Source organism: Canis lupus, chromosome 17, assembly GCF_048164855.1.
Source record: "Canis lupus baileyi chromosome 17, mCanLup2.hap1, whole genome shotgun sequence".
Lineage (NCBI taxonomy): Eukaryota > Metazoa > Chordata > Mammalia > Carnivora > Canidae > Canis > Canis lupus.
Window position 1 is genome coordinate 60,657,286 of NC_132854.1, and position 142,716 is coordinate 60,800,001.

General features: G+C 50.1%; 1 protein-coding gene and 3 long non-coding RNA genes across 6 annotated transcripts; 1 reads left to right on the forward strand and 3 right to left on the reverse strand.

Moving 5' to 3' along the window:
• Window positions 1–7,853: 7,853 nt before the first annotated feature.
• FAM124A (family with sequence similarity 124 member A) lies at window positions 7,854–92,657 on the forward strand. 2 transcript variants are annotated; one of them, XM_072783227.1, is made up of 4 exons: window positions 7,854–7,999; window positions 16,457–16,488; window positions 29,045–29,778; window positions 89,758–92,657. In XM_072783227.1, the coding sequence occupies exons 1-4, from the start codon at window positions 7,935–7,937 to the stop codon at window positions 90,424–90,426; spliced, it is 1,500 nt and encodes a 499-aa protein (XP_072639328.1). In that variant the 5' UTR covers window positions 7,854–7,934; the 3' UTR covers window positions 90,427–92,657. The 2 variants fall into 2 exon arrangements, with proteins under 2 accessions (XP_072639328.1, XP_072639329.1); XM_072783228.1 differs by lacking the exon at window positions 89,758–92,657 and adding an exon at window positions 30,241–31,512.
• On the reverse strand, window positions 73,040–85,197 carry LOC140608225 (uncharacterized). Of its 2 annotated transcripts, XR_012010253.1 has the most exons (5): window positions 84,900–85,197; window positions 81,357–81,725; window positions 75,313–75,448; window positions 74,981–75,197; window positions 73,040–73,597 (listed from the first exon to the last, which is right to left on the reverse strand). It is a non-coding gene; the product is annotated as an uncharacterized lncRNA (long non-coding RNA). The 2 variants fall into 2 exon arrangements; XR_012010252.1 differs by lacking the exon at window positions 84,900–85,197 and having other exon boundaries at window positions 81,357–82,268.
• A 1,855-nt stretch (window positions 92,658–94,512) lies between the features above and the next one.
• Window positions 94,513–96,543, reverse strand: LOC140608444 (uncharacterized). The gene is made up of 3 exons (XR_012010481.1): window positions 96,409–96,543; window positions 96,000–96,105; window positions 94,513–95,490 (listed from the first exon to the last, which is right to left on the reverse strand). It is a non-coding gene; the product is annotated as an uncharacterized lncRNA (long non-coding RNA).
• A 28,568-nt stretch (window positions 96,544–125,111) lies between these two features.
• On the reverse strand, window positions 125,112–132,172 carry LOC140608226 (uncharacterized). Its single transcript, XR_012010254.1, has 3 exons — window positions 131,584–132,172; window positions 129,786–129,876; window positions 125,112–128,947 (listed from the first exon to the last, which is right to left on the reverse strand). It is a non-coding gene; the product is annotated as an uncharacterized lncRNA (long non-coding RNA).
• Window positions 132,173–142,716: the final 10,544 nt, after the last annotated feature.

Genomic DNA, 142,716 nt, shown 5'->3' on the forward strand with positions numbered 1-142,716 from the left:
TCTCTCATGAATAAATAAGTAAAATAGTTTTTAAAATTAATTAATTAAAAAAATAAAATTAATTAATTAATTGACACGTTGGTTGTACATCAATCCCTCGTGAGCTAGATGTACGCAGACACCCCCTAAACCACTGCTTTGCTCTGGAGCACTCCAACGAAGTAGAGTTCCTCACCGTCTACAGCGTCTAACATGCTGCGGCCACCCTCCCGCTGGAGTGCCACTCCGTGGGCCCTAACGGGGGTGCTCCTAGCTTATGGTGATAACCTCCCTGTTTGGCTCTTAGTTCCCGCAGCATCTACCAGAGCTACATCGCCCGCTCTGACCTCTGTGTCTGCCCAGCAGACCCTAACTGAGTCCTACAGGCATGTCAAGCTCAACATTTCTTTTTTTTTTTTTTTTTTTTTTTAAGCTCAACATTTCTAAGACACAATGTAGAGTCTTGCTCTGCAAGGCCTTCCTTCCTGTTGCCCCTGAGGGTGTTGGGAGATCATAGAAGGGCTTCAATCAGAGAAGTAACATGATTCGGTTTGCACTTCTATAAAATTTCTCTACCTGGTATGAATAATATATTGTGAGAGGGCCGGAGTGGGTGCAGGAGTGCCAGTTAGGGGGCAGCTGTCGTCATCTACGTCAGCGACCATGCGGGTCGGGACTGAGATCTTCCCACTGAAGATGGAGAGAAGGGGACAATTCAAGGGACACTTATAGGGTGTGCTCATGATGATCAGATGTGAAAGGTGGGCCGGGTGGAGGTACCAAAGGTGACTCTGGTGGACGGAGAGCTCCACCGGGTTCTGGTGGACGGAAGGATCATATATTAAGAAACGCGGAGGTGACACAGCAGGTTTGGGGAGGAATATCGGAGTTTCTGCTTTGGGCATTTTGCATTCGACACACCTCTGAGATGTCCGAGAGAGAACATCATGGAGAGAATTGAACTTAAGGTTGGAGCTCGGCTGGGAGAAGTGGAGCAAAGATGCAAACTTAGAAGCCATCATCGTGGTGATCGTGCTCGTACTGCTGAGCATGCATAGAGTCACGGAGGAAGTGAGTGGAGAAGGAGAAGAGAGACAGACAGAGAGCAGAGGAGAATTACGCTCCTCCGATTGTGTTCTTCCAATACGAGAAGTTGGGCTGGTCTGTATCGGGTCAGGATCTGGCAAAGGAATCTGAGAAGCAATGTCCAGGGACGTGGGAAGAGAACCGGCAGGGGTGGTATCCAGTGAAGGGAGCGCTCCAGGGAGGAGGGTGTGGCTGCCTGTGTGGGATGCTGCTGACAGGCCAAAGGGAGCTTTCTGCAATCTTTCTGTTGGGAAAAATCGTATCACAGAATTATAAAACACTAAAAAAAAAATTAAAAAATTAAAAAAAATTATAAAACACTTATTTTAAAGGAAAAAACCCACACAAGACCTTTCTGGGTACCCATAGCTCTTTGAAACTCAATGTAAATCCTAGTTACATATAACAGAGCCACTTTTCAAAAAGGATGTATGCAGCCCCAAAATAAGGAATTAAAAAGGAAACCCACATAATTTTTCATCCAGAAAGTGTATCCTTGCAATGTCAGACATTTCAGTGTTTCCAAATATCTCAGGGTTTGGCATCGTATAAACCAAATGGGCAGATGCTTGACCGTCTTTTTTTTTTTTTTCTTTTTCCCTCAAGAATCATCTTGATACTCAGCATCATGTGCAAAAGAGACCAAAACTTTCAACAGCACACTGACCCGTATTCCCTCCTTTTTAGCATAAAACCAGGGGTTGCCCTTGACCCTTGTGGTCCATGCGCTATTGGCGTCATAAATCACGTGGAACCCCACTTGTCAGTGTTCCCGGATTCATGGAGAAGACGTCCCATGTGTTTCCTCCCACCATGAAGCCAAGTCCAGATAACTCTGAGCCCCTAAGATCGCCGTCTGGGGCCTTGCGCGTTTCCACGGTGACGGGGCCGTGCAGCTGGCTGCTATTCCAAAGCACACGGCCAGACCCCCAGTGCAAGGATGTATTCCATTTTCTATTCAGTTTTGTCCCCCGGAGAAAACCCGAGGGTTGTATGGAATTGCACATTCAGACGTGCCCTCCTGTCAAACATTAATAGGATCATGGAATCATAATGCAGAGGGAGGCCCGGGAACACGAGGGATCAGCCCCCGCCCTGTCAGCAGGAGAGCATTTACCCTCACCCCAAGGAACGGAGGCATCCTCGCATTTGAAGACGCTCCTTTACCTTCCCGATGGGAAGACTGTACAACCCCCAGCAAACGGTTCTCAGGGCCCAGCAACCTGTCCCCTGTGGGAACCGCAGGTGACGTGTCCGCAGGGCCACCGCGGTGGACGCTTGTTACCCAAAGGCAGAAAGAGGAGAGAATGGCCTAAGTCTCCTTGTGATGACTGGACGCACTGCTTTGAATTCTGGAAAATATAATGGAAAAATGAAAGCATCCACGCACAGCCGGGTCATCACATAATGTTTTCCACATTGTCTTACTCACGCCTGGAGGAGTCCAGAGGTCGCTTGGGTCAGCTCTTGAGCGGCTGTGGGAATTAACCACTGTCACTCGCTGTACCCTTTCCCCCTGCTGCTTCCAGGAAGCACGTCTCCCAGTGGCAAGAGGCTTAATTATTTGGGCCACGTCTGCTCTGCTACGTGTTGTCCCTGGCCTTAAAAAAAAAAAAAAAAAGATGAACATCTTTGAGAATCTTCTGGTTTTCCAAGAGCCAGGTTCAGTCACCCCGTCAGCCGTGTGCCAGGCGAGGAGGCACCTGCTGCAATGAGACACCACGGGCACACCCTGTGGGGGACAGGGCAGGAGCAGGCTGAGCGAGACGCCCCGGCTTTCCCAGAGCTTGCAACTCACAGGTCGCAAAAGGGCAGGGTCAAGGGCCGGGCGGGTAAGTCACGACCTCTTGGTTAGGGTCCTCTGGGGAGTAAGTCGGGGAGGAAAGCATTACTGAGAGGTGGTCGGTGATCAAGTAGGTGGACGGGGGCCGGGAAGGGCACTCCAGGTAGAGGCCGCAGCGTGAGCGGTGCTCCCTGCGTGGGGACAGATCACCGCTGGCCGCTCGAGGACATACAGGCTGTCGGTGCAGGTGGAGAGGAGAGAGAGCCGGGGGGGGGGGAAGGGGGTGGCGCTGCGGTCCCCGTCCTAAGAGCAACAGGAAGCGGCCGCCTGCTCTTTCAGGGACCTTAGGGTGCGGGCGTGAGAGAGGCAGCGGGGGGAGCGCGGGGCCGCCTGAAGACCAGAAGAGCAGGCCAGCCTCGAGCAGGAGGAGGTACGGGCCCACGGGACGGCCGGGGAGTCGGAGACAGGCCAAGACAGCAGGACACGCCGGCACACAGAGACAACAGGGCTTGGTGATGCTCCGGGAGGTGGCCAAGGTGGGGAGTTTCCAAGGATGACACCTCGGTGTCTGGCTGACGACGACGACAACAAAGACGACGACGACAACGACAACGACGGGGACGCGTGAGGGCAGCATTGGGCCGGATGAGGGCGGAGAGGAGGGCGGGCGGGCCCGTCCTCAGTTGGGTTTTCTAGGACTGTGGCTGGAAGTGCCTTGCACAGCTAGCGGGGTGGTCGGAGGCCACTCGAGGCGCAGAGAAGGCTTCGGAGCCCGGGGCTCACATCGGGAGTCCCACATGCTGCGGCTGGACCCGCAAGCCCAGGGAGAGGAGGCACAGGAAGGGGGGCAGGGACCCCGGAGGCGCCCGCCTGCGAAGGCCTGGGGCAGCTGCAGGAGGGCCAGGGCCGATGTGCCCCGATGGGCAGGGAGACGACGGGGCTGTGATACCACTGGGGCCCAGGAGACGGCCTGTCCCGGGGAAGACGGGGACGTTCACGGTGGTGAAGGGAGAAGAAATCTCCTCGGGACGGAAGGGACACAGGACTGTGCTGCGTGACGGGTGCCTGGACCCGGACAAACCAGCAGCCGCGTGACCAGGGCGCGGGGCAACACGGCGGCCACCAGGGAGCACGGGGGTGCCCAGGGCACTGCGGGCTGCTGCTCGCCACCCGAGGACGGCCGCTCGGCTCTCGGCCACCCGCCGCCCAGCAGGACACCCGGGAAGCTGCCTCACAGGAGGCGTCCCCAGGGGCCCAGCTTACCCTGCTGGCACAAAATAAAATGAAAAAACAAGGAACAAAGCGAGGAAAGCGAGAGGCATGGCCCGGGAGTTCACCTGCACGACAAGCCCTCAGCCCCACGTCGGGTGGCTCCTTCCGACCCTGGGTCTCCGCGGCGGCTCCTCATCGCAGGCCGGGCCAGCCCCGGGGGCCTCGGTGCTCACCCCGACCCTGATCCGGAGCAGCGGGGGGCCAGTCGGTTGTCAGCATGGCCTGGAGACAGTCAGATGGAGAACCCCGGCGGCCCAGGTGAGCCCGTGGGGTGGCCCAGGTGAGGCTCCGGCTCCGTGCGCCCGCCGGGACCCCGCTTCCCCTCGCGGGCCCGCTAGGGCCTGTGGGGCTGCCACCACAGGGACAGCGGCACGGAGCCTGGATGGGTGAAGGGGACCGGGGGGGGGGCGCTGGAACAGGCTGCAGGGGGTCTGGAGGGGGGCCGGAGGGGGGCTGGAGTGGGGATGGAGGGGCCAGGGGGGCCCGAGGGGGGCTGGAGCAGAGCTGTGCCGCTGCGTGCCAACAAACACAGTCTCTTTTCTTTTTTTTACAGAACAAAGTAGGCCAATTTTATTTTCAAGTGTTTATTTTTCAGCATCACCTTAGTGTCAGGTGTCCAGTACGTGACTCCCACTCGCAGCCACCACCCTGTGCTCTGCCCGAGGGCCCCCCCCCCCCACCTGTGTGAGCATGGTGTCTCCTCCGGGAAGCCTTTCCTTCCCCGGCCCCGTGGCTCCCGTGTCCCCGTGTCCCCCCCATGTCACCCAGGGAGATGATTTCCTCACGGCAGCGGCTCTAATGGCACTTTGTACACGTCTCTAAACTGACCCCGCACAACCTCTGTCTGGCCACCCATCAGGCCATGCTGAGGTGTAGGGGTCCCCCCTGGACTCCCACGTTCAGGGCTCGGGGCCCAGTTGCTCTCCTATGGGGCCACAGCCGCCGGGTCCCCGCGTCAGTCACCTTGAAGAGCGAGCGCGGCCTGCAGGTGCAGATGGTCGGGGACACTGGGGCCATTGGGGGGTCTCAGAGACCTCCCAGGGGAGACGTGGAGGCCGCCTGCGGGGACCCAGAGACCTCCCAGGGGAGACATGGAGGCTGCCTGCGGGGACCCAGGGACCTCCTGGGGGAGACTGGAGGCCGCCTGCAGAGTGGAACACTAAGGCCTTGCTGCCCACCTGCCGGGCACCGAGTCAGCCCTGGGCCTCCCAGTGGTGACCCCTCAAAGCCCCCCCGAGCCCCGGGTGCTCCCCACGTACATACAAGGCATCCGCCCATCAGGTCACCCACTTACAGGTGCGAGAAGACGGTGTACACGTGGGCAGGTGGCTGCCACCAAAGCTCTTGTCGCCCACATGCACGTGGTCCTGCCTCCTAGTGAGGTGCTGCATCGGGCCCCCAAATCCACAGGCCGAAGCCCAACCCCAGATCTCCTCCCAGATGGACTGTGTTTGGAGGAAGATCTTCAGAGAAATATTTAAGTAAACGGAGCCTTTCAGGTGGGTCCCAGTCTGGCAGGTGTCCTCATACAGAGAGGACGTTTGGACACACACAGAGACGGATGCGGAGAAGGCAGTGACAGGGCCGCCATCGGCCACCCTCCGTGGGCCGTCCCCCTCCAGGGACCTGACAAAACCAATCCCTGCGCCTCAGGCCGCTCAGCCTGTGGCTCTCCGTGGTGAGAACGTGCAGACGAACGCCGGCGGTCAGAGGTGTGAAGACTGGACCCACGAGGGAAGCGTGAGGGTGTGGAGGGCCCGCAGGCAGCCTTCCCCAGACCAGGCCGCCGGTCCCACGCCCAGCGGGCCACCCGGCCGCGGTTCCCGGAAGGCCCAGCGCTCCTGGGCACTTCTCCCCAGGGCTCCCCGGTGCCCTGTCCCGGGTCACCCAGCCCTGGCGGTGGGAGGGCGGTGGCGGGCCCTCCATGGGGTGTCCGGGCTCGGGCTGCAGCTGTCACGCCGGGAACCGTGGGCTCGAGCGGGGGGCGGCCTCCTGGGCGGGACCCCCTCTAGGCTCCCTCATCCCTGCCGAGCCCTTCATACTTTAATGAGATTAATTTCCAACTCAACCGTTTGTCCTCCGATTCGTTTATCCCTTTGCCATCTGGTCTCCTTATGCTCCCACGTAAGCTAGTGGCTCTCTTTGTCTCAGTAGGTTTGTCAATAGTTTATGATTTTTGTCGTCACAATCATAATATTTATTTTTCACAGCAAACTCTTCTGGAGACTTGGAAAAAGGAGATTCCCGCCCCCAACCCCCACCCCCGCGGGGGGCCCCAACCCTACCATCTCTCTTTACCCTGAAATGTTTGTTTCTGGGACAAGTGGTTTTTAAAATAAAGTGTTAAATAAAAGCCAATGAGCAAGACCTCCCGAAGCAGCCTAGGTCCCCCTTCTCCTTGCTTCTCGCCCGGACCCAGTAGGTACTTAAGGAGCCACCGGGGGCGGCCGGCCTGGCAGTGGCGGTGCCCAGGGCTGCACCCGGCTCCACGCTCAGCCCGGGTCACCCCCGAGCTTCCGACTTTTGGTTTATAGCAACAGAAGGCAGGGCGCTGAGTGTCCTGCGGCCTGGAGGGCGGGGCCCCGGGGGTGACCCGGGCGGGGTTGGCAGGTGATGGGCCAGGCGTGGCGGGCGCCCCGGGCTGCGGGGACACAGCTGCCCCCGGGACTCGCGGAGACCCGGGCCCGCCCCGCCTGTGGGTGCGGCTCCCAGCTCCCGGGAGAGCGGCGGCTCCTGGGCGCACACGCACGCTCGCCCACACGCCACTCGCGGCCTCGGAGCGCGGACGGGCGCCGGCTCAGGGCCCACCCGGGAGCGCGCCCGCGAGCATCACCTGACGCCGCCACATCACCGCCCAGCGCAGGTGCGCACCTCCCCCGCCCCCGCCCCCCGCGCACACGCCCCTCTCCGCTCCCAGGCGCGCACGCGCACCCGCACCCGCTCCCAGGCGCGCACCTACATCTGCACCCGCTCCTAGGCGCGCATCTGCACCCGCACCCGCTCCCAGGCGCGCACCTGCACCCGCACCCGCTCCCAGGCGCGCACCTGCACGCACACCCGCTCCCAGGCGCGCACCTGCACCCGCACCCGCTCCCAGGCGCGCACCTGCACCCACACCCGCTCCCAGGCGCGCACCTGCACCCGCACCCGCTCCCAGGCGCGCACCTACATCTGCACCCGCTCCTAGGCGCGCATCTGCACCCGCACCCGCTCCCAGGCGCGCACCTGCACGCACACCCGCTCCCAGGCGCGCACCTGCACCCGCACCCGCTCCCAGGCGCGCAGCTGCACCTGCACCCGCACCCGCTCCCAGGCGCGCACCTGCACCCGCACCCGCTCCCAGGCGCGCACCTGCACCCGCACCCGCTCCTAGGCGCGCACCTGCACCCACACTCATTCCCAGGCGCGCACCTGCACCCTCGCACACGCCCCGCTCCCCGCGCCCACGGCCCCGCCCACACGGCCCGCTCCGCGCTCCCAGGCGCGCACACGGCCCCGTGCACACGCATCTGCTCCCCGTGCCCACGCACGCGCACCCGCTCCCCTTGCACACACGCGCACCCGCGCCCACGGAGCCGCACCCAGGCGGCCCCCGCCCCCCGCGCCCCCGCACGCGCACGCGCACAGCCCGAGCGGGAGGGCGCGGCCAGGAGAGGGCGCGGCGCCGGCGGGGCGGAGGCGGCGGGGGCGGAGGCGGAGGCGGCGGAGGCGGAGGCGGCGGCGGCGGCCCGAGCCCGAGCGCGAGCTGCTCGGAGGGAGCCGAGGAGCCGGGGGAGCCGGAGCGGGAGCCGGCCGGGCGGCGCGGGGGCGCGCCATGGAGCCGCAGACGGGCGGCGGCGAGGAGGACGACTGCGTGGACTCGGGCGCCGAGACCGGAGGGTGAGCCGGGCGGGGGGCGCCCCCGAGTCCCCGAGTCCCCGCGGCGCCCCGGCCGTGCCTCCCCGGACCCCGCGGCCGAGCGGAGCGGGGAGGGGCCCCGGGGGTCCCCGCGGAGGGCAGGGCGGCGTGGTCGGGGCCGGGCCCGGGGGGGCACCCCGCACCCCCGGACGGTGCGCTTGCCCCCCAGGACCTCACTCGGGGGGGCACCTGGCGCCCACAGCTCTGTGAGCTCATCCAAGGCGATGACCTTTTTCATTTGGAGCCTTTCTTGCGCTCGCTGCTCAGCTCCTACCTCCCCGCCAAACTCGTGTGCGCACCTGTCCCGGCCTGGGGCCAGGTGGGACGACGCTGTGAGGTAGCCCGGCTTGCAGAGATGGCCTCGAGGCCCCGGCGGACACAGCCGGCCCAAACTTTTACCCTGGAGCCAAACCAGCCTCCTCCCAACGACACCATTTTCCTCAAGTGGGACAAAAGACCCGGTAGCATTTAGGAGATGACTGTCCTTGCAAAAGCTTGCACCCGGCCCCTATCTCTAGAGGATTTCCCTGTGCAGCGTCAGCAAACGTCCAGGATGCGGGTACTGATCCAGGAGGAAAGGGTGTCCTTTCCCATCTGGTGAACCCCCGGGGGTGGACCGGAGCTGCGCACATCAGGGAAAGCCTCCTCCCTGGAAAGTTAGGGAGATTTAGACTAATCTCAGGGCTTGGCAGTCCTGGGACAGGTTGGGTGTCAAAGGCCAGAATGGGCACAAGGGGCTGCCCCTGAGAAAGGCTCCCAGGGGGTCCTTGCAGCCCGCACCCACTCCTCGCCTGGATCTGGGATGTTACACCCCGCAGCAGGTACTTCCCAGCGGGCTCTCGCTGCTGTTCGAACTTGTGCTTGTTTAAGGTTCGCCGTAGAACCCCGTTACATCCTGGTGGGGTGACCTGATTCCAGATAGAACTCCCTTTTTCCTTCCCCACACTGGGTGCATGCGGCATCTATCAACTGTAACTGAAGATCCCTGATTTTTATCCCCCCCACCCCTCCACCCGCCTTCCCGGTTAGCTAAGCCATGAGTAGAAAAAACCAAGCAAAACTCGCCAGCTCACTTGTAGCTGGGTTCATCAAGGCACCAACGGGTCCGTTTGTTTTCAGTTTGTGGAGCTCACCTAAAACAGGTGTTTTTTTCCCCAAGGATTCTCTCCTGGAAAAGCGGAGGGGAAGCCCTGACCCAGGGCAGTACCCTGGGCTCCCAGGGAAAAGCATGATAGCAGCCAGGGCTGCCGGGAAGGGCTTGCTGACCATACGGACACCAGGCTGCTCTTCACTGCCTCTGTCACCAGAACGTATAGTCGTGATGGGATGGAAGTGGTTAAAGAGTTCTTTTTGCCTCGGTAGCCTCCTTAAGCTAAAGATGAAGGCCGAAGAGCGTGCACTTGAACATGAGCCTCAGCGTGGGGTTACTGATCCTGCGTTTGCCGCATACTCACATACCTCCTGAAGTTTGGTTATCAAAAAGCCATTCATAGTTTCCTTGCTTTTCCAGAACTCACCCCCAGGTTTTGTAGAGCTGTCTGTCCAGACTTAATACTTGTTTGCTATCGCTATTTTTATTTTCTTAAGATTTTTAAATTTTTATTTACTAATGAGAGACACACAGAGAGAGAGGCAGAGACACAGGCAGAGGGAGAAGCAGGCTCCCTGCGGGGACCCCGATGCGAGACTCGATCTCGGGACCCCTGAGTCGAAGGCAGATGCTTAACCACTGGGCCACCCAGGCGTCCCTCATTATTATTTTTAAAATACAAATCTGATCATGTCTCTCCGCCTTCCAGACTTTTTGTGTCTGTGTCCGCTCTAACATACAAAGAGCTTAGAGTAGCTCTACAGGCCCCAATGTTATAGGGTCCCCCTGTGCGTCTGTGGCTTTGTTTCTCAGCAGGTGCATCCTTGGACCCTTGGACATCAAGCCACATCAGCAAGGTGTTTCCGATCCTTTGCCTTTGTTGTGCTGCCCCTTTTGCCAGCTGTGCCCTTCTCCACCTGGCATGCCTGTCCACCGGGTGACACTCTATCTTCTTTCAGAACTCGGCTCAAGTGACACATCTGCTGAGGCAGGGACCCTAAGTTTGAGGTCCACGAAGGGCTTGAAGTCGTAGGCAAAATGATGTTTTTTGTGAACTTTTGTGAGAAAAGACTGATTTTTCATCCGCATTCTCCAAGTAGCCTGTGGTCCCCCCCAAACCAAGTTTGGGCAGGGCAGGAGAAGCTCCATTTTCAACACGTTGTGTCTGAGGTATTGGGAGACAGCCAAGGAAGGATGTGCTGAGCCAGCGGTTGAGTAGATCTATCTGGAGAGGAGGTCGGCGTGATGACATCACATTTGGGAACCATCAGCCTAAAAATGGCAGTTGCCGCCCTAGGAGTGGGTTAAATTGACTAAAGGTAATAAATAGCAAACACCTAGCATTTTCTCTGGGCCGCGGACCGTCCTGAGCCTTTGCGTAGTCCATTAAGTCATTTAACCCTTCAACACCTGACGAGTAGGTGTGGCTTAAGACCAGCCTTGCGACAGGACAACACTTAAGTGCCAGGCGAAGGCGGAAGAGTTGATAAAGGGGCCTGAGAAAAAGTGGACATGGACACAGAAGGAAGAACGAGGTGGGGGGCACGGAAAGGCCTGGGCTATGAGAAACCCCGCTTGGATGAAGGGACGTAGACGGAGGTAGTGGAGGAGAGGTGCAGGCGGAAGGCAGATCCCCAGGCCTCCCCGAAGGCACGGAATTTGTGGTGGAGGAGGAAGCTAGAGCCCTTTGGGAAGGGACGGGTGAGGAGAGGCAGTAGCCGGAGTGGAGGGGAGGGTGGGCTGCAGGAAGGATTCCCAAGGCGAGCAAAGAGGTGCTCCTAGAAGAGACTCTATAAAAAGGGAAAGATGAAGATCTAGGAGAAGAACGTGGTTTGCAGAGTCCGCTTGCTGAAGAGGTGGGGAGGCAGATGGGCTCCAGGCCTCTCTGTCAGAGGGGCTTTGGGTGGAAAGAGGGACCTCCCCTTCCTGCAGTGTGGCGGGGCAGGTGGGGTTCCGTTCTGGACAAACAGCTGCCTCCCCCAGGAAAGTGGGGACTGGAAATCGTTGTTTGGGGCAACGTTGGCCGAGAACCCAGCTGGGATTAGTGACGGTGAACGTGCGAAGGGCCCCATCTCCGTGCTGTATGTCCTCCTGCCGCCGCGCTCAGCTCCTTCGGGGCGGGCACAGGGAGACGGTGAGTGGTTGAGAGCATCGAATCAAGGTTTGGGGGAGAGGGACTATTATTGCCAAGCAGGTGTGAACGAAACATAGGAGCGGGGGATGGGGTCGTGGTGGAGCTGACTGTGGATCCTTCCGGCAGCACGCTCAGAGAAGGTGCTAAAAACCTTTGTGGGTCCCGCCACCAGGGGCAGGGGGTGTTGACTGCTTCGAAAGGGACGATCAAGAGAGCCAGGCTGGGGATCCCTGGGTGGCGCAGCGGTTTAGCGCCTGCCTTTGGCCCAGGGTGCGATCCTGGAGACCCGGGATCGAATCCCACGTCGGGCTCCCGGTGCCTGGAGCCTGCTTCTCCCTCTGCCTGTGTCTCTGCCTCTCTCTCTCTCTCTCTGTGTGACTATCATACATTAAAAAAAAAAAAAAAAAAAGAGAGAGAGCCAGGCTGCTGGGGTTCCGCTCCGTGCTCTGAGTTTTCTATGGGATGACAGCAGTAGTACCTACCCCACAGTGTGGTTGTGAGAATTCAGTTAATCTATGCATTTAAAGCTCCTAGAACAGTGCCCGGCATACGTGAACCCTCTGTACATGATTCCTCATCATGCTATTAATATCAGTGTGAAGAACACGCCAGATGATAACCTGGAGTTTTCTAAAATAAAAATGTGTATTTCCAGGTACGCTCAGGATCCCATGTTCTTTTTTTTTTTTTTTTTTTGGATCCCATGTTCTTTATAGTCATTGCAGCAGATGCTCTGATGTTTTCAGTTTGATCAGCGTTCAGAGCATCTGCAGGATGATAGGACACGTCCCAATATTATTATTTTACAGATGAGGAGGTTCAGCGGGTCATGACGAGTTCGTGGCCTAAATTGAAGCCTAAGTCTCCGGCGTGCTTTCCACCTAGCGAAGTTGCCTCTCTGAGGGCTGTTGATTGGCAATTAATTCTTGTTTGCTACTCAGACGTTTTTCTTTTGCTTGAAATGCCATCTTTGCCGTCTGCCCCACCTAGTGCGGGCCAAGCTAAGAGCAAACTAGTATTCTTCTGGGGCAGTTGATGCTATTTTGAAGCTCCTCTTTTCCAAATGCACTGAAGGCAAGCTTTTTTCTTTTTTTTAAGATTTTATTTATTTATTTATGAGAGACACAGGCAGAGGGAGAAGCAGGCTCCGTGCAGGGAGTCCGATGCGGGACTCGAACCTGGGACCCCGGGGTCGCGGCCTGAGCCAAAGGCAGACGCTCAACCCTTGAGCCACCCACGGATCCCTGAAGGCAAGCTTTGTGCTTCTGTGTATTTTTTCATTAGGAAAAGCTGGCCAGCCAGCTACTGACCATGATAAACTATCTCAAGAAACAAAACCCCTTAACAGAGGGACAGGTGGTGGTGTTGCAGACCAAAATAAAAGACATCAAGTAAGATGAGTGCTTTTTAGCGGGTGTTTCATTAGTGAGGTCTCCCAGATACGGTGTCTGAGCCACTCTTTCTAATATGACCATATCTGATGGATGCATTAATTTAATTTAGAAGTTTGATCTGGCACTAATGAACCCCCACATCCATGTCACCCGTCACTGAGCTTCTGAAAACACAGCCACCCCGTACCCTTTGGGTGACCTCCCATTGATACTTCACTGTGATTTAGAGATGGCAAACAATTCACAGGTCTGGCGTTTATTAGCAGGAGAATGGAAAAGAATGGGGGGGGGATAAATCTGAAGATGGGACAGGTTTAGAGAACAGTAAAAGGGGAAATCTGGCAGAGGAGACAGGATGATCGATTAGGTACTGTATTATCTCTGTGTTCGAGGTGGAGCTAGTTAGCTCTCGATTACCATGGACTGAGAGTTAACAGATGAGGTCCATGATGCATCGAGCTGAAGTTTTACAGAAATGTCAAGATCAATTCTTATGCCAAGATTTTCCTGGAAAAGAGAATTTAAGAAGGTATCCCATATATGTGTTCATATATACATATGGGCAAGTAGGTGCTACAGTGACGGACTGTTTAAGTGCAGACCCCTTTATACTTAACCCTTACGTGTATAATTGTAGTTAAAATACCGCCAGGGGCCTGTGTCTAACTCTTTGGTCATGGTTGGCACAGATACCAAATAAATGTAATATTTGTAGATATGTCTATGTGTCAGGTGTGTGAATATATATAATCCTTACATTATTCTGCTTATCTGTATCATGTGCCCATACATCTTTTCTTCCTAAAATTCATGGATTCACCTCTCGTGCTTCATTCTCGCAGAGCTAAATGTCCTGTTTAGAGCTAAGTGGTAAACTCTTAGGATGTAAGACCAATAAATAGGATTCACACGGCAGTATCCTATTGCTGTTCCCTCCTGTCCTAAAAAAAAAAAAAAAAAAAAAAAAAGCTGGAGATCATGCACCCCTCCAGAGACCTGTAGTCAATATCTGAAATTATTTGAACCTGTTGAAGCACAAAATTATTTTAAGCTTTATAGCTTGTCTTTCACCAGCAATATTTCCAGCAAATAATCTCTCGGAGCCCTTTGTAATGTATTTTATGAGCTATACAAGTGTTTGTACCTTAACTCAGCTCCTATCTCCCCTCGTGATAATTTTCCTAAGGAACAGGAGCTGAAATATCCAGCTGTATGTATAAGTATCTCGTCGTCATGTGGTTTGCGGAGGTGAACAATCAGAAACGATCATATAGCAGACAAAAGGCAAATGGTGCACATGGTAACGCGATGCACTACAGTCCATCACTTTGTCTAAAATTATAATTACATAAAAAAATAAAATAAAATTATAATTACATAGTAGCACGTGGTATCTCCATCATGATGGCAACTGTGGACAAGTCGCATAAGCAGGATCAGAGGCTGGAAAGCAGAGTAAGGTTTTAGGGGACTTTTCCGTTTGATTTCCGTTTTGATGGTGGACGGGGATGGCAGGTGGGGTGATGGATGAGACTGCGGAGCTGGGCAGAGGCCATCATTCACGGAAAGAGGGGTTTATGTTGTGCACTGCCGAGCTTGAACTTCATCCAGAGAGTGACACGATCAGGTTTGCACTTTGCAAAGATTGGCTGCTGTTTGGAGAAGGAACTGGAGCAGGGCAAGAGTGACAGTCGGGAGCGCGGGCCGCTGGCAGGCCTCACCCCGGCAGCGCCTTTCGTCCCAGGAAACACATACGGAGAGAGGCGCGGCAGGGACGTGCGTTTTGCTCGCACCTGTCCCAAAATACGATGGTTACACCTTAGGATTCTCAGATTAGGTCTCACACATAAATTTCCTTCTGCATTCGTATCCATCTGCGTGCGGATCCGTGCAGCGTCTGCATTTGCAAAACCCGTCTGCCTCGGGGATGTCTGGAAAATCCTAGCTGAAAAGACAGATTTCTAATAATAAAATGAATAGTCCCATCACACGTTCCCGTTGAACATTTTCTTTGATTTGTCGCGGAATGTCCTTAAAGCCTGGCCACCTTATTAAGATGCTCCTGCAGGATTTTTGTGTTGTTGTATCTGCCACAGTGGCTGCTCCTGGAGCATCTGTTACATTCGTTCACAGCCACATTTCTAAGTTTTGTCCTAAAGTCAATTTATGTCCTGCCTGGTCTCAGGCAGAATTGAATGCACCAGCGCCAGGGGCTCCTGACTGCCCCCTCTTGCATCCAGCTCCCCGAGCCAGCACGTCACCGCGTTCCAGCCAATGCTTGTCCCTTCTGGCTCCGCCCTTGCCGGGGGGGGGGGGGGGGGCGGGGTGCTGCGCTCCTACTGCAGGTCCTTGTTGCCTTTTGCCTCCCGGTCTCCTCGCCGATAGCATCGCTTTCGTTTCCTAACCAATAGCGTGGGAAGGTGGACGGGCTGAGCGCTGGGTGTCATGCTACATGTTGACAAACCTAACTCCGATGAAAAAACATACAAAAAATTAATTAATTAATTTTCAAAATTAAAAAAAAAAAGAAGGTGGATTCGGTGTAGGTGGATGCAGTCCGTGACGCATAGGGGGTGTGCAAATGTTAATAGTTGCTCCTCTCTCCAGCCCGAGGCGTCAGTGACTCTGCAGCTACCAAAGCATTTCGTTTGAAAGAGAGAACTTCCTGCCGTTTTCCTTCCATTTTGTTCCTCTACCGATCCATGCATCACTTTGTGTGAGTGGTGTAGGCTATTTCAACCAGTAAGAGGTGTGCTTTTGATGATTTTTTTTTTTTGAAGTTTCGTATATACTTCTGTGGTAACAGTCCGCAGAGTGAAAATGGGATGATTTAAGGAAGGGCGCCATGAGGCTGAGTAACTAAAAGGAGCATATACGGGGAGAATTAACCAGAATCAAGGGCTTTATTTGCATGAGCATATCCCCTGACTACCACCTTGCGGAATGCATCCCTACGTGCCTGAGAGATTAATTCCCTTCTGAGAATGACTCCGGCCGCTGGAGGGAGGGAGCGAGAGCCTCTGCACTGAATGTGCTGCCGGGAGGGAGGGCTTCCCAGCCGCACAAGGAGAGCACAGACCCGCGGAGATGAAGCAGGCAGCTCCCTGGCCAGATGCCCGTTCTCACAGAGGCGGGGGCCCGCGGCTGGCTGCTCAGCCTGGAAACCGATGGGTGGTTTCACCCCTTGTCCTAACCCTGCCTTTTTCCCCTTCCCTGTCACAGCCCACATCCTGTCACTGTAAATATGCAGCAGGATGTCTTCTCAGCTGGATCTGAGACCCGTCAAACCTCACGGTGCCCCAGTGCTTCCCGGTGGCTGGGGGGGGGGGGGGGGGGGGCGGGGGCCGAGCCAGGGGCCCTTCACCGCCCTGCCCCGGTTGGCAGAGAAACATTTCCCTGTGACACGGTGCCAACCTGAGGGGTGCCCTCGCTTGCAGCGGCTGCTTCACCTTCTTGGGGAGTTGTGATGGTGGCCTTCAAGAATCTGCTGAAAACTCTGTCTTCTCCCCAAAAGAATAAGCTTCCCTTAAAAAATTTGCCGGTGAATTTACATCGTTTGGGATCCAGCTGGCTTCCCATCTTGGAGACTCACAGAGCCCATAGGGGGGACCCCTGATTTCTTTTTTTCTTTAAAATTTGCCCTTCAAATTCAGACATGCCTTTGTGTTGCACGAGAGCCCTCGGTTCTTAATTTGGTAGGAGGTCCTTACCATGTAAATGTTGCTTACCACTGACTGTGTTTAAAATTCTAGCTTGAAGAAATCATGTGGATACAGAAAAATCGTGTGTAATGCGACTAATACGAAGGTTTTGTGTTTCAGGTCTGACTACAGCCACATGTCCTCCACCAGCAGTAAGTATGGCTTAAATGTCCTTCAGCGCTGGCTTCTCGGTCCCATTTCCCAGGAATTTTGGGCTTTTCCCGGAGAGTTTAACTGTCCCTTTCAGAATTCTGAATTCTGAATTTCAGAATTCGGTACGCCACTACTTTCCCCGTGGAAATCGAGCATAGGGGAACTAGCCCAGGCTTCGTTAGGATACATGCTCCTAAAACAGCTTCTCTGGATAATGGGAGGTTACTCATTCATTCAACAAACACGTATCAAATACCTGCTGCCGGTGGGCTCACAGCTCAGAGCACATCCATTAGACCCATGGGTGGCCCCAGTTCATCTTTAGGGCCTTGTATTTCTGCATCATAGGTGATTATCAGATACGGTAAAAAAAAAATTAAAAAATTAAAAAACTAAAAAAAAATAAAAAAGAGGTGATTGGGAATATGTTCATAAACATCCTGCAAGCCTAGAAAAAGATGCCTGTATTAAATACTAATTGACAAGTAAATCTGTTCATGGGCAATGAGGCCTTCTATCTAGGAACAGTTTGCAGTGATTAAGATCACTGTGTAAATGACCAAAGCCATTCAGATTAATTAAACACCTATTTTAAAATAACCACACACAAAAAAATTGTCTTACAATAAAAGACCTGGTTATGTGAATCAGTAAATACTGAATTGTTTTTTTTTTTTCCTATCTTCCTTGTGAAACTCCCCATTCTAAATAGTACCCAAATGGAAAGACACTTAATTGGATTATTCTGTGTATTGATGTTCTGGCTTAGTTTTCCTTTGCAATAAGAGACTGTGCAGAAAGCTGTATTTCTGGCATTGTAATTTAGTGTCAAATTATATTTAGTTATTAGTATAACTGCTGCGAGTAATCTCTGATCATTTCAGGCAACTAGAGACCCAGCATTGCCCCTTAGTTATTAAGAACCGTTAGTAATAATGAGAATAATGCTCTGGTGATTCGCGTTCCCTCCCTGAAGCTTCTGCGTTCCTAAAAAATCAGGGAAAGCTCCCTTGAACTCTCTCTCCCTGCTGCCATTTTCATTCCTCTCAGTTTTGCCCAGAAGCTACATTTCTTTAAGAACGATTCTTATGAAATACTTGCCCAGAGCCTTTGCTCAATTTGTAGCTCTCACATCAGTCCTCTGGGTCACAACAAAGCACCTCCCTTGTCAGCGAAACTGGTAATTCGGTTTGGGAGGCTTTCCTCTCCCTTATTTTAATTACGATCTTGGAGTTGGAATTCCTCTTAGGGATCAATAGCCTTTTATTGTTCTTCCTTTTCTCTTTAAATCTTTGGTGACTCCTGCATCAGCCGTAGGTGCTGGGACCTCTTGGTAAGCGGGGATGTCCGTGTTTCAAATGTTTCACATTTGAGTTAGGAAATGTGTTTGGCGATAAATAATAGAGGAAAAAATAATGACTTGAGTAGGCGTTTATTCTCCTTTAATGTTAAAAAAAAAGAAAAGAACCAGGTCTGGTCTGGAGGCTCCTTTCATTGTTCTGCTTGGCTTTGGCTTCTGCCTCAGGTCACAGAATGGCTGCCTGGCCGCAGGCGTCACAGCCTTGTGGGGCAGGACTCGGGGTGAGTGGGTTCCGCGGCCCCGTCGTTGCCTTGAGCTTGCCTGGCCTGCCTCTCCTCCGAGCCGGGAGGTGAAGCCCGACTGCACCCGGTGGGGGAGGCCCTGCCGCAGTCCGTGAACTGGCACGGCGGACCCTTTCCAGAAAAGGAAAAAGAAATTAAGCCTGAGGTCTTGAGCTTGTCCTGCACAATGCAGGCGCGGCGGGGCTGCAGTAGGGAGGGTGTTTGCCACCCGCTTTTAAAAGTAGCGTTTCGGGATCCCTGGGTGGCGCAGCGGTTTGGCGCCTGCCTTTGGCCCAGGGCGCGATCCTGGAGACCCGGGATCGAATCCCACGTCGGGCTCCCGGTGCATGGAGCCTGCTTCTCCCTCTGCCTCTCTCTCTCTCTCTCTGTGACTATCATAAATAAATAAATAAATAAATAAATAAATAAAAAATAAATAAATAAATAAATAAATAAATACCTTAAAAAAATGTTAAAAGTAGCGTTTCCCCGCAGACTGGCTGATGGCACAGAGAGGACCGTGGGGAGGCCGCTGGGCTTAGGGGCCCGGACGGGGCGGCTCCGGGCTCAGGGTCCTCGGCCAGGTCCTGGTCACCTCCTGGCCACAGTGACCCCGCTCCCAGTGCTGCCTGGGGAGCCCGGCCGTGGGTCTTGCCATCCGCCATCAGGTCGGGAGGTGGCTTTGCCCGGCCACTGCCCTTCCCGCGGGGCCCCACGGGGCGTCCCGAGGAGCACCCTTGGGTCGCTGTCCTTCCGTCCTGCCCGCCACAGTCCGCCGGCCGACCTGAGGCTGCCAGGGCTGACAGCGTCTCCCCGGGGTTGTCTGCGAAACTAAAGACGCCGCGACACCGTCTTGGTAAACCGCGCGACACGTCCCGAGATGAATTTAATGTCTACTCGCGGAATTTTTTAGGTGGTTTTCCCAGCAGCCTGGTTGGACGGTCATCAAGCCACTACGTACGATTTGCGTTCTTAAGTGACTTAAATAAAAAGGAGAAATTTCATAAACAGGATGGAAGAAAAACAGCTGTTATGCCAGGGGGAGGAAAACCAACTGTGCCACGTCATGATCATGAAATTCCCGTCGTGTGTGATTGAATATTTTCATTCGGATAAAGATTTATACCGGCACTTGGACAATCACCCTTAGAGGATGCTGGGGCTTATGAAGGCCGTTGTGGGGGCAGCGGCTCTGTGGTCCCCGGCCAGAGAGCCGACTAGTTCTCTCGGAGACTCTCCCCCAACAGCTCCTCTACTCGGCCTCCTCATTTCGGCCTTAAAACTGCGCCTCCTGGAAACTCGGGTGTAGCCGCTGACTCCTGACGTGGCCCGCGGCAGCACAAGGGCCCTCCGGCTTCCCGCCCCCCTCACTTCTCAGGACGCAGGCAGACGGCAGACGATGCGCGGAGGCGCTACGGAGGCGGTGCCCCGACGAGCTCCCAGTATCTGCGGCCGCAAGAAGTGCCCGTGAGCGGCGTGTTCTGCAGCTTCCAGCCTGGGGCCGCCAAGCCGTGCAAAGCGGGGACGCGGCCTGGGGTGGGGGGGTCACGGGACCTGGTCTTCCACCCGCCCGCCCTCCCGTTCCCATAGCCTCCCGGTCCTACGGCTTCCTGCTCTGTGCTTCCAGGGACTGGCTTCCCTGGGGCCGGCAGGACAGTGACCTGCCCTTGAGGGTCAGCCCCGAACAGGCCCCGCTGACGCTGTGGGCCCGCCGGATGCATTTTCCTCTTGAGGGCAAAGGGTCAAGTGCATCGCAGGTGTCGTTCCAACGGGAGCGTCAGGGGCCTCCGTCAATGGCAAGGCCTGGTGGTTGGTCTGGAGCCCCGTGGGGCTCGTGGGTCCTGCCCCACTGCTCCGTGGGAGGACGTCTCCCGGCTCCCCGAGCCTGCCTCGTCTCGTGGGTGCCTCTTTGCACATAAATCCCATCTCTCCACATCATTTCTCCGTAGTTTCATCATTTCCTTTAAGTTTTAGGATATCGAAGCATTGTTACATTTTTAATTTTGTCTTTGGCCGCATCTGTGCCTCCCCTCAGTGTGATTTAACCCAGAAGCAAAGGTAAGGAGCTTTGAAAGCAACACGTTGAAAAGACATGACCGCGTTCTGCAGAACATGTTGCTGATGGGGGGGCGTTTAAATAAAAATGATCCGTGTCTGCGTCTCCCAAGAGCTAAATTCAGACTCGGGATAATGAAACATTCCGTATTTTCCTTCTGTTTTTGTGAGGGGAGATCAACCTATTGACAGATTAAGGTTTCAAGGCCGCTTGTCCAAATAAGGAAGGTCAGGGTGTTGGAAGAGGCGGTGGTAGGCAGTTTCACTTCAATCCGTTGACACGTTCCGGAGTTTTCTTTCTTTTTCCCTCTGCGTGCAATGCTTACCCCATTGTGATTTTCAGAGTAAATGTTCTCTTAGGGTCTTATTTCATGAGATCGAGGCAACACCTGGATCTAGCCGTTAATCCTCGTGGAGAAGGGTGTCAGCCGTTGCCTGTGTGTGATTCCGTGACCCGGATGCAGTAGGCCGTGCACACGGCTCCGCCAGAAGACCGGATCACCCACCTGTGCATCTCCACCTTTACGCCCCTACTGCATGTGAAACATCCAAAGAAAGGCCACCAGAAAAAATAAATAAATAAATAAATAAATAAATAAATAATAAATAAATAAATAAATAAATAAAAATTAAAAAATTAAAAAAAAAAAAGAAAGAAAGAAAGGCCACCAGTGTTCTCTAAATGAGGACGACAAGCCCTACATGGCTCCAGTCGGGCCTGTGGCTCCTGTCACCCGTTCCCCGCTTGCTCGGCTTCCAAAGGGCTCGTTAGCGATGCCAGCGGTGTGTGATGTGCTTTCGTAGACCCAGCAGTCAACATAAAAGAAGGCGTAGGGGAAACCCTGCACTTACTTCCAAGTGGAGCGAGATCAAGGCCTTGAATTTCCACTGGGCCGCTCCACAGAGCCAGGGGCGCTTAACTTTGGAGCGTCCAGCAAATGGATCCCCCGACTGAGAACAATCCCCCCCCCCAGGACGGTTCAGGGCCTGACCCGGCATGGCAGCTGTGCTCTGAAGAGCTGCCCGCCAGTGGCCCTGCGTGGGTCCGTGTGTCCCCGGGGACACGGCTCCGAGCGTGGCCGCGGCTGCGCAGCCCGATCAGAAGTTACGGAGCTGTTTGCGGGTGGGAAGGTGGCGCCGAGGCTCCCTCTGGCCGGGATGGCTTCAGGCTCAACTGGACTTAGCTCTGGGGCTGCAGCCAGGGAGCCTGCCGCTTGTGGGGCCTCCCGCGGGAAGGCTGCAGGTGCAGGCGTGTCGGGTTGGGCAAGCCCGGGTCGCGAAGCCCTCAGGTGGAGGCCGAGCCACAGCAGGAGAGCCACGGGGTGCTGCGGGTGCTGCAGGTGCTGCTGGGCCCGGTGCGCTTCCTCTGCATCCCATCAGCTTCCGGATGACAGCACAGCAGTCGGCATCCCGCAAAGCTTGCTGCTCGGGGCTCGGCCCACGCGCCGTGTCAGCATCACCCCCAAGCCTGATAGAGATGCAGACCCAGACCTGCAACTCCAACTCCGAGGAGCTGGCTCATCTCCCCCATCGGCAAGATTGCTCTTAAACCCCCAATCGGCATAATCTATCCAAATTTCTTTTAGATTCTGATTTTTTTTTAAAGATTTTGTGTATTTATTCCTGAGAGACACACAGACAGAGAGAGGCACAGACACAGGCAGAGGGAGGAGCAGGCTCCCTGCAGGGAGCCCGACGTGGGACTCGATCCTGGGACCCTGGGGTCACACCCTGGGCCAAAGGCGGCGCTAAACCGCTGAGCCACCTGCGTGCCCTAGCTTCTGATTTTTAATGGCATAACCTGTAGGCTCTAGGATCTGCATTATGTTGATATGAGAAAAAAAAACTCACTTGGCCAAATATTTAAATTATGAATGATTGATAATCTAAAAGAAAATTGTGTTCCTTTCCCAAGTTTATTTTAAAACATAAAATTTGTCCTTTATCGGGCAAGCTAGAAGTGTGTGTTTGGGTTTTTGTTTTGTTTTGTTTTGTTTTTTTGATTTTTGGTTTTTGTTTTTGCGAAGCGGGCAGCAGCCTTATCTGTAAGATGCAGAGTCGCGACTGAAGCCCGGGATGAAGGAGCTGAACGCTAGTGTGCTTAAACAGTGGCTTGATGGCGTGGGCTGTGTGCGGCCCAGATCCCCTGCCCAGGAACCGAAAGGCTGAGTGATACTGGTGTTCGGCGGTTGATAAGGAAAAAAAGCAATAACCAAAGGTACACACCAGGAAATCAGAGGGCGAAGACCATCTACCGTACAGACAACTCTTTGGACGCTCCGTCGTGCTGGCCTCCATGCCCCCAAGAGTAGGGTGAACTTGGCTCCAAGACAGGTTTTAATTGTATGATTTATTTTTTTTAAAGATTTTATTTATTTATTCATGAGAGACGCAGAGAGAGAGGCAGAGACACAGGCAGAGGGAGAAGCAGGCTCCACGCAGGGAGCCCGACGCGGGACTCAATCCCACAACTCCAGGATCATGACCCGGACTGAAGGCAGGCGCTAAACCACTGAGCCGCCCAGGGATCCCCCTAATTGTGTGATTTCAACTACATAGATGATGTCAATTTCTGTCCAGGATATGAAAGAAAAACAGAGGCCAGTTTCTCAGCACCGCGTCTTACCTGGGAAGCCCAAGTGATGCTTCAGGGACAGCTGGTCTACCAGGGTCTCACGCCCCTCCCTGCCCCCACCAAGGGAGGGAGTACAAGGGAGCAGCTTCCATCCACACTCTGACACGCTTCGCTTAGTGCTTTCCTCAACTTTAAAATAATCGTGATTACTCAATAATACATCGTCGTTGTGGAAAAGCCAGAAAATACAGATTCCTGTCGTCTAGAAATGCCCAGTTTCTACACGGTGTCTGCCCTTAGAGGTTTTTTTTTTCTTTCCTGAGCATCTGTATCACTGTAGATACATATTATTCACAAAAGTAGAATCGGATAGTTTCACAGGCTGGTTTTCTAAGTAAACGTATGTGAGCTGCTTTGATACCAGTAGAGTCACTTCTGCAACAGCGCGAGCGTACGGGATCCCACTACGTTCCCGTACGTTCACTGGCGCCCTGTTGTGGGTACTGGAGGTTCCGTTTACTTCTTCACTGTTACAAACAGCACTGCCAGGAATATTTTCATACGAAGTCCCCAGGTGTATATCCTTCCTCACTCCTTTCGTACAAGCTCCTCTGAGCGGAATTGCTGAGGTACGTGTTGCTTGCCTTTGAAAGCCTCTGATGCCTACCTCCGGGTCATTCTCCGTACGTCCCGCTTCTCTCTCCCGTGGGCATGGATGGGAGCACCAAGGTCTCCTAAAAATAGTGATTTTTGCGAGCAAAAACCAACACGGATGGACGTGCACACACAATAACAATGGGCCAAAGGGCTTTGAAGAGTAGATGACAGACAAGGACAAGCAACTTGGAGCCTTGTGTGTGTGTCTCATGAAAAACGTGGTATCGATTCTACTCCGACGGGGACATTGGGCGGCAGCGCCAGCAGCAGAGGCCGTCAGCCTTTCCCGCTCCCGTGGACAGTCCCTGTGTTTGGCCGTGTCCGTGCTGTTGCCATCAAATCCTGCTGAGGTGACGAGACGGGCATATGTGGGGAGTACTGTGCAAAGAGCCAGGTTGCGGCACGAAAGGTTGCAATATTCAGAATCAATTAGGAGAACCGAGGATCCCACCCGCCTGCCTGTCCTCCCCCTCGTCCACCGGACTTCTCCTTCAGACAGCACGCTGGTCACGGAAGGGAAGGAAATTTCCATCTGCTGCCACCCCCTGTGTTTCTGTGTCACCCGGCGTCCTCTGGCTTCCCTGCCAGGGCAGAGCCGTGCAGGCCGCGCCAGGAAGGCCCCGCTGCCCTCTGATGGGAGTGGCTATGAGCCGCCGTCCCCTTATGCCCCACAGGGCCAGCTGGGTCCCTCCGTGACTCATTTGTACCGGTTCACGGCTCAGGCTGAGTCTGAGCGCCAGGTCACCTGGGCCCAGACCCTGGGCGTGCCTTCTTGTGCCCCGGCGTGCTCGTGGAGCCGTGTTCTCACACCGGCTGCGGCCCGCGGCGGACGCTGTGCCCACGTCCCACGACGGCGAGTAGGGCTCTCACATCTGCAGTCAAGCTGCCCGTGGCTCCGAGCGGCAGGTGAGGGCACGGCCGTGCTCTGGGACCGTCGTACCCGCAGCGCCCGGCCCGCGGGGGTTCACACGTGACCCTTTCCGGGAGACCTTGCAGCAGGCGTGCAGACTTCGCTGGGTGCCTTCCCGTCGCCTGCCTTCCGCCCAAAGCCCAAAGTTGGCGCCTCCTGAGCCGGAAAGGCCGCCCACAGCGTGATTCACGGGGCAAGGCCCCGCTTTAAGGCGTTAGCCTTTCTGAGCTCAGAGGCCTTTGCTGCCTCCAGAGCCTCAGCCCTTGCCCTGGAGAGCCTTGCCCTTCAAGACTCTTCCCTGCTGTGATGGGAAGACATACACGGATCCAGAAACCCGGATCTCTGCCCCCACGTCCCCTGCGGCCGTGAACGGCCCAGACCCTGCAGGTGGGGTGCCACAAGGCAGTGAGAACGTCATGAACGGCGGCCCTTGGTGGTCCCCTCGGACGTTCGTCGGCTAAGTTGCTTGGAGCATCCCTCCTACTGTAGGTGTGTCTCACGTGTGCACGGCTTGCTCCCCCGGGGCGTGGGCTCTGGAAGGGCCTCGGTCTCCTGCTTCACAGTCCCTGGGCCATTAGGAGGCCGCGCTGCACAGGGAAGGGAGGAGAGCCCGGAACTGGGAACTTGGAGATGTTTGCTCTCTTTCTAGACCTGCAGTGAGTAGCCAGGTGACTCAAGTAGTCGCCAGACCTCAGCCATGACATGGAGGCTGGACGAAGCATCTCCCCCACCTTTAATTTTCCAGTCATTTCCAGGACGCTTGCTCTCTAAAGGGCTAGAAGTTTCATAATTTCTAAGGGAGTGGAAACAAGGACCAGGAACATGTTGGTGTCTTATTCAGACCGGTCAAACATTTGAATATTTTATTGAATTTTAAGCAAAAAAAAAAAAAAAAAAAAAGGAGTCCAGAGGCTCCATTTCCTCCACCGCTAGTTTGATCACGAGCAAAGCCCATGCTGCGTCTCATCGCTGGCTTTCCTGCAGTGGTGCTCAAGAGATATTTTATCAGCAAACGGTGATAATGGCTCGTCGTCGTTTGATTTCTCAACATTCTGCCAGAAAAGTCCTTTTGTAAAATAAATCTTAATTACTACAATTGGGAGGATTCCTCCCAGCAGCTCTGGTCGATGGTAGAGGTCTTGGGCTCGTTGCTGGACAAATCCTCGGGGTGGATTTTAGTTACCATCCTCCTCTCTTGTCTGTCTTGGTAGATGCACGTTACGTCTCAAAAACAAAATGCATCTTCTCATCCTGTTGTTTGCAAGCCCTGCGGCCCCGTCCCCAAATCTGTAGAACTTTATGAAGCCCCGGCTTGACTTCGCTGCCCGTGGAAATGACGAGATCCAGATGACGCGGTTGAGGAAGCATGGAAATTCCCGAGTAAAGGAAGGGTTCTGTGTAAAAGGTGGCATCCTCTCTGTCCGTTTGAGCCCTTCGATTGACTTTATAAAAGCCGCTATCATATTACTACATGTTGGACTTTGGTGTTCACCGGACCTGTGCCACCGTCTCATAAAGCTTCAAGATCATTAGGGTCCCAAGGACTTCGATAGCTACGCTGCTCCGTTCCATGCTTCTGGCTGCTTTTGTACCTTCTCAGACTGATTACCTCTCCGCCTTCTGGTCCCCTTCCAGAAACTGTGCCACGCCGGGTCGGGACTCAACGCGTCTTGGTCCTGATGCTCCGGCGGCTGGCGGTTGGCCTTTGCTCCTCCTTCCTCACCGGCCGTACGTTCTCTGTTAATTTCTTCCCTAATGGTGTCCTGGTTTCAGACGAGCTCTCGAGCACGTGTCGCACATCCCGGTGCTGCCGTGGGCTCTGCGACAGATGGCAAGGATGGGAAGCAGTCAGGGAACTCGAGTTGGAGCTTTAAAAAGGCCTGAGGATCAGAAGGATGCCACGCTGGTTCCCTGTGCCAGGCGAAAATACAGGCTTTGGCTTTGGCCACCTCAGCCCGTTTTGCATTCTTCAATGACAAGAGCGCGCCACGGATTCGGGCCGAGGAGGGCATTTTTATCTCCACTGTGAGTGCAGCCTGAGTCCCTGGGCTCACAGCTCCGCACGCCAGCTTGTCACCAGCACGTTCTCTCCGCGCCCACCCTGCATGTGCTCCTGCCTCCAGCTGGGGCTGGGCGGGCAGCAGGCTTCCAGGCACGCCCCGACTTGCAGGTCCATCAGAATCACCCAGTTACTAAGAATTGAGAAACCTTGATATTTTATCTTAGGTGCTGGCAGGGGCAAAGGGAATTGCTTGCATTTTTTTCATTAATTCAAGGAAATAGCTTTAAGTATACATATATATAGAGAGAGTGGGGCTTTAGAAATGCAAATAGGGCGTTTATGGGGCCTCATGCCTGTGCAATTGGAGGATCTGAGACAAGCACCAGCCAGATTCCCTGAACACCTGCACCTACTGCAGCTGGAAGTGCCCTGGGTCTGATACTTTTAACCTCCTGGGGGCTTCGGGGCGCAGGTGCTGCAGAATATATATAAATATATATTTTTTTCTTTAAAAAGAAGGCAGGTCTGGAGAAGGAAGCCCCTCTCCGAGAGTATTTACTGCAGGCATCCCGGGAAGGCCCGCCTGCTTCCCGGGGGAGCGTGGCCCTTTTGCGGTGGCTCGCGGTACAGTGGGGTGTGTGTCGCTCACTGCAGAGCCTCTCTCCCTCATGCTTTCTGACCTAATCTTTCCACTCAGGGTCAGCCTGGGTCTGGCAGGTGCCTGTTGCGTGCCTGATGCACCCCGTCGTCACCTGGGTTTCCTTCCTGCCACTTGGTCGTGAGGCTCTGCTTGACCAGACCACAGGGCAGGGCTTTAGAAATGCAAATAGGGCGTTTATAGGGCCTCACGCCTGTGCACTTGGAGGATCTGAGCCAAGCCCAGCCAGATTCCCCGAACACCTGCACCTACGGCAGCTGGAAGTGCCCTGGGTCTGATACTTTTAACCTCCTGGGGGCTTCGGGGCGTGGGTGCTGCAGACACATGGCCCTGGGAGGCCGCACATCAGTCGGCTCAGTTGATGATGGATGGTTATGGCTGCTGCCTGGACGTCTCATGATGTGCCACGTTCAGTACAGGTCTGTCTTCACTTCGCTTATCCTCCGACTCCCCCACCGGATCCTAAGTTCTGGGAAGGCAGAGATTCTCCTGTCCCCCACTGGATCCTGCAGTGCCCTGCACGCAGTAGGTGCTCAATAAACAAAGAAATGACTGTAGCTGGATTGCAAATGGCCCATAAATTGTGGGTAAAGCAACAGAGGCAACGCCCACTGCCCGAAACCTCTAGAGAGAGGCATCTAACTTGTGGTATCCTAGGACATGGCTGGGCGTCATGTTCGGAATGAGAGATCTGGACTTCCGAGGAGACATACCTGCCACTGGGAAGCAAGTGCCTTGGGGACACGCAGCAGTTTGGCGGTTCTGGGAGGAGGGCCTGCGCGGTGGGCGCGGCAAGGCTGGCGTGAGGCTCAGAGCGCGGGCAGGGGCAGTGAGGGGTCCCGGCCAGGCGGCACTGGGCCCGCCAGGTGGGACGTGCGGCATCAGGACGTCTGGTCACAAGCAGCAGCACTTCCGTGTCCACCCACACCTCTGCCAGACTGACGCTTCGGCTGTCCATGCGGGTCGGGGGCCTCCAGGCCGTCCACGCGGGTCGGGGACCTTAGAATCTAGTCACTGCCTAAAATGCTACTCTCCTGTATTCCTTACAGCTCTTTTTTTAAAAAAGATTTTATGTACTTATTCATGAGAGACCCAGAGAGAGAGGCAGAGATCCAGGCAGAGAGAGAACCAGGCTCCCTGGGGGCAGCCCGGTGCAAGACTCGATCCCGGGACCCGGGGTCACGCCCTGGGCCGAGGGCAGCTGCTCCGCCCCTGCTGCCCCCAGACGCCCCCCTACTCTCTCTGTTGTACCGTGAGCAGCGTGAGTCCCTGGCCAGGGCTCGGTTGGGTCAGCTGGGGACACGGCTGGTGCAGCGCCGAGCTTGAGGCGTGGAGAAAGGATTCCATGAACGTTTGTTGAATGAATGAGCAAAATAAACCCATGACTTGGGCAAATCTGAGGAGTGCAGGAGGATCGGGAACATCTGTGGGGTAAGGGACTGCAAGTGGCTTCAGGGGACACGGAGTCTCTCTAACGGCTGTGTCATCCCTTCCAGGCCTGTGGAGATTTCACTTTCTGCTGTCCTAGAGCACACCCAGCCTGCCGAGCACAGGCCTCCCCTGCCCTGGGGTTGGGGGCTCCCCCTGGAGCACAGGCCTCCCCTGCCCTGGGGTTGGGGGCTCCCCCCTAGAGCACAGGCCTCCCCTGCCCTGGGGGTAGAAGGCTCCCCCCAGAGCACAGGCCTACCCTGCCCTGGGGTTGGGGGCTCCCCCCTAGAGCACAGGCCTCCCGTGCCCTGGGGGTTGGGGGCTCCCCCCGGAGCACAGGCCTCCCCTGCCCTGGGGGTTGGGGGCTACCCCCGGAGCACAGGCCTCCCCTGCCCTGGGGTTGGGGGCTCCCCCCTAGAGCACAGGCCTCCCCTGCCCTGGGGTTGGGGGCTCCCCCCGGAGCACAGGCCTCCCCTGCCCTGGGGGGCCCAGCCCTGCCCCCGCCCAGTTCCCTGGGTTTGGCTGACGGTAGTGCATGTGGGGTGGGTTTCGTGGGCGAGCTCAGGGTCAGGAGAACCCCGAGGATCCTGGTGGCGGTCCAGTGAGCGCTGAGCTTGCCTGTACCCCCCGGGACCCCCCGAAGGACATCGCGACCCTTTGCCTGTGTTGGGTTTCCTTGTCCCCCGCAGGTGAGCTGTCGCTGGAGGAGGCGCAGGACCCTTTCCTGGTGAGCATCCACATCATCGCGGACCCAGGGGAGTCGCAGGCGCTGCAGGAGGCCGTGGACAGGGTGCTGGCCTGGGTGCACCCCGACCTGCAGCTGTTCCGGGTGTCGGAGCGGAGGGCGTCCCGGCGGCGGCGCAGGGCCTGCAAGGGCGCGCGGCCGGCGCTGGCCGTGGTGCTCTTCCTGCAGGAGGAGTTCGGCGACGAGCAGATCCTGCACCTGCACCGCACGCTGCAGCGGCCGCCCTGGCGCCACCACCACACGGAGCGCGTGGCCGGCCGCCTGCAGCCCTACCTGCCCTGCAGCCAGGACTTCTTCTCGCTGGGCCCGGGGACGCCGCTGTGGGCCGTGCGGCCCGTGCACTACGGCCGGGAGATCGTGCGCTTCACCGTCTACTGCCGCCACCACAGCTACGCCGACAGCCTCCGGCTCTACGGGCTCATCCTGCGGCGCAGCCCCAGCCAGAGGAAGGCCGACTTCTGCGTCTTCCCCATCTTCTCCAACCTGGACGTGGACATCCAGTTCTCCCTGAAGAGGCTGCCCTGTGACCAGACGCCCGCGCCCGCCGACTCCGCCGTGCTGGAGTTCAGGGTCAGGGACATCGGGGAGCTCGTGCCCCTCTTGCCCAACCCCTGCAGCCCCATCAGCGAGGGGCGCTGGCAGACGGAGGACCTGGACGGGAACAAGATCCTCCTGCAGGTACACGGGCGGACAGGTGCTGGGGCGGGGACCCCGGGGTTGGGGGTCGGGCCCGGAACCCCAGCTACCCCAGGACCTGGTGCCGGGTGACCAGGGAGGCGAGAGGAGGGAAGCGTGGGGCCTGTCCGGCTCTGAGTCCCGGTGGCCGTCGGCCACCCCGGTCGTCCTCGCTTGGCCCCTGAGGCTGCGGGGCCTGGGGAGCACCTGCTGGCTCCTGTGCGGCCTCCATCTGCTGTGGGAGCCTCCACCACCACTGGTGGCTCCTGGGGATTCAGACCAGCTTCCATCCCCGGGGCCTTGTCACGTGGGATTCCTGGATCCCAGTCTCCCTGCCAACACTTGGGGAGTTGTCACTGGCGCGCCCTTCACTTCTCCGGGGACCTCAGGAAAGCCCAGCCATTGGGGAGCTGCAAAATACAGTGAGATTCCCGGGAGGAGACACCACGTCCCTCTTCCCTCTAGCGCTCCCCACCGTGCACCGCCCACCCTTCTACCCCGACGGCGTCAGCGGGGCGTTAAAAGCCAGTGATCGCTTAAAAAAGTACAGTCTGATAAGTGTTTTAAGAAGTAAGTGATGCCTTTTGGAATTCTTGGTTTCATGAAGCTTGGGAAGGGGTAAGCGAATACTTTTTAGGGGAATGGTTAACCCTTCACTCAGTTACGGGAGCTCTTTGCCCTCCCAGCCTCCCCCCGTTGCCGGACACTCTTCCAGGATCACTAATTGTACTTGAGAATTTAAAATTCAGCACAGGGGGGATTCCTGGGGGGCTCAGTGGTGGAGCATCTACCTTGGGCGCAGGGTGTGACCCCGGGGTCCCGGGTTTGAGTCCTGAGTCGGGCTCCCTGCAGGGAGCCTGCTTCTCCCTCTGCCTGTTCTCTGCCTCTCTCTCTCTATCATGAATAAATAAATAAAATCTTTAAAAAAATAAAAAATAGAAATAAAATTCAGCACGTAGACTTAAGCAAGTCCTACACCTGGCCCCACTGATAAACACTTTCTAAACTCAGGCTTTCTGGGATTAATGTGTAAATCCATTCCAGGCATATAGGACTTTGTTTTTTTCCTGGAAAATCTCTGGCTCAGGCATCTGAGTTTTCCCGTGTGGCTACCTGGAAGGAGAAAGTTGACAGTGAGTTAGGGGCCGTCACCTCGAAAGGTGCTGATTGCAGTTGCTTCAGAGCCTTTCTTGCTTTTGACACCAGGCGTCAGAACCGTAATCCTCAGGTCACAAAATGAAGCGAGCATTTGGCACGTGCCCGGAAAACTTTTGTTAAAACTGCAGCCAGGCCGCCTCGCTGTGGTCAGAAAGGTCACCCCTGAGACGGTCCCTGTTTCTAGGACACAGGTAACGCTGAGATCTTCCTTTGAACTACACAGATAAGAAAGTGAAGGAAATCGCCTTATTATTCAGTGAGCCGAAGGCGAGCTAGCACTTGCTCTATAGTCTCTTCCGAGTCGTGAGAACAAAATTCTTCCGTGGTCGCAGACTGCCAAAGCCCTATGCAAGATATAATGCAGTTGAATAGGTAAAAGTAAACGGAAGGACTTTTTTTTTTTTTTTTTCTCTATACTAAAAGATCTAAATGGATGCGATTGTTTTGAAGGGACCTCTTCCTTTTTTTTGGCTGTAATTAGAACACTTTTTCTCTCAAGGCCTGTAATAACCTAAGTGAAAGAACAGAGTATAAAAGACTCCTAACAAAACAAAACAAAACAAAAAAAAGACTCCTAACTCTGGGAAACGAACTCGGGGTGGTGGAAGGGGAGGTGGGCAGGGGGTGGGGGTGACTGGGTGACGGGCACTGAGGGGGCACTTGACGGGATGAGCACTGGGTGTTATGCTATATGTTGGCAAATTGAACACCAATAAAAAATAAATTGATAAAAATTTTTAAAAATTAAAAAAAAAAACAAAAAATAAAATTAAAAAATAAAAGCTTGGCCGGGACCGTGCTCAAAGGAACCGTTGAAAGAGTATTTCGAAGAAGATTCACACGTGTAAATGGTTATAAAACCTGTACAGGTGCAGGCTTTTGAAGTTAGAGCATCAAAGTGTGAAAACAGTAAGAAAAACAGATTTGGGGGATCCCTGGGTGGCTCAGCGGTTAAGCACCTGCCTTCGGCCCAGGGCATGATTCTGGAGTCCTGGGATGGAGTCCCGCGTCGGGCTCCCTGCATGGAGCCTGCTTCTCCCTCTGCCTGTGTCTCTTCCTCTCCCTCTCTGTGTCTCTCATGAATAAATAAATAAAATCTTTAAAAGAAAAACAGATTTGTATCTTGGTCCCAGGAACGCGGGGCTCCGTCCCACACAGTGATATGTCGCGGGGGTCAATCAATGTGAACGGAGACGGCCAGTAGCCCCGTCACGATGCTGGACCGTGGGCATCCGCACGGGTCACCAGGTCGGAGCCACTGCGGACGGCAGCCCCTCGCTCTCGCGGGAAATACGCTGGAAAAAAAAAGCCTGTTTGCTTAAAAGCAAAAGTGTATGTCTCTGTCTTCAGCAAAATGAAGACATCTGAGTCACGGAGAGGGATCCGGTTGAGAGAACGCCCTCTCTCCACATCACCCTTAGCATATATGTTTCCCAAACTGTATTTTCAATTATGATTTTTAACGTAAGTTGCTTTTGCTCGGCTGGGTGGTGTTATATGCTGGAGCAGATCTCGGTTGGGTAGTTCTTAGGGGCTTTCTTCAACTATAACTGCATTTTATTTCCTCATCCTGCCCCATTAACTATTCCAGACACCTCCCCACCCTGATTAAATTACTCTGGAGAACAAAAGATGAACGTTCCCCCCCGCCCCCCGCCCGACTAGGGGAGCTACCCAGCTTTTTATTTTTATTTATTTATTTATTTTTAAGATTTTATTTATTTATTCATGAGAGACACACAGAGACAGGCAGAGACCCAGGCAGAGGGAGAAGCAGGCTCCACACAGGGTGCCCGACGCGGGACTCGATCCCAGGACACGCCCTGGGCTGAAGGCGGCACCAAACCGCTGAGCCACCCGGGCTGCCCTACCCAGCTTTTTATAAGAATTTGGAATGTTTTTGACTAAGATCCGATAGGATGGAAAGAAAGACGTCCTCCTCCTGAAGCTCATCTCTCCCTCTTTCTTGGCACTTCCTGATCTGGGGGGAAAAAGGGAGGGAAGGGGAGGCAGGGGGGCTGCAAGTGTCGGAAGTTCCCCAAGATCCCTCTGAAAAACATGTTCCTGGAAAATGTCATCGATGCTCGATGAGGGGCAAGCGCAGCTTTCCGGAGTCATGGTCCATGTTCCCTGAATCCTTCCGTGTCCCCTAGAGCTGAACTAATCTTGTGCCTCAGCTACCACAGGTTTCCCTTTACTCTTCCCTGAAGGATAGTATCAATAATAGATGGAAAAGTGCGTACATCATAAATACACAGCTCAACGAATTCTTACACACTGAATGTGTGTGTAAGCAGCTCCCAGATGAAGAAACAGGGCAGAGAAACAGAAGACAGGGCCTCTCCCCAGCTCCCGTGGCGTCCTGCCCTTAAAGGAACATATTCGTTACTCGATTTTGCACAAAAGGGGGAAGACGTACCCCATCAAGGAAATTGGGAATGTGGGCATGTTATCTCTTCTTTTTTGTACTTATTAGATGTCACATTTTTAAAAGATTTCAGGGACGCCTGGGTGGCTCAGCGGTGGGGCATGTGCCTTTGGCTCATGGTGTGACCCCGGGATCCGGGATCGAATCCCACGTTGGGCTCCTTGCAGGGAGCCTGCTTCTCCCTCTGCCTGTGTCTCTGCCTCTCTCTCTCTCTGTGACTATCATAAATAAATAAAAATTAAAAAAATAATAAAAAAAGAAGACCAATAAAAATAATTAGACAGCAAAGGGATTTGAAGCAGATGGAATCTATTGATAGGAAAGTCGGATGAACCACAAAGACCACATCCAGAATGCAGGCATTTCCCTTGCAGCGCTTACAGCTAATTGGTAGCCAGGAGCCACGTGCGTCCATTTACATTTAAATCTTGAATTCATTAAAATGCAAAAAAATCCAGTTTCTCTGTCTCGCTAAACGCATTTCAAGGACTCAGGAGCCACACGTGCCCAGCGGCCACCATACCCGATAGCTCAGGTCCAGAAAATTCCCATCGTCGCAGAGAGTTCTGCTGGACACTATTCTTCCGCAAGAAGTCCCCCGGGGTTTGACCCGAAGTTCTCCAGCAGCAGAAACAAAGTGTGAGGTCATCAGTGATGGGATCCAGCGTCCGCGAGGTAGAAATAAGCCGTGTTTAGGATGCACAAGAGCTCCTAAGTGCAGCAGGGCCTCAGCAAGCGCCTGCCCACGTGGTGCTGCAGAGGGGCCCCGGGCGCCTCAAGCATAGTGCGGGAAAGAGCCACCGCATGGAGCAAGGGTGGGCAACAAAGTGGTCCCGCCTCCACCGGGGACGCGGGGACTCGGCTACTCCTGGGGGGAGTACATCGTCAGAGAGCCTCCCCCAATTTGTGTCTCTTAGGCCTTTGGGACATAGTAGCAGTGAGCTTGGCTCTGAATCCCCAGCCAACCGCCCGCCCCTGGCACACCTGTGCCGTGTAGCTGCTCAGGTGCCCAGTCCTAGGCCCCGGCGCCCCCACCCCCTGCGCAGCATGGAGGTCTCCTTGGGGAGCTCCCGGGAATGGCCAGAGCATGCGCCTCAGGGGAAGGCCACCCGCCTCCTTTGGGGGAGGCCTGGCATGGGAGCCGCGGGCGGGCCGGAGCTCTCCTGAGGGCACGACTCGGAGCCCCCCACCCCGACACGCACAGAGGCACAGCCGAAGGCTGTTGGGTTCCACAGAGGGAATGTGACGGCTGCATTAGGCCGCGGGATGTTTGCCAGCGGGTTGCCCTCCGCCGTCCCCCGCGGCGTCCCAGGGCTTGGAAGCCTCTGTCCGTGGAGGGTGCTCACCGGCGGTTCTCGGTCCGCATGGGGCCAACGAGGAGACGCGTCCAGAACAAGAGGATCTGCGTAAGGTTTAAAAGGCCAGACGTCTGGCACGGAATCGTGAAGCGTCGCCGGGCTCGAGCCGGGACGTCCTTCCCCGGAGAGCTCTTAGGTGTCACCCACACGTGGCACTGCCCAAGTGCGGCCCCGCGGTATTTGCGGCCCCGGCCTACTGCACTTGGCAGGACGCTGTCAAGGTCCTGCGTGCCGTGGGCCGCGCTGGGTCCCCACCTTGCCGAGCCTGACTGTCCACCGGGAACGGCCGCATCAGACCCCCATGGGTGCTCACGGGCTCTGGGCTTGCGGCCGTCCTGGGCTCCTGCGAGGAACGCTGCCGTGCACGGGAGGGGGGGGGGCACGGGGGGTGCACGATCTGTTCACCCTCCTCTTTTCTCTTCTTTCGGGCGTCTACACAGACGTGCAGCTAGCGACCCGGGTGCACTTGTGTTCGACTGCCCGAGGGGAGGGACCCTGACTTTCCGTAGGCGCCAGTCCACGCTCCCGCCGGCCGGGCTCGGGGTGAGACCTGTTTTCCACGGAAGCGGAGAGCGCGTGTTCTTCGTGAGGCCGCACCCCTCCATCTGCTCCCGGAGGCCGGAGCCTGGGGTAAGGCTGGCCTTCCTGAGGTTCGCCCTGCATCCTCGGGCTCATGTGGGTGCGTGTTTACGGGCATCACACCTGTGTCTCTCAAGATTAAGACTCTCCAGGGGCGGCTCGGGGCCCTTGCAGCCCCCTGGGGACCCTCACCCGGGCCTCAGGCTTCGACATCAGCTGCACTACGACCTGCCTCGCTGGCTTCGTCCCCCTCTTCCCCCCCCCCACCCCTGTCTTGCTCCCTGTGCCTCCCTCACAGGCCTGCTTTGGGTTCCTCAGATGTAGCAGGCTCGCTCCTCCCTCAGGACCTTTGCACCTACTGTTCTGTCCGTGTGGAATGACCTCCGCCAAGACCTTCCCACGTCAGGTTCCTTCTCGTCGTTCAGGCTCCCGAGACGCCTTCCCTGGCTGCCCTGGTTGAGGTGGCGCCCTTTCCTTGACCGCCGCACTCTATTACATCCTCTCCTTTTCTTCCCTTGCTCCTATCTAGTTATTTTGTTTCTTGTTATTTTGTTTCTCTGTTTTCTTGGTTGTTACGTGTCTCTACTACTAGATCGTCAAATGGATGAATTTCTGAATGAATTTGAGGTTGGGGAAGAGGGCCTAGAGCCCTGAACCTCAGATGGGTCCCTGGCCACCCTCTAGCCTGACATCTGGGTTGTGACCCCCATTGAAGGGACCCCCCTCTGTGCTCACACCGCCCTCCCCGCTCCTTCGGCATCTCACAGTCCAGTGGAGGCAGCATCACGCGAACCAAGAGGCCCAGGTGCGGGCCCAGGTGCAGGCCCAGGTGCAGGGATCTAACATGCACAGGCCAGGGCAGGCACAGGTTTTGCAGTCAAAGGTCCTGGGGTTGGCCCCTGACTCCTGCTTCCTAGCAGAGGGCTGCCGGGCGTGGGGCATTATGTTGCTGAAACTCGGTTTTCTAGTCGGAAACTCAGGGTAACGATCCTCCCCTCACAGAGTTCCTCGGACACATGGACGGATGCCTTGGAGGTGCCACTCGTCAGCATCCGCGGCCACTGGACGGAGCAGACGGGTGTGGGTGGGGGTCACGGTCGCCAGGGGCTGCCGGGAGGAGCCGATGCCTGAGCTGGGTGTGGGTGCCCGGGGGAGCCCCAGGGCTCCGAGTCGCCGTCCTGACGGCAGGGGCGCATCTGGGGACCAACCGCTTCAAGAAAAGGCCAGCACCCATCGTGAGCCAAGGGCAAGAGTGCCGCGGACAATGCAAGCCGTCTCTCCTGGGGCGCTGTGGCTCCACCCCGCGCGCCCCTGCCGCCCGCGCCGGCTCAGCCACCACCTTTCCGCGGGGCTCTCACCAGCCTCGCTGACACCTGCAGGGGCCCCAGTGCCTCTCCTCCCGTGCCCACCCTGACCTGCACCCCCTACCTCGCTGGCACCTGCGGGGGCCCCGGTGCCTCTCTCCTGTGCCCGCCCCGCCCTGTGCCCCCTCCACCGCCTCTGCGCCTGCTTCTAGCTGCAGGACCCCCGGCGGCTCGGGTGGGTGGGCTTTCTGCCTGGGGAGGAGCTTATGCAGCGGCGAGTTTAGCCAAGAAGGCATCGTGATGTGACAGGGATGCTAATGGTTTGCTGAGCAGGTGCCACTGTGTGCTCACGGCTCTCCAGCACCGTCCTCACCCTCTTGGCGTTGCCACCAGTGGGGGCCACTGGCGCCTGAGCTGGGGGACTGAGAAGTGCCACCGTCGGCTGTGACCCGTGGGTGGGCGGGCAGGCGGGGTGCTGGCCCCGGCCAGGGCGGCAGACTCGGAGCTGGTGGGTTGTGCTGCTCCCCGTCCTCCCCCCGCGGGTGCTTCTCAGACTTGGGCGGGCAGGGAGCTCGCAGGCTCCCTGGTCCAGGAGCTCCCGGGGGTGGTGCACGTCCCCCCTGCACCCTCACCGCGCGGCCTCCGTGAAGGCAGGATGACCCAGCTGCTCCATGTTGGCTCCGCGGCCTGGGCTGCATCCGCCTGGCACAGCGTCCGCATCGCACTTCCCGCAGGCCTGGGGGGGCGCATGGGGAGCTCAGGCTGCAAGCTGGTGGACTGTCTCCCGATGTTCCCGTGCGCCCCACCTCATCAGCCTGTACAACTGCACATGAGGGTACGTGTCAGTCCTGTATCCATTTTTTTTTTAAGGGGGAAACAAAGAGTCAAGTCACAAGAAGTGTCTGGAAGGCGAGCAGAGCTTCCTAAGACTCGTTTGGTTTTCATCAGAATGGAATCGCCATTGTACCTTTTTCCTCTTTAAAAAAAAAAAAGAGAATCTCTTACCCCCCACCCCCATCACAGTGACCCAAAACCCACTGGAGCCCGTCTGTTTATTATTGAAGATATTTCCTTTATGTTATTTTACTTTATTGAAGTGTGGCCGACGGAGGACGTTAGTTCCAGGTGTGCAGCGCAGTGACTCCACCTCTGCCCGCCCGGGACGTGACCCCACGATGAGCCCAGCTGCCGTCTCCCAGTGTCATTAGCTGCTTGCCCTGCGCATGGCCGCGGCTTTTGTATTTTATCATCAGAAGTTCCAGCCCTTCCCTCCTTCGTCTGGCGGCCGCCGGGTGCTTTTGCGCAGCGACGAGCCCATCTCTGTTTGGGTTGGTCGGTTGGTTTTTGTCCTTTAGATCCCACACCCATGTGAAATCGTCCGTCCCGTGTCTGTCTTTGACGTATTTGCTGTAACACCCTTGGGGCCCGGCCGTGCCGCTGCAGGTGGCAAGACCGCACTCTGCCTCCGTGGCCGAGCAGTCCCCCTGTGTGTGTGCGTGGGCGTGCGGGCGTGTGCACAGCGCCCGTGTCCCTTCGTCTGCCCGGGCACACTCGGGCCGCCGCCGTTTCTTAAGAACTGTCGCGACGACCACGGGGATGAGCGTATCCTTTGCAGTCAGGGAGCCCCCGGCAGTGGTGCCGCCAGGTATGTGGTGGCTCCACCTTTAGGTATTCGGGGAGCCCCCGGACTGTCTCCCGCGGCCAGCACCCCGGGGCCTCCTTTCCTTCCCGTCCTCCCTTCTTCTTTTTATTTTTTATTTTTTATTTTTTATTTCTTCCCTTCTTGAAGACGGCCACCGTGACAGGTGTGAGGCGGCACCTCGTGGTCGTTCGGATTCACATTTCCCTGACCGGGAGTCACGCTGAGCATCCTGCGTGTTGAGCATCCTTTCGTGGGCCCCTTGGCCGGCTGGATGCCTCCCCAGGAGAGATGTGTATTTGGGTCATTTGCCCGTTTTTGTTTTTTATTTTTTTTAATCGCATTGTTTGCTGTCTGGGTCATTGTCGTTGCCGAGCTGTCCAAGTTACTTGTATATTCTGAGCGTTAATCCCGTGTCAGACGTATGACTTGGAAGAGCATCTCCCACCTAGGAGGCTGCCTTTTTTGCTTTGTGCATGGTTTTCCTCCACTGTGCAAAACCTAAAGCTGTTTCTGTCCTGTTCCCAGCCCTAAGCCTGGTGTCCGCTGCACAGCGCTACTCCGTAGACGGAGCTTGTCCCCCCCCACCCACCCCGGCGTCTGGTGTTCTCATGGGAGGCGCACAGGGTGAGCCGAGGCATCCACCGTGGAAGCAGGAGGCCGCTGGGCCCGTTGGCCACCCCACGAGGCTCGTGGCTCCCGGTGCGGACTCCGAGGAGCCCAGCCATACTCTGGCGGCCGCAGCACCTGCCCAGACTACCCAGACCCGTTGAAAGTCCCCCAGAAAACCGTTCCCCCAAGCATCGTCTGGGTTTAGCATTCCTGCAGGATGTGTAAGTGACATCATAGCTCTTTCAGGCCTGGAAGGAAAAGTGAATTTTTTTTTTTAGGAAAAAAAAAAAGAAGTGAGCTGTGATTACGGGCCTTGGCAAGACTTGGAATCAGATCTCTGAGGCAGAGGAAGGAAAATGAGGAATTTTAAGCATTTTTTTTTTTTTTTGCTCTTAATCTTAGAGCTGCTTTCCCCTTGGCCTCCCTGTAGTCTGGTCCGTCCTGGGGTTGGTGGTGGGTCTGGGAGCAAGTGCTGCTGTTCCTGCGTGTGCCGGACGCCTCCCTGCAGGCAGCGCTGGTCCCCTACGGGTCAACCACATCGTGTCTGCGAGGCAGGGCAGGAAGTGGACGGCCCGGCCCTTCCCGGAGCCGCGAGCTTGAGCAAAAGCTCGGAAGGTGTCCTCCCGGCTCCGTGTGGTACTAGACAGGGACAGGGTGGCCAGGGGACCTGCTGGTCCAGGCTGCGCCCCGGGGTGCGACGTGCGCAAGCTCGAGGCAGCTCGAGGTGTGCTAGGCGGGCGTGCTGGGTGATTCCTTAATGTTTTCATAGTTTCTAATCTTTATTAGAAAGTAATAAAACTGGGCAGCCTGGTGGCTCAGTGGCTTCAGTCCCGGGCATGATCCTGGAGACCCGGGATCGAGTCCCATGTCGGGCTCCCTGCATGGAGCCTGCTTCTCCCTCTGCCTGTGTCTCTGCCTCTCTCTCTCTCTCTGTGGGTCTCTCGTGAATAAATAAACACAATTTAAAAAAAAGAGAAAGTAATAAAACCAAAGTACCCAGATTTTATTTTGGAAATAAGAATCTAAATAAAATCTAGATTTTAGTTAACATATGGTGCAATAATTGGTTCAGTGATGCATCCCCTACGTACAACAGCCGGGGCTCGGCACCGGTGCCCTCCTTCACCCTATCCCCCATCCCCTCCCTCCTTTACCCCATCCCCTCCCTCCTTCACCCCATCCCCCACCCCCTCCCTCCTTTACCCCATTCCCCCACCCCTCCCTCCTTCACCCCCATCCCCACCCCCTCCCTCCTTCACCCCATCCCCCACCCCTCCCCCTTCACACCCATCCCCATTCCCCCTCCCCCTTCACCCCTATCCCTCACCCCCTCCTTCCTTCACCCTTATCCCCCACCCCCCTCTGTCCGTCAACCCTCAGTTGGTTGTCTGTCATTAAGACTCTCTTATGGCCTGTTTCCCTCTCTTCTTCTCTTCTTCCCCTTCCCATATGTTCATCTGTTTTCTTTCTTAAATTCCACACATGAGTGAGATCATATGGTATTTGTCTCCGACTGGCTTATCTCACGTAGCATGATACACACACTTGGCTCGATCCACATCGTTGCACGTGGTGAGATTTCATTCTTTTTGATGGCTGGGTAATATTTTCTTATATGAAGACCACACCTTTATCCATCCCTCGCTGGATGGACGTGGGGCTCTCCCCATAGTTTGCCTGTTGTGGGTAATGCTGCTATAAACAGCAGGGTGCAGGTGCCCCTTCGAATCAGTATTTTTGTGTCTTTTGGGTAAATACCCAGAGGAGCAATTGCTGGGTCGTAGGGTAGCTCTAGTTTGAACTCTTTGAAGACCCTCCACACTGTTCTGCTCGCATTCCCGCCAGCAGTGCAGGAGGGCTCCCCTTTCTCTGCGTCCTCGCCAACACCTGTTGTTGCTCATGTCATTAATTTTAACCATTCTCACGGGCGTGAGGTGATATTTCACTGTGGCTTCTATTGGTATTTTCCCCATAATCAGCAATGTTGAGCATCTTTCATGTGTCTTTTAGCCATCTGGATGTCTTCTTTGGAAAAAATGCGTACTCATACCTTTTGTCCACTTCTTAACTGGATTATTTGGTTTTGGGGGGGGGCATTGAGTTCATAAAATCTTTAATAGATTTTGGATATGGGAATGACAGATTGTTCTTAATGACCCTATTACTACTACCACAACAGAGCATTTTAATACAGTTTCTTTTCAGTTTTTGGTTTTTGGTTTTTGGTTTGTTCTTTGGTCATGTAAGTGGTATATGTAAGTTTTCTTTAAAAACATGTTCTGAGGGTGCCTGGGTGGCTCAGTTGGCTGAGCGTCTGCCTTTGGCTCAGGTCAGGATCCCAGGGTCCTGGGAGTCTGTTTCTCCCTCTCCCTCTGCCCCTTACCCCACTTGGACACTTTCTCTCTCACTCTACTCTCTCTCAAATAAAATAAAATAAATAAATAAATAAATAAATAAATAAATAAATAAATAAATAAATAAAATATATATAAATATTTTAAATATACATACATATATATTCTGTTTACTTTTTTTTCTTACCTGTCCCAAAAGAGCTTTTGCTAAAAAGCTTTAGACCTTTTGATTAGTTCTCTCTTTCTCACCTCCAACCTTTTATCCTACGAAATGGAAATCCAAAACATTACTTGGAATTTCAGGACCTTTTTGCATGATTCTTGGGCCTCATGGCAAGAGCGTGGGTTCCCCGGACCCTCTGGAACTGTATGCTCAGGGAACTTCTGGCACCTTCTTTGTTCTCCCCTATAGCGTTGTCACCCAGAAAGTTTGAGTGTTACTTCCTTGCCAGGGTGGTCTAGGGGGGACACCTGTAAGGATCTGGTTAACAGGTACCAGAGTGGCCGTCATGGTGCCCACCCCAGCAGGCTCTCCGTACTTGACTTCTTTTAATTTTTTTTAAAGATTCTATTTATTTATTCATTCGAGACACACACAGAGAGAGGCAGAGACCCAGGCAGAGGGAGAAGTAAGCTCCATGGAGGGAGCCCGATGTGGGACTTGATCCTGGGACCCCGGGGTCACGCCCTGGGCCAGGGGCAGGTGCTCAACCACTGAGCCACCCAGACATCCCACTCGACTGCTCTTAAAACAGCACTGCATGGCCAGCAGCACCAAAGGTCAGGCTCACCCACCCAGCCACCCGCGGGAGGGCAGAGAGTGCCCCAGGCCCTGCAGCCCCTGCCTGTCCCATCGAGTGACCTCCCCCCCTGCTGTGTGGGCTGGGCTGTGCACCCGAAGGAGGCATGGAGGAGGAGAGGGTTCGGGCCCTGGGGGGGAGCAGAGCCTGGACCGCCTACTGCACTGGTCCTCGGGCTGTGTGCACACCTGCAAAGGGCTGTGGCCTGTGCGCCCCAGTGCCCCCCCCACCGGGCCTCCTGGGTGCTCTGGGTGGGTAGGCCGCTCCCTGGGTGCCCCAGAGTGGGGCGGGGGGCTGCGTGGGGCGCCGTGCACCCCGGCTGAGCAGTCGTGGTGACACATGCGTGATGCAGCCACAGCTCCACGAGGCCTCACAGTAAGGCTTCTGCTCGGCTGAGTGGCCTCGTCCAAGTGGGCAGCAGACCCAGGGACTCTTAGGAGAGGACCTGCGTGGGTCAGAGGCGCTCCGCTGGGCGCAGATCCCTCCGGGCCCTTTGGGAAGCAGGCGAGGCCGCACGGTCCCTCCTTTCATGTCTGCTTGTTCACAATGTCGTGTAACGCTGTTTGGTTTTATTCTATATTCTTCAATCCCGCTTGATGTCTGTATTTGGCATTTATAGATTACCTACCGCCTTACTTCTAGAAATAGTCTAAGTAAATATATAAATCACAGAATAGTTGTCCTAAGAGATGAGAAAGTGTATAGACGGGCAAGGACAGACCAAAGGGAGCTGAGGATTATATGTTGAGCTTCCTGGAAGCCAAAGCAAAAAGAGAAGCACAACGTTCATGATTAGATTAAAAAGACAATCCAGACCCCAAAACACAGATGTTTCCGGGCGCTGAATCTCAGTAGGTTCCTTTTATAAGACTCGCTCCAGGTGACAGTGGGCGGTCCTCAACTATAACTTTTGGAAGGTGCGGGAATGTTCTTTGTGTGGCCACAGATGAAGTCGAGGGAGACTGGTTACTCTAATAGCCAGAACCATTCACGTCCGCTCAGGAACCATACTCTGATGCCTGTGACTGTTCTCTGCCGAAGGCCTAGGAGGAGGAAATCAATTAGAAATGGCACAAACCAATCCTTAAAATGGCAGGATGGGAGCCACCGCTCGGGGGACCCACCGGGCACCTTCTGTCCCTGCCGGGTGTCCTCGCTCCTCGTCTCCTAGGGCTGCTCCAGAGCCAAGGCAACTCCTGCTGCTGATCCCTCCTTGGGACTCGGTCTTCACCCCTTCCCAGCACCCCAGCTCCCGATTATCAGTCCCCGGTGTGGCTGGGCTTGGTGGCTGTGCTCTGAGATGTCTTCCGCTGCAGCCGAATAGAGCTCCAGAATCACATATACCGTGGCGTCTTCCATAGCAACAGCTTCCACTTCTTAACATGTATCTGCATCTCTCTGAACATTTTTTTAAAATTTATTTAATTTAGGCTTTAGCCCCCCAATAGCTGAGAATCCTTTCTCTTACCATTTTGCATATTACAAAAATGACGATCCCAAGTTTGGCCTTTGAGCCAGGGTGTGCATTTATATCCCATGTCTTCCAAATGCTTAGCTCTGTGACCCTGGGCAAGTTAATGTTCCCTCTCTGTGCCTCAGTTTCCATATCTGTCAAAGGAGGGTAATAAAAATAAGCACCTGGTAGGACCGCTCTATCAGGCAGGGGTCCCTCGGGCTTATGAGTGGTCTGGCATAAGGTCTGTATATCGTCATGGGAGCTGGTGGAGAAGGCTATGTGGGGCCTGAGATCTCCCCAGATCTGATCGACGGGTAGGAGGGGAAACTGAAAAAAAAAAAAAAAAAAAAAAAGGAGGGGAAACTGGTTGGAAGTCGAGGAGATCAGGGCAATGTTGTGATGGACCTGCGAGGCACCTGACCAGGCCCAGCGAAGCTGACATGATGGAGGTCCAGAGGAGGCTGGAGGCTGCAGGCCCGGGAGCCACCCGTGCCCACCAGGTGAGCCCGTGGGTCAGCTCCGCGTGTGCAAGCGGCCCGAGCGCCCAGCACCCTGCTCCAACCCGTAGATTGTGAGAAGTGGCTGCCCCTACCTTTCCACTTCACATCCCAGGCACATTTCTCTTGTGACCAACAGAATCGCACAGAGAAGGGAATTCCAGGAGACGTAGTTCAGTAGCTGCTAGGTTGACACAATGCAAAGCCCTGGAGGTGGGTTATGGGGTGAAGTCCATAAAATAGAGGGAAAGGATTGATTTCTAAATTTTGTCTAGTTTTATTGAGGTGTAACTGACATAGAGCACCGTATAACTTTAAGACGTGCAGCACAATTGGTAGACCCACACGTATCGTGAAAAGTTTCGCGACCACCAGCCATTTCATATAGTTACCAAAAAAAAAAATAAAGTTTTTTCCTTGTGATGAGAATTCTTTGGATTTACACCTAACAACTTTGAAACATACCATGCAGCAATGTTAACTGTGGTCACCATGTACTTTACATCCCTGGTACTTATTTCTCTTAATAACTGCAACTCTGTACTTTTGGACCAGTTTCACCGAATTCCAACACCTCCCACCCAACCTCTGGTAACCACAAATCTGATCTTTTTTTTCCTATGAGCCGGCTTTTTCATAGATTCCACATATAGGTGGGATCATGTGGTATTTGCCTTCCTCTGTATGATACACTTCACATGACATGATGCCCTCAAGATGTATCAGCGTCGTCACAAATGGCAGGATTTCCTTCTTTTTAATGGCTCAGTAATATCCCATCATATAGACATACCACAGTAGTTTACTCAGACATTGGTGGACACTTAGGTTGTTTCCACGTAATTGTAAATAATACTACTATTATGTATAATAATACATAATAATACTAAGCTATGAACGTGCAGGTTCACATATTTCTCCGACATAGTGATTTTTTTTTTTTCCTTTGGACATAACACCCAGAAGTGGAATTGCTGGATCATATGGTAATTCTATTTTTAATTATTTGAGCAGCCACCATCCTGTTTTCCGCATAGGCTGCACCAATTCACACCCCCACCCACAGCGCATCAGGGTTTCCTTTTCTCTGCATCCTGGCCGGCGTTCGTTACCTCTTGCCTTTTTGACGATGGGCATTCTTACAGGTGTGAGGCCGTATCTTATTGTGGTTTTGATTTGCATTTCCCCATTGATTAGTGATGTTGAGCACCTGTTAGCTATTTGTGTACCTCCTTGGAAACATGACTATTCAGATCCTTTGCCCATTTTTAAAGAGATTTTACTTATTTATTTGTTAGAGAGAGCATGAGTAGAGGGAGGAAGGAGGAGCAGAGGGAGACGGAGAAGCAGGCCCCTTGCTGAGTGCAGAGCCCCACATGGGGCTTTTTCCACGACCCTGAGATCATGACCTGAACTGAAACCAAGAGTCAATGAATGCTTAACTGTCTGAGCCACCCAAGTGCCTCGTTTTTCCATTTTTAAATTGCATTATTTGATTTTTCTGCTATTGAATAATGGGTTCTTTTTACATCTATGTGATATTTCATATAATTATGTATTTTATATTTTATATTAAAACAGTATACATGATATATATAAGTAATCAGATATATGATTTTACTTTTTTTCCCCCATTCCATAGGGGTTCATTTCCTTTTGTTGATTTTTTTTTTTTCTGTAAAGAAGCTTTTTAGTTTGATATCATCCCCCTTGTTTGTTTTTTATTTTGTTGCTTGTTCTTTAGGGATCATATCCAAAAGCTCATTGCCAAAACCCATGTCAAGGAGTTTTTTTCCCCATGTTTTCATTTAGGAATTTCATGGTTTCTAATTTTACATTTAAGTCTTTGATTCATTTTGAGTTAGTTTTGTGAGTGGTAAGAGTCTCCTTTCTTTCTTTTACGTGTGAATATCCAATTTCTCAAGTAGCATTAATTAAAAAACTGCCTTTTCTCCATTCGGTATTCTTGGCCCCGTTGTCAAATATTAGTTGACCATATATGCGTTTATTTCTCATCTGTCAGGTGGGTTCTTTTGGTCTGTGCATTTGGTTTTATGCCAGTCCCACACTGTTTTGATTATTATAGCTTTATAAATTAGCTTCAGATCTAGAAGTGTGATGCCTGTAGCTTCGTTCCTCCTTTTCAAGATTGCTTTGAATATTTGGGGTCTTTTGGAGTTCCATGTAAACTTTAGGTTTTTCTACTTCTGTAATAAATGGCATCAAAACCTTGATTAGGATTACATTGACTCTACACAAGGCTTTGGGTGGTGTAGACATTTTAATATTAGTTCTTCTCATCCGTACACATTGAACCCCTATTTGTGTCTTCATCAGCTTATTTCATCATTATCTTGTAGTTTTCAGTGTAGAGAATGTTAATGTCTTTGGTTAAATCTATCCCTAATTTATTGGCTTTGATGCTGTCGTAAAATGGCATCATTTTCTTCATTTCTTTTTCAAATAATTTCCTGTTACAGAAATGCTACTGATTTTTGAATAGTTAATTTTGTATCCTGCAACTTCCTTGAATGCATTGATTAGATTGAACAGGTTTTTGGTGGTGTTTTCAGGATTCTCTACATATAAAACCATGTCATCTGAGGTAGAGACCATTTTACTTCTTCCTTTCCATTGTGATGCCTTTTATCTTTTTAAAAATTTTTTTAATTTTTAAATTTATTTAAAATTATTTTTTTGCCTCATTATTCTGGCTCAGACTTCCAGTGGATGTTGAATGGGAGTAATAAGAGTGGACACCATGGTCTTGTTCCTGATGTTAGAAAAATTTTTTTCATTTTCACCATTAAGTGTGATGTTCACTGTGTGCTTGTCAAATAAGGCCTTTATTACATTGACGTAGTTAGCTCTGTACCTAATTTGTTAGACTTTTTATCATGAAAGAATGATTCTTTTGTACCTATTGAGAGGATCATATGATTTTTCATTCATTCTATGATGTATCACATTTATTGATTCACATATGTTGAAATATCCTGCATCCCAAAGATAAATCTCACTTGATCACAGTGAATGTTCCTTTTAATATGGCACTAAATTTGATTTGCTATTTTATTGAGAATTTTTACATCTCTGTTCATCACGGGTAGGTCTGTAGTTTTCCTGTAGTGTGCTTTCCTGGCTTCGTATCACTGGCTTTGTAAAATGAGTTTGGGAGTGTTTCTTTCTCTTCGGTGTTTTGAAAGCATTAAGGATTGGCGTTAATTCTTCTGGAAATGTTTGGTAAAACTCACCTGTGAAGCCATATGGTCTTGGCGTTTTCTTTGTTGGGGGATTTTTGATTCCTGATTCAGTATCCGTACTAGGAATTGGTCTTTTTAGATTTTCTATTTCTTAATGATTCAATCTTAGTAGGTTGCATGTTTCTAAGGTTTTTTTAGTTTCTTCTAGATTGTCCAGTTTGTAGTGTTCACAGTAGCTTCTTATTATCTTTTGTATTTCTGTAATATCAGTTGTAATGTCTGCTCTTTAATTTATAATTTTGTTTATGTTTGTTTAAGTTTGCTAGTCTTGTCAATTTTATCTTTTTAAAGAACCAACACCAATTTTTAAAATCTTTCCTATTGCTTTCCTTCTATTTCATATACTTCTGTTCTAGTCTTTACTATTGCCTTCCTTCAGTTAAAGGGCTTAGTTTGCTCTTCTTTGAGGCATTCAGTTAAGTTTACTTGATATCTTTCTTGTTGCTTATGTAGGTAATTTATTGTTATGAACTTCCCTCTTACAATTGCTTTGGTTGCATCCCATAAGCTTTGGCATATCGTGTTTCCATTTTCATTTGTCTAAAGATACTTATAAATTTCTCCTTTATTCTTCAATCCCTTGGTCATTCAAGAGAGCACTGTTTGAATTCCATGTATTTGTGAATTTGGTACTCTTCTTATTATTGATATTTTAGTTTCGTGCCATTGTGTTCAGAGAAGATATTGATAAGATTTCAAATTTCTTGAATTTGCTAAGACTTATTCAGTGACCTAACATATGGTCTGTCCTAGAAATATTTCATGAATGCTTGAGAAGAATATATATTCTGAGAATATATATTCTGCTTTGTTGGATAGGTTGCTCTGTACACATGTGTTAGGTCCATTTAGTCCATAATGTTGCTCAAAACTGCTGTTTTCTTATGATTCTCTGTCTAGATGACCAATCCACTGTTGAGAGTGTTTTACAAAGATCTCAACTATTATTTTTTGGTGTTTATTTCTGTTAGGTTTTGCTTTATATATTTAGTTGGACCACTGTTGGGAGTATAAATATTCAAAATTATTATATTTTCTTGAAGGATTGACCCCTTTATCAATATACAGTGGCCTTTTGGTATCTTCTTTCCATTGTTTGTTTAAATTTAGTCTGTTTTGTCTGATAAAAATATAGGTATCCGTGGTTTTTTTTTAACATGTGCTTGAATAAATATCTTTTTCCATTCTTTTACTCTCAGTCTACATGTATCTTTTTTTTTTTACTTTCTTTCTTTATTTTTTTTAAATTTATTTTTTATTGGTGTTCAATTTGCCAACATCTAGAATAACACCCAGTGCGCATCCCATCAAATGCCCCCCTCAGTGACACATGCATCTTTAAGGCTAAAGTCAGTCTCTTGTAGGCAACATTTCATTAGATCTTGGTGGGGTTTTTAAAATACATTCAGCTGTTCTCTATTTTTGGATTAGAGAAATTAATCCATCTATATTTACAATAATTATTGATAGGTACTTAATATTGCCATTTTGTTCAGTGTTTTCTGGCTGTTTGTAGATACATTGTTCCTTGTTTCTTATGTTTTTATATATATTTTATGTATATATTTTTATATATTTATGTAGATATTTTATATATTTTACATATACACATACCTATTTAAATATATTGATGCCTTCCAGAATCAGCATACCTTGACTTCTGTATCCTGTTCTTTTGTGTAATTTCTCTAGGGTTTTCCCTTGTAGCTACCATGAGGTATACATAAAATACCTTAAAATTATAACACCCCATTTTATTTATTTTTTAAGGACTCTCTACCCCCAACGTGGAGCTCAAATCCCCAAGATCAGTAGTCACATACTCCACCAACTGAGCCAGGCAGGCACCCCTGTAACACCCTATTGTAAACTGATAACAACTTCCATAGCATTCCTAAACTTTTTACTTTTACTTCTCCTCCCACTCACATTTTAAATTTTTGATGTTAGACTTTACCTATTTTTATACTTTGTATCCCATAACAGATTATTGCAGTTGGGGTTATTTTTACTATGCTTGTTTTATTAACTTTTAAACTGTAGTTGTAAACGAATTACACACCACCATTACCATATTATAAAATCTAACCTTGACTATATGTTTACCATTACCAGTGAGCTTCACACTATCTTCTTATGTTTTTACAATGTTAAATAGGATCCTTTTACTTCCACTCAGATAACTCCCTTTAGCTTCTCTTAAAACAGGTCCAGTGATGATGAACTCCTTCAGCTTTTGTTTGGGAAATTATATCTCTCCATTTCTGGAGAGGGCAGCTTTGCTCGAAATAGAATTCTCGGTTTAGAGTTTTTCTTTTAATATTTTGTATATATCATCCTGTTCACTCCTGGCCTGAAAAGTTTTTGTTGAAAAACCTGCTGATCATGTGATAGGAGTGACCCTGCATGGAACTTTTCTCTCCTCTCTTGCTGCTTTCAGAGTTCTTTGTCTTCAACTTTTGAAATTTTAATTATAATGTGTGGTGGTATAGTCCTGTGTAGGTTGAACCTATCTAGGGTGCTTTGGGCTTCATGTTTCTGGATGTCGATTTCTCTCCACAGGTTTGGGAAGTTTTCGGTGATTATTGCTTTAAATCTACTTTCTGTCCTTTTCTCTTTCTCTTCTGGGATTCCCATAATGTGGATATTGTTTCTTTTGATTATGTCACATACATCCTGTAAGCTGTGTCTTCACTATTTTTCATTTCTTTTTGCTCCTCTGACTGGATAATTTCTAATGTCCTATCTGCTCAGTCAATGATTCTTTTTTCTGCATAGTCAAGTCTGTTTTCGAAGTTCTTTATTGAATTCTCCACTGAAGTTGTATATTTTTAGCTTTAGGATTTCTGTTCATTTTGTTGATTTTTTTTAATGTCTTCCATTCTTTATTCAACTCGTTTTGTTCATGAATTGTTTTCCTAATTACATTTAGTTGCATGTTGTAGTTTATTAAACATCTTTAAGAGGAATATTCTGAATTCTTTGACAGGCCTAGGAGTAAATCAGGAAACTGGCCTAAAACAGTGGTCCCTGTTACAGCTCCACAGTAAAATCACCTAAGATTTTTTCCATTCCCTTAATTCAGTTTTTGGAGCTTTATTAATTCCTTTAGTGGTGTCACATTTACCCAATTTTTCATGATCCTTGATTCCTTACATTAGTATCTATGCATTTGAATAGGCTATTTTTTTTTCTTCGAGACTTTGTAGGTTCACTTTGGCAGGCAGTCCTTCACCAGCCTGCTCAGCTTGGGGTTCGGGACATGTCAGCTGAGAGCATACTTGAGCAGGTGGAGCTTGCTATCAGGGTCTGTTTTTGGATGAGGCCACCGACCAGGCCCCGAGGTCACAGAAAGAGGGGTAGAGCGGAGCTGCTGGCTGATAACACTTGACAAGACTGTTCTTGATTTCCTGTTCAAGCAGGGCTGTATGATGGGCTCCATGCCTGCCTGAGTTCCTTGTCAGGCTTCCCAGATGGCTGGGCCTGGAAACTATACAGCAGGCAGGGCTATGAACTAGCTCCCCTGTCCTGATGCAGTAGCAGAATAGGCTTCAAGGCCTGCACAGCTCATTATTTGAGAACTGAATCAGGCTAGACTTTGCACTGAATATCCCACTGAGACCAGTTTTGCTCTGCAGATAGGGAAAGCCCTGTGCTGTGCTGTCCATTCATGTGCCACTGTAAGCAGGGCTGTAGGGTGGACTCTACAGCTTCTCATGTGCTCTATTTAGGCCCCCTAGTCAAGTGGGCTGAAAACTGTATTCAGCAGCAGATGGGGCTACAAGGTAGTTTCTCTGCCCGGGCAGGGCCCCAAACAGGCCCCAAGGCTGGCCAGGCTCTTGTTTGGAGATCAAATTAGAACAAACTCTGCACCAAGTTCCCTGGCCTGACAAGGCTCTATCCTAGCTCTTTAGATGGATGGGCCACTGGCTGGGTTCTCCACTCAGTGCTTCCATAATAGGAGTTGCAAAATGGGCTGTACAGATTCCTGGGAGCTCTGGTTAGGTTTTCAGGTCAGGTGGGGTTGGAGACTCTATTCTGCTTTGGATGTGGCAATAAATTACCTTCCCTGTCTGGTCAGGGCTGCAGAACACTCCCCAGATCTCACAAGGCTCTTTGGCAATCAAATCACACAGATCTACACAGTAAGCTCCCTGGACGGATGGGGTCACCATCTTGGCCCTGGGATGCAGAGCCACTAGTGGGGTTCTCTGCTCCAATGGCACAGGAATCAGGGCTGCATGGTGAGTTTCTGAGATTCCCAGGAGCTCTGGGTAGGTTTCCTGGTTAGCATGGTTAGAGGCTGTGTTCAGCACTGGGCAGGGCTGCAGATTGACTTCCGTGTCCCAGAGGGGCAAGGGGCTGGGATGCACACACGGTACACCCCAACGCTGATAGGACTCTTGTTTGGGGAGCTAACCAGGCAGACTGGGTCACCAGTGTGCCTCTGAAGACAGGCAGAGCTACTAGCTAGGGTTTCTGCTGTAGTGCTGCTGGGCCAAACCATTCCAGGGGCTCCGGCCAGGCTTCCCTGTCAAGCTGGGCCCAAGGCTACCCTCAGCAGTGACTGAAGCTACGAATTAGCTCCCCCCTCCAGATAGAGCAGAAGAGAGAACTTCGCATAACTTCTCAGGTGTTCTGGAAGGCCGTCTGGCTCGGTGGGGCCGGGAGCTATGCTCACCAGTGGATGGAGCTAGGAACTGACTCCCATGCCTGGGTGGAGCAGAGTACCAAGCCTGGCCAGGCTCTTTGTTTGCGGTCTTGGCTCAAGTCAGCCCACCCCTCAGGTACCTCGCTGCGTGGTGCCACTGGCTTGTTCTGCATTCGAACTGCACCCAGGTGTTGCTGGGCTGTGCAGCTTGCAGGTGTTCCAGCCGGGCTGCCCGGTTAGGCAGGGCCAGGAGCCACGCTGGGCAGTGGGCAGGACGGTGACTCAGCTCCCCTGCCTGGGTCAGAGGACAGACCAGGCCCCGGGCTGTGAAGGCTTTTCGTCTCAAGTCCTGAATCAGGCAGATGTGCCACCATCTGGGCTCTGCACAGGCTGGGGCAGCTGCTGGGCTGCCGCAGGTAGAACTCAGTGTGCCAACCGCCCCCCCCCCCACCCCGCATCACAGCCAGAGTTCCAGTCAAGCCTCACCGATCCCATCGGGAGCCTCATGAGGTGACACAGGAGTGGGGGCTCCCAAGAAGCAACCCTCGATGCTGGAGGAGCCGGATGCCCACCCGAGGCCCCTGTTCCCACTAGAGGCTCGGGGGAGGCCTCTCTGCCCGCTGCTGGGGGAGGGGCAGTGCCCTGAAGCAAGGCTGCTTCTCTTACCTGCTCCCGAGTCCGTCTGGGCTCCTGAGCTACGGGGGGGCCTCGGCCTCACCCCCAGCCGTAGGGTTTTCTCAGCGCGGCCTTGTTCATGAACACTTGTTAACCGTTCTTGTGAAGGGGGCAGAGGCAGGCGCAGCCTGGGTCAGCATCTATGTGACGTCACTCAGTGAGTACTGGTGAGTCTCTGCGGCCACTGCGTTGTCAGAGCGGGTCCCCCCCGCCCTGGCCCCGCTCACTCCCCGAGGGCCCCGTGCAGAGCAGGCTCGCCCGTAGCTGGGTGGTGGCTGCCCGGACCTCCCAGCATCAGGGCCTACTCGACACCCCCGGGCCCTGTCGGCCAACACCAGAGCTCAGGAGCTTGACTGGCGCGGGTGTGCGTGGGGGCGCCTTCGCCTCGGTTACTTGTGGGGGGTTCAGGCTAGCACCCGTGGGAGCAGGATGTTCGGAGCGCCGCAGCTGCTTGCAGGGAGCTCAGCCAAAGCTGGGTATGGCTCTACCCCCATCGGCGCATTCCCGTCATCGTGTGCGACCCTCGGGCAGGCGGGGGACAAGATGCCGACATCAGGCTCGGCCGGGCGCGTGCAGGTAAGGGAAGTCGCAAGATAACCATGTAGGCTGGGTGTTCCTTGTGTTCCTGTAATGTTTGTTTATTTGAAAAGAAGTCATAAACATTGGAGAAAGATGCACGTATTCTCAGCCATTTGGGGGGATGCTCTGGGGGCCTTCCATTGGGGCCCCCTGCACAGAATTGTAAAGTCCGTATTTAGAATATACGAAGGCTGTAAGGTAGTAGGTAAAACGTAACACAAATAGGGCGCCTCTTCAGCCTTGAAGTGGGGCTGGGGCATGGCGTTTGAGGATGCGGAGCCCCCGGGCCCAGGCTGGCACCCGCGCTCTCCCTCCGCACAGCCTGGCCACCCGACCAGGAGGGGGGCGAGGGGCCCCTTGCGGGCGACGGCACCAAGTGATGCACAAGCCTAGGCTCGTGGCCTCTGGGCGGAGGTGCAGGGCTGGGTGTAGCCAGGGCAGAGCTGGAGAAGCAGCTCGCGGCCCTGCCCACGCGTGGGCCTGCAGGCCATGGCCCGTCACAGCCCCACCTTCACCAGCGCCTCCCGTGGGGCGTTCGGGTTCCAGAGCAGGTACCCTGAGAGCTCAGGGGCTGCAGGAGGCCGCACCACAGGCCCGACCCTTGTGAAGTGTAGGGACAGGGGACAGAGGTCACAAAAACGGGTCCTGGGTCACGTCCTGCGTGGACTCCCCTGTCAGCAGGGAGTCTGCTTGTCCCTCCCTCCCCCCCCCACTTGTGCGCTCGTTCTCGTTTTCTCGCTCTCTCTCAAATAAGCAAATTCTTTTAAGAATAAATGTGACAAGAATGTATATATTAGGTTAGGAGGTACTTTGAGGGGAGAAATGGATTCTTGCTTTGTAGAACTCGGAACCCGGGCTGGTCCTGTTCACCAAAACACTGTTCATTAGACCTTCAGAGCCTAAGAGTTTTTAATACTTCGGCCAAGCGATACTTGTCCTCGTACATCCTACATTTCCCTGGAATACAGACCCAAAACTTCTAGAAGCAGACAGATGAACTTCCTTTGGAAGCAAGGAGCGCGTTAGCTTCAAATGCCCTTTTGTGCTTTGGCATAACACACATTGCACGGGCTCCAGAGAGGGGTTACCTTCCTCGGCCTCCTGTTCCAGAGTCATCTCGAGTGTGTGGTAAGGACGCATGCACCCCAGGCTACCGGCCCGGCTTCCCGTGGCTGCGGCTCGCGAGTCTGCACCCGCGTGTTTCCTCGTAGCCTCGCCTTCAGAAGCTCTGATGTGGATTTGTTTCCTTTTAATTGAGATACAACTAACAAAAACTGTGTTAGTCCCAGGTGCACAGCATAATGATCTGACACGTTGCAAAATGATCACAAGGCCTCCTGAACACCCATCACCAGAACTTTTAAGAAATGTCCAAAAATGCAATAAAGTCTTTTTTTTTTTAAGATTTTATTTATCTATTAGAGCGCACAAGCGGGAGGAGGGGCAGAGGGAGAGGGACAAGCAGACCCCACTGAGCGGGGAGCCCCACACAGGGCTCAGTCCCAGGACCCCCAAGATCATGACCCAAACTGAAGGCAGACGCTTACCCGACTGAGCCGTCAAGGCGCCCCCCAGACACGCAGTAGGTGTTTTGTAGCTGCAGCCACCAGGCTGTATGTTATGACCCCGTGACTTACCTTATTTTCTGACTGGAAGTTTATACCCCTTGACCAGTGTCACCCCTTACCCCCCCCCCTCGGTCCCCAGTACTGGCAGTGACAATAGGATCACTGTATATAGGATAGGTCAATAGGATCTCGGTATCTACTAGACTCCACACAGAAGAGACGTCCTACAGCCTTGTCTGTCCCTGTCCGACTTAACCTCGCTTAGCATAATGCCCTCGAGGTCCATCCATGGGGTTGTAAATTGTTTTCTTCCTTTTTATGGCTGAGCAATATCCCGGTGTGCGTCTCACTTTCCTTTACCATTTCATCCGTCAGCCGACCCTCAGGCTGTATGCATGCCTCGGCTGTTACAGATAATGCTGCAAAGAACGGGGGAATGCAAGTATTTTTTCGAGTTACTGTTTTTCTTTCCTTCCAACAGAGACCCAGAAGGAACCGCCAGATGGTTCTATATTTCACTTTCTGGGGAACCTTCATACTCTTTTCCGCAGTGGCTGCGCCAGTCTACGTTCCTACGAGCGGTGTGCAAGGGTTTCCTTTTCTCCACGTCCTCCCTCACCAACACTTGTTATTTCTTGTGTTTTTGAAAACAGCCATTCTGTCGGGTGTAAGGGGATATTTCACTGTGGTCTTGATGTGCATTTCCCTGACGATGAGGGATGTTGAGCATCTGTGTCTATCGGCGCACATCACTATGTCTTTGGGAAAAATATGCCTATTTAGATCTGTGCTCACTTTTAAATTAGATTGGGTGTTTTTTGCTCTTAAATGGTAGATTCCTTTATATACTTTGGATATTTTATCAAATAAATGATTTTACGAATTTTTCTCCCGTTCAGTAGGTTGTCTTTTTATTATGTTGATGGTTTCCTTTGCTGTGAAGCTTTTTAGTTCGATTTAGTCCTACTTGTTTATTTTTGCCTTGGTCCCCTTTGTATTTGGTATCAAATCCAAAAAGTCATCACTAAGACTAATGTCAAGAGCTTACCACCTGTGTTTTCTTCTAGGAGTTTTCGTTTTCAGGTCTTAAATTCAAGTCTTTAATCCATTTTTAGTTAATTTTTATGCATGCCCATTTGTTTGTTTTAGCTTTTCTTGCCTATACTTTTGGTGACTATCCAAGAAATTATCACTAAAACAATGTCAGAGATCTTTTTCCCTATGTTTTCTTCTAGGAGTTTTATGACTTCAGATCTTATATCTAAATCTTTGGTGTGCTTCAGGTTAATTTTTGTGAGTGGTATAAGATAGTGGTCCAGTTTCATTCTTTTGCATGTAGCATCCAATTCTCCTAATACCACTTATTAAAGAGACTGTCTTCCTATTGTTTTGTTTTGTTTTGTTTTTTTTCTCCTTTGTCGTAAATTAATAGACCATATGTGTTTATTTCTGGGCTCTCTATTCTGTTTCAGTTTATCCATGTGTCTGTTTTTATGCCAATACCACTATTTTTATTACTCTAGCTTTGTAATATAGTTTGAAATCAGGAACTACAGTGCCTCCAGCTTTATTTTTCTTTCTCAAGATTGCTTTAGATTTTTGGGGTCTTTTGTGACTCCTTACAAATTTTGGGACCATTTGTCCTATTTCTATGAAAAATACCTTTGGAACTTTGATAGAGATTGCATTGGATCTGTAGATTGCCTTGGATAGCATGGGCATTTTAACAATATTAATTCTTCCAATCCATTAGCATGGGATACTTTTTCCATTATTTATGTCATCTTCAATTCCTTTAATTAGTCTCATAATTTTCAGTGTACACGTTTGTCATCTCCTTGCTTAAATTTAATCCTAGCCATTTTGTTTTTTTGAGGTAAATGGGATTTTCTTAATCTCTCTCTCTGATAGTTATTTGTGTATATAAATGCAACAGATTTTTTTTTTTGCAACAGATTTTTATACATTGATTTTGTATCTTGCAGTTTTACTGAATTTGGTTATTAGCTCTGTTTTTTGGTGAGGTCTTCAGGGCTTTCTATATATAGTGTCATGTCATCTGCAAATAAGGAACAGTTCTACTTCTTCCTTTTTGTTTGGATGCTTTTCACATCTTCTTTTCTAATGACTGACTAGGACTTCCAGTACGATGTTGAATTAAAGTAGTAAGAGAGGCCATCCTTGTCTTGTTCCTGATCTTACAGGAAAAGCTTTGTTTTTCACCATTGGTAAGACATTAGCTGTTGGCTGGTCACATATGGCCTTTATTGAGGTATATTCCCTCAATATCTAGTATGGTAAGAGTTTTTTTCCTCATTTTGTTGATGTGGTGTATTGCATTGATTCCTGTTTAACCATTATAATCCTGGAATAAATCCCACTTTAACATGGTATATGGTCTTTTTAATATCTTGTGAATTCAGTTTGCTAGTATTTTGTTGAGCATTTTTGTATGTGTTCACCAGGGATATTAACCTGTAATTTCTTTTTCTTGTAACACGCTTGTCTGGTTCTAGTATCAGGGCAATGCTGAACTCATAAAATGTTTGGAAATGTTCCCTCCTCTTCTATTTTTGGAAGAGTTGAGAAGGATTTGGCAGAAATTCTTTAAATGTTTGGTAGATTTCACCAGTGAAGCCATCTGGCCCTGGACTTTATGTTGATTGGGAGGTTTTGAGTACTGATTCAGTCTCCTTACTAGGAATTGATCTGTTCATATTTTTCTGTTTCCTCGTGATTTAGTCTTGGTAGGTTGTATGTTTCTAGGAATTTATCCATTTCTTCTAGGCTGTTCAATTTGTTGCCATATAATTATTCATCCTAGTATCTTTGATCCTTTGTGTTTCTGTGATATCAGTTGTAACATTGCTTTCATTTCTGATTTTATTTGTGTCCTCTCTTTTTTATTGGTGGGTCTATCTAAGATTGTCAATTGTGTTTATCTCTCAAAAAACTATCTCTTAATTGTAAAGTTGCTATACTGTACACCTGAAATGAATATAACATTGTATGTTAACTACACTAGAATTAAAATTTTAAAAAGAAACAACTCTTTAAAAAAAAAAGAAAGAAAAGAAACAGCTCTTAGTTTCACAGATCTTCCTTATTGTCTCTTTAGTCTCTATTTCATGTATTTCTGCTCTTTGTTACTTCCTCTACTAACTTTGGGTTTTGTTTATTGTTTTCCTACTTTTTTGTGATGTAAAGTGAGGCTATGTGAAATCTTTCTTATTTCTTGATATAGCCATTTATCATTATGAAATTCTCTCTTAGAACTGCTTTTGCTACATCCCATAAGTTTGGTATGTTATATTTGCATTTTCATTTTTCTCACAGTAATTTTTCACTTTTCTTTTGATTTCTTATTTGACCCTTTGGTGGTTCAATACCGTGTTGTTTAATCTCTGCGTATGTGTAAATTTTCCAATTATCTTCTTGTAATTGATTTTTAGTTTCATATCACTGTGATCAGAAAGATGGTTGATGTGACTTCAGACCTCTTAGATTTATTAAGACTTGTGGCTTAACATATGATCTGTTCTGGAGAATTTTCCATGTGCACGTGACAATATATGTATATGACTTTGAAAATTCCAAAATGTATGTCATTTTAGTCTGATCCCAATGTATTCCTTATCTGTAATGTTTGTTGTCAGAAACTGCAAATAGATTTTTTTTCCCCTTGGACCTCAAAAGAGGATATCTTACTAAAAAAAAGAGAAGTAAAGGAAATACCTAATACTGCAAGGCTGAAATCACACCCAAATCATTAGGTTATTGACTACCTGTTCACTTTCTAGAGATTTCCAGGAAATTAGGTTTTGCAGTTTGTCACCTAACTTTTATACAAATAAGATTTTTTTTAATGTTCTCCTTTTCTAAAACAAAAGACATTCAAACCATGTAAATGAGGAATGTCATTTATTTAAGAGAAAGCCTAATGTTGAACCATCTAAGTAATGATATGAAGTCCAAGGGTTAAGATGTCCTTCTATTAATTTTTAACACTGGTCATCTCCATATCATGGCCAAGTAAGGTATTGTCTTCCTAGCAGTCCACTGCGGAGAGCCTCCTCCCCCATTCACGCAGGTATATTCAAAGCACCGTGTGAAGATAACCAAATCCTGCCTCCCAGCTGCAGTTGATGCATTTAGGCTACCTGTGTACTGATGTCATTTTGGCAATGGGGAACTGGTATTGGTTGGGAAAGAGAAGTTAGCCTCCCTCCGGGTAGCTGAAGCTGTAACATGTGAAGCTTGGGAGTAGTTAGCAGCTGTGTTTTCCACCGCAAAAGGAAAGCCACACTTCCGTAAGAGAAAAGAATGGTACTGACCTACAAGATGAAGGCCAGAGAAGAGAGGAGAATGGTCCTTACCGTGTGTGAATCCTAAGCTCACTTACTCCTGTAGCTCACTGCACCTCTGCAGCTGTGAGTGTCTCCAGTCTTCATGCACTAAATTTCTCTTTATTAAAGAATAGGAGTTTCTCTCCTTGACGGTTGAAAAAGTAACACATTCAGCCTTCTATAGGGGGCAAAATTCAGTTTGATCACCCTCTGTTGAAAGGGCCGTAGAAAGGATCAATGAAAACAGTTAAATAGTAAACAGGATCATGGAAGAAGCTTCCAGAGCTGGGGCCTTGTTAAATAAAGTAACAATTCTATAACCTTCTCCGGGGCTATGAAAAGAAGGTCTTTAATCTCCTTTTCACCAGAAAAATGGCGTGAGGTCAGAACAACTACTTTTTCTGTTAGATGTAACTTCAGACTTCTGCTGTGCCAGCCTAGGTGACCACCCTAGACTGTGTGTTTTTGTTCAGGAGCAAATCCAGTTGCCCAACCCAGCATTTTGCATCCTTTCCCTTAGGTTAGGTGTTCACCCTTGGCTCTGTCACCTAGGTAGATAGTGGGAGCAGGGCTATGTGGCATGAATATGCCCAAGTGGGACCTTAACCCACAAATGGCCATGAGAGGATGCCACGTTTGTGGGCCCTGGAAGCCAGTGCATCAAATTGCTTTCCCTGACCCCTTAAGTTTTAATGATGTTGATAGTTGAGTTAGGAGCAGCTTAGCACCTTTCTTTCCTGATCCCACCTCTCTTCAGTTCCCAGCTGCTTTGGGGTCATCCCTTTAACACCAGATTCACATGAGACATTTCAAATAGCTGGGCCTTCCGGGCTCATCTGCTTTTCTCCATGAACCCAAGAACATTTGGTTATCAGGACTGTAGAGGCAGCAAAGCCCTGAGAAATGTAGAATTCAACGGGGTAACATGTAAATATCTTCAGAGAAACAGAGACATTGCAGACCTGATGAGGCAGTGATGAAGTCAGCCACCATCTCAGAGGAGGTTGCAGAAGTCTGTTAGTGGCGAGGAATCACATAATGATTTGACTTAGCCACAGAGATGGGCCCTCTAAGTCCTGGAATCCCTGTTATAGCGACCATAAACGAGAATCCTATTTGCCCCTCCTTTGTTGGGACATCTCCTGGCCAAACAGCCATCCATGCAGTTAACTAGAAAAGCAACCCCAAATTATTTGCAATAACATAGTTATCCCTTTAGTGGATATTTATGTTTTAATCCCAGAAAAAAAAAACTAGAATTAAGTACAGAAATAATAAAGTAAACAAAACCTATAATATTAAAATTTCTGTTCTAGGTTCAGAAATACTGTGTTCATCTTTGACATTTTAAGAATTTGTTGTGTTTTAGAGAATTTGGTCTATTAGAACAAGAGATCAACTTTGTGATTCCAATTTAAAATAGGGTTTAGGGGGGCACCTGGGTGGCTCAGCGGTTGAGCGTCTGCCTTCAGCTCAGGGCATGACCCCGGGGTCCTGGGGTCAAGTTCTGAATGGGGCTCCCTGCAGGGAGCCTGCTTCTCCCTCTGTCTGTGTCTCTGCCTCTCTCTCTCTATGTCTCTCGTGAGTAAATAAATAGAATCTAAAAATAATAATAATAAAATAAAATATAGTTTAGAGAGGCACCTGAGTGGCTCAGTTGTTAAGTGTTTTGATGTTGACTCAGGTCATGATCTCAGGGTCTTGAGATCAATCCCTGAGTTGGGCTCCATGCTCAGCGGGCGTCTGCTTGGTATTCTCTTTCTCCTTCCCTCTGGTCCCTCCCCCCACTCACATGCACTCTTTCTCTAAAATAAATAAAATCTTCTAAAAAATAAAATGTAGTTTAGAACTGAATCATATTTTAGATTTTGAGGGGTATAGGGTGAAGTTTTAATAAATTTATAAAATTGAAACATTTAAGAGGATTTAAGATTCACCATTTTTATCTGTTTAATTGATCAGATTTACAAGAATTTTTAAAGTATTTTAAAGGTTTTGTTTATTAATCAGTTCAGCAGTCACTTAACTACTTAGAAAATCAATACAATAAATGTATAAATACAGTTTACGATGTGAAAGGAAATTACTTAATTAAGCTGCAAGAGCTCTTTTAAAAATGTGTTAATTGTTAACATTTGATAGATTAGAATAATAAGATCTGAGAGTTGAAGTCAAATCAGTAAGTTTAAGAATAAACTATGCTTGAGATTGGTAACTTATTAATTGGATATTAATTTTCCAAAAGTAGTTTTTAGATGGTTTCCTGCACACAAAAGCAGATAAGAAAACCTACACTGAAATTCCAGAAGTTTAAGTGAGTAATTAATGGAAAATTAGTTTAATCCCAGCCAAAACTAGTCTATGTACAGCTGCGGTGGGCCCCCAAGAGTGTAGAAAAATCCAAGGACCCTGCTACTGAACTGCGTGGGTTCAAGACCAAAGAGGCAGTTCTGGGGACCCACTCTCACTCATGGCATTCTGGGAGGGAGGCTGTTGTCTTAAGGCTCTCCAAGATCCCATGGAAATTGGGATCTGGTCCATCCCCTTGACGGTCCCCTTCAACTCACAGTGGGTCCAACCTGGAGCAGTGACCTCATTCCTAAATTTATCCTCCAGCCCAGGTATCTCCGCAGGTTAGAGTGGCCGGTACTTCTTCAGGCAAGTACCCAACTGAATACATGACAGCTTGTTGCCATATCTGAAAATACAAGCCTGAAATGACTCACTCTTTACAATATAGGAAGATACTTGTATCCCTTTATCTTCAGTAAAAAAAATGGTCATTTAATTGACATATGTGTTGCCTATCTATCAAGCTGTTCCCTCTTTAGGTCCTTCTGTTTCTGCATCTGTGTCTTGAATAGTAAGCTCTTTCAAAGATAGGATATATTTTTTTAATTTAATATTTTTACTTTTCATCACCCAGGAAAGCCCACACACAGTTCTAGCCGGGAGAGTACCCAAGGACATAATGAGTCCTGCTGCCTTTCAAATAATAGTGAGTTCTTGACATACTACTAACCCGTGAAACTTTGAGGTACCGCCCTAAATCCTGTTTGCTGAGTGGAGGCCTTGCTATTACAAGACTAATCTCAACAGTCAACATTTTTCCCCAGTGAGGCAGATTCGTGGAAAAGATTAGATCCTTCTTTGCTCTTTAGAACGTACAATGATGATGACGTCTGTGTGTTCTGGGGAAGGCTGGACGGAGGTTTTGTTCAGCCCGGGTCTTTGTTCTGTGGGGCAGTTAGATGAGCTCTTCTGATGCAGGCAGCCTTGTGTCTCTGGCGTAAGCATTACAAATGCATTCAATAGTTCTGTTTTCAGTGAGTTAACAGATAATACCGCAAGAAGAAACTTATGTAAGCCACAGCAGAAGTTGGAACCGAGGAGGATTCAACGCTAAAAAGCACATTTTGTTATTAAAGCAGATTTCCAGATAACAGAGCTTGAAAATAATTATTGAGAGGGGAACATGGCAGTGGAAACTTACTCTTCAGGGTTTCCATTATCCATTTTCCAAAGTTAATTGAGAGGACATGTTAAGTATACTTTAGCCAAAATAATTACACAAAATGGGGAAAAAGTGAATGCTGTTCTGATTAATATGAGAGGGGGATACAACAAAGAGAAAAGAATATTCCTTTGTCCTCACTCTTGCCTTTCTCGCTGGCGTTCTCAGTGCAAATTATACCAGGCCCAATATTCTGGGTCTTGGTTTTCATGGTTTTTTAGAGGCATAGGTTTGGGGGCCTGGAAGGTTGTAAGAGTTTATTTCACAGAAAGTAAGTAAGTTTTGGGTTTTGTTTTGTTTTGTTTTTACAATTTCCAGTATAGTTAACATACAGCATTATATTAGTTTCAGGTTTATAAGATAGTAAGCCGTGTTCCCTCTGAACCTACGTTGTTCTGGTTTTGGTGTCAGAGTAATACTGGCCTCATAGAATGAACATCGTAGTTTTCCTTCCTCTTCTATTTTTTGGAATAGTTTGAACTCTTCTTTAAATGTTTGGTAGAATTCACCTGTGAAGCCATCTGGTCCTGGACTTATGTTGGCTGGGAGTTTTTTGATTATGGATTCAATCTCCTTCCTGGTAATCAATCACTTCAAATTTTGTCTTTCTTCTTGATTCACTTTTAGGAGGTTATAGGTCTATAGGAATTTATCCACTTTTTTTCTAGGCTGTCCAATTGGTTGGCATATAGTTTTTACAATCCTTTGTATTTCTGCGATGTTAGTTGTTATTTCTCCTCTTTCATTTCTGATTTTGCTTGAGCATGCTCTTACTTGCATGTTTTCTTGCTCGCTCGCTCTCTCTGTCTCTCAGGAGTCTGGCTGAAGGCTTATCAATTTTGTTGATCTTTTCAAATAACCAGCTCCTGGTTTCATTTATCTGTTCTATTGTTTTTTAATTTCTATTTCATTTCTTTCTGCTCTAATTTTTTATTTCCTTCTTTCTACTGGTTTGGGGTTTTGTTTGTTCTTGTTCTAGCTCGTTTAGGTGTAATGTTAGGTTATTTATTTGAGATTTTCTTGCTTCTTGAGGTATTGTTATAAACTTCCCTCTTAGAACCACTTTTGCTGTAACCCAAAGATGTTGGACCATTGTTTTCATTTTTATTTGTTTCCGCGTATTTTTTATTTCTTCCTTGAGTACCTGGTTGACCAATTCATTGCATGCTATTTAAATTCCATGTATTTGTGCTCCTTCCAGATTTTTTTCTTGTGATTTCTAGTTTCATAGCATTGTGGTCAGAGAAGATACATGGTATGACTTTGATCTTTTTTTAATTTGTTGAGCCTTGTTTTGTGGCCTAATATGTAATCTGTTTTGGAGAATGTTCCATGTGCACTTGAAAAGAATATGTATTCTGCTGTTTTAGGATGGATCATTCTGAATATATCCCTTCGATCCATCTGGTCCTATGTGTCATTCAAAGCCACTATTTCCTTGTCGATTTTCTGTTTGGATAATCTATCCATGGATGTAAGGGGGGTGTTAAAGTGCACTATTATTATTGTATTACCATAGATTACTTCCTTTATGTTTGTTAATAACTGGTTCATGTATTTGGGTGCTCCCATGTTGGGTGCATAAATATTTATAATTGTTATATCTTCTTGTTGGATTGTTCCCTTTATGATAATATCCTTCATCTCTTGTTATAGTTTTGTTTTACAGTCTATTTTGTCTAGCGTAAGTATTGATACCCGGCTTTCTTTTCACATCCATTTGCCTGATAAATGCTTCTCCATCCCCTCACGTCCAATCTGCAGATATCTTTAGGTCTGAAATGAGTCTCTTGAAGGCAGCATAGAGATGAGTGGTGGTGGTGTTCATTGTTTTAATCCATTCCATCACCCTGTGCCTTTTGATTGGAGTGTTTAGTCCATTTACATTTAAAGTAATTATTGATAAGTATGTATTATTGCCATTTTGTTACTTGTTTTATGGTTGATTTTGCAGCTCTTTGTTCCTTCCTCCCCTTCCTCTCTTCTCTCATGATTAGTTGCCTTTTTTAGTGACATATTTGGATTCCTTTCTCTATTTTTGCACATCTATTACTGGTTTTTGATTTGTGATTACTATTAAGTTTGTATATAACATCCTAGGCCTATAGCAGTCTATCTTAAGTTGATGTTGCTTAAACTTATTCTTTACTTCTCTCCCCTAACCCCACATTTTAGGTATATAGTATCATACTTTACATCTTTTTATTTTGTGAGTCCCTTGGCTGATTTTTACAGGTATACTTATTTTTACTGCTTTTGTACTTCCTACTTTTCTTACTCTTATTTATGGTCTTTCTTTTCTACTCTAAACCCTAACCCCAACCCTTTAACATTTTTTGTTGGGCTGGTTGGGTGGTCATGAATTCCCTTAACTTTTGTTTGTCTGGAAACTCTATCTCTCCTTCTCTTCTGAATTATAGCCCTGCTAAATAGAGTATTCTTGGCTGCAGATTTTTTCCTTCTTGCACTTTTATTATATCATGCCAGTTTCTTCCGGCTTGCAAAGTTTCTGCTGAAAACTCTGATTATAGCCTTATAGGGTTTCCCTTGTGTGTAACTGTCTTCTTTTTTTCTTGCTGCTTTTAAAATTCTTTATCACAACCCTTTGCCATTTTAATTACTGTATGTCTTAGCGTGGACCTCCATGCATTGATTTTGTTGGAGGAGTTCTGTGCCTCCTGGAGCTAGATTTCTGTTCTCTTCCCCAGATTCAGGAGGTTTTCAGCTATGATTTCTTCAAGTAAATTTTCTGCCCCCTTTCTCTCTCTTCTTCTGAAATTCCTATAACGTGAATATTATTACACTTGATGGTGTGGCTGAGTTCCCAAAATCTATTCTCATTTTGAATAATTTTTTTTGCCAGGGCAGGACAGTGTTAGCAAGGTTTGCTCTGGTCTTCTGGTGAAGGGGGGGCCCGCAGCACCAGGAATAAAGTGGGTCTGGCTAGAAGAGGCAGGTCCACTGAGGTGTAGGGGGAGCAGAAAGCAGGACGTGTGATGGTAGCAAGTATCAGTGCCAGGCTGGTTCCTGCAGGTGGCCATGCGTTGATGCTGGGGGGCTGAGAAGGGAAATGGCACCTGCCAGCTCCTTTGTTCCTGGAAGATTCTCCCCGTGATCTCTGACCCTCCAGGACAGGATCTGAAATTAGTAAACAACTCTCCCTCTCGCATGCCCCAGGTGTTTTTCAAACTGCTGTTTCTATGCTGTTCCTCCACAGGCTGTTTTCTGTGCTAGGTTTTCTCTTGCCCTACCAATTTTCCCCGAGCCAAGCCTGTTGATTTTTAAAATTCCAGTTTTTAAGTCCTGTTAATTATAAGAACTCCTGAAATTCAGCCCTTCTGGTTTTCAAAGCCGAATGTTATGGGTATTTGTCTTCCTACCATAGGTTTGCTGGTGTGATAGTCTGTTTCTCTCCTCAATTTGAATCCATGGGTCCCTCTGTTCCAGATGATCGTACAGGTCATTTAGCTCCCCAGCATGTCTCCTCCCCTGCCTACCCTCTTCAGTGTGACTGCTTCTCTACATTTAGTTGTTAAGTTTGTTTGCCAGTCATTTTCTGGGTTGCTGACACTGATATAATACGTATAATGTGATGTGCTAACTGTATGTGGATAAGGTGAGCTAAGGTCATCCTACTCTGCCATCTGTCCAGCAATAGAAAAAGAGTTTTTAAAGTTTTGAAAAGTACAGAATCCTGAAAATATACACTTTCAGTAGCCATAAAAATGAGTATGGGTCCCAGGCACAAGAAACATAAAGCTAGGCCTAGGAGTAAATCAGGAAACTGGCCTAAAACAGTGGTTCCTGTTACAGCTCCACAGTAAAATCACCTAAGATTTTTTCCACTGATACCCACCCCAGAGATTGTTTCAGTTGCCCTGGAGTGCGATATTTTTAAAGGCTAATTTTTATATGCGTCCAGGATTATAAACTGGCCTATGTAATACAATAAATTCTGCTTTCATTTCTGCGCCTCTCAGCAGGATTTCAAGGCGGTCTGGGATTTTGAAGACTCTGTTCTGGCAAATACGTGTATCTTAAAAAAATCTCTTCTGGTAAACACGTGTATTCAGTGATCCTGATCATGGAGCGGGAGGCAAAGTTGAGGATGGCCAGGAGGGGACCATAATGACCAGCACTAGTCTGACAGTAATGTATAATGACCAAGTCCACTGGTAGGTTTTGAAAATGGTGTGTAGACATGAATCCATGTTGCCTTATTTTAGGTGTGGTTCCTTGTGACATATGGGCAGCTAACTCAGACTTGAAATACTGCCTTTGAGTTTTGATAATTCATTCTTATTGATTTATATTAGAAAATGGCAAGAGGCACACAGTTACCCATGAATTAGTGATTGGAGTCCAAGCCAAAAACAAAGGAGGTGATAGGTATCCCATACTTTAAGTTCAGAGAAAATCTACCTGTGAGCCCAGCCATTTCCCTCTTCGAGGCACGCTGGCTGGGCCAGTTCAGGAGAACTGGAACTCCTTTCACCCCACCCCCCCACCTCCATATAGGAGCACTGGAGGCATGGCAGGCCAATAGGTTATCTTTGGGAGAACACCTCCCCTCTGTTCCCCCACAAGATCGAGGGTCCCCAAACCATGTTCCCTACCTGCCCTCACAAACCAGTGGACTATTCATCGTCTCTTCTCTTTATCATTCTGAGCTACTGAATGGCCAGGACTCGATGTCTCAGGCCCAGTGTTACCAGGGCCCTGAGGAAGGAGGCAGGAGGAGGGTGACCAAGGGAGATGTGCCAGAGTGCATGCAGTGGTTCTGGCCTTGGTAAGGGAGCAGTAAAATTGGATAATTGGTGCAAAAGTTTGTTGACAGGATTCAACAAAGCAGAACCATGGGCCGAATCTGGCCTGCTGCTTATTTTTGTAAATAAATTTTTATTGCAATATACACAGCATGTGAACCTCAAATCAGCCACCTCTTCCTCATTCCATAGAATACTGAAGTTTATTCTCTGGAAAGTTGGGCCAGCAAACCTAGATGTGAAGATCCCAAACACAGTTGTGGGTAGGAGTGCTATACTGAACCCAGCAAATATAAGTGCAATTCCGTATCCTCAACAGCAACACCACCAGCCTGGCTTCAAGAATGTGGGCTCCCAGGTTTCTAACACCTGCCAAAGCCAGGGGAGAACAGTCCAGTGGCTACCGTACCTGACAGCACATAGCCACAACACTGCAGAAAGTGCTAGTGAACAGTGTTGCTCTAAGAAATGAGATGAGGTCAGAGCAGAGCCTTTTTTCCCCCACTATAAACTTTGTAGAACTACTTTCTTTTTAAACCTCTGCCCATATTTCAGCTTATAAAAATGAAATTTTAACTTTAAAAAATGATGGGGAGGCATTCCACTAGAATCTTGATCCCTGAGCTCATCTAAGGGCATTACGTTTCCATAATACAGAAGGTTAGCAGTGGTTTTCACCTGAGGGACTCTTTCCACCCCTGCTATGCCTGAGAACATTTGGCAAAGTCTAGAAACAGTTTTGGTTGTGACAGTGCAGGGGTGAGGAAGGGTGCGACTGGCATCCTACAATGCATAGAACAGCCCCCACCCACTCCCAGCAAAGAACTATCCAGCCCAAAGTGTTAGTTAGTTGTCTGAGGAAGAGAAACCTTGAATTAAACTAATCTCTAAGATCCAGTCAGGCTCTCAAATACATGTATTTTTTAATGAATAATTTTGAGGCCTATAATACAGTAATTGGCTAAAGCTGAGTCCCACAGTCTAATATTATACCGTTAGTGCACTAGAAAACTAAAAGGAAGAATTACAGCAATTATCTGGATAATTCAAACCAAAAATATCATTTCTCCTGATTATTGATCAAAAAATAACATAAAAGTGGTGTTCTTTCAATATTTTTTGAGATATAGTTGACATATTGTGTAAGTTTCAGGTGTATAGTATGTTGCTTTGGAAACATATATGGCAGTATGATTACTCCAGTAGCATTATCTAACATTTTTATCGTGTCCCATAACACTTATTTATTTATTTTTATTTTTATTTTTATTTTTATTTTTATTTTTATTTTTATTTTATTTTATTTTATTTTATGTACTTTATTTTATTTTATTTTATTTTTATTTTATTTATTTATTTGTTTGTTTATTTATTTATTTATTTATTTATTTATTTATTTATTTTTGCTGAGAATAGTTGAGACCTAGTCCCTAAGCAACTTGGAGGTTTATAACACAGTATTGTTGACTGTAATCACTTAGCTGTTCCTAAGACCTTCAGAACTTAGTAGATAAGTGAGTTTGTACCCCTAAGTAACATCTCCCCAGCTCCCCCAGTCCCTGGTAACCACCATTATATTCTCTGTTTTTGTCAAAATACAAGTTCAGTATTTTTAGATTCCACATGTAAAGGATATTTGTCTTTATCTGTCTGGCTTAACTCAGCATAATCCCCTCACAGTCCACACACGTTGTCACAAATGGCAGGATTTCCTTCTTTTTCATGGCTAAGGAACATCCCATTGTGTATATACCACATCTTGTTTATCTGTCCATCTGTCGATGGTCACTTAGCTAAGATGTGGAAACAACCTGTTGTGAACACGGCTACAGTGAACATGGGTGTGCAGGTATCTCTTCAAGATACTGGTGTCCGTTACTTTGGCTAGATGTTCCAGGCGTGAAATCGCTGGATCATATGGTAATTAAATTTTCAATTTTGGGGGAAACCACCATACTCTTCTCCTCAATGGATGTACCAATTTACATTCCCACCAGCAGTGTTTAAGGGTTTCCTTTCCTCCACATCCAACATTTGTTACCTGCCTTTTTTCTAAAAATCATTTAACAGGTGGGAGATGATATCTCATTGTGGTTTTGATTTGCATTCCCCTGATGACTACCAATGTTGAATATCTTATATATCTGTTGGCCATCTGTATATCTTCTTTAGAAAAATGTCTATTCAAATCCTCTGCCCATTGTTTACTCAGATTATTGTGTTTTGCTTTTTCTTAGTGAGTTGTAGAACTTCTATAGTCTGGATATTAGCCCTTTATCAGATATGATTTACAAATATTTACAAATATTTCCTGCCATTTCATAGGTCCCCTTTTATTTTGTTGATGGTTTCCCTGACTGTGTAGAAGCCAAAATGTTTGATGTGTTCTCATTTGTTTATTTTTGTCTTTGCTGTCTCTACTTTTGGTGTCAGATTCAAAAGATCAACACCAAGACCGATGTTAAGGAGCTTACATCCTGTGTTTTCTCTAGGAGTCTTTAACCCATTTTGAGCTTATTTTTGTTTATGGATGACATAAGGTAGCGGTCCAGTTTAATTCCTTCCAGTTTCCCGGCACTATTTATTGAAGAGACTGTCCTTTTCCTGTTGTACACTCTTGGCTGCCTTGTCATAAATTCACCTTATATGCATGGGTCTATTTCTGGACTGTTCCATTCCATTGATCTGCATGTCTTTATACCATACCATACTGCTTTGATTACTGTAGCTTTGTAATGTCGTTTGAAATCAGGAAGCATATCCCTCCAGCTTTGTTCTTCCTTAAGGATTCAGGGTCTTCTTGGATTCCATACTAATTTTAAAATTAGTCTATTTTGGTGAAAAATGCCATTGGAGGTTTGACGGGAATTGCATCAAAGCTGTAGACTGCTTTGCACAGTAGGCACATTTGAACAATATTCTTCCAATCTGTGAACACAGAATATCGTTCCATTATGTGTGTCTTTAACAGTCCCTTTCACCAAGGTCTTCTTACAGCTTTCACTGTACAGATCTTTCACCTCCTTGGTTAAATTCATTCCTGGGTATTTTATTCTTTTTGATGCACTTGCAAATGGGATTGTTTTCTTAATTTTCTAATAGATTGATATTCAAGTCTAGCAATGAAACAGTTTTTATTTTATATATTGCAACTTTACTGAATTTAATAGTTTTTTTGGTGGAGTCTGTAGGGTTTTCATTATACCTGCATATCATGAGTTTTACTTCTTTCTTTCTGATTTGGATCCTCTTTATGTCATTTTTCCCCTAACCACTCTGGCTAGGACTGCCAATAGTATGCTGAATAGAAGTGGGGAGAGTAGATATTTTTGTCTTGTCCCCGATCTTAGAGGAAATGTGTTCAGCTTTTAACCATGGAGTATGTGAGCTGTGGTTTTCTCATATGTGGCTTTTATTATATCAAGGTATATATTCCCTCTATAACCCCTCTTACTGAGAGTTTTTATCACAAATAGATGTGTTTTATTACATGTTTTTTGATCTATTGAGAGGATTATGTAATTCCATCTCATTTCGTTACTGTGGTGTGTCACATTGACTGCAAATGTTGAACCATCCTTACAATTCTGCATTCGATCATAGTGTATGAATCTTTTAATGTATTATTGAAATCAGTTTTGAGGAATATCCCCATCCATGTTCATTAGGGATGCTGGCCTGTAATTTTTTTTTCTTCTAGTGCCTTTATCTGGTTTTGGCATCAGGGTCATGCTGACCTCATAAAATGAGCTTAGCAGTATTCCCTCCTCTCCTGTTTTCTGAAAGAGTTTAAGCTAGCTTGGTATTAAATCTTCCTTAAATGTTCTATAGAATTTACTAGTGAAGCCTTCTGGTCCTGAGCTTCTTCATTCAGAGATTTTTGATTACTGATAAAATCTCCTTGACAACAGTCAGTCGTTTCAGATTTTTTTATTTCTTCATGATTCAGTCTTCATAGATTGGGTATTTCTAGGAATGTATCCATTTCTTCTAGATTGTCCAGTTTGTTGGCATATAATTGTTCATAGTAGTCTTTCATGTTACTCTGTATTCCTGTGGTATCCATTTTAACATCTCCTCTTCCACTTCGGATTTTGAGTCCTTTTTGTGGTGAGTCTAGCCAAGGGTTTGTCAATGTTGTTTATCTTACAAAAACTACTCTTGGTTTCATTGACTTTTCCTATTAAACTTTTCAGCCAGTGTTCCATTTTTTCTGCCCTGATCTTTATTTCCTTCCTTCTCCTAACGTTGGAGTTAGCTTATTGGTGTTTCAGTTCTCGAGGTCAAAGGGAGGTTGGTTAAAATCCTTGTTTCTTGATGTAGGCATTTATTGCTCTGAACTTTCAGTACTGCTTTTTTTTGATATTTTGTAGTTCCATTTTCAGTTGTCTTTGTATATTTTTTTTATTTCTCTTTTGATTTCTTCTTTGGCCCATTGGTTTTTCATGAGTAGGTTAATCTTCACAACTGTGAATTTTCCATCTTTCCTCCTATTACTGTTTTCTAGTTTTAGACCACTAGGTCAGAAAAGATACTTAGTACCATTCCCTCTTAAATTTGTTAAGACAGGGATCCCCGGGTGGCTCAGTGGTTTAGCACCTGCCTTCAGCCCAGGGTATGACCCTGGAGTCCCGGGATCGAGTCCCGCATCAGGCTCCCTGTGTGGAGCCTGCTTCTCCCTCTGCCTGTGTCTCTGTCTCTCTCTCTCTCTCTCTTTGTGTGTGTCTCTCATGAATAAATAAATAAAATCTTTGAAAAAAAATTTGCCAAGACATTTTTTGTGACCTATCATGTAATCTTTCCTTTTTTTTTTTTTCCATGTAATCTTTCCTAAAGAATGTTTTGTCTGCACTTGAGAAGAATGTGTATTCTGCTGCTATTGGATGGAATATTCTCTTTATGTCTGGTCTAAAGTGTAACAAATCCATTACCTTATTTTTATATCTGGATGGTCTGTCTGTTGTTGAAAGTGGCATTCTGACGTCCTCTCCTATTATGGCACTGCTGTCTATTTCTCCCTTCAGATCTGTTAACAAATCAGGTTTTTTTAGATGCTCCCATATTGGGTGCATATATATTTAGAATTGTTATTTCCTCCTGATGAATTGACCCCTTTTATCATTGCATAATAATACTCTTAATGTGTGTCTCAGATAACTACTTCTGTTCTCTTTTGGTTGCTCTTTGCTTGACATATCTTTTTTGATCCCTTGACATTTAGCCTGTGAATGTCCTTACTGCTTGAGTCCTATGTAGACGGCATACAAATGGGTTTTTATTTTTCCCCCATTCAGCCAGTCTGTGTCTGTTAGAGAATTTTGCCCATCTAAAGTAATTATTGATAAGTAAGGATGCACTGTATCCATTTTGTTAATTGATTTCTGATTGTTTTATATAGTTCCTTTCTTGTTGTCATTTTTTGTAGCAGTTTGCTTTAATTCTTTATCATTTGTGTATCCATTATAGGCTTTTGCTTTACTGCTTTCATGATAAATGGTGTAGTTATAACCATCTATTTTAAGTTGGTAACTTCAATTGCATGAGAAAGTTCTACCCATTTACTTGTCTCCGCCCCCCAACATTTTATGTTGATGTCCCAATTTACATCTTTTTATATTGCGGCCATTAACAAAATAACGTAGCTATGGTTATTTTCAACACTTTTGTTTCTTAACCTATATGCTAGGTTTCAAAGAGATTTACATACCACCATTGCATTATTATTTTGAATTTTAATATACCTTTACCAGTAAGCTTCTTACTTTAATATATTTTCATGTTACTAAGTAGCATCCTTTTGTTCTAGTTTGAAAACTCATTTACCATTACTTGTAGGTCGATTTGGTGGCTTTTGTTTATCTAGGAATATCTTTATCTCTCCTTCATGTCTGAATAACAGCTTTGCTGGGTAAAGTATTCTTAGATGAGTTTTTTTTCTTTGAGCACTTTGAATATATCACCCTACTCTCTCCTCCCCTGAAAGATTTCTGCTGAAAAATCTGCTGAAGACCTTTTTGGGATTTCTTTGTAGGTAATAGTTCTTTGTTTAGAGATTTTTGTCTTTGGTTCTTCAGAGGTTGATTATAATGTGTCTTGGTAAAGATTGCTCTTGGAGCTTCCTGTGCCTGGATGATCATATCCCTCCCCAGACTGGGGGAGTTTTCAATCATTATGTTTTCTGTTCCTTTCTCCCTCTTTTATCCTTACTTTGGAAGTCCCAGAAAGAGATTGTTTCTTTTGATGATGCTTCACAGTTCAAGTAGGATTTCTTCACTCTAATTTCAAAAAATAGGATTTTTGCTTAAGGTGTTGCTAATCATGTCAGCCAGCTACTTCTAAGATCTGTTCATTGAACTATGACAAGGAATATTTCTCTTTTGAAATTCCTTAAATCAGTTATACTTAATCAAATTGTAACAACCCTTTGTTAATACAAAGTCAGTTCAGTCTATCCTTTCATTTTACAGCCAGTAGTAGGGTAATACATAAGTCATACTGAAAAATAATCAGGGAGAAATACAGAACTTAGAGAAAAATTTACATATGGGCATGAATATGCTCCTTTCATGAATAGTTTTTTAGATTTACAGATTTTATCATTAAATTTATCAGCTTCAGCTCCCAATTCTCAGATCTATGACCTTAATTTTTTCTGTTGTTCCTCAAATGGATAGCTTTTTAATATATACCAGAGCAGTCAGAGCTAGCAGTTGTTCATAGTCCCATTCTATTTAGTATCTCCTGTGATACTTGTCACACTTTCCTAAGAGCTGCTACTCATACTAAACAAAGCTGATCCCTAAGGCATTTTTTTACTTCAAAATTTTCTATTTACTATAGATGTTTTTGCCACCTTCTTATAATACCAGAGTCCTTGTCATCTTTTCTTATAAAAACCATTTGTGGTTTATGGGGATTTGTACATACTTAAAATTCCCTTGATAATAAGCACTTTTAGATAATATGTATTTTTACCTCATATGTATTTTGTATTCCTTCATTCAATAGGAATCTATTGAGTGCCTATAGGCACCAATACCAACATTTGTGCAGGTATTAGAAGTCATTCGACTGAGCTGCTAAAAGCCTTACAGCAGCGATTGAAGATTTTATAGCTAACCCAATTCCTCTATGTAAATGTACATTTCTGCAAAAATATCTGTGTTTTGGTGATTTTTAAGGTCAGGTTCATGAAAAGACAAATAGTGTTTTTAGTAGATACATGCTTACTTCTTTCTCTTATAGACGGCAGCCCACAGTCCTCAGGGTTCCAAGCCTTTGTCTGTTTGATCCCCTACCCTGTGATTTAGAATAGCTGCTAGATGGGTAGCAACAATTTCTTAAAACACAGCAAAGTACCAGCCTTAAAAGATTAATGATGATATGTGCAGTGTATACATCTGGAAAGAAAATTCAGTATATATATAAAGAAGATATTGTATCATCAGTCATCTGGGAAATGGCCAATTCATATCAGGGTGAAATATCATTACCCACTAGAATGGCAAATATTTTAAAGAACAATAACACCAAATATTGGTGAGGATGTGAAGCAACTGAAACAAAATCGGTTTGGATGTGCCTTCTAAGCTAAAAACAAACAAACACACACACACACACACACACACAAAACAAGCAAACAAACAAAAACAACTCACCTTGTGCCCTAGCAATTCCACTCTTAGGAATATGCCCAACAGAAGTGAATGTGCACTGTTCACAAAAGAGGGGAGGTTGCCAGATAAGGCTTCACAGCATCACCTTGGGTTTGCTCTCTGAAGATGGGCAGGTGTTCTCTAAGGAGCCAAGCATCCAGAAGAGCATGAAGTCATGGCGATGTAAGCCAGCCTGATGTTTTGGGTAACAATGCCTGTTCTAAACAGTTTCAACACAGAGATTACAATTCCAGAAAGACCCAAGGCTGGAGGAGTGTTGTAGCGCTTACTACTAAGTCAGTTCTGCCCAGGGACATGGTCAGATTTGTACTTACCAAGATCACTCAGATTGGTGTGTTGGAGCGAAGTTAGCAGGAGGTCAGTCAGGATGGATGGTTATCACTTTGCTGCCATTTTGCCAATTCTGGAGAATAAGTACTTTCCTTATATTGTGTATTATCTTGTGTCATTCTATAAGGAATGAACAAAGGACCATCTAGTCTGAAACCATTCAGATGATTTTCAAATGTTCTATCTAGAAAAATCCATGATTTCACCAAATATACACAGGTTTTGTTTATCTTTACAATGAAACTTGCATTTTTCCTCTGAATTGTCCTCATTTCTTTCTAATGACCACCACCAACAACAACAGAAAGCCACAGGGTTTTAGTTTGGGAGGATGACATAGTTCACCTCCTTCCAGCTACATATAAAAACAATTTCTTCTGAAGGAAACCCAAAAGCTAGTTAAGCAAACCCCACAAATCAGGCAAATGAGAAAAACACCCACATCAAAGTGGGTGGGGGTGTGGGGTTCTGATCCAAGATGGCAATGTAGGAAGATCCCAAACTCACCGTCCTCCATGGGCACACCAAATCTGCACCTATTTATAGAGCAATTCCTCCTGAGAACTGAGGGCTAAATGAACAGCTTCTGCACAACAGAAGACAGAGAAGCTGCGTAGAGAACATCAAGAGAGATGGAGGCACGAAGGGAACCACCCACCCTTGACACTGTGAACTGAAGCGGGGAGAGGTAGTGTAAAGAGGCTGTGGGACGATTCCTCTGTCCTAGGGCACAGGGGGAAATAAGACTACAGTTTAACAGAGCACCTAGAATATAAAGGGCCTGACCCTAGAACCAGCCAAAAAGTGGGGGAGCTGCTGAAACTCTCCCTGAGCCCAAGGGGCAGGCAAGCACCAGGGTTTAAGTGCCCTATCCCCAAGTTTGACAGTGCAGATGGAAACAGGGTCCAGGTACCCTAGCCAGCTCACCTCCTCGGTCACCTCAGCACAGTGCTGCTCACATCAGGACTCTGCTCAGCACTCACTGTATCTCTAGTTATTGCACGAAGGTGACACAGGCCCAAGCAACCTGGAATACCCTGGTACCCTGGGCTCATTCCACTTCCGCCTCAGCAGGCTTGCTAGGGTACTCCCAGCACAGAGCGCACTGGGACATCTCATGCTTGCCTCAGTTCTAACCCCATGTGTGGAGCACCCCAGCATCACCTATCCTGTGCCATAGCTCAGCTCCAGAGCAGGTGCCCTGCAGTGTGCCCTCCATGTGGAAAGCCCCAGGACACCCTGGCTTGCATCTGCTTCACCTGCCACTATTCCACCAGGGCAGCCCATCACAGAGTACCCTAGGAGCCCAGCCCACACTACATCTAAAAACAGAAAAACATTCTTTTCAACTGCACATGGAACATTCTCCAGGAGAGATCACATTATAAGCCACAAAATAAGTTTCAATCAATCATAAAAAGATGCTGTCAAGTGTCTTTTTCAACCATAATAGTATGAAAGTAGAAATCAATCACAAGAAAAAAAAAAAAAAACCTGGAGAGGCACCTGAGTGGCTCAGTAGTTGAGCATCTGCCTTTAGCTCAGGCCATGATCTCGAGGTCCTGGGATTGAGTTCTGCTTCGGCCTCCCTGCTCAATGGGGAGCCTGCTTCTCCCTCTCCCTTTGGCCCTCCCGCTCACACACTGGTGATCTCTCACTCAAGTATATTAATAACATCTTTTAAAAATAAAACTAGAAAAAACACAAACATGTGGAAGCTAGACAACAACCAATGAATGGGTCAATAAAGAAATCAAAGAGGAAATTAAAAAATACATGAAAACACAATGGGCCAACATCTTTGGGATACAATGATGGCACTTCCAAGAGAAGAATTTACAGTGATACAGGCCTACCTCAAAAAATAAATATCACAAACTATCTAACCTTAGTACTAAGGGAACTAGAAAAAGAACAAAACCCAAGGGTAGTAGAAAGAAGGAAATAATAATTAAAAAAAAAAAAAAACCAGAGCAGAAATAAATGAAATAAGAACTGAAAAAAAAATTGAAAAGATCAATGAAACCAAGAGCTGGTTCCTTAAAATGTAAATAAAATTGATAAGCCTTTAGCCAGACTCAAAGAAAAAAAAATGAGAGGTCCCAAATAAAATCAGAAACAAAACAGAAGTAAAAAAGCAACATCATAGAAATACAAAAGGTTATAGGAGACTACCACAAAAAAAATTATATGCCAAAAACTTGTACAACCCAGGAGAAATGGATAAATTCCTGGAAACATACTATCTTCCAAAACTGAGTTAGGAAAAATAGAAAATCTGAATAGACCAATTAATAGTAACAAAAGTGAATTGGTAATGAAAAAACTCCCAACAAACAAAAGTCCAGTACCAGATGGATTCACAGGTGAATCTACCAAACACCAGTTTATACCTATTCTCAAGCTATTCTAAACAATAGAAGAGGAAGGAAAGCTTACAAATATGTTCTACAAGGTACCAAAACCAGACAAAGACCCTACAAAGAAGAAAACTATGGGCCAGTATCCCTGATAAGCACAGATGTAAAAATCCTCAATAAAAAACCAGCACGTTCCATTTAGTAATACATTAAAAGGATCATTCACCTCAGTCGAGTAGGATTCATTCCAGGATGTATGGGGAGTTTGATATTCACATATCAATCAATGTGATACACAATATTAACAAAACTAAGGATAAAAATCATATGATCATCTCAGTATATGCAAAAAAGGCATGTAACAAAAGTCAACATTTGTTGATGATAAAAACTCAACAAAGTGGGTTTAGAGGGAACATACCTCAGATAATACTGGCCATAGATGACAAACCTACAGCTGACATCATACGCAATGTGAAAACCTGAGATCAAGAAAAAGTCAAGGATGTCCACTCTTGCCACTTCTACTCATCATGTGACTAGAAGTCCTAGCCACAGCAAAAAGAAAAAAAAGAAAGAAAGAAGGGCACATTGATAAGGACAAAGTTAAACTTTCTCTATTGGCAGATGACATGATACTATACATAGAAAACCCTAAAGACTTCACCAAAAAAAAACTATTAGAATAAACGAATTCAGTGCAGTAGTAAAATATAAAATGAATACACAGAAACTGGTTTTGTTTCCTACAACAAAGTAGCATAAAGAGAAATCAAGAAAACAATTCTATAACTTTACACACCAAAAAAGAATAAATATCTAGAAATAAACTTATCCAAAGAGGTGAAAGGCCTACTCTGAAAACTATAAAACACTGATGAAAGAAGTTGAAGGTGACATGAACAAATGCACATTCCATGCTGATGGATTGGAAGAATTTGTTAAAACGGCTGTCCTACCCAAAGCAATCTACACATTCAGTACAATCACTATCAAAATACTAATAGCATTTTTCCTCGAACCAGAAGAAATTATCCTAAATTTGTGTGCAGTCACAAAAGACCCTGAGTAGCCAAATCAATCTTGAGAAAGAACAAACCTGGAGCTATCATAATCCTTGATTTCAAGATATAGTGATAGTGATCAAAACAGGATGGCACTGGCAAACAGAAATGGATGCAGAGATCAATGGAATGGAACAGAGAGCCAGAAGTGGGGCCCATGCTTAAATGATCAGTTAATCTCAACAAGACAGGCAAGAATATACAATAGGGGAAAGACAGTCTCTTTAACCAATGGTGCTGGGAAGACCAGACAGCTACATGCAAAAAAATGAAACTAGACCACTTTCTTACACCATATACAAAAATAAACTCAGAATGGATCAAGAGCCTAGCAGCTGGGTGGCTCAACTGAGCACCTGACTTTTGATTTCAGCTCAGGTCATGATCTCAGGGTAGTGGGATTGAGCCCCAGGACTGCACTCAACAGGGAACCTACTTGAGGTTCTGTCTCCCTCTGCCTCTGCCCCTCCCCCTGCTTGTGCTCATGTTCTCTCCCCCTCTCTCCCACCCAGAAAAAATAAATCTTTTTTTTAAAAAAGAAACTAAATGTGAGACCTGAAACCATAAAACATCTAGAAGAAAACATAGGCGGCGGTAACCTCTCGAACATAGGCCTTAGCAACATTTTTCTAGATATGTCTCCTAAAGCAAGGGAAACAAAAGCAAAAATAAACTATTGGGACTACACCAAAATTAGAAGCTTTTGCACAGTGAAGGAAACTATCAACAAAATGAAAAGGCAACCCACTGAATGAGAAGATATTTGCAAATGATATATCTGATAAGGAGATAATATGCAAAATATATAAAAAACTTATACAACTCAACACCAAAAGAATATCTAATTTTAAAATGGGCAGAGGACCTGAATAGACATTTCTCCAAAGAAAACATAAAGATGGCTAACAGACACATGAAAAGATGGCTCAACATCACTCCACATCAGGGAAATGCAAATCAAAACCACAATGAGTTAGATATCAGCACCTATCAGAAGAGCTAGTATCAAAAAAGATAAATAAATGTTGGTAAGAATATACTGAAAAAGGAATTTTTAAAAAGATTTTATTTATTTATTCATGAGAGATACAGAGAGACAGAGAGGCAGAGGGAGAAGCAGGCTCCATGGGGAGAGCCCAATGTGGGATTTGAACCCGGGTCTCCAGGATCACGCCCTGGGCCAAACGTGACACTAAACCACTGAGCCACCCAGGGATCCCAGAAAAAGGAATTCTTGTTCACTGTTGTTGGTATAGACACTGTGGAAAATGGGGGAAGTTGTAAAATATAAAATCCACTAATTCCACTATTCAGTAATGTTGCAATATCAATTTCAGCATATCAATATACCACTATTAGGTATTTGGCCACAGAAAACAAGAACACTAATTCAAAAAGACATATGTATCCCTCTATTTAGTGTAGCATGAGCCGAGATACGAAAACAATGCAAGTATCCACTGAGAGAAGAATGGATAAACGTGTGTGTGTGTGTCTACACACATACATACATACACACGATGGAATATCAACCATAAGAAAGAATAAGATATTGCCATCGTGTGTATGTATGTGTGTGTGTAGACACACAAACACACACATCCAAATACAGATGGACCTAGAGGGTAATATGCTAAGTGGAATAAAAAGAAGAAAAAGCAGAAACAAACACATTAATACAGAGAATAAATTGATGGTTGCCAGAGGGACAGGCAGTGGGAGGTACAGGCTTCCTGTTACAGCATGAGTGAGTCACGTGGATTAAAGGTGCAGAATAGGGAATATCGTCGGTGCTGCAGTAGTGTTGTATGGTGACAGGTGGAGCTACATTTGTGGTGAGCATACCATAACATATAGACTTGCTGAAGCACTGCCTTGTACACCTGTAACTAATATAACATTGTCAACGTTACTTAAATTTAAAAAAAAAAATGGTAGGAGAGACTGAGACACAGTCTCACGACGAATCTCAGCCCAGGCAAAGTAACCCACCGTCAAGGAGGCTATCTCGAGTTGGAACCTGTCCCTGGGGAGTAAAGAGTTTGAACTCTTCTTGTGGTACTGCAACTCTTTAAGGCCTGTACCTGAGAGATAAGTCCCCAAAACATCTAGCTTTGAAAACCCATCGGGCTCATGTCCAAGAGCCCCACAGGATATAGGGACTTGAGAAGTAGTTCTCACGGGGCTGTTCAGAATTACCCACCCCCAGGACCCAGCATAGAGACAGCCAACTAAAATGCATCAACTCTTTCTGTGAACAAAACCTGTTTGCATATTTTAAAGCTTCACCTGAGGGATAGGCATCTAATTTAACACACATCCAGGGTCCTACTGAAATACTTCACAAAACAGCTGCAGGTGGGTGCTATTTTTGTGCTCTTCCTCTGCTTCATTCCAGGTCACCAGTTTCTCCCAGAAAGGAGCTTATACACTAGTTCTTGTGCCCTGATTTTTGCAGCTGCCACTCAGGAGAGGCTGCTTGGCTCTGGTGGCCTGCGGGCCTTGACTTTTACAGGCTCCATGGGGCTATAACAAACTGAAAAGGAGTTCTTAACCAGCTGTACTGCAGGGCACAGCAAAGAGGCATCAGACTGAAATACTCACTCTGTAAAAGCAGCTTATTAGCTTATCTGTACAGTTGTGGCCTGTGGGGCATGCTTTTATTTGAACACTGACGACCTCTTCAGAGACTGGGAAGGCTGGTGGGCACCATCTTCACACTTTTCCTCTTCCTAGCCCCATGTTTCCAGTGTCTCCAAGAAAGGAGCTGCTTATATACTTCTTTGGTGGCCCAGATTTTGTGGCTGCCACCTTGAGAAAACATTCCTTGGTAGCTTGGCCCTGGTGTCCAGCGAGGCTTGTGTTCACAGATTCAGTGGGAAGGTAACAAACAAAGAAATGGCTCTTCATTGGCCGTCAGCCCAGGGCTCAGTGCAGAGGGGCAGACAATAACGCCTGTCTCCCACGCTTCCCCTGAAAGAGGTACATTTGCACATTTTAAATCCTGTTGCCTTAGGTTCTTGTTTTCAATCAGCTTGAATCTAGTTGCTGACTGAGATCTCCCTTTGGGGCACCCACAGGTCCTAGTGCACCCTCAATTATTGGGAGCCACTAGGAACAAAATAGGAGGCTTGGACAAACACAAAGTTTTGAGATACCATGAAGAGCTAGAGCAAGGTTGAATAATAGTTTCATCTCCTTCATGATCTCACTCCTTCAGGTTGGGAAATGTGGCTGTTTTCTATGGTTGCATAGCAACCAACACAGAGAGTCAAAGAAAATACAGAAACAAAGGAACTTGTTCCAAATGAAAGAACAGGATAAAATCTCAGAAGAAGAAAAAACCTTAATGAAACAGAGGCAAGTGCTTTACCTGACCAAAATACTAAGTTCCGGAGAAAATGAGACAAAGTTAGAACTTCAACAAAAACAAAATATGAGTACCACATAGGAAGTCATAGACCTGAAGAAACAATAACTGAACTGAAAAATGCACTGGAGGGTTCGACAACAGACTAGATGAAGCAGAAGGAAGGATCAGCAAACTCCCAGACAAGGCATCAGAATGCCTCCAATTAGACCAGCAAAGAGAAGAAAGAACAAGAGTGAAAGTAGCTTCAGGAACTTATGGGACACCACCAAACAGACTAACATCCACATGTAGGGGTCCCCAGATGGAGAAGAGAAAGGAGTAGAAAACTTTTTTGACAAAATAATGGATGAAAACACTTTTAACCTGCAGAGGGATACAGACATCCAGAACCAAGAACTCCAGAGAGTTTCAAAAGGATGATACACCATGATCAAGTGTGCTCTCTTTCAGGGGTGCAAGAATGATTCAACATCTGCATGTGAGTGTCATACACTGCATTATCAAAGGAAGGAGAAAACCTGTACAACCCTATCAATAGATGCAGAAGAGGCATTTGACAAAATTCAACACAATAAAAATCTGGATAGGTTGGGTATAGAAGAAACACACCTCAAAATAATAAATAAATAATATAACAAGTCCGTGGTGAAAAGCAGAAAACTTTTCCTCTAAGGCTGGAAACAAGACAAAGATTCCCACCCTTACCACTTCTATTCAACATAATATTGCAAGTCTTGGAGCAATTAGGCAAGAAAAAGAAATAAAAGGCACCCAAAGTGGAAAGGAATAAAACTGTCACTATTTGCAGATGACATGATACTATACACAGAAAACCCTTAAGCAAAAAAAGAAAAAGAAAAAGAAAACCCTTAAGCCTATGCTAAAACAAATATTAAAACTAATAACAGGGTAGGCCCAGTGGCTCAGCGGTTTAGCACCGCCTTCAGCCCAGGGCCTAATCCTGGAGACCCAGGATCGAGTCCCACATCAGGCTCCTTGCGTGGAGCCTGCTTCTCCCTCTGCCTGTGTCTCTGCCTCTCTCTCTCTCTCTCTCTCTCTCTCTCTCTGTGTTTCTCATTAATAAACAAATAAAATCTTTAAAAAACTAATAAATGAATTCAGTAATGTTGCAATATCAATTTCAGCATATCAATATATCAACATATATCGCAATTATCAATATATAAAAATGAGTTGCATTTCTATACACTTACAACAAACCATGAGAGAAATTAAGAAAACACCTTTATAATTTCATCAAAAGAATAAAATACCTGAGAATGAATTTAACCAAGATGCAAGGCCTGTACATTGAAACCTATAAGACACTGATGAAGGAAATTCAAGAAGATACAAATAACGAGAAGGTATCCCATGCTCATGGATTGGAAGGATTAATATCATAAAAATGTCCATATAATCTAAAGCAATCTATGTATTCAATGCAATGCTTATCAAAATCTCGATGGTATTATTTATAGACCTAGAACAAATAATCCTAAAACTGATGGAACCACAGAAGATCCCGAATAGCCAAAGCAGTCTTCATCAAGAAACAACAATGCTGGAGGCATCACACTTCCTGATTTCAAACTACATTACAAAGCTCTAGCAATAAAAACGATGCTGGCATAAAAGCAGACACACAGACCCACAGAACAGAATAGAGAGCCCAGAAATAAACTCACACATACGTGGTTGGTTCATTTATAGCAGTGGAGCCAAGAATTTACAACGTAGAAAGGACAAGTTTCCTCCGTAAGTGGTGCTGGGAAAACTGGGCAGCCATGTGCCAAAGAATGAGACTGGGCCACTGTTTGATACCGTACACAGAAATGAACTCCAAGCAGATTAAACACTTGAATATAAGAACTGAAATTATAAAAACCCCTAGAAGAAAACAGGTAAGCTGCTTGACATCAGCTTTGGTGATATTTTTTTTTTCCTTTTTCAATTTGACACCAGGAAAGGCAACAAAAGCAAAAATAGGGAGTCTTCATCAAACTAGAAAGCTGCTGCACCACCAAGGAAACCATCAACAAAATGCAAAGGCAGCCTACTGAGTGGGACGAAATACTTTCAGATATTTATATCTGATAAGGAGCTAATATCCAAATATATAAAGAATTCGTATAACTCAGGGACATAACACCTGATTCTAAAAATGGGCAGAGTATCTGAATAGAGACTTTTTTTCCTACAGAAGACATTCAGATGGCCAGCAAGTACATAAAATTGTGCCCACCGTCACTAATCATCCATGAAATGCAAATCTCAACCCCAGATGTTAAACCCCCTCATACTCCTCAGAGTGGCCAGTATCAAACAGACAAATACCGTGTTGTCAAAGACACAGCGTCAAGGCCGTTGGTGGGAATGGAAATTACTGCAGCCCCTGTGGAAGATACTCTGGAGGTTCCTCAGAACCCAGAAATGGAATTCCCATATGATCCAGCAGTTACGTTTCTGAGTGTTCATCCAAAGAAAATGAAAACACTAACACCAAAAGAGCCTTGCTCACACACACCTGTGGGCACCGCAGCATTATTTACAACAGCCGAGACAGAGAAGCCAACTGTGTGCCCATCAGTGGGCAAATGTCTAAAGAAAAAAATTTTTTTTTTCAGCCATGGAAGAAAGAAGGAAATCCCACCATTTGCAACAACACAGATAGACCTCAAAGGCAGTATGCTAAGCACAAGTCAGAGAAACACAGGTACCACACGATCGAACTTATTATATGGGGATTTGAAAACAAAACAAAACAAGCTCACAGATATGGAGAACAGACTGGTGACTGCTGCCAGAATTGGGGGCTGGGGAGTGAAGCTGTTCAAAAGGTGTACTTTTGACGATAAAATAAATAAGGCCCCGGGACGTGGCACGGCTTGACGACTGCTGTTAACAGGACTGGCTTATCAATCAAAAACTGCCAAGAGAGCAGATTAATAGTTTTTGTTACAAGAAAAGATTCTTAGCTCTCAGTGCTGATAGATTAACTAAGCTCATTACGGTGATCACAACATATATGAACATAGAATAATTATGTCATATGAATAGTGTGTATATCAACTCTATTTCAATAAGATTTATTTTAGTAAAATAATGTTTAGGGGCACCTGGGCGGCTCATTCAGTTAAACGTCTCCCTTTGGCTCAGGTCAGGATCTCGGGGTCCTGGGATCAAGCCCCGGTTGGTCGGTTGGTCAGCTCCCTGCTCAGCGGGGAGTCTGCTTCCCCCTCTCCATCCATCTGCTCTTCCCACCTCCCCTCCGCAGCCCCGCTCTTGCTTGCTCGCACTCTCTCTCTAATAAGTAAAATCATTAAAAATAATAATTCTTAAATAATTTTAAGTTTTAAAAGTAATTTCAAAGACAACACAGGCTATATGAAAACTTCCCAGAGGACAGTGAAAGGAGAAGATGTATTTATCTTTAGAACAAAAATCTGATTTCTCATGTGAACCCATTGCCCAATTTCCTTGAGTTACCCCAATTTCTTTATTAGTCTGTGGGGTAAAAGTTCTACTGCTGTGTCGTTACGTGGTAGACAGCGCCACGCTGGCTGTGTGTGTGCCAGGGACAAGAGGGAGTGACCTTTCTGCGAACGAGGAGGTGAGGGTGAGAGAGAACCCCAGCGTCACCGTGCCCTGGAGGGTCCGGGCAGTGCGACCTTCCCTGGGGATTGCGCCCACCTGCGGAAATAAGCCGACTGCCACCGGTTGGCCGGCAAGCAGGCTGCAGCTCCGACCCCCTTCCCTGAGCGCAAGCTGCCTGTGCTCCAAGGTGCGTGAGATGCTTCTGGGCCATTGCTGCATTTTAATTGTTTGGTGATTCCAGAGACATAAGCTCATCTCCCTGGTAGTTGCCTTAAGCAGATTCATTGCTCTAATGCTGTTCTGCTCCAAAAATAGCAAAAGGGGCCGGGGACATGCTTCCGGTGAGTCCCGGTGAGTCCCGACCCTGTGTTGCCTCAAAGACAAAGAAGGTGACCCCACGGTGCATCGCCTAGGTCGCCTGCTGTCACCTGAGGCAGCCCTGAAGCCACCAGGGCGGAGAGGGGCTTCCCCGGAAAGGCGGGGTGCAGGAGGTGCTGGACTCAGAGGGTCACCCCCAGGGAAGCGTTAACTGAACCCCTGGTGAGTGGCTCTCAGCTGTAGCGATGCTGGTCCCTGTGGGACAAGCAGGGACCTGCCAGGAGCAGGGCTGGGGGAGCAGGACCTGGGGAGGGGAGCAGGGCCCAGGGGGAAGCAGGGCCTAGGGTGGAGGAGCAGGGCCCAAGGGGAGCAGGACCTGGGGGAGCAGGGCCCTGGGCGGGGGAGTAGGGCCCAGGGGGAGCAGGACCCCGGGAGCAGGACCTGGGGGGGAGAGGATCTGGGGGGAGCAGGGCCTGGGGGTGGGAGCAGGGCCTGGTGGGGGAGCAGGGCCCAGGGGGAGCAGGGCCTGGTGGGGGAGCAGGGCCCAGGGGGAGCAGGGTGGGGGAGCAGGGCGCCCCTGGGGCCTGAGGCTCCGCTGTCCCAGCGGCCTCCCCCATCGGTGCCCCACTCCCTGGCCTTAGAGCACACAGCTTCCTGTCCCGGGCAGGCCCCGAACGAGGCCCCCCAGGCGCCCCGAGAATCCCCGAAGGCAGAAGGAAGGAAGGCCGCTGGGGCCCCTGGGGCCCCCGGGGCCCCTGACGGACAGGGCAGCTAACACGCTGCCTCTCGGGGCGCCTGGGGGGCGGGGGGGGGCTGCCTGCGGCCCAGGCCGTGACCCGGTCCTGGGTGAGCCCCGGGTCGGGCCCTGCTCCCCCTCTCCCGCTGCTGCTCCCCTGCTTGTGCGCCTTCTCAAATAAAATATTTTAACAAATAAATAAACACCCCCCGCCCCCCAGCATCCTGGTAACCAAGGACTTCTGCCCTCAGCCTCAGGACATCTCGTGTGTAGCCAAGCTCAATGCCCGAGCAAACCAGTTTGCGCAGCAGCACCCGCCCCCCCACCCTGCCGCCAGCAGCGAGGCCTCTCGGGCACAGGTGCGCCCCTTCCCCCAGGTAGGGCCCTCACCTGGCACCCGGGCGCGTGCTGGGGAGCAGGGTGCGGAGCGCGGGGTGCAGGCCCGGGGAGGCGGGGAAGCCTCCATCTCTGCCGCAGCTCCCCGCTGAGGCCCCCAGCAGCCGCAGCCCTGCAGTGGCCGCCCCGTCGGGTCTCCAGGTGCCTCACCTGTGGGCGCCCGGGGCTGCCTCCCGCCTGCTCCTGCCTATAGCCTCTCAGGAGGGCGCCTCCGAGCTCCCCGGAGCCCCCGGTCGGTCGGGAAGCACCTCTTCGGAGATTTTGCTCAAGCACCACCGGCCCAGGCCCCGGGCCGTCACCTCTGCAGACCCCGCCTCCCCCTCCAGGTGGGCGCCCTCCCCTGGCCCACCCTGCGGCCCAGACCGTCCCTATCACCGCTCCCTTTATTGCACCTGGACGCCGGGGAACATCAGGCCTCCCTCAGAGCCCCCGGGCCTGGCCCCCCGCCGTTCTGCACACCGCGGAGCACACAGAAGAGGAAGATAGAGTATCCGTGTGGGGCACAGGCTGCTGGCGACGCGGGTCTCCGAGCGCCTTTGATGAACCCACTGAGAACTCAAACCTGCGTGGGGAAGCTCTGCCTCCCATCAGTGCTGCTTGAAAGATGAGTCGGTGGGTCTGTGGGATCGAGACCTACCTGCAGTCGGGCGGGGACCTTAGGAATCAACGAAGGGAACAGTCATATGTAAAAAATGACGCATAATTGAGACTCTGAGGACCAGCAGGTGGATTCCCGACCCAGTGGGTCCAGGTCCCCACCCAGGACGGCGCGAGGCTCCACTCCCAGTGTGGCCTTCCTCACTGCCTCCAGCACCTACACTCTGATCCACCAGGCGGCCCCCGAGCACGTTCCTCACTCAGGTGCCCCCCCCACCCCAGCTGGATTCTCACTCACCTGCCCCCCAGCACATTCCTCACTCACCTGCCCACCCCCCACCCCAGCAGTTTCCTCGCTCACCTGCCAGCAGTCAGCCTCTGCGTGGTCAGCCTCCGTCCAGCACCGCGTCCCCTCGCCCATGCTGTCCACCTGGAGGACAGTCGCCCGTCTCCAAGGCTCACCTGTGGGGCCACCTGTGCTCCCACTGGGCAGGCCTGGTCTCTGTCGTCACCGTCTCTTGCCTAAGCGACTTCTGTCTCCTGTCCTTCCAGCGAAACAGGTCTTTCACGTGGTCACAGACGGGGTCTCGTTGCCGCTTCCCCTCCCTCACCTGTAACACGTCTGTTACGCTCACCCCGAGTCCCGGGTGGCTGTGGGAAAACCTGGTTCCCCATCAACAGGGAAGCAAGGGTGTGTGCTGTGCAGGAAGGCCCAGGGGGTCACGGCCGCTGGGGGCCAGGAAGCACCCCCGCTGCGAACCCTCACTCAGCCCTTATTTCAAGGATCCAGAAGTTGGATGATCCTGTACTAGAGCCAAGCTCACTGTCCCCAAATCCATTATTTTGTTTAAAGATTTTATTTATTTGAGAGAGAGAGAGAGAGAGAGAGAGAGAGAGAGATGTATGAGCGGGGGAGGGGGAGAAGCAGACGCCCCGCTGAGCTGGGAGCCTGACGTGGGGCTCCATCCCAGGACCCCGGGGTCATGACCTGAGCTGCCCAGGTGCCCCCCAAATCCCTTAGTTGACGGAAACTGCGTGGTAGGGTTGGTCTGTGGGCTGGGCTCTGAGCTGGAGCAGAGGGAGGCTGAGAGCAGCAGAGCACCGACGGCAGCCCCCCCAGTCCCACAGACGGACACAGGCTCCCGCTGCACCGCGGGGGCGGGTATCGGGCCGAGGGGGCCCTGGGGGGGACAGTGCCAGGCCCCTGCTGCCCAGGCCCTGAAGGGAGAGCATCCCAGGACTCGCTGGATCCATGCAGCACCTCCTGGGAGCCCCACGCTCCTCAGATTCGCTGCCGAGCCATGGGCGCCCACCCCTGGGCAGGCCCTGGCCGCCACCCACCCGTGCTGACCTGGACTATGCCACCCCACCCTGGTCACCCCGTCCTCCCATGGGTCACATTCCAATGGTGGTGCTTTGGCTGGAGACAAGCCCATCCTTCCAGGGGTCGTACTGCACTTAGTGGTGACCCCCCTGTCCTGGCCCGGCTCGGCCAGGCCCCCACCACCCTGGCACATCCACGGAGCGGGCACCCCTTCTGTGGCCCTGTGGTCCTGGGGGCTTCACCTCCCCCGGGAAGGTTCAGGGAGATCCCCGGCTGAGGGGCCTGGTGCACCTGGCCCCTACTGGCCCCCACTCACCCCCACTCACCCCCACTCACCCCTACTGACCCCCACTGGCTCCCACTGGCCCCCAGTTGCTCCCACTGGCCCCCACTCACCCCCACTCACCCCCACTCACCCCTACTGGCCCCCACTGGCTCCCACTGGCCCCCAGTCGCTCCCACTGGCCCCCACTCACCCCCACTCACCCCCACTCACCCCTACTGGCCCCCACTGGCTCCCACTGGCCCCCACCCGCTGTGCTCCCTGCACCCTGGCTGTGGGGTTGGGGGACTGCAGTGGCTGCAGCCACACCTGGGGGGGGGCTCCGGGGGACCCGTGACTGTGCTCCGCTCCAGCTAACCACTGTGCCCTCCTACCCCACAGGCGCAGAAGGCACTCAAGACCCCCAGGCCCGCCCGGAGCCCCCACCTGTCGGAGCAGGAGCCTCCTCCCCTGCCCTCCCCGAGCGGGAGCGTGTCCGGCCGCCACCAGCAGCCCCCCGCCGTCGGCCTCCAGCCCACACCCGGCCCCACGGCCCGGCCCCACGGGCACCTGCCGGAGTTGGCGGGTCCCGCCGGCAGCGCCACCAGCCTCCCCTGGTCGTTCCAGAGAAGCAAGTCCCTGTTTTGTCTGCCCACGGGGGACCCACCGCCGGGCTCCTCCGCGCTGCCCCAGTGGTTTTCCAGCAGCGGTGCCACTGGGCACAGGGCATCGGGGCGCGGGCACGGCCAGCTGGTCTCCGTGGACGACCTGGAGGGGGCCCAGGAGACGGACGTGGACACGGGCCTCCGGCTGTCCTCCTCCGACCTGTCGGTGGTCTCGGCCTACTCGGCGCCCAGCAGCTTCGGCCGCACCCAAGCCGCCCTGGGCCCCGGGGGGGTGCACAGCCATGGGCTGCAGCCCAAGGGGGTCCGAGAGGGGCCGCTGCCCACAGGGGGCGGGGGGGCAACCTGGGCCCCCCTCCCAGCCGTGTCACCCGGGCCCCCCCCGGAGCTCCCAGCCCCTGCACCCCCGGGTCCTGCGGGCCGCGACGCCGAGGAGTTCTACATCTGACAGCCCTCGCCTGGCTCCGGGCACGGGCCCTGGTGCTGTGACCCGGGGAGTCCCCGTGCTCCTGGCCCCCCTCTGCCCGGACCGCGCGTCCCCGGGCACCTGAGCGCCGCCTCTTACCTGACAGGTGGCAGGCGGGCAAAACACCAGCGTGTCTGCGCACCTGGATTCTCCAGCTCGAGCCCAGAGACGCGTCGTTTGCCTCCTGCGCTCCCCCGGACATCGGGCTTCGTGCACTTAGTGCAGCTTAAATGCTTTGTGTAATTACTTGAGATGAAAAGCAAACCTAGTCAGCCGGAGCCGACTTGGCGATTTTTCACGCCAAAAAATGGAAGGAAAAGCAATTAAAGCCAAAAGGTGGAGTGTGGGGAAGCAAACAAGTGGCCTGTGCGAGAGATGGGCGCGCGGCCACGTGGACAGCCGGCTCCCCGGAGCCCACGCAGGTGCCCACGGATCCGGGTGGTGCTCCCAGCGAAACCCACACCGCCCGCCTGCTGGAAGAGTGACCGCGGCTGTCCGCGGTGGCGCCTGGCCCCGTGCACACCCAGAGACGTGGACTTAGGCAAAGGAACCCCTGTACCTTGGGAGGGGTGATCGTGAGCACAGACTCCCGGTGGGACCGAGGCAGGGCCTGAAAGCCAGAGGCCAGGTCTGCGTCCACCTGTCAACCACCGCGTGGCCCGAAGTCGCCAGGTCTGGGGGAGACGCCCTGCTCCCTGCGGGTACTTGGATCCAGGAAGAACCGCGCTCGCAGGTAGAGCATCAGGTGACCAGTCACGGCGGAGGGTCCTCAGACTGCTCCACGTCCAAAACCAGCATCCAAGGGCTGCGCGTGTTTCTGTATAAACGGCAGGAGCCGCATTTTATACCACGTTCTCCCGCAAAAGCGCATTGTCACCCCCTCCCCCGACCTTTTCACTTTTAAATGATTTGTATGATTTTTAGGTGACATTTCGGTGGTGCAGGTTAATAAACACCCCTGTCTTCTGCAGACGGGGAAGCTGGATAGGAAACGCTGTCCCGGACGCACGGTCTCCTCGCCAGCCTCCCCGAGGGCGCGGAAGCCTTAATTGAAGCTGGAGCGCTAGCCCGGCCTCAGCCTCCGCCGCCCGTCGTCTGCCTCTGTGGAAGCACGAGGGTATTCAAGCATCAGCTCCCTCCCGCTCACGTTTACAGTCCCCAGGTCCCAGTGCCAAGTTGGCACGGGGTCGGGCGGGGGGTGCAGGCCGAGCTGGGCCTGGTCGCCGCTACCTTTGGAAGCAGGAGCATGGACGTGTCTGCCTTGCTGCTTTCCTGGTTGGGGCTCCTTCCTCCACGACTCATGGCCCGGCTCCCACGTCCCTGAAAGCGCCCCCACGTCTGGGCACAGCCTCAGGACCCCTCTGCCCTCCGCCCTCCATTAGGCCCCTGCCATCCCCGTGCGGGGGACCTTGGGTCCCATCCCCAACATCCTGGATATTCCTGGCCTCCAAATTATCATCTTCTCCATGTTACATAAATAAACACGCAAGCCTCTTCGAATCCCCAGCTGGGGCGAGCAACCTGTTTCTAGAAAGGGCTACATGACAGAGGCGGGGCTTGCCAGCCGCTTGGTGCGTGGTCGCGGGCCGTCCTGTCGGGCAGCATCCCCGCGAGCGAGCACGGGGCTGGGGGCACCGAGGGGCGTCCCTCCGCGTCGCCGGTTCCCAGGCAGCCACTGATGTCGGAGACGTGCCTCCCGACAGCTGGGGGCGGGGCGGAGGGGGAGCAGCATGTGGACTTCAGGGACGGAAATACCAGGCCGGGCTGTGGACACACGGACGTCCTCCCACGAGCACGAGTCAGTGCGGCGTGAGCGGGCAGGCCGCTGCCACGGGGGCTCCTCTGGCTCCTCTGGCCGGCCGTGCCCGTGTCTGCCGCACGTGTGTGCACGCCCGGGCGGCTCCGAGGCTCCCTAGCACCCCCCTGGTAGCCCCCCGGAGCCCAGTGACCCGGGGGAGGCGGGCAGCGGAGCAGGACGTGCAAGATGCCCCCCACGCCAGGGCCGAAGCGGGGAGCCCAGCTCGGTCCCCAGCCAGGCATCCCCCCCCACCCGCCGCCCAGGCGGTGCTCAGAGGCGGCTGCACCCTCTGCAGAGACGGCCACAGAGACGCGTCGACAAGGGCCTGGCCCCCCGTCTGGCTGCGCCGGCGTCTCCCCCCAGCCTGACGGGAGAGGCTGACACACGCTGAATAAACTTGTTCCACTTGAAAACACGATGTTGTCTCCGATTATTTCTCTCCCGGACGAGGCTCTGTGGTACAGGACACCTGGGTCTTAGCCCGAGTGTTTTGTCATTTCATGGTGACCTCGTTCTCCGCCCCCCAGCATTGCCCGGGAGGGGGGATGCTACTGCGTGTCCCCGTCTAGTTCACAGCCCGCCCCTCGTCTCTTTTCCGGAACGGCTCCCCAGATTACGGCTCACGGCCCCACCATGGCACCTGCACACCCCCCGGCGTCACTGCACAGACCAGGTGGCCCTTAGGCCGCTCCTGACTGACGTGCCGATCCTTAGGGAAACATCTGGGTCCCCCGTGGAGCTGACAGGTGAGCCACCAGATACTCGGTGACGGGAGAGGACGTGGTGGAACAGACCGAGTTACAGCACTGGTGTTCCTTGCGCCCTGTGACCCTCGGACAGGGGAGCGGTCACACGAAAGCTAGTGGGATTGCACAGTCTAGGCCACTCCAGCTGAGACCAAGGGCTTACTGCACCCGGACCAGCGCCAGGGAAGCAGCCTCACCTCTGCCGTTTACTATCCCGCGTCCGGTTATCCCATTGCCACCAGGGCTTGAGGCCGCGGAACTCCAAGGGCTTAAGACCTTGAGGCAGGAGAGTCCGCGGGAGGGGCGCCGCGGGGCGGGCCGGTGGCACCCGAGGGAGGGCCCGCTCGGGGGGAGCAGACCTGCTGACTGGCCTGGTCTTCCCCGGAACTCAGCACCCCAGGTGAATCCTCAGTGGGAACCAGGCTCCTCTTAGCACGGATTTCCAGTCGCTCTCTCACGAGGGGATTTCCACCAGCGGTTTGCTCTCCAGCAGAGCTGGAGGTGTAGACGCGGCCCCGCGCCCCAGAGGACCCCCTGATCCCCTGCCTCCCGGCCACGCTGCACTGCGGAGAGAGGGGAACTGGGCCCTGAGTGCCAAGTCCAAGGGCCGCCTCCCTCCAGTCTCGGAGGCCAAACCTGTAGTCAGTGGGGGATGAGGCAGGGGGTGGGGGGGTGAGGTGGGGGGCAGGGGGTGAGACAGGGGGTGGGGGGGTGAGGTGGGGGGCAGGGGGTGAGTGGGGGGCAGGGGGTGAGTGGGGGGGTGGGGAGTGAGGGGGATAAGGGGGGTGAGGCGGGGGCAGGGGGTGAGGCAGGGGGTGGGGGGTGAGGCGGGGGACAGGGAGTGAGGGGGGGCAGGGGGTGAGTGGGAGGGTGGGGGGTGAGGGGGGTGAGGGGGGTGAGGCGGGGGCAGGGGGTGAGGCAGGGGGTGGGGGGGTGAGGCGGGGGGCAGGGGGTAGGGGTCGAAGGGTGAGATGGGGCAGGGGGTTGGGGGGTGAGATGGGGGCAGGGGGTGAGGCAGGGGGCAAGGAGTGAGGTGGGGGCAAGAGGTGAGGCAGGGGCAGGGGGTGAGGCAGGGGCAGAGGGTGAGGTGGGGGACAGGGGTGAGGTGGGGTGAGGGGTGAGGCGGGGGGCAGGGGGTGATGGGGGGTGAGGGGTGAGGCGGGGCGGGCCCAAGGTGCCAGTGTGAGCCCAGGCTCAGCCCCCCCAGCTGTCAGCCCCCTGGGAGCCCCTGACCCGGGGGGTGCAGAGCGCTGGGCCTTGCGCCCCGACTGCCCAGGAGGCCCAAGTCCCCGCCAGCCAGCGTGCCGGCAGCGAGCCAGTGCCCACCCCCGACCCCCCACCTTCTACCCCCCTACCCCCCACCCCACCCTTGCCCCAACCCCTGCCCCTCTGGCTCCCTGGGCCAGACCACACGCCCCGGAGCTCTGCAGCCGTCGGTGGGACCCGCAGCTCCAGCTCCTCCGCCGAGCCCCTTGGCGCCCGCGGGGTCCCCTCCGTCCTCCCCACCACACTCAGAAGGCGGAGGTGAGGCCATCAGGACACTCAGTGGCTGTGGGACGCGGATCAAACGGCCCCACTTCTCGGCCTTGGTCCCTGCGTTGGCAACAGGCGGCGAGCGGCGCGGGTGCAGGGTGACCCTCCCCGGGCGAGGTTCAAGGGGCTGCAATACGGTCACTTGAGCAGAAGAGGCCGCCTTCAGGGGGTCATTGTAAGGAACAGGTGGCCTCGGGGGCAGAGCCTGACGCCACAACAGGTGGGGTCACCTTTCGGAGTCAGGGACATGTGCACGAGGCTCCTCACAGTGGTTGGCCTGAGCTCCTTGGCCCCCCGCCCGACACTCACGCCCTGTGCGCCCCCCCCAGGGCTCGGGGCCTGGACAGACGAGATCATCCCGAACCGAGGCAGAGCCTTGCGCTTGTGCTTGTCGCCGCCCGCCTCGGGAACAGGCCAGAGGGGCACGGGCCGCGAGGGCGACGCCAACACAGCAGAGCCCGCCCTGCGCTCCCTTGCATCCGCGTCCTGCCATCACGGGGGGTGGATGTTTTCTGCTTCATTTTCCTTTTCTCCACTTGACGTGTTTTCGATGATAAGCATTTATTAATCACATAATTAAAAAATAAGGGCGATAAAACAGCAAAACCCCAGCGCCCGTTGAGTGTTCTCAGCGTCCCCCCAATCTGTCCCCGTTCCTGGGGCTGGACGGCGAGGACGGCAAGGCCCTCCCCCGTTCACGTACCGTATAATCCTCCCAGACTCTCACGTCCCATTCGGGGGAGGGTCCCCCTCAATTACAATTAGTGTAAAGGGATTTCCCTGTGGCTCATGGCTTTAAATCACAATTAGTTGGATCAGGGCAGCCCGGGGGGCGGGCTCAGCGGTTTAGCACCACCTGCAGCCCAAGGCATGACCCTGGGGTCCTGGGATCGAGTCCCACATTGGGCATCCTGCGTGGAGCCTGCTTCTCCCTCTGCCTGGGTCTCTCATGAATAAATAGATAAAAATCTTTAAAAACAAACAAAAGAAAGAATTAGTTGGATCTGAAGAAAAAGCACCAGTATTTCTAGCACTCCTGCACCCCCATCTGTCGTCTGAGAGCTGGGCCCGCTGGTACGTCTTCATAAACCGAGTTATCACCGTCTGAGGCCGTGACCACAGACCCCCAACTGGTTTCTGTGGCTCCGACACCTGCCCCGCTCCTGCCAAGTTTTCTAGAAAATGCTCTGCACACCCTCCTGCTAAAACCCTGCCATGGCCCCCTGGGGCCAACCAGGCAGAAGTGTTCCCCCCAGATCCGCCCTCCAGGCCTTCACCCCGGCAGCCGTCACCCTCCCCTGCGAGCGCCCACTGTTCCCTGCTCCCGCCCAGCAGGCCCTCGGCTCCACGAAGTCCACGCTGTGCTTTCCCACCCACGTGCCAGAGGTCAGGCTGTTCCCCCAACGCAGCCCACCCGCATCCCGACGCCACCGGCACCTCCTCCAGGAAGCCTGCTGGCTCTCGCCGCCCGAGCTCACCTCCTGGTGCCGCGACGTGCGAGCACCCGCTTGTGCCTGACTCAGGGCAAATCACCGGACGCTCGGCCTTGCAGGTTCGGTACCGGGCCCCGGTGCAGAGCAGCCCCTCGATTAGTAAGATCCCGATGAGCGAGCACCGGAGTGACGGGTTGGCGTTTGGTTTGGTTGTTCGGCGAGTGTCGGTAGGTGTAAGATTCCACGGGGAGAGAGAGAACAAGGACACACAAGTGGTAGGGGAGGGAGGAGCGGTCGCCCCGCCGAGCAGGGAGCCCGATGCAGGCCTCGGTCCCGGGCCCTGGTCACGCCCCAAGCCGCAGGCTGCCGCCCCCCAACGCTCCCTGTGCTCGCCCCCAGCTCACGGGGCCCCCCGGCCCGAAGCAGCCCCCTCATCCAGGGCTACGCAACTCACTCGTCCTGCAGGCTGGGGACGGGGAAGTCCACGCAGGCAGGAAAACCCGTGAGTGCGGGTTCACCAGGCCTCGGCCGCTCCCTTCGGTTTTGTTCAGTCCCCTCTGCCTTCGCGCCTTCAGGCCAAGCTCCCGCCCTCCACCTGCCCGTGCCCGCCCCCTCCCACCTGTTTTTCACTTTAATTACTTTTCTGCCAGGCCCTGCGTCCTCCCCGTCCTCCCTGTGATGGATTTCTGAGTCACTACCCACACCCACATCAGGGCTGGGACACAGCCGGCTTGGCCCTGGAGCCAGGGCCGTGGGCCCGACCCCTACACTGTGGCTCGTCCTACACTCAGGGCCCAGCCGCCAGGGCCCCTGCCCCGGGCACCGTTCCCCAGCCTAGAATTTCCCCACATTTCCCCACAGACATCCTGTGTGTACCTAGTTATTTTTAAACTTTACACCCACAAAACTCCTGGCAAAAACACGAACTGAACGGCTTTCAAGCCCAGCTGGCTTAGACCCACATGTTTGAGGAGGAACACTGGGGTGGCATGAGCGCGCTTACTTGCTCTCGTCAATATTTTTTAGGTTAGAATTAGCCTTTCGGGGGGCAGGGGGGCGACCAGGGCTTTAAGGACCTGGCTGTTCCTTTGCCGCACGCTGAAAATCCTTCCCGCAGTCCCCTTCCAAGATTTCCCCAGAGGAGAGCACCCCAAGCCCCTGCAGCCTTGACCTGGGGGGCCACAGGCGTGGCCAGACAGCCCATGGGCCCCTCGCACAGAGCGGAGCAGGGCGCGGAGGCTCCTGTAGGGCCGCCCCGGAGCGCAGGTGCCGGGGCCTCGGCACTTCAGCAGGGCACACCCTCGGCCGCCCCACGCGGCCTCAGGACCCGACGGGCAGCGGCAGACGCCCCAGGAGCAGGTCGCCGATCGCGGACCAGCAGTGTGAGGCCACCTCGGAGGCCGCGCAGCTGCTCCACGGGGTGTGGCTCGGAGCCCCGTCCTCCACTTGGCGCGGGAGCAGCTTAGAGGCCACCTTGCTCGGAGACGGGCCCAACCCCAGGAGGACCGGCGGGTCCCGACCGATCCCGGGAGGCGGGGAACACACCCACCCCCCACAGCCTGCAGTCAAGGGCCTCCCCGTAAGACCCAGGAGAGCAGAATCACATGGAGCAGGTGGCAGGCGTGTGCTGCACACCTCACTGCCCCCCTGCAATTGCCTCAGTGGCGTCTCATTGTCTGGGGACCAAGAATCCCAGGGCCCGTCCCCGGGCCACCAGGGCCTGCATGATCGGGCTCCTGATCCCTCTCAACCGTCCCTCCCTCCCACCCCTGTCTGCCTGGCTCCCTCTGCCCGCCCAACCCGCTCCTTGCAGTTCCCCCCACCCCCACTCTCCCACCTGCACCTGCCTCCCCTCTGCCCAGAGACCTCCTCCCTGCAGGTCGCTCCCAGGTGGCCTCACCCCTTTGGGCTCAGTGAAATGGCATCTCTTCTTGACCGTTTGTCTCTGCCCTCCTGTCACCCCACTCTCCACACACACGTGTCCTCTTCCTGCCTTTCCTTGCATTCTCCAACTTCTGGCCTTTTGTTCTAATCTTGACCACGATTTCTAAGCGTCTTTTTCCATATATTGCATTATATTTTCCTTGGTGCCCTGACTGGAATACCCTCCGTGATGGCGAAGGGCCCCTCGAACTTACATACCATCATCCCTCGAGGCCTGGCATGCAGCAGGTGCTGTTCGGTGAGCGAATAAATGAGTGGATGCTTGTGTGAGGGATGAGCACTTGCCGGGGGCCTGTGGGATTTTGGTCCAAGCCCTAGAGTACGGGATCTCTCAGATTCCTTTGTTTCTTTTTTTTTTAAATATTTTATTTATTTATTCATGAGAGACACAGAGAGAGAGGCAGAGACACAGGCAGGGGGAGAAGCAGGCTCCATGCAGGGAGCCCAACGTGGGATTCGATTCCGGGTCTCCAGGATCAGGCCCTGGGCCGAAGGCGGCGCTAAACCGCTGAGCCCCCCTGGGCTGCCCGAATCCTTTGTTTCTATAGAGCAAATGTAATCTCCTGAAGCTCTGACCTGCCGCCCCCATGTCTCCGAAGGACATTCGATTCCAGCTTTCACTGGAATTCCCACACCCTCTCCGGGAAGGGCCTCCCCGGTGCTGGGAAATCGGAGCAGGGCCTGAGCCAGTCCGTCGTGCCGTTGGAAGAGCACTGGGCCCCAAGTATGACAGGCACTTTGCCGCAGGCAGGCTCAAAGGCAACCTCATACCTGCCTATCTCACCGTCCCCAACCCCTCCCGTGACAACGTAGAGATAGAAACACTTATGAGTGCTTCACAGCCTCCCAGTAGAAGCAAACCCTTAAATACACGCTCGCCCTGCCTGATGGCAACGACCCGGCAAGAGCCATCTCCGTGTGGCCCGGCGGGAGGACAAGTAACTCCTCCTGGGGATCAAGGAGAGCTTCCCGGAGGAGGGCGATGTCTGTGCTTGGCCTGCGGAGATGCGTGGAAGCCAGGACGCCAGGGAACAGGAGAGCAGTGGAGCTTTAGCGTCGTCGGGGAAGTCGGAGAACGGGAAGAAAAGACAGGCTGGATCTGGCTCTTTGACGAAGGAATCTGTCGTGATCGAAATTACCTCCATCTCATTGTCCAGAGAGATTGGCCAAACGTCCCCCGGCTGTTGACGTGAGGGTCGCGGAAGGCAAAGGTCTCTGGCTGCTGTAGGAAAATAGACGCCGAGGAAACAGGCGGGAAGGGAGCCTTCCCCGGAGAGGCCTGTGGGGAGAGCAGCCCCTGCAGGCCCCGCCGGGCACAGGGCACCGCGGGACACCAGCATCGTGTGCACTCGCTTGGTGTGGACGTGGTTATCTTGGCTGTAGGTCAAATTTATGAGGTTCAGTTGTATTTTCACGTGCTGAGTGTATAGCTGAGGGTCCATCGGGCCTTCTGGAAACCTGCCCGCTATTGTGCAGAGAACTCGGAGCATCATCTTACCCGTTGAAAGGACTCTGGCTCCATTACTGGTACTTTGCTTTTATGAGATACCGTTGATGGGATCTAGCCCTCCCGTGCGGCTCTGCCCGAGGTCAGCAAAGAAACCGCCTCCTCCCAAGGGGCCCACATTCCACGTCGACGATAACATGACGAACAGCTGACGTTTCCCGAATCGACGCGCGTGCCCTGTGCTAAGTGCTCTACACACACGACCTCACCTCCTCTCAGATGTACGAGGCTGTAGTATTCGCCATGTACTCGCGGGTAAACGAGCCCAGAGATGACAGGAAATCGCCCGTGATCACGCACCAGCAGATAATACATTCTCATCATTCACTCGCTCGTTCGTTCTGTTAAATAAATATACTGAGTATTGTCGAACTGCATCGGAACATGTAAAGCTGAGGAGACCAACCTGGGGAGCTCACGGTACAGCAGGTGAGGCAAACACCACAGACAACCTACAAGGAAGGGTGAGGTGCCTGGCAGGGACAGGAGCATCCTGTTCTCGTACAGAAGTGAGGAGTCACTCTTGTGAAAGCAAGTAACAAGTCTGCTGGGTTTTGAAGACGCGTAAAATTTTAAGAATAAAACGCGAGAAAGTCCTCCTAAGCAGAGACATTTCTGGAGATTCCCCCCCTCCAACAGGCATAATTAAACCAGCAACATCCAGTACAGCATATATTATGTTGTCATCATTTTGTTAACAAAATATTAATGCATTTCATTTCCATATCCCCTTATTTAATTATAAGCAGAGTGCGCAGTACAGTTCTTCTCAGACACGACACCCGATGGTAAAAACCTGGTAGGAGGAGAGCATAGCTGTCCGAGGCTAAACTCAGGTTTCAAAAATTATAAGCAGATTCTATTAAAATTCTTTTTTTTAAACAATTTTATTTATTTATTCATGAAAGACACAGAGAGAGATAGAGAGAGTCAGAGACACAGGCAGAGGGAGAAGCAGGCTCCCTGCAGGGAGCCCGATGTGGGACTCGATCCCGGGTCTCCAGGGTCACACCCTGGGCCCAAGGCAGGCACCAAACTGCTGAGCCACCCAGGGATCCCCAAGATTCTATTAAAATTCTATCCCTCTGACTTAATTATGGTCATTAACCAGACTATAGAGAAAACCATCTCCTTTTAAACAGGAAGACCCTGCCCATATTGGGTAGAAGTAGATGGTGCCTGGTTGAGAGTCTGACCCTGCCTCGGGGAGTCCTCAGGAGCTTCCAGGTATAACACATGAAAGATCTGGGTCGATGAAAGTCAAATATACAAAATTTCAGGCCCTTCCGTAGGCAGCGTACAGAGGATCACATAGTAGCATTTGAACTGTCACATTCGTGATTTGACAGGGAGACCAGCTTCTCCCCCTGCAACCAGGGGGGCCTGGGAAGGGGGATGAGTCTCTGCCTTCCCTCCACCCCCTAGCAAAGCCAAATTCTTTCCACCATTGTGATGCCTGGAGCAGAAGAAAAGAAGGGGAAGTAAGGGGAAAAGAGCCAGAAGGGGTGGGGGGATGGGGTGACTGGGTGACACTCGACAGGGTAAGCTCTGGGTGTTACCCTATATATTGGCAAATCAAACTTCAATAAAAAAAAAGAAGAAGAAGAGCAAGAAGGATGGAACAGATGAAAGCTCCCACACTGCTGTGGTCTTGGGGGTCCAAGGAGGTGGGAGGGCCTCACAGGGTACAGGTGTTCCTAGGAGGCCCTGACCCAACCCTGTACACCAGCACCATTAAAGCACCCTGCACCCTCCTCCCTTCAAGGGGGGGGGGGATTTGCATCTCTGCAGTGCCCTGTGGTGCCCACGGAGGGCAGGTGTCTTAAAACTCTTAGCACAGATAAGGACAATCAGGCCCAGAAAGGCATAGTCACGTATGCGAGATCACAGAGTTTGTAAAAGTCAGATCTGTGACATTTTCGATTAGGTCAGTAGAGGTCACAACATTTTCAAGACAAAATTCACGTTCATTTGTTCTATTTGGGAAGTTGTAATGTTACCTCTGGAATTGGAGCGCGGAGCAGAGGGCTGGGAGGCTATAACAGAGCTCGGGGGTCATCAGAACAAATGAAGCAACGAGGGTGAGGCGTCTGGAGCGTGCAGGCAGACGAGCCCCACGGTCCCACACGGATTTCATTCTTGAACGAAGGCCATTTGTGCAGTCAACGCCTGTCACGGTGTCCCCTTAAATCATCAGAGTTCATCCAGCTTTTCCGCAGCTACGTACAATCAACTCGGGAATGTATTTGATTTCCATAGAACAAATATAGGGTCTTCAAAGCAACCATCCTGCCTGTCTGGATTCTGGTCTGCTCATTTAATTACACTGTCTACAATTCCTGCAGCGGAGGGATGGCACCGTAGTTAAGACCATTCTGCTGGGGATCCCTGGGTGGCGCAGCGGTTTGGCGCCTGCCTTTGGCCCAGGGCGCGGTCCTGGATATCCGGGATCGAATCCCACGTCAGGCTCCCGGTGCATGGAGCCTGCTTCTCCCTCTGCCTGTGTCTCTGCCTCTCTCTCTCTCACTGTGTGCCTATCATAAATAAATAAAAGTTTAAAAAAAAAAAAAAAAAGACCATTCTGCTGAATTGCAAATGTCTTCCATTGCATTTGGCAGCTTCCTCCCCGACCACATATCTTTAGCAAGGCACCATAAATCAGCGTGTTCTGAACAGCTGAACCAGAAATAACCAAAGAGGATGTTTGGACCAAATGGAGAGGGAGGCCAGGATGAACGATTTAAACACTAAGGAAAAACGCATGATGAAGGAACAAAGAGATATGCATTAGGCAGAAGCTGTTTTTATAGTGCACGGGATAAAACGGTATCTTTGCAAGAGGCTTGATGAAGTCATGACTGATGCTAAGTGTTTGGTTCTCCTCCCTCTGACTCACCCAAATTACTGACCTCAGGGTCGCTGTAGCATTCGCCCAAGTGCGCCAGTGACCAAACCAATGTCTAGTGTAGAAAGACCAGGGCACCTTCTAGAGCCACAGCACCTGATCCCATTGCTGGCTTCCAGAGGATGTCCCACGGAATGTCCCACGAAAGTCCCACGGAACAGGACAGGTGGGAAAATTGCCTCTCCCGGGGACAAAAGGAAGAGCTTTTGCTTTGGGCCATTTCCAAACTTTTGCTTTTCATCGTTATGCCTGAAAAAAATTCTAAAACAATCTAATAGGTTGGAAGAGAAAATATATGCATGGCTCACTGGCGGAGCTACCCTTTCACTCCCCGAGCATCAACGACACGCCAGGCACTGTGCTAAAAGCTTTACAACCGTTCTGTTTTTAATCCTCAGAGCAACCCAGTGTGATAGGTTTTGTTTCATCTGTGAGAGCACAGAGATCCAGGGGGCTTTAGTTAGCTGTCCCATGGCCTGCAGCTAGTTCACAGCTGGCTCAAGTTTCCGCCCCAGGTCTGTCTGATCCCAAAACCCAGGCTCTTAATCACAGTGCTGTACTGCCTCCCCGACGCTTGGTTAGAAGTGATTCTTAGCTGTAAACAGCAGAAGCCAATCTTCTAGTTGAATCTGGAAAGAAATTTCTTGAAGGATGCCAGGCAGATCCCAGAGTCGTTAGAAGGGGCAGAGACCCAGGCTTGCCAGCCACCCAGCCAGAAGTAACGTAGCCAGGAATGGTGCCAACTGCCCTGTGGAACTCTGCCAGCAGAAGCCCCACTGCTGCTCTGACCCGTGGTTGGCACAGATCGTACCTGGGCCCGGACATCAGATTCTCGACTAAAACTGCCCCAGAGGAGCCAGAGGCCTCTTACAAGGCCCCCGAGAACTCAGCGACTGTTAAAATGCCTGCCAGGAGGGCAGCCTGCCTGCGTTGCCTGCCGTTGCTCACTTCCCATTCATGTCTTCTGTGAGTGCTTCTAATCAAGCGGACTTTGTTTTTGTTTTGTTTTGTTTTTTTAAGATTTTATTTATTTACTCATGAGAGACACCGGGGGGAGGGGGGGGCAGAGACACAGGCAGAGGGAGAAGCAGGCTCCATGCAGGGAGCCCAACGCGGGACTCGATCCCAGGACTCCAGGATCAGACCCTGAGTCAGAGGTAGGCACTCAACCGCTGAGCCACCCAGTAGTCCCTAATCAGGGGACTTTGAATCACATGGCCACACCTAGGTGGAAGAAGGGAGTCTGGGAGACATAGTCTGGGGGTGTTTTGTTTTGTTTTGTTTTTTTAAGACATAAGACTCACAATATGGAAACTACGAAAACAAGAAGAAGGTAAACAAAAAGATTTAGGTCCACTAAAAATAGCATTAAGTAAGCAGTTGCTGAGGGCCTACTCCATGCAGAGCAGAACACCAGACTCAAGGCTTTCAAGTACGAAGAAATACAGTCCGAAATCTGGTCCTTGGAGAAATGGAATCTGATCAGATAACGTAAGTGACCAACCACCCAAGGCCGCCACCCACAGAAGAGCCAAATAGGCAGAGGATTGTGGGCAATTTCTGTGAGCCGGGGCATTGAGGTGTAATGGATGAAAAGATACCTCCAGAGGATTTTCAGTTGAAAGACACAGATGTCTTCCACAATGAGGAGGAATGGGTAAAGATACTGGCCCTCTTCACCATGCTGGCCTGCGTGGGGCAGGGAGGAATGACCATGTCCCCTGTAAGGGCAGAGGGATCTAAGATCTCACTTCCCTTAGTCAGTGGTAGATCCAAGAGCATGCAGGAACTTACTTCTCATGCAGTAGTGTTTCTTTAGGGATCACTGGGCAGGGTAGTGAGGGGAGAAGGAGGCCACCAGTGAGACGACAAAACACAGAACATTGTGATCATGCAAGCATAGGAGAGGAGAGTGGTCGAAGGGGTCCTGCATTTTGGACAGTCACCTAAGGATGGTAGGATGGTAGGACGGTAGGACCGTAGGACCGTAGGACGTTAGGATGGTAGGATGGTAAGATGGTAGGACAGCAGGACGGTAGGATGGTAGATTATAAGACTGCACCGGGCAGCGCTGTGAATTACCAGCGGCAGCGCCCGCTCTAGCTTGCTTAGTCAGAATTCGTGGAAGAAATTAGTTTGCTCACCAAATCCCTGGGAGCACTGAAGGGTCAGGCTGGAGGTTATGCAGCCAGAAGCCAAGCCCAGACTCCAGCCTGAGACAATTTCAGCAAAGACCCTCTGCTGCTGCTGCTGCTGAGAGACAACCTCGCAGCCTCCCCCTCGAAGTTCACAGTGCAGTGCTGCCTCCACAGCCAGACCACCCTTCGTTCCAGAAAATGGATTCCACAAGTGCCATCTTCCTTATCCGCTCTGCTATAGGAACAGCTCTCCGTTGGTGCCTCTCTCCCATGCCTACGCCCTCGTTCCCAGGCTGGGGAAATGAGCTCTGCCTTCTTGGGGAAGCAGCCAAATATCGTAAGAATATTGTTCAAGGATATGGGAGGCCACATTCATAACAAATGTCCATTGCAAAGGCGCAGTGTGAGCTGGCCTCTTGTGGACTTGGCTTTGCATCTCCTGACCTACAGCCACAGAGAGTTCAAGGCCCTGGACTCCGCATGGGACACTTCTGAGCGACCAGAACTTGAGGAAGATTAACAATCTGTAGTAAGTTTATTCACCCTGAAATAAAAATGTCCAAGCATGCTTATATGCTACCTTCCCAAGGATTCTGCGTTTTTAATAGAAAATAATACTTTAAGTAAAAAGGCCAATATACCTAGTGGCCAGTTTTTGGTAGCAGGCAGCCAGTGGGGCAAGAGGGGAGGCTGGGACAAACATGTGCATTAGGTGATAGACATTTGCCTAGATTGCCTATCCAATATCCAATCTCTTATTTTTTCTTATTAACAGTATTGCAGTTTTGGTGGGAGAAGACAGTAACGTGCTTCTATAAAACTAGTCACCACCAAATTATCTAAAAAAGAAAATCAATTAAGTTAATCCCATTTACAATAACATCAAAAATAATAACATGCTTAGGGATAAATTTGACCAAGGAGTTAAAATATCTCTATAATGAAAACTATTAGATATTGATGAAAAAAATTAAAGATACAAACAAATGGGAAGCTATCCCATGTTCTTGAATTGAAGGAAATATTGCTAAAATGGCCATATTTCCCAAAGCCATTTATAGACTCAATGCAATCCCTAGCAAGATTCCAATAGCATTTTTACAAAGTAGAATAAACAATTCAAAGGGGGGTGTGTGTGCATGAAAGACCTTGAATAACCAAAGAAATCCTGAAAAAGAAGAACAAATGGAGGCGTCACACTTCTGATTTCAAACTATAAACCCATAGTAATCAAAACTGTATGATACTGGCATACAAACAAACATACCAATTGAACAGATTCAAGAACTCAGAAATAAATCCATGTATATGTGGTCAACTAATATTTGACAAGGGAGCCGTGTATACACAATGGAGAAAGTCTCTTCAAAGATAGTCTCTTCAATAAATGGAGCTGGGAAAAATTGCTTATTCAAATGTAAAGGAATAAAGCTAGACCTAGACCCCTATTTTAAACCACTCACAAAAATTAACTTGAAATGGATTAAAGACTTAAATATGAGACCTGAAACCATAACATTTCTAGAAGAAAAACTCAAGGAAAAAGCTTCTTGACATGAGTTTTGGCAATGATTTTTTTTGGCTCTGCCACCTAAATCGCAAGCAACAGAATAAAAAACAAACAAGGGGGACCGTATCAAACTAAAAAGCCTCCGCGCAGCAAAAGAAATGATAACAAAATGGAAAAACAACCTGCAGCATGAAAGAAAATATTTGCAAATCATATATCTGGTAAAGGGTTAATATCCAAAATACATAAAGAACTTCTACAACTCAATAGCAAACAAAAAAAAATGAAATAACTTAAAAATTGGCAAAAGACCTTAAAAGCCATTTTTCCAAAGAAGACATGCAAATGTCCAGCAGGTACATGAAAAGGTGCTCAACATTGCTATTCAGGGAAGTGCAGATCAAAATCACAGTGAGATACTACCTCATACTTGTTAGAACGACTATTATCAAAAAGATGAGAAATACTGGGGGATCCCTGGGGGGCTCAGCGGTTTGACGCCTGCCTTCGGCCCAGGGTGTGATCCCGGGGTCCCGGGATCGAGTCCCACGTCGGGCTCCCGGCATGGAGCCTGCTTCTCCCTCTGCCTGTGTCTCTGCCTCTCTCTGTGTCTCTCATGAATAAATAAATAAAATCTTAAAAAAAAAAAAAAAGATGAGAAATAACAAATGCTGGTAAGGCTGTAGAGAGGAGGAACCCTCGTGCCCTACTGCTGGGAATGTGGAAAACAGATGGGAGTTCCCTCAAAAATTAAAAATGAAACCACCATATGATCCAGCAATTCTCCTTCTGGGTATGTACCCAAAGGAAATGGAATCACGATGCCCAAGAGATATCTGCGTCCCCATGTTTATATACCCAAGGCACCGAAACAACCAGTGTCCGTCAGCAGATGAGCGGACAAAGTGATACATGCACACAGTGGAACAGCGTCCAGCCATACACAGGAAGGCGATTCTGCCGTCAGCCACAGCATGGGTGGACCTCAAGGGCATTATGCCTAGTGAAACAAGTGAGAGAAAAAATGCTGTAGGATCTCACTTACATGTGAAATCTTAAAAAACAAAAAGCAAAAGAAACTCAGAGAAAGGTCAGCCTTGTGGTTACCAGAGCCCGGGGGTGGGCGTGGGGAAATCGGATGAAGGTGATCCGAAGGTGCAAACTTCCAGTAAACGCACGCCGGGAATAATACACGACATGATAACCATAATGAGCACTCCTGTATGGCACGTACGGAAGCTGCTAAGGGTGTAAATACCAAAGGCTCTCATCATCAGGAAAATAAAATTGTGTAGCCACACGGGGAGGCGGGTGCTAACTGAACGTAATGTGGTAAAAATCATTCGTGACGTATTTACGGGAAGTCACCAGGCAGTGCACCTTAAACCTATGCAGAGTAGTGTGTCGGTTATTAAACCACAGTAAGATCAGAAGGGAGAGAAGCACATGAATTAATTAATCCTAAAAGAGTCACTCCCTGGCAACCTGGGGGAGTCACAGGGCCCAGTTTGGGCCAATGAGACAGGAACGGAAAAGTCTATTAGGTGGGGTTTCTAGAGAAGGGATTATTTTGTGGGTGAAAAGGGACAGACTCGACGGGTCATTCTATTAAACAGATTTAATTTTTAGGACAATGTTAGGTTCACAGCAAATTGGGCAGGAAGTTCAGAGATGCCACACACCCATGGCCCTCACCCGCGAACACGTGCCCCACATTTGCTACAGCTGGTGAAGGGACGTGGGCCCGTGGTCAACAGAAGGTGGAAGGTCTACATCAGGGCTCGCTCTGGGGGCACCCCTGCGGATCTCGGCCGCCGGATGGTGACGTGGATGCACACGGCGGACTTTCACTGCCCTAGACATGCTGGGTGCCGCCTTCTCATCTTCTTGCCCCTGCCCCCCGGCAGCCACCGAGCCGCCTACCGTCTCCACGGTGTGGCCTCCGCCCAGCGTCACGTAGCAGCATCGCTTGGTTGACAGGGCCTGCCCAGGCTGGCATCTGTCCCTCAGCAACACGCCCGAAGCCCCTCTGTGCCTTCCAGCGGCTCCCTAGTTCGCTCCCTCGTAGCTCGGACTACCGTTCCATCGCTCGGTCGCTTGCAGGGGCAAGTGTGAATAAAGCTGCCAGAAAGATCCGGGTGCAGCCTTCTGTGTGAACCTAAGTTTTTAACTAAGTGAATAGCAAGAAGCATGAAACCTGACTCATGGCCCAGCACCGTTGGACTTCACCCGTCGCCCTTCGTCCTGTCCGCAAGTCAAGGGCAGCGCCATTTAGCCCACACCCCCCATGTCGAGGCAGCCCATGCTGAAGAAGGTGCTGGAAGCTAGGCGGGATTGGGTCCACAGTAGTTCTGTTGAGCAGCTACGTCAGCCCTGGGCTGTCTACACCATATGTTTTGTTACATGAGAAAACAGATCCCACATGCTCAGGCTACTGTGCCAGGCAACCTCCACCCTAACTGGCATGAAGCCTCCCCACGTTCCTGAAATCACCTGGAATCGGCAGCTTATGGGCAACATGCTTGGTTCTTAAAATACCGTCAGCCTTTCGGGAAACAACTACACTTTTTCCTTCCTCCCCCGCCCCCCCCCCCCCCCAGCCCTTGATTTAAATTCCATCTGAATCTGGAATCCTTCACCTTTGTTTAAAATAGACTTTTCTCCTCTCGGAGTGAATCTCAAAGAACAGAGGCCATACACTGCGCATGTTAGTGGCAGGGAGAGGGGAGGCAGGCTAGACCCTTCTTCATTAAATACCCAGTTGGGGATGTGAAAACACCATCTGCAATTCCGCCCCTGCTGGGCTGAAGATGTGCATTCTGAGCAGAGAATCCATTTGCTTTGATGAGAGAGGTTTCCTCCTCTCCTGTGAAAGTCCTATTATAAAAACAATTAGTCTCATTAAAGGATTCTGTTCAGCAAAAGAACTAATTCTCTGCACAGCTGCTCGTCCTTAGAAATGGCCCAGCCCAAGCAGCAGAGGGAGCTGGTCCCGAGGTGGCCGCAGAGCCGGGGAGCCCGAGCCGCCAGCCAGGCAGGGGTCACGCCGGGAGCCCAGCCGGGCAAGGCCTCCAAGCCCTCGGGGCCGCCTCGTGGCTCAGAGGCCACAGCAGCCACCTCTATGGGGAGAAGGAGATTGAGGCCAACCAGACCCCGCCAGGGAACAGTTCTTTAAGACCTGAACACGTCATCATATTCGGCAGCTCTTGATAAATGGGTCCCTTTGCATACATCGCCTTGTGTGGAGATGCATGGCTCGACTCAATATACAGCACACAGGCAGGACCCAGACTGTTCTCTAATAGACCATTATTCTTGGCCAAATTCTCCTCTTCTGCTGCATAGCAGTCTCTCTCGAGCACCCTTTAGTTCCATTAACAGCTTTTCAATCACTTTGTATTATTGACACAGTCTCATTCGGGGTGCTCAGCCGCAGCCCTGTCCTTTTTTTTTTTTAAGATTTTATTTATTTATTCATGAGACACACAGAGAGGCAGAGAGTCCAATGTGGGACTCAATCCCAGGACCCCGGAATGACGCCCTGAGCCGAAGGCAGACGCTCAACCCCTGAGCCACCCGGGCGCCCCAGTCTTGTCTATTTTTAAAAGTCACAATGTCATTTCCGACGTACATGCTTCCCTGTCACCCTGGGCTAGTTTCCTGGTCCCAGAGACATGGAGTCAGTGACGTGCCCTAATGCCCTCCGAAGAAGGGGAGAAGCACTGACTTGTAGCTTTTGCTGTTGTGGTCGTGTCAATAGTCCCACCGGGTAGATTTGAAGCTCCCAAGGTGGTGCCGCCCAACATGGGGTCGTTCCAAGCTGAGCGGAGGTAATAGAGGGATTTGTGTGGCCTTGTCCTGCTGTAGGAGTAGGAAGGAAGGTAAGAGGGCCGAAGGACATCTCCAGCCTTGTAATTGCTGGTGGGAGGGCTGAGGTCACTCTCCACCTTCTGTTGGTCATTATCACCAATCGAACTTGTGGTCCTCAAGCCCTGCTGGCAGAAGACACATCCCCAGGCAGCAAGCCCCAACTGGTCACAGCAGCCTGAACCTGTGGCCTGGTTGCCCCTAGCCGGTGACTTCATGCCATCGGGAAGCCCCCGCGCCCCACTCTGCAGCCTGGCAAACCTACAGACCCCAGTGTTGTCTGACCTGCTGGGTCACAGCACCTGGGCAGGCGATATCTTCCATATGCCCTAGAACGGGGACATCCAGAGGGGGACAGTGGCTCCCTCCGAGCCTCCTCCCTCTGTCCACATAGACCCGATCTAGTCAGCAGACCCCGTGAAAGAGCAGATACCCAGCCGGAGAACAAGGAAACACCCTGTGCCGTGAGCCTTCCCCACCCTCCACCACCTGCTCCAAGCACACCCAACACCCCCAGAAAAGGTGATCTCTCACTCCCTTCCTTCCACACTCTTCTATCCTGGGGGCTGCTGGGGGTGGTTCTTCGCAAACCCGGTGGGGGAGCCGGCTTGCCTGATAGTGGGCGGCTTTGAAGACTTAGAACATGAAGTACTTAGAGTCTTTTTTCCTTCGTGGGCTGTAGCCACGATTTTGGAATAACAAAGCACGCCACAGGGAATATATTATTATTAATGTCACTTGCAACACTCTCTACAGCACACAAAGGGCTTTCGTGTGCATTATCTCACTTGATCCTCACAATCCGTGGCCTTGCAACCCAAGCACCCGTATCACTGGGGGGGGGGGGTTCTCCAAAACTCTCCAAGAGGAGCACTGAGCACAGATGATTTTAAAAGAATCAACGTTTAGCTCACAACTTTCCTATCCTCTCCCAGTAGCTGATCTGCTGATGACTTTGTCTCCCTTTGGTGGGGGTGTTAGCAGAGCCCCCTTTCCACCTGCCTGTCTCCCGCATGCCTTGCACCCATCTGGAACTTTGTGTTTAATTTTTATTACAGATCCCCAGGTGGATTTTAGCAAAGATCTCAGAAGGGTCCAAAGAACCATTCGAACTTGCAGCTCTAAAATGCTTTCCATTTCCATCCACGTATTTAATGAGCAAGGTCACTCAACACCTAAATCCACAAACACAAAAACTAGAATGCACTTGAATCTAAACTCTATCCTATTCCAGAAAATAAAGGATACTCTTCGGCTGTGTGTGTTTTAATAGCACTAAGAAATACATTGCCAACAAAATCAAATCTATTCGTTTTATCTCTCTCTTTTTTTTTTTTTTATCAAAATTTGTACCCTACGTTGTTTTGGTCCGTTGCATTCTGACCCGTAAATCTTAACAATTCAAAAGAAATCTTTGTAACCAGGCTTATGTCACAGGAAATACATTTTTTTCATACGCCAACTTACAGTCATATTTTTGCTTCAGGAGCGTACGCGAGGCTGTGGGAGCAAACATTCAACTGCCTGCCCTCCCATCCTCCTGCTCCCCCTTTTGCGGCATAAATAGTGTCTCTTCCATGGCAGAGTCTCCTGTGCCCGGGCGACTTCCCGCTATGGAGCAGGCATGTGACGAGGTCTGGCCCAAGAGGCCTGAGGAAAGCTGCCGGGGGTTCTAGGACACATTTTCTTCCTTGGGAAAAAGAAAAGCCCCTTTCCCGTCTACACTGGGATAGGTGAGAGGACGTGCGGCCTCCCCCTAGGACGGTGGGGCTCTAAGGAGAAGCCAACAACGCTACGCAAAGGCAGGCAGAGTCCGGACATCACTGAACTGCTAAACTGGAAACACCTTCCTCCAGACTTCCTGTTGGGAGAGAAGACCAAAGCCCTAACTTTTTTTTTTTTTTTTTGAATTTTTCATAATTCTTTTAGATTACTTTTAGTCGGGCAGTCTGTTTTCAGCCAAAGCAAACACTGATTTGGCTTCAACCTGATGCCAGGGGTTTGGGGTTCTGGGTGTCTGGGGGTTGGCAAGAGACTTTAAGATTTTATTTTACTTTTTTTTTTAAAGATTTTGTTTATTTATTCATGAGAGACACAGAGAGAGAGGCAGAGACACAGGCAGAGGGAGAAGCAGGCTCCATGATGGGATGCCATTGGGGGACTCGATCCCAGGACCCCAGGATCATGCCCTGGGCCAAAGGCAGATGCTCAACCACTGAGCCACCCAGGCATCCCAAGACTTTAAGATTTTAAACATCAGGGTAGCCTTTCGTGGTCGACAGCCACTTGCAGAACGGATTGGAAAAAGGAGAGAATGAAGGCAGCCACCAGCCACTGTGATTTTTAGCTCCACATAGACAGCTTTCACTGAAACTTGGCATGTCCTGTCATAAGGGGGCTCGTTTTTAGCATTTTTATTAAAGAACAGCCCAAGCTGCTACACCAAACCAGTGCTACAGTCCACTGGTGGGCAGTTGGGGGAAGTGGAATGGGGTCCACGGGGGGGCCCCGCGCCCTTGGCTCTTGGCTCACAAGGTTGCTCCTGTCTTCGCCTCTTCCCGGGTGGTGGAAATCCAGAAGCTGCATCCATTATTCCCGTTCATGGCCTGGTGCCCCGAACTCAGGCGATGGCCGTGCACAGCTGCAAAGGAGGCTGACAGTTACGGTTCAGAGCTAAACGGGGCCATTTAGTACAGAACCGGAGCTAGAAATCACCCAGCTCTATCACTAAAAGAAGGCACCAAAATGGATACCAAAGGACCTTTTTATTTAAGACCATCCACACATATGGTTGAAGGTGTTTCTTGAGATTGGGCATCAGATTTCCTTAAAGTTAATCAATCTTTCAGGAAGAACAGATGATGTAAGGCTTTAAGTACTTACTTGAAACAATTCTCGCTTCATTGAATAATGACTATTATCACTAATTCAAACATATAGTTTGATTTGGCCTCTGAATGTAAATTTAGCAGGTGTCACAAATAGAACAAGTGGGGTTCAGGGTCAGCACCCAATATAAGGGATAAGAAGTGTGAGCAGACTCAGCATCTGATGGTGCTTTCAATCTCTATTGAAGCCATGATGACATTAAAAATGCCAGAAAAAGATGTAACTTAACACTAAGGAAAACAGAATTCAAATACAACAGAATTCAGAAATGGTGCCTGTGGAAGTAAAACACCCTACAGCAGGCACATCCCTGCACCAGGCGTCTGACTCCCCACGCACTCACTTGTATCTGAAGTGAAAAGCCATTTACCTGAGGTTTAAAAATGAAAAAAGAATGAGAAATTTAGGCAGGAATTCCCAAAGGTGAAGAAAGGACAGCTTGCAAAAGAGCTATCGCTTTAAGCTCTCTTCTGCTGGCAAGAAATGATGAGCATGTCAAGGGAAATCTCTGAAAGAGCCAATGAGGTGTCTTATATTAGCACAATAATGCTGCCCTTCCCAGCACAAATCATGGCCCTCAGTGAAGCTAAAAGTCTGCTGGCGTCCAGGTTTTAAGCAAAGGATCTAATTTAACAGAGGAAGCAATCCTAGTGCTGTGAAACACAATTTAATATTTACTTATACTCAAGGGAGCAGGAGCACTAAGTAGTTTCCTCTCCTTGAGAGGATATATTTGTAAAGTGTTTTGTAAATTATAAATCATTCAAATGCTATAGAGATGGATGCACACATACCACATACATATTAATGTGTATTAATACTCCCCAGGAGCATGGAGTACTGTCCGCTACGGGAAGGGTCTCTTGGAGACATCATATATAATGATGTTTTATAAATGCTAAAGCCCAACATGTAACAAACTGGCTGTATTCTATTTAATTTTTTTTTAACCAAGAAAGGCAGTGTGTCCTCCACCGAGCCTCTGCACCCAGACCTGCCCATCAGAGACACCTTGCAAGAAAGAGAGAAATGCACCAGTGGAAGCCAATACCACACACCAAGGACTCTGCGATCCTGATGAAAACCAGGATCTTTTGCTACTTTGATAAATAGGGCTCTTAAATACAGCCCAAGAAGCTAGGATTTGTTCCTTTAGTGCTCTGAAGGCTCAAAGAAAGGACAGTAAGGCTTTCTTTACTTCTCTGTTTGGAAAGGTATTACATTTACCCCAAAATTTAAGTGAACAATTAATAAAGCTAATGTGGCCGAATTAGCAAACAAAGGGTCTGGCTCCTCAGGCTTCCCTCTGGGATTACAGAGACCCTGCCAGGCCCTCAACTTCTCTATGTTTGAATCTTATCCAAGTCAAACTCTTTCACACTATAAGCTGAGACTCCTAAACCCACTTCCCGAGTCTGAGTCAGCCTTTCAGTCACACTCAGAGCTCGTACCAGCAGTTCTAAGCTACAACCATTCAATCCAGCCAACCATCACCTTGGCTCAACGGATTGCATAGTTATTTGACATGTGGTTGCATTCTGCCTTTATCTTATATAAATTACCAGAAAGTAAGAATTTATTTATTCATGAGAGACCCAGAGAGAGAGGCAGAGACACAGGCAGAGGGAAAAGCAGGCTCCCAGCAGGGAGGCCAATGGGGGACTCGATCCCAGGACCCCAGGATCACGACCTGAGCTGAAGGCAGATGCTCAATCGCTGAGCCACCCAGGTGTCCTGAAAGTAAGAATTTAAATGCTGATATTAGTGCCACAGGAATGGTCTTCACCAATATTGATGTTGGGGACTTTTCTTTCAGCACCACAGTCTCTGCCCACCCCCTCTCCCCAGTCATTAAGGAACCTGTCTTTTGTTTAGGGGTCCTGACAGTATCCAGGGTCATTAGAAAAAGGGTGGCCCCATATGGAAGTCAAAATAGAATCTGGATCTCAGGGCCAGTACAGGCATCCCATCCACTTCACACCAAATACCAATGAGAAGGACAGCCATGACCTCCCACCTCCGCCCAGGGGACATGCAAGGCTCCCTTAAGTCAGGGGAGACTGCATATATGGGGATAAATGAAAATTCTCTGTACTTTCTGTCCACTTTTTCTGTCAATCTAAGAGTCTCCAAAGAAATAAAGTGTTAATTTTTTTTTTTTTTTAAGTCACCGGAAAGTCTACAGGTATTGGCTTGGCTCCTATGGCTTCCCGGTGTGCACAGTGTACCAGACCTGAGTCATCTCTCAATACTAGCCACCTTCTCTCCTCTTCACGTGGTTCCTTCAGTTTGGGTTCCCTCCATTTAGACTCCACAAACCCCTAAAAGTATGCCACTGGTGGTAGGCTGAAAAGTGATGCGCAAAGGTGTTCTCATCTCTGGACCCACTGAATATGTTGGGTTATATGCAAAAGGAAATGAAGGTCGCAGCTGGAGTTAAGGCTGGAAATCAAATAAACTTCATATTGTGATGGGTCTTGGGATGGCTGGGTGGCTCAGTGGTGGAGTGTCTGCCTTCAGCTCAGGTTGTGATCCTGGGGTCCTGGGATCGAGTCCCACATCGGGCTCCCTGCATGGAGCCTGCTTCTCCCTCTGCCTGTGTCTCTGTGTGTGTGTGTGTGTGTGTGTGTGTGTGCGTGTCTCATGAATAAATAAATAAAAATCTTTAAAAACAATACTGGGATGGGTCCAGTATAGTCATAATGAGCCTTAAAGCAGAAGGAGGTGGCATAATAAGAAAATCATAAGAAAAGCTGAAGGCAGAAGCAGAGTTGGAGCTATGCTATGCTACTGGCTTTGAAGATGAGGGAAGGAGACCCATGAGCCAAAAATGGACAAAGGGACAGCATCTGCAAGCTGAAAAGAAAACAGATTTTCCCTTAGAGTCTCCAGACAGAAACACAATCCTGACAACACCTTGACTTTAGCCAACTGGGACCCACTTCAGATTTCTGAATTACAAAACTTTAAGAAAATAAGCTTGTGTTGTTTTGAGCTGCTAAATCTGTGGTGTTACAGCAGCAATAGGACACTATTACACCATCATTCAGTCATTCCTTTGCTTCTTTGCAACCATTTCTTTCCCTTTGATAATAATCCTTCTGGGCCATGTGCATGGTTCTCACCAACTGATTGGAAGAGGCAGGTGGGTCACAGTGAGTAATGCATAAAGGGGTCCTCTTGGTTCTCTAGTGATATAAAGTAGAGACATAATACGTTTAATATACCTGGAAGGTTTTCCATGCCAAAACTGGTGAATGAAGATTCAATTTCAATCAGATGTCTCAATCAAATGCTTACTCATGCTAATAATACACAGCCAGGCTATATATTTCATCAGGGATTCTTTTTTTTCGAGTGAAATAAATCCCTTTTATAGTTCTGCAAAATATTTGAAATGTGACATATCCTAAATGTCTCCCTTATGAGAAAGTGTTTGTTTGTTACAAATATGTGATATTTTGGAATCATCAGGGATTCTTGATATAAAACCTTCATTTCTTAAATAGATGTACGCTTCTTCAAGATCACAAAATAACCCCTCTTTCACTCTTCCCCTCCCCTTTCTCTCTCCTTCCCTCAGTCTAAAAGCCAGATTAGGAAATACTAGAAGAATTCTCATAAAGGTCAGAAATAAGATAACACGATTATCCACTATAACTTTAACTATTTATTTCACATTATTCCAGGGTACTAGCTAAAACAATTAGCCAGTAGAAAAAAATAGAGCTATAAAAATTGGAATGGAGAAGATAACTATTTGCATATTATAAGATTGTTCACATGAAAAAACCAAAAGAACCAAAACTGTTGTAAACAAAAATAATTCAGAGGTTCCAGTCCAAGATGGCAACATTGAAAGCTCCTGAACTCACCTCCTCCCATGGATACATCAAATCGACAGCTATACACTGAACAATTCCATCTGTGAGAAATCCAGAAACTAACTGAATAACTCCCACACATTCAATGAATGAGAAAAACCCAGACTGACATGAGTAGGATACACTGATACACACTCTCACCATAAACCCCCACTCCTGGCACAACATATAACCCAAAACCCCCAGCTTCTCCCTGAGTGAAGGATTTGGACCCATATTTATTCCCTTAGCTTTTAAGACTTCCACCTGAGGGATGGGTCCCCAAAACATCTAGCTCTGAGAGCCAACAAAATTTCCATCCACAGGACCCACAAGACTATAGCAAACAAATAGTTAATAACCTTGCATGAACTCGCCGTGCTTATTACACATCTCAGGACGCCATGCAGAGACAGTGGAGAGAAATGCCCATCTCTCAGTCTTTCCTGGAAATAAGACTACTTGCTTACTTTAAAAGCTGCTGCCTGAGGGTCAGGCATATATCCAGGGACAGTCTGCAATACTTCCTGGAAATTGAGGAGGCTGGTAGACACCATTTTCATTCTCTCTGCCTAGTTCTGGGACCTGAGTTCCAGATCCAACAAAGTAGTGACAAAGAAATACTTTTTAACCAATTAAACTCCAATGCTCAGTGCAGAGAGAAAACATAGATACACCCAACCTGCCTTTTCCTAAAAGAGGTTTATTTACATACTTTAAAAGTTGCTGCCTGAAGGTCTGGCTTCCAATCAGCCTGCGTCTAAGTGTTAACTGAGATCCTTCTCTTGAAATACTGACAAGCCTCAGAATACCCTCATTATTGGGAGCCACTATGAACAAAGATGCAGCTTGGACAATCACAAAATTTTGAGAAAACAAACAACAAACAAGAGATAAGCCCAGTTCATCTCCTACACAAGACCATCCTATCAAGACTGAGAAAGGTAGCTGTTTTAGGCAATGCACAGAAACCAATAGAGTTAAGAAAAATGAAGTAACAGAAGAACAGGTTACAAACAAAAGAAAATAATAAAACTCAAGAAACAGACCTTAATGAAATGGAGAAAAATGATTTACCTGATAGAGAGTTTAAAATAATGGTCAAAAGAGAATGAGGTCAGGAGAACAATGAATGAACAAAGTGAAAATTTCAACAAAAAGATAGAAAAGGTAAGCAAACATCGATAGAAAATAAAGAGCTAAAGAATACATTAACTGAACTGAAAATTTCAATGGAAAGGTTTAGCAGCTGACTAGATCAAGTACAAAAAAGGATACCAGAGGGGCAGCCCCGGTGGCTCAGCAGTTTAGCGCCGCCTTCAGCCCAGGGCCTGATCCTGGAGACCTGGGATCGAGTCCCACGTCAGGCTCCCTGCATGGAGCCTGCTTCTCCCTCTGCCTGTGTCTCTGCCTCTCTCTCGTGTGTGTGTGTGTCTCTCATGGATAAATAAATAAAATCTTAAAAAAAAAAAAAAAGGATACCAGAAAGCCAGAAAGCTCTAAATAAAATGAAACTAAAAAGATCCACACCAGAAATATTATAATTCAATTGTCAGAAGTTAAAGACAAAAAAAGACTCTTAAAAGCTGCAAGAGAAAAACAATTTGTTATATACAAGGGAGCCCCCCAAAAATTATCAGCAGATTTTTCAGCAGAAACTTTGCAGGCCTGAAGAGAGTGGCACAATATATTCAAAGTGTTGAAAGAAAAACTGTGCCAATCAATAATACTCTATCCCACAAAGCTGTCCATTGGAACTGAAGGAGAGTTTTCAAGTCAACCAAAAGTTGAAGGAGTTTGTCACCACTAAGACCAGCCTTACTAGAAATGTTAAAGAGACCTCTTCCAGCTAATACAAAAGAATACTGATTTGTAGCAAAAAAAAAAAAAAAAAAATCTATGAAAGTATAAATCTCACTGGCAAAGGTAAATATATAGTTAAAATCAGAATACCCTAATGCTGTAATTGTGGTGGATAAATCACTTATAAATCTAGTATGAAGGATAAAAGGCAAAAGTAGTTAAAATAAGTATAATAATTAAAGGATACATACACAAAATAAAAAATATAAATTGTGACATCAATAATATATGACATGGGAGTGTCTTATAAATATATAGGCTTTAGTATGCATTTGAACTTAAGTCATCAGCTTAAAATATGCTATTATAAATATGCTTAATGTAAGCTTTGTGGCAACCACAAAGCAAAATCCTGTGATAGATACACAAAAGAGAAAGAGAAAAGAAGTTAAGCATACCACCACAGAAAATAATGAAATCACAAAAGAAAACACAAAGAATAGAGGAGGAATGAAGACATTATAAATGGTCAGAAGGCATTTAACAAAATGGCAAAAGTAGGTCCATACCTATCAATAATTACTTTAATAGTAAATAAGCTAGGTTCTCCAAACAAAAGATACAGAGTGGCTGACTGGGTTAAAAAATGAACAACAACAAAAAGCCCAGACCCAACCATACACTGCCTACAAGAGACTCACTTTGGATTTAAGGATACATATAGACTGAAAGTGAAAGGGATTGTAAGAGATATTCCATGCATATAGAAACCAAAAGAAAGCAGGGTTGGGCACACTTTATCAGACAAAATAAACTTAAGACAGTGAAATGGGAGACAAAGGTACAATGATAAAGGGGTCAAAGCAACATGAGGGTAACATTTGTAAATATTTAACAGTCAAAAGAAGAGCACATAAATATATAAAGACGATAGCAACAAACCAGAAGGGAGAAATAGCTGTGCAATAACAGTAGAGGACTTAAACATGCCATTTAAACAATGAATAAATCATCCAAATAAATTAATAAGGAAACATTGGATTTAAACTATACTTCAGACCAGATGGACCTAACAGATGTTTATGAAACATTCCATCCAACCATAGCAGAATATTCATTCTTCTCAAGTACACATAAAATATTCTCCAGGATAGAGTGTATGTTAGACCACAAAACAAGTCTCAATAAATTTAAGAAGACTGAAATCATATCAAGCATTTTTCCCAACCACAGTGATATGACACTACAAATCAATTACATGAAAATTGAAAAATTCACAAATTAGTAGGGATTAAACAGCATGCTACTGAACAACCAATAAATCAAAGAAGCACTCAAACAGATAATTTTTAAAAATACCTTGAGATGAATGAAAATGGAAATACTACATACCCAAATTATGGGATGCTGCAAAAGCAGTTCTAAGAGAAAAGCTCATAACAATAAACACCTACATTCAGTTAAAAAAGAAAAAAAGCTCAGGTAAAAAAAAACCCTAACTTTTACACCTCAAGGAACTAGAAAAACAAGGACAAACTAATACCAAAGTTAGAAGGAAGGAAATAAAGACCAGAGCACAAAAAAAAAAAAAAAAAAAAAAAGACCAGAGCACAGATAAGTGAGATACAGACTAAAAAGACAAAAGAAAAAAATCAATGAAACTAAGAGCAGGACTCCTAGGTGACTCAGCAGTTGAGTGTCTGCCTTTGGCTCAGGGGATCGAGTCCCACATTGGGCTCCCTGAGGGGAGCCTGCTTCTCCCTCTGCCTGTGTCTCTGCCTCTCTCTGTGTGTCTCTCATGAATAAATAAAATCTTTAAAAAAAAAGAAACTAAGAGCTTGCTTTTTAAAAGATAAAAAAGGGACAAATATTTAATTAAATTTAAAAAGGAAGATTCAAACTCAGATATTAAAGAGAAAATGTTATAACTGATACACAGATACAAAGATACATAAGAAATGAGGGAAAATTATATGCCAATAATTTGGACAAACTAGAAGTAATGGATAAATTCCTAGAAATGTAAAGTATACCAGACTGTAACAGGAAGAAACAGAAAATGTAAACAGATTGATAACTCGTAAAGCAATTGAATCAGTAATCAAAAACCTCCCAACAAATAAAAGGCCAAGACCAGATAGTTTTACTTATGAATTCTACCAAACATTTAAAGAAAAAATTTGTACCAATTTTTTTCCAAACTCTTCTAAAAAATAGAAGAAGAATAAATACTTTCAAACTCATTTTAAGATGCCAGCTTTACCCTGATTACTACATATAGACTGAAAGAAGGAAAATTACAGATCAGTATTTCTGATGAGGGATCCCTGGGTGGCTCAGCGGTTCAGCACCTGCCTTTGGCCCAGGGCATGATCCTGGAGTCCTGGGATCAAGTCCCATGTTGGGCTCCCAGCATGGAACCTGTTTCTCCCTCTGCCTGTGTTTCTGCCTCTCTCTGTCTCTCTCTATGTTTATCATGAATAAATAAATAAAATCGTTTTAAAAAATAATAACAATATTTCTGATGAACATTGATGCAAACATCCTCAGCAGAATATTAGCAAACTAAATAAATATATTAAAAGGACCATACATCATGATCAAGTGGGATTAATTCCAGGAATGCAAGTATGGCACAACATCCACAAAATCAATGTGATACATCACATTAATAGAACAATTGTATGATTTTTAATCTTTCATCTTAATAGATGTAGAAAAAGCATTAAATGAAACTCAAAACTATTCATGATAAAAGCTCTCAAACAGGGATGCCTGGGTGGCTCAGTGGTTAATCATCTGCCTTTAGCTCAGGTCAGGATCCCGGGGTCCTAGGATCCAGTCCTGCATCAGGCTCCCTACAGGGAGCCTGCTTCTCCCCCTGCCTGTGTCTCTTTCTCATTCTCTGTGTCTCCCATGAGTAAATAAATAAAATCTTGAAAAAAAAAAAAACCTACAAAAAACACAAACACATGGAGGCTAAACAACATGCTACTAAACAACCAATATGTCAACAAAGAAATCAAAAGAAATTTTTAAAAAATACATGAAGACAAAGAAAAAATACATAGAGAAAAATGAAAATGAAAACACAATAGTACAAAATATGTGAGAAACAGCAAAAAAACAGTTCTAAGAGCAAAGTTTATAGCAATACAGGCCTATCTTAAGAAACAAAAAACTCAAACTATCGGATCTTACATCTAAATGAACTAGAAAAAGAAGAACAAAGCCCAAATTTAGAAATAAATAAGATCAGAGCAGAAATAGAGACTTAAAATAATAGAAAAGATCGATACATTCAAGAGCTTATTCTTTGAAAAGATAAATGGATAAATCCTTACCCAATTCACCAAGAAAAACAGAGAAAGGAGTCAATATTAGAAATGAAAGAGAAGCAGCAACACATACCAGAGAAATACAAAGCATATGAAAAAATGATATGCCAACAAATTGGACAACCTAGAAGAAATAGATAAATTCTTAGAAACATATAACCTTCTAAAATTAAATCAGAAAGAAATAGAAAACCTGAACAGACCAATTAGTAACAAAAGTGAATTTGTGATAAAAAAAAAAAAACTCACAACAAACAAAAATCCAGGACAGTGTCTACCAAACATTTAAGGAAAAGTTAGTAACTGTCTTCTCAAACTATTCCAAAATATAGAAGAGGAAGGAAAGCTTCCAAATACATTCTATAAGGTCAGCATTACCCTGATACCAACACCAGACAGACTACAAAAAAAGAAAATGAAAGGCCAGTATCCCTCATGAACACAGACACAAAAATCCTCAACAAAGTTTTAGCAAACTACATTCAAGAACATATTAAAAGGATCACTCACCATGATCAAGTGGGATTTTTTCCAGGGATGCAAGGATGGCTCAATATCCACAATCAACTGACATGTCACATTAACAAAGCTAAAGATCATCTCAATAGATGCAGAAAAAGCATTTGACAAAGTACAATATCATTCATGTCAAAAATTCTCAATACGGTGGGTTTAGAGAAAATACACCTCAACATAATCAAGGCCATATATGGCAAACCCATAGCTAACATCATACTCAATGGTGTAAAACTGTGAGCTTTACCTCAGAGATCAGGAATAAGACAGGGATGTCCACTCTCACCACTTTTATTCAACATAGTACAGGAAATCCTAGTGACAGCCATTAGATAGAGAGATGATAGGTAGATAGGTAGATAGAAGAAAGAAGAAAGAAAAGAAAGAAAGAAAGAAAGAAAGAAAGAAAGAAAGAAAGAAAGAAAGAAAGAAAGAAAGAAAGAAAGAAAATGTATCCCAGTTGGTAAGGAAGAAGTAAAACTGTCACTATTTATAGATGACCTGATATACCATACATAGAAAATCCTAAAGATTTCACAAAAAAAAAACAAAAACTATTAGAAATAATGAATTCAGTGAAGTTACAGAATACAATGTTAATATACAGAAGTTGGTTTGTTTCTATTCATTAATAACAAAACAGCAGAAAGAAAAATTAAGATAAAAACTGCACCAAAAGGAATAAAATACCTAGAAATAAACTTAACCAAGGAGGTAAAAAGCCTGTACTCTGAAACTACAAAACATTGGTGAAAGAAATTGAAGAGGACATAAAACAAATGGAAAACTATTCCATTTGAAGCTCATGAAGTAGAAGAGTTAAAATTTCTAAAATGCCAATACTACCCACAGCAATCTACAGACTCAATGCAATCCTCATCAAAACAACAATAGCATTTTCACAGAAGAACAAATAATACTAGAATTTGTATGGAACCACAAGAGACCCTGAATAGCCAAAGGAATCCTGAGAAAGAATAGCAAAGCTGGAGACATCACAATTCCAGATTTCAAGATACACTACAAAGCTGTGGTAATCGAAACAGTATGGTACCAGCACAAAACAGACATACAGATCAATGGAACAGAATAGCAGATCCAGAAATAAACCATGACTTATGGTCAATTAATCTATGCCAAAGGGAGCAAGACTATACAATGAGGGTAAAGACCGTCTTTTCAACCAATGGTGCTTGGACAGCAACATGCAAAAGAATGAAACTGGACTACTTCTTACATCATCCACAAAAATAAACTGAAAATGGGTTAAGAACCTAAATATGAGACCTGAAACCATAAGATTTCTAGAAGAAAATAAAGGCAGTAATCTCTTGGACATGAGCCTTAGAAACATTTTTCTAGATAGGTCTTCTCAGTCAAGGGAAAGATAAACAAAAATAAACTATTGTGACTACACCAAAATATAAAGCTTCTGCACATCAAAGGAAACCAACAAAATGAAAAGGCAAATATTGAATGGGAGAAGATATTTGCAAATGATATGTTCAATAAGGGGTTAACAACGACAACATACAAAGAGAAACAAACACAAACACACACAAATAATAATAATAATAATAATAAATTAAATAATCTATTTAAAAAATAGGAGGAGGGCAGCCTTGGTGGCACAGCGGTTTAGCACTGCCTGCAACCTGGGGTGTGATCCTGGAGACCCGGGATCGGGTCCCACATCGGGCTCCCTGCATGGAGCCTGCTTCTCCCTCTGCCTGTGTCTCTGCCTCTCTCTGTCTCTATGAATGGATAAGTAAAATCTTAAAAAAAAAAGACCTGTATTTTAAAAATAATAATAAATAAATAAATACATAAATACATAAATACATAAATAAAATATGGGAGGAGAACCTGAATAGACATTTCTCCAAAGACGACATCCAGGTGGCCAACAGACACATGAAAAGATGTTCAGCATCACCCATCATCAGGGAAATGCAAATCAAAGCCACAGGAGATACCACCTCACACCTGTCAGAACGGTTACTATCAAAAAGGTAAGAAATAATAAGTGTTAGCAAGAATGTGGAGAAAAATGAACTCTTGTGCACTGTTGGTAGGAATGTGAACTGGTGCGGACTGTGGAAAACAGTATTGACATGCCTCAAAAAAATTTTTTTTAATTAAAAATAGAAATATCACATGATCTAATAATTGCACTACTGGTATTTACCCAAAGAAAACAAAACAGTAATTCAAAAAGATACGTGCACCCCTATGTTTATTGTAGCATCAGTCACAACAGCCAAGGCTTGGAAGAACCTGAGTGCTCATCAGAAGAAGAATGGATAAACAAGATGCTCATCTCTGTCTCCCCATCCTCCCTCTCCCTCTCCCTCCCTCTCCCTCCTACTCTGCCTCCCTTTCCCTCTCCCTCCCTCCCTTCCTTTCTCCCTCCCCCTCTCCCTCCCCCCATCTCCACACACACACACACACACACACACACACACACACACACAGGAATATTACTCAGCTATAAAAATGAATGAGATCTTGTCATTTACAACAACATGGACAGACCCAGCTTAAGAAGGTATTATGCTAAATGAAAGAAGAAGGAGGGAGGGATCCCTGGGTGGCGCAGCGGTTTAGCGCCTGTGTGTCTTAACACACACACAGAATTCCTACATAGCAATAACAAAAATCACCAGAGCCAAAGAATACAGTGAAACGCAGGAGAAGGAGCCCAGCTTACCAGGGAATTTATGTTGCTTACCAGCTGCCCTTAGCCCTGGGGAGGGCCCAACGCACCCCGAGGACCTCCGGAGGTGGAAGGGAGAAGCAGGAGAGACAGTGACAACAGAAGCGGGGTCAAAGGGGTACATTCATAACAAAGGAGCTGCGTCCATAGTAAAGGAATGCACACGAAAAACCACACTCCAAAACTAATTTATTTTTAATCAGATTGGTAAAGATCAAAGAGTTTAAGCCCCATTTTGCTGGCAAGGAAACGAGCGGAGGCATCGCCGTATGCAGCAGGCCAGGGGCTACTGGGACCATGTGTGTGGGTGGCAGCTTGCAGACATTCATAAAGGCCGCAGCTCCTGAATGCTGATGCTAAGCAGCAGTTCTAACGCACACGTTATCCTCCGGGCGTTGCTGCAGGAGAGATGCTCTGTGCCCCGAAACATTGCTTAGAACAGAAAAAGAAATCACAAGAGCTCCAAGTGCCCGTTGGTGGGGAGGAGTCACATGGGCTCTGGCGGTGTGAGGTCATGCAGCTGTCAGGAGCCAGGAAGCTCTTGATTGATACGAACAACGAACAGTCCGTGAGTCATTTTTTTTTTTGCTTTAGAAGTCGTTTTTTTCTTTTCTTTTAAATATTTTATTAATTTGACAGAGAATGTGAGAGAAAGAGAGAGCACGCACCCAAGCAGGGGGAGGGGGCAGACTCCCCACTGAGCAGGGGCCCAACACGGGGCCGGACGTGGGACCCGGTATCACGACCTGAGCTGAGGGCCGACGCTCACCCACTGAGTCGCCCCGTGCCCAGTGAGACACAGTCGTCAAGGAAAAAGCATGGAGTAGGCAAAAAAAAAAAGCCTACGGTAGGCTTGCATTTATTCTTTTTAAAAAAGAGGGGGAGCCTACAAAGATAGATCCGTGTATAGTAAAACATGCAAAAAGAATACAAATTTAATGACACACGCTCCCAACTGTCGGCTGCCCGAAACTGAAACATTAGAGACCAGGACGCTGTTGCCTCCGGAAACACCGTGCCGCTGGTCCCCGCGGGGAAGCAGATCCAGGTGTTGGGGACATGGGAAGGACACTGCAGTTTGCACGTGTTCACTTTCGTGCCCTTTGACCTTGCGACCTTGTTACACCTTTCTACAAATACAACGTGGGATTAAATACTGTGCCTGAAAAGAGAGTCTATCACTGGAAGATATTATTTTCGAGACTAAAAAATCAGAACTTTAGAATTCAGATCAGATTTTAATCCTGAGACCTCCTCTGCCCTTCGATCGCCTATTTTCTCGTACTCGGTATCTTAGCAAGATCAACCGGGGAACATTCTGGAGGAACGGAGAACAGCCCTCACATTAGCAACTCCCATTTCAGTCTCACTGCAAACCTGCAGGCATCTCGGGGCGGGCTGACCAGGGTCCTCCTTGCCACAGGCCCTCGCCAGCCAGGTACCCGGGCACACCTGCAGGAGCCAGAGATTGGAAGTGCACGTTGTTAACGAACACAGACGTCTCGACAGCAATCTCCCCTCATCAGTCCCCCCACTGGGCAATGGAAGAGCCTTGCAGCGTCCTGGGGACACCCTGCAGGGGAGTTAAATTGGGGATCCGCTCCTCGGGGGCCTAGTGGGATGGACTTCCGTGGCCCGACTGTCCCTCCTGAGTCTGCTCGAGCCCCGCTTGCTGTTTTTTGTTTTTGTTTTGTTTTGTTTTGTTTTCTGTCTACAAGAGACATATTTTATTTTATTTTATTTTATTTTATTTTATTTTATTTTATTTTATTTTTTTATTTATTTTTTAATAATAAATTTATTTTTTATTGCTGTTCAATTTGCCGACATACAGAATAACACTCAGTGCTCATCCGCTTGCTGTTAAGAGTGGTAAGAACAGCCTCCAGGAGGCCCCACCAGCCCCAGCCGAGGCCTATTAGCCCTGGAACCGGTGTTCTCTGGCACCCGACACCCCAAACACTTGTGGGGCCCGGAGGAAACGGGTTTGAAAGGTTCCCAGCCACCAGCTTGTCTGGGGAAAATCCTTCCAACCCCCAGACGTGTAAATTCTCTCTCTGTAAAGAGTTTTCCGTTCGCAGATGCTTCATCGAAAGAGAAGTTCTCCCCTAAAGGATACACTCAAAAATACAGTATCTATAATTAAAAATATGCCACACGTTTCTTTTCTGTGAGAATTACATGAAATAGGATTTGTTAGAATTTCTGTGTCCGTGACACACGAACTTACAGCAATGACTCAATACCTTGAACTGAAGTACACGGGCTCACAGGTCTCACACATCCTAACTGTCAATGAAAATCTAATTTTAGGTGTCGACATCAATAAACTGGAAAAAAAAGAATTTTTTGATCAAGCATGCTAGAGGAAAGTCTAAATTATCTTCTAAGGGATAATATGATGTAGCAGGTCCTACAAAGTCGTCGTTTCGAGAGGTGGACAGAAGCATGCAACCAAAAAACGTGAGATAAAGTATCAGAGGTGCGTCAGGTACTTAGCTCATTAAAATATTAGGTTTTCGGGATTTTGTGATTTGTGCCATTTGTTCAGTTTTGCAATTTGTTGTGATTTCTTTCTTTCTTCTAAGTATCTGTTTCTTCGTCCAATTTATTTTAAACATTTTCTGTCCTTTTTCTAAAAGGGGCTCCTGGGCAGCCCGGATGGCTCAGCGGTTTAGCGCCGCCTTCGGCCCAGGGCCTGATCCTGGAGACCCGGGATCGAGTCCCACGTCGGGCTCCCTGCATGGAGCCTGCTTCTCCCTCTGCCTGTGTCTCTGCTTCTCTCTCTCTCTCTCTCTCTCTCTCTCTCTCTGTGTGTGTGTCTCATGAATAAATAAATAAAATCTTTAAAAAAATAAAATAAAATAAAAAAATAAAAGGGGCTCCTACAGGTTATGTAAGCGTCGGGCCCCCAGAAAACGTGGACCCACGCCTGGTATTCACGGTCGACCTAAAATTTAAATTTGCCCACCTGCCCCTGGCAGGTTAGAACCGCGGGACAGCTGCCACGTTTCCACCCGAGACTCTGACGTCCAGATGCGCCAAGCAACCTGAATCTGCGAAAATGCCGGAAGCGAAGCCCAGGTCTCTAAATCCCCTATGAACGCGCTTCTCCACCTCTGTCTCCCTGGGGCGCAGGGAACAAAACAGGATCCCCCCCAAATCTGCATCCACCTCACCCTGCTAATCCTCAAGCGCGATCCCACCACGCTCAAGGCCTCGCTGCACTTGTCATCTCATCTCTTAAAAGCGGAGAATTAATTATCAGACTTAATGCTCTCAGCGACAGAGCATCCGCAGAGTGACACACTTCGCAGTCTCCTCTGTAGGACCGGACATCGGCCCAGCTCCTGCCGGGCAGCCTCGAATTCCCAGGCCGCTGCGCTGCTTTCAACCGTCCCGCAGGAGAGGCTTTTTCTACCTCCTGGCTATTAAGTGAAATCTTTGCAAAAACCTTCAACTACTGAAGGTTTGGTTTTAGCTATAACCTGAAATCTGTGAGAAGCCCTCAACAAATTTTAGGTGGGTTTTTTTGTTTGTTTTTTGCTGTGCATTTGGGGGGAAATACTCCCTGTATGGCTGACAATTATGGGAATGCACTGTTCAATCCTTCCGTCCAGGAGCTGCTGCTGCAGGCAACACGGCCGGCTGCCAGCTTGTACCGGGAGGATGCACAGCGGTTCAGGTGAAGCGAGGCAGCTCTCACACAAAGCCCGGGAGCCTGTCCCCATCACAGGATGCTCTACTGGGCCATCATGGCTCCGGGCTTCCCTGTTGCCTGGCCCAGACCTTCTCGGAGCTGCAGCAAACTCTGAAGCTCTCCTCTCTCCTCCTCTTCTCCCAGGTGTCGGACGAGCGTCCCGGTCCCAGGGGAGCTCTCCAGCCTCCACACTCTCTCCCCTTTATCCTTCTTAGGGATTTTCCCCAGTGAATCTCCTGCAAATCCAATCTCATCTTAGCAGCTGCTTCTCCAGGACTGAAACGCCACCCTAGAACACTTAAATCACATGAGTAAGAGGGAATTAATGCCATTTTTTTTGCAAAGAAAGAAAGAAAATCATATTTATGGGGCATCTCCTAAGTAACAGAAATTGCTAGGCATTTTATTTTATTTTTTTATTGGTGTTCAATTTGCCAACATATAGAATAACCCCCAATGCTCATCCCATCAAGTGCCCCCCTCAGTGCCCGTCACCCAGTCACCCCCACCCCCCACCCACCTCCCCTTCCACCACCCCTAGTTCGTTTCCAGAACGAGGAGTCTCTCATGTTCTGTCTCCCTCTCTGATATTTTCACTCATTTTCTCTCCTTTCCCCTTTATTCCCTTTCACTATTCTTTATATTCCCCCAAATGAATGAGACCATATAATGTTTGTCCTTCTCCGATTGACTTATTTCATTCTGCATCACACCCTCCAGTTCCATCCACATCGAAGCGAATGTATACAATGGAATATTACTCAGCCATTAGAAACAACAAATACCCACCATTTGCTAGGCATTTTAAAGTACGTTATTTAATTTATAAAGATGAGCGTCATTATTCTTAAGTCTTAAAAAAAATCTAAGCGAAATTCTGGTTGGTAAAGCGCCTTCTGATACCCTCAGTATTTACAGCCAGCGCTGCTAGGTTTCTAGAAGAATTCTAGATTTGGAGGATGGAGACAGTTCGCACAGTTTTCGTTAGCCTGGGGTAAGGGATAATAAATGCCTTAGGTCATAGGTTGAATGGAACCATCACTATTCCCTGCCGTGGTCTCATATGCTTCTATTGCCTCTGCCCCATCGCATATCCACCAGCTGGTCTTGCCCTCTCCCTAGGTGATGTACCCACCATGCTTGTTCTGAGAATTTTCCGCCAAAGTTCAGCCTGAATCTGAATCTACAGGATGGAGTTTCAATCTTCAAACCAGGCAGCAAAGGTCCTATCCAACGGTAATGATAGAATTATCAGAAATGATTTTTTAAAATTGTTATAAACCCCCTAGGCCTTCCATTTAAAAATAATATACAGGAAAAAAGTCACTCTCAGCAAAATTGATTAAAAGGAACATACTTTGACCTAATAAAGATCATGTACAACAAGCCCACAGCTGACATCATGTTCAGTGGCGAAAAGCTGAAAGCTTTTCCTCTAAGATCCAGAACAAGACAAGAATTCCCACTACAGCCACTTTATTTTAATTTTTTTAAAGAGATTGGGGTGGGGAGGGGTAGAGAGGGAACCTTAAGCAGGCTCCATGCCCAGTGTGGAGCCCAGTGTAGGGCCCGGTCTCACAACCCCGAGATCATGACCTGCGTGGAAATCAGGATTTGGATGCTCAATAGACTGAGCCACCCAGGGGCCCCAAGACTTCCACTATTACCACTTTAATTCCACGCAGTACTGGAAGTCCTAGCCAGAGCAATTAAGCAAGAAAAAAAGATAAAAATCACCAAATTTGAAAGGAAGAAGTAAAATTGTCACTGTCTACACATGACATGTTACGTACAGAAAACCTCATTAGGACTAATAAATTCAATAAAGTCGCAGGATACAAAATATGCAAAAAAAAAATCTGCTGCACTTCTATACACCAATTATAAGCTATCAGAAAGAGAAATTAAGAAAATAGTCTCATTTTATGATCACATCAAAAAAGAATGAAATGCCTAGGATTGATTTAACCCAAGGAGGCGAAATCTATAAAACATTATATATGGAAATCTATAAAACATTGATGAAAGAAATTGAAGAAAAATGTATATGGAACCACGAAAGACCCTGAATAAGCCAAAGCAATCTTGAAAGAACAAAGCAGATGACAACATGCTCCCTGATTTCAAACAATGCTACAAAGTCCTAGAAATTAAGACAGTTTGGGAGTGGCATAAACACAAACACATCGGTGGCACAGGATAGAGAGCCCAGAAATAAACCCAATAAACCCAATGGACCATACATGGTCCATTAATTATCAACAGTGGAGCCAAGAATGTGCAATGGGAAAAAGACAATCTCTTTAATAAATTGTGTTGGGAAGGAAGACAAACCAAGAAACGGACCCTTAATATAGAGGACAAACCGACGGTTACGGGGGGAGGATGGGTGAAACAGGTGACGGGGATTAAGAGAACACCTGTCACAGTGCGCGCAGAGGACGTGTTGCATCGCTATATTGTGCCCCTGAAATTAATATAACACTACGGCATTTTAATAAAATGTAAGTAAAAATTGGGATTTAAATTAAAAACTTGGTAATAAATTGTGTTGGGAAGACGGGACAGCCACATGCAAAAGAATGAAACTGGACCACCACCTTTCACCATGCACAACACGAACCCAAAACGGATTAAGGACACAAATATAAGACCTGAAACCATAAAACTCCTAAAAGAAAACAGACCATAGGCTTCTTGACATAGGTCTAGGCAACGGTTTTTTTTTTTTTTTTTAATCTGACACCAAAGACGACAAAAGCAAAAATAAGCGGGGCTACGTCAAACTAAAAACGCTTCGGCACGGAGAAGGCAACCATCAACAAAACGAAAAGGCAACCTACTAAATGGGAGAAAATATTTGCAAATCGTCTGTCTGACAAGGGCGGGCCCAATATCCGAAATATATAAAGAACTCATAAAACTCAACCCACGATGGACTACTGCCCGGCCATAGAGGGAAGAAATCTTGCCGCTTGCGACGACCCGTACGGATCCAAGAGCTTTCCGGGGGGTACAGGAACCTGAGCGGACGACCAGAGGCAGTTCCTAATTTTTTGCTTTAGCTTGAGAATTCACTAACGGCCAAAGTAGAGGATCGTGAGAGTCTATGAGAGCTCGGCCTGGCCATCACGGGTCACCGTCGCCTGTAAGTGGATGAAGACGCCACGAAGACGGGATCCGAAAGCACCGAAGGCCGTGGACGGCCCGTTTGGGGAGCGCGGGGCCGCACAGCGCGCTGTCACCGCCCCCTGGTGAACCGCGGTCGCCAACACCCACGGAGGGAAAGCAAAACAAAACAAGGGTCAATATTTCTTTTCACTGATGGGCCATCTCGGCCCGGGTGTTCTTTCAAACGAGCGTCGGCCGTCGTTCCCACGTGTATGGCGACCCCGCACCCCGATTCTCTGCAGAGAAGCCCCTCAGCCCAGCCCAGGTGGCCCTCGCCCTGCTCATCCCCTTCTTGTTCAACCGCCCGCTAGGTTCTGTCCTGGGTGCACGATGTTTGCCGCCCGTCCTGTCCACCCCCTGTTGTCCTGTTGCCCTCCCGCCTGTCCTGTCGCCTCCACCCATCCTGTCGCCCCCCCTCCGGTCGGTCGTCCTGTCGACCCCCGAGTCATCCTGTCGACCCCTCAGTCGTCCTGTCACCCCACTGCCCGTCCTGTCTCCCCGTGCCTGTCCTGTCACCCCCCCGGTCATCTTGTCGCCCCCCTGCCCGTCCTGTCACCCCCCCCGGCTGTCCTGTTGCCCCCCCTGGCCATCCTGGCACCCCTCCAGTCGTCCTGTCACCACCCTGCCCATCCTGTCCCCCTCCTGCCCCTCCTGTCGCCCCCCCCGGCCTTCCTGTCACCCCCCCCCGGTCGTCCTGTTGCCCCCCCGGCTGTCCTGTTGCCCCCCCGGCCGTCCTATTGACCCCCCGGTCGTCCTGTCACCCCCCCCCGGTCATCCTGTCACCCCCCTACCCGTCCTGGCCCCCCCCGCCCGTCCTGTCCCCCCTGGCTGTCCTGTCCCCCACCGGCTGTCCTGTCCCCCCTCGGCTGCCCTGTTGCTCCCCTGCCCGTCCTGTCCCCCCTCCCTTCCTGTTGTCCCCCGGGCTGTCCTGTTCCCCTGCCCCGGTTGTCTGGTCGCCCCGTCCTCCATGGCCTCGCCAGCCCAGGGCGGCTCCAGGCGCCAGGAGGTGAAGTCCGAGCCCAGCCGGCTGCCTGCCCCCGGGAGGGAAGGACGCACGGGTGTTGCCGCACAGCTGCCCCGACATCCCCTCCCTCGCGCCGGGCACGCCTGGCTCGGCTTCTCCTCGGCCCCCCCCTCCCTCCGGAACCCCCACCTCCTCTCGGCAGTGCCCAGCGCACAGTACCCGGTGGGTCTGAGACGCAGTGGGAAGGGCCGGGGGGGCCCGGGGCGGCCGCACCTCGCTCTCGGGTCCTGCCTGGGCCCACGCAGTGTAGACGGCACCGCGGAGAACCAAGGGCCCGGGGGGCCGACCGACGGTGCTCCCCGCCGAGCCACGGCAGCCTCCCTGCGCCCTTGGATGCCCGTGCCCGCCCGACCGAAGCCGGGGCGCCTGGCGGTCGCTCCAGCCGTGGGGCAGCGACTTCGCGGGTGTGTCCCGTGCCTGTGGGTCCGCAGACACGACCCCAGCTAGACGACCCGCTTCGCCCAGGCCTGTCCTTGCTGCACAGTGAGCCGACTTGCTGCCTGAGGCCCGAGGAGCTCCGGCCAAGACCAGACTCCCGTGCGGGCCGCCGGGGGGGCCGCGGGGGGAGCCACCAGGGAGGGGGACGCACTGCTCCACGCCGTGTCCGCGGCAGCACCAGGCGACCTCGGCTCCCGGGCCCTGGCCAGCGCTCAGCCCGGCCCCCGCGTCCCTCAGCACCACGGTGGGTCCCTCACACGTACCCTTCCCCTCCTCACCCGCTCTCGCACAAACACGCCCTGCTCCTGCCGACCTTAGGGCCCGGCTCTGGAGAAGGCCGTCCTCCCCAGCCAGGCCGAGGCCCCGCCGTGTGCTGCTCTCTCCCTGCACAGGAGGTTTCCCCGCTTAGTCCCTACCAGGCTGTGACTTTGAGATGAAACGTTTCCTCCCCGACCAGCTGCGAGTCCCCTAAGGACGGGGTCCTGTCCCATCTGCCCAGCCGTCATAGAGGCTTGGTTAACACCGGCTCCATGCACGGACTCGGGGCACATAAGGGACCCCGCGGGACACGGGGCCGGCAGGGGCAAGGAGCAGACCCCGCGGTGCATCCTCCAGGTCCGCACGCGGTAGTCCCAAGCCCACGCCTGCCACAGGATGCCCTGGGGCGCTGTTACCATGCGGGTTGCTGGGTGCCAGCCCCAGATCTCCTGCCCCAGCAGGCCTGGACTGCAAATCCCCATTTCCAACGGGCTCCCGGGTGCCGCTGAGGCTTCGGGTCCCGGGACCACATTTTAAGGATGCGGGGCCGCCTCCAAGCCTCGGGCCGCCCCCAACCCCGGTGCTTCCAGGAGGCACTCCCGGAACAGCCACCTCTCCAGCTCCTGCCGGGCTCACTCGTATCAGGTCAGTGCTCCCGGCCTCCCCCGAGCTACAGGGATCCCCAGGACTCCAACCTCAGAGGAGGACCCCGCAGCCCGAGCTACGTGTCCTCCTCAGGGAGCTCCCAGGGGCCGCCGGGGCTGAGGACCGCTGATGGAGGCCATGGCTGGTACATTCACCCTCAAACCACGATGGTTACGGGGTCTGACGATCTCCGAGGGCTTCCCGGGAACCACACGGCGCCGCCTCCCCGGCCTGGGGCCTGGTACCCGTCAGCACGGCTTGGGTACGGCAGAAGCCCAGCTGTCCCTCCAAAACCGGTGGACGGAGCCAGAGCGGAGACCCTCCCATCTTTCAGTTCCCTGCAGGGGAGGCCCGTGCCGGGGACAATAAGGCGCTGGGAGCCTAACGATGGATGCGGCTGCAGGCTGAGGCGCTGGAAGTTTCCAGGGAAGGGTCCAGAAGACAAGGCCGGCGACTGCGACTACCAGAGGGACGCAGAGATGAAGGAGACCGAGAGCCCCTTTGGTCCGGAGAAGCAGTCCGAATGCAGAGCACCTCGCTGGGGCCTCCCGGGCCTGGGGTACTCTCGGGGCACAGACGCCCCGGAGGCCTGAATGCAAACCTGGAAAAGGGAAAAGCACCCGGCTGGGTCTGAGTAGCCCGGCCTCCAAGTCCGAGGTGCTGTGCATCAAGGGTTACAGGAGAGGCTCGAAGCATCATCCCCAGGCTGCGTCTTGGTGGCGCATCAGCCATGCCCTGGACGCTGCCTCGACGGCGGCATCCCGCTCACCAGAGCACACGCACAGTGGGCACAGAGCCACGCCGGCAAACCCGGGATGTAGACGTCCCCGCGTGGGGGCAGGCCCCGTACCTTGGCCTGCAGGGCCCTCCAGGAGCAGCGGGGGTGGCACCCATGGCCACGTCGGAGTCCCCTGCTGCCCCCGTCAAGTCCCACCTGCAGCTCCAGATCCCAGGCCTCAGAGGTCTGAAGGCTGCGGCCTGGTGTCCGGAGCTCAGGACGGTGCCGCCGAGTGGGGACGGGCACCCCCGGGCACCGCAAGCATGGAAGCTTGAGGACCCTGGTCTGTGCTGCGGCCTCTGTGGCCTCACCTCCCCCCGGAGCTCCCCCACGGAAAGGCCGGCAGCCGCTGCAGGAGCCCAGGCCCTGCCGGAGACCACTTCACCCCACGTGGTCGGGGTGGCCGGACGTCATGCGCGGAGCCTGCAGGCCTGCGAGGGGAGCTCGCTTTGCGGGGGAAAAAACAGCCAAAGGGCTCCCATCAGGGCCATTTTCCCAGGCTGCCTCACTCCCGGGGGCTCAGGGGTGCAGCGTCTGCCTGCGGCCCAGGGCGTGACCCTGGGGTCTCAGGATCGAGTCCCACGTCGGGCTCCCCGCATGGAGCCTGCTTCTCCCCCTGCCTGGGGCTCTGCCTCTGTCTCTCTGTGTCTCATGAATAAATAAAATCTTTAAGAAAAAATAAAATAAAATGAAATCAACTTCCTGGCCCCACCCTGCCCAGGACCAACGTCCCTCCCCTCCTCTCCGGCCAACGCGGCTCCTCCATCTATTTATTCAGCAAATATTTGTGGAAGAAGAGCTGTGACATTTACGGAGCACTCGCCGGGCCAGACAGCGGGGAGCCCATGGGGGGACTCGCAGACAACGAGGCCTGGAGCTGGGAGACCGCCAGGGACCCGCCAACCAGGAAACACACACCATGTGTCTGTGCACATAGGGCCCGGCAGTGCTGCGCTGAGTGGAGTCGTGGGAAAGGGGCGGTTCCCGTGGGGCGGGTGCCCGGTCAAGGCCTTTTTTCAGGCAGCAGGACATTTGCAGAGAACGCCGAAGTGTCCTGGCCACCCTGCAGGGGTCAGGGGGACGGCGGTGGGGGGCAACGCGAGAGGCGGGAGGACAGCTGTGTCCGTGGAGCGGAGAGAGGCAAGGTGGGGGCAGGCGTGGAGGGGGTGGCATGCGTACCTGGGCGAGCTCCTGGCTGCTGGCTGAGAACGGAGTGCAAAGGAGCACGGGACGGGCAGGGCGGGCCTGTGCGCATGCACCCAGCATGCACCCAGCGAGCACCCAGCGAGCACGCAGCATGCACCCAGCGAGCACCCAGCGAGCACCCAGCATGCACCCAGCGAGCACCCAGCGAGCACCCAGCGAGCACACAGCATGCACCCAGCGAGCACCCAGCATGCACCCAGCGAGCACCCAGCGAGCACCCAGCGTGCACCCAGCGTGCACCCAGCGAGCACCCAGCATGCACCCAGCGTGCACCCAGTGAGCACCCAGTGAGCACCCAGCGAGCACCCAGCGTGCACCCAGCGAGCACCCAGCGAGCACCCAGCGTGCACCCAGCGAGCACCCAGCGAGCACACAGCATGCACCCAGCGAGCACCCAGCATGCACCCAGCGAGCACCCAGCGAACACCCAGCGAACACCCAGCGAGCACCCAGCGTGCACCCAGCGTGCACCCAGCGAGCACCCAGCGTGCACCCAGCGAGCACCCAGCGAACACCCAGCGAGCACCCAGCGTGCACCCAGCGTGCACGCAGTGTGCACCCAGCGAGCAGCGTGTACCCAGCGAGCACCCAGCAAGCAGCGTGCACCCAGCAAGCACCTGGCGTGCACCCAGTGAGCACCCGGCGAGCACCTGGCGAGCACCCAGCAAGCAGCGAGCAACCAGCATGCACCCGGGGGGCCTTCATCGGACGCCCCGGGCAGAGCTTAGGGGCTGTAGCCCGGCCCCGGGATGCGGTGGGCCACCAGTGCCCTCGCCGTAATTCTAGTTCCCCTCCCAGCGACCAGAACTGGTCTCTGACGCTTCTGCGGCCACGACGGCCGAAAGTGGGCCTTGAGCTCCCTGACAGGCCCCACAGGCCCGCAGGAAGCTGCGGCGGCTCAGCGGGGTTCTGGAGCAGGGACCCCGGGCGGCGGGATCTCCTCACGGAAGCCCTGACACTTCAGTTTGCCAGACGACACCGTCACCCCTGCGACACCTTGGGGCGAGCAAGTCGCTCCTCAGGTCTCACCAGCTGCCTGGTTTGCGAGCTAAGAACCGTCAGACCCGTGACGTCCTGGGGCGGGGTCTGACCCAGGCCAGGTCAGGTCCACTGAGGCCCGCACCCGAGGGGGGACAAGCTCCTCCTACCACCCCGCCGCCCCCCAGAGCCCTCATGTGACCGCAGTGGTGACCTCCCTGCCGGGCCGAGCCATGGCCCCCGAGCCATGGCCCCCGAGCGGCGCGAGTCCCGGGACCCCAGGCTATAGTGAGCTGGTGAGGTTCGGGGGCGGCCGGGGGGCCGGGGGGGCTGGACCCAACGCAGCCCGGCGGGCGTCCTCATTCCGAGAGGCGGTGGGACACGCGGCGGCCCAGGGCCAGGCCCCCACGAGAAAGGCCCCGGGAGACGTCAACCGCCCCGGGCTCGGCCCTGCCCCTCCCACTGGGCCCAGCAGGTGCTCCTGGCCCCAAGCACCCCATGGGCACAGCCGCGGCAGGGACAGTGGGCGTCTCTGCCCAGCGCCTGGCCTGCGGGGGGCTGCACCCCGTGTGGGGCCGGGGCTCCTCTAGGCTGTGCCGACCACGCTTCCAGGTGTGCGGAGACCCTGACCCAGCCCGGATGCCCGGCCCTGTCCCTAGACAAGCCTCGCTGTCACCCACACCCCGAGCCCACGCGTGGATATGGAGCCTTTCAAAGAGACAGGCTCGTCACGAGGCCGGTCAGCGGCCTGACGCCGGGGAGCACTCAGCAGTGATTTGCCCGCGGCCCCGGCGTGAGACCTGGGGAGCTGCACGCTGGCCTCCTGCCCTCTGAGCTCCCAGCGCATGGCTGGGGCTGGCGGCTTGAGAACTTCCAAAGGCAGGTCAGAAAGAAGCCCCTGAGGAGACAGAGACCCCAAGGAGGCCCGAGTCTGCCCCCCAGTTACCTGCAAACACCTGCCCCGAGTCTCAGGGCCCTTGTTTGCCAAATGGGAGCAGGGGTCCCCTCCTCGGAGGGTTCCTGGAGGAGGACACCCAACGCGTGTGTGGAAAGCCTCCAAGCCAGCACCTACCAGGTGCTCCTTCTTAAGGAGAGGAAATCCTTTTCAAGGACCACACTTATAAAAAATAAAAATAAAAAAAATAAAAAATAAAAATAGGGGATCCCTGGGGGGCTCAGTGGTTTAGCACCGCCTTCAGCCCAGGGCATGACCCCAGGGTCCCGGGATCAAGTCCCACATCGGGTTCCCTGCATGGAGCCTGCTTCTCCCTCTGCCTGTGTCTCTGCCTCTCTCTCTCTCTCTCTATGTCTATCATGAATAAATAAATAAAATCTTTAAAAAAAAAAGAAAAAGAAAAGAATTTTAAAAATAAAATAAATTAAAAATACAAAGAACAAAAAATAAGGACTACACTTGCCACAACCGGGACAAGGGGGTGCTCCCAGGAAGCCGCCGCATTCTTACAGTTGCCCCGAATTGGCTGAGCACCTAGTACGTCCCGGAAGCCCAGATATATGGCGGGAATACAGGAGCAGGGATGGGATGAACCCTGAACCAGCGAGAACCAGACACGCGTGGGATGGGGTGCGGGGCGGAGCTCTCTAACACCCGCGTGTCAGACCAGGCGGCCAGACATCCGTCAGGCCACGTGTCATTTCAACACACACACAGACCCCAAAGACTTTTTTTTTTTTTTTTAAGTTCTCGCCTTATTTTGAAATTCACGCTTTTCCCTGTTTCATCACCAAAGGACCCGCGTAGGCTGACAACCATTGTCAGCTTCCCCAACAAGATGGGCCTTTGCTTTCTATTTCCCCCTTTACCCAAAAAGAAATGATGGGGATCCAGGAGGACACGGTTACAGACGGACACACTGCCATTTCCTGAAGTCCTGAGGTTCGACATATCAATGACCCGAAGCAACGAGAAGGGGCCACGCGGTCAGTCAAGGCCCCGCCACTGACCTGGGCCACGAGAACGGGAGGTCCGAGTGGGACCTGGCTGACGGGGCGCCTGGGGGGTCAGCGGTGGACGTGACCCCGGGGTCCTGGGATGGGGAGATGGATGGATGGATGGATAAATAAATTAATTAATTAATTTAATTAAAAAAAAAAAAAAGCCCGGCTGGAGTCCGAGCAGAGGCCTGGCTGCACTTACCAAAGCGGGAAGCGGAAAGGGTCCACTCGCCACGGCCCTGCTTTTGGGCCGCCCAGTGTGGACGGAGGGAATAGCGGCCGCCGCATGGGGTGACGCCGTGGCTCTTGGGCCGCCGAGTGGGGCGAGGGCTGCAGGCGGACACATGCGGGCTCAGGGCTCAGGCCGGGCAGGGGCCGCTGTCGCGGGCCTGGACCACCCGGACTCCTGCCGCTCAGCCCACACCCGTGTCTCAGAGGTGCGGCCCCAAGACAGGGGCCGCCGCGGCCACACCGCGAGCTCCCGGGGCCCAGAGGGGTGCAGGTCCGCCCTCGTGGGGGGGGCTCTCTGCAGGGGCCCGGCCTGGCCCTGGAGCGGGTGGGGCTGGCTCCCAGGTGACAGCGGGGGAGGCCGCGGAGGCCCCGGAGCAGGCCGAGGACAGCGGCGGACCCACAACATCGCGTGCTTTTCCACGAGCAGAGAAGAAAGGCAGAGCCTGACCCTCGTCTGAGGACGCCTCCCCGGAGCGCCCACTGCCAAGGGTTTACCCAAAGGACAGGAAAATAATGCTGCGTTCCGGGGCATTCCGGGGCACACAGGCCACCAGGCCACCCGGAGCCGGGGTCTCAGCGACGGCGGGTGCGGTGGAGGAAGTTGAGGCTGGCTCACCCGGCTGCAGGGTGGGGGGTCGCCGCCGCGGCTGCGGGACGCGTCTCCGTGAGCGTGACAAGCTCCCGAAACACCCACAGGCCTGACCGCATGCGAGTCAAAATGCTTTTGCTCTATTTGTAGACACAGTTGAGATCAAAACTAAATTGATACGGACGCGCATTTGAAGGGGGGGGAGGCACCGACGTCCACGATGAGCTGACGAGCGAATCAACGCGTCTGAGCAGAGCAAGGGAACCAGAGAAACAGGTGGGATGTCGCGGGGCTTGCGTTCCTGGGAGGGGGAGGCAATGAACTATTCTGGGGTGAACTAATCACATTTATGGAGCGCTGGGAGCCAGCCGCCCGCCGCCTGCTGCCCCCCTCCCCAGGGCTGCTGCTGCCCCCGCCAGGAGGGACCGCAGGACGCGGCCCGCGGCAGCGCGGGAGACACAGGCACACAGCTGGACCCTGGCCACCGGGCCCAGTACATGCGGGGCCTGAGCGCCCTCGGGACGGCCGGTCACTGAGAGGAAGCACCGGCCACCGGCCTGCGCGGCCCCAACCCCGCGGCCTGGGGACATGGCGCCAGGACACCCAGCCCCCCATCCGGTGTCAGAGGAGCGGCCAGCCTGGCCCACCGCATTTGCCCCCACCCCACCCCCCACCCTCGCCCCCTCGCCCTCGCCCCCTCACCCCCCCTTAGCCCTCACTACCCCCTCACCACCCCCTCGCCCCACGCCCCTCGCCCTCCACTCATCCCCCACCCTCAGTCCCCCTCCCTCACCCCTCCAGCACCTAACCCGGGCCTTAGCCTCTGATTTGTGCTCAAAAGATAAGATTTTGGGATTTGCTGGCAGGCAAACAAGTGGATTTCTGTTGGTTTCCTACCTTCAGGTCCCTCTTTTCCACAACAGGTTCGGTCTCGGAGATTCGGGGGCGTTGAGGCCACCTGGTTTCCGGCTGGCAGGTGCCGAGCCCCGGGCTGTCGGCCGCGCGGAGGAAGGACACCACCTGCGACAGGTGCAGCCGGGCGGTCCCCGTGCTCGGCGGCGCCACCGGACTGACCAGCGACAGCGATCCAGTTCCACCCCATTCCCCGGGGGTTCCCAGGTCACGGCCCTGGGCCCCAGGACGCGGCCTCTGCAAGGACGGGGCGCAGCCCACCCACCCCGCAGAGTCAGGCGGCAGCGCCTCGGCCCGCACCTGCGACCTCGGTCAACAAGCTCCCGTTACCCCTTAACCGGTGCCCGAGGGTGATGGCACTGCCCGCGCCTGATGCTCTTCGCCCCCTGCTGCTGCGCCAGCGGCTGTGAGTCCCTCGGGGGAAGCCTGCCGTGCACCTCACTGCTGCCCCGGCCCCTGGCACCCCTCCCGGTACCCCTCCTGGCACCCAGCACCCCTCTCGGCCCCCGGCCCCCGGCACCCAGCACCCCACCCAGCACCCCTCCTGGCACCCAGTCCCCAGCACCCAGCCCCCGCACCCCTCCCAGCACCTGGGCCCCGGGCCCCAGGCCCTGGCACCCAGCACCGGGCACCCCACCCAGCACCCTGCACCTCTCCCAGCACGGACGCCCCCCCCGGCCCCCGAGCCCTGGCACCTACACCTGGCACCCCACCCAGCACCCCTCCCAGCCCCCAGCCCCCGGCCCCCGGCACCCCTCCCAGCCCCCAAGCACAGTGCCTGGCCAGTGGGAGGTGCTCAGGAAATACCTGTTTATTGTAACAAATTTTAAAAAGGAAGGAAAGAAAGGTGTGCGGGGTGGTGGGGGGGAGACACCCAAGCCGGTCAGAAGGGAGGAAGGGGGAAACGAAAGAAATTTCTCTAATCTCGGTTTCTTCATCCATGAAAACAGGCCAATAATTGTGACAACTGTTAACTGTTCCCTCATTTGGGACTGAGCACGGGGGCGGGGGGGGCGTCCGCACGTCTGTGTCCCCGTAACCTGCGTGCTTCTCCGGGGTGAGCCCGCGGCCCGCTGGCAGGGAGCCGTCACCCCGCCCGAGCGCCCAAGCCGGGGACCCCACCAGGGGTGGCAGCGCCACGCCCAGCCCACCATCCCCAGGCCCCTGCGCCGCCCCTGGCAGCCCCGCGGCGACCCCAACCCTGACCCCGACAGAGGGGAGCGCCCCGGGGGGAGGGACCCCGGGACCAGGGAGGAACCAGAACCCCAGAACCGCGCTGCCCTTCGGTAGGAAGAAAGCGCCAGGCCAGGGCCCCCCACACTGAGCTGGGGCCCCCAGGGCATCGCGGGGCCAGGCTCTCCCGGAAGCGAGCTCGGCTGCCTCAGTGTCCCGGAGGCCTTTCAGGCCCGGGGTCCTGGCGCCACCCCAGCCCGCCCAGCCCACCCGCCCTAGGCCGCCAGAGCTGGGGACACAACTGTCCCTAATGTACTGGACAGACGTCCCTCCCTATCGATGGCCGGCTTTGCCCTTGGCCAAGCTAGACTACCTTCCCAGTGTTCACAGCAGGTAACAGCACGGTAGGTCGGTCCCCTCCCAGGCCTGGGGAAAGATCCGGATGTTCCAGAAATTGAGATTCGTTGCGAGGGTGTTGGTTCTGTTTCGACGCGACTGGGCCCCGGGGTGCCCCGGTGGGTGATCAGACTTTCCAGATGTGTCTGTTACCATTTGAATGGGTGCCCGGAGTCAGGCTCCTTGCCCTGCCTGGTGTGGGTGGGCCTCACCGCAGCAGTTGAAGGCCTGAGGGGAAGAAGAAGACTGCGGGAGAGGGACCTGCTCCTGCCTGGCCGCCGAGGCTCCTTCCGTGGCCCCGCTGTGTGAGC

Excerpts from the sequence above, each read along its gene's own strand:
- FAM124A (XM_072783227.1), top strand. The coding sequence starts at position 7,935 with ATGGAGCCGCAGACGGGCGGCGGCGAGGAGGACGACTGCGTGGACTCG. Across the intron at positions 8,000-16,456 it reads TCGGGCGCCGAGACCGGAGG|GTCTGACTACAGCCACATGT; the intron begins GTGAGCCGGGCG and ends TTTGTGTTTCAG. Across the intron at positions 29,779-89,757 it reads GGAACAAGATCCTCCTGCAG|GCGCAGAAGGCACTCAAGAC; the intron begins GTACACGGGCGG and ends CCTACCCCACAG.